The sequence below is a fragment of the Rutilus rutilus genome, assembly GCF_951802725.1.
Source record: "Rutilus rutilus genome assembly, chromosome: 4".
NCBI lineage: Eukaryota > Metazoa > Chordata > Actinopteri > Cypriniformes > Leuciscidae > Rutilus > Rutilus rutilus.
This window is the reverse complement of record NC_140212.1, coordinates 36,453,160-36,597,338: the sequence shown is the minus strand read 5'-3', so window position 1 is coordinate 36,597,338 and position 144,179 is coordinate 36,453,160. Positions and strand designations below refer to the sequence as shown.

The following is a 144,179-nucleotide window of genomic DNA, read 5'->3' as shown; positions in this document are numbered from 1 at the left end:
CAGTCCACTGAGTTGACCAATAAGAAATGTAATGGCTCCAACATTCCGGCCCCTATTTGTTAACTTATGATAATTCTAATAATTAATTTAAAAAAGAGCCATAATTCTTTCACTGTCAAAGTCTTCCGATCTTATGGCCATTGTCATGGAAATTCTTAATACAAATACAACCTACTTAATCTGGCTTCTTAACCACGGACAATTTAAACTTCCAGTTGTTAAAAATAATAACTACAGTATTTCAAGGTAATTCCCTGACTACTTACAATACAATACAATACAATACTTCCCTGAAGTAAGGTGACGACGTCCGGTCAAGAAGCTGCTATCACTGCCTCAATCACACTTGAGCGGTTTCCTTTGTTGTCTTTTGAGCTTAGAATCTTTAGTACTTCTATTACTACCTCAATCACACATAGATGTTCTGTTGTTGTCTTTTGAGTGTAGAATCTATTTCTCAGCTGCACAGCATATACCTGACATGACTCCCAAGTTGCTCTTTGTAGAAATTGAGTTTTATTCACGGCCGGGAGATCACTGGTCACAACAACCAAGTGAGTCTCCAGAACAAAAGATACATGTACATTTAAATCTTACAATTGAGTAAAAATCAATGTCACTCAAGTCTTCTTCACTGTGATTTGTTCTGGCGATTAGTTTAAAATGATCTAAGCTAATCATATGACTTAGTTAGTTCTACTGTGTTAAGCACTTTTTGGGTAAGTATATATGGTCTTTGACCTGAACATCCTTAATCTGCATTTTTCTGTACATTTTCTGTTGAAAATACACATTACATAAAATATTTCTATCACACCATTTTCTTTGTATTCTCATGACATGTCTCTAAGGAAGCATAATTTGCTAATAGGTCTCTCAAGAATACTGTTCTTTTTCCTCACTTCAACTCGGTGTACATACCCTTTGTTATCCGGGAATGTCTCCAAAATTCGACCTAAAGGCCAAGAATTCCGTGGTAAAGTCGATAATGAGAACAAAATACTTCCACTGCTGCATTAACGGGAGGTACTCTCTAATCCAGTGTTTCCAGAAAAGATCACAGATGTACTGTACTTGTTTCCATCTTCATCTGGAATAGATGTCATCCTTTTGAAAAAGCCAGAAAAACAAAATAGGAACTACTTTCATCTGAAGCAAATGTTTAGGGGTTAAGGCTTCTGGATCTTGAGCATCCTCAGAAACTGTAGTAATTGGACAATTGTAGAGTATGCCTTCCACTTCACATACTGTAGATCAGTCTGTAGGCCTTCATCATCAAGCGTCTGATGTCTCAGTACGGAACATAGGATCTCTTTGAGGATTCGAATAATTAATTCCCGTTCATCTCCATTATGAGAATATAAAGGCGGATTAAAAGTCCACTTCACATTCTCTCTCAGCAGTGCCTTCTGTATTTTGTCTTGGTTGATGTTAGCAAGAGCCTCTTTCTACTCTCACTCTGCCCCAATGAAGTTGGTTCCATTATCTGAAATTATCTCTTTACCTTGACCCCTTCCACAAATAAAACTTATGATGGCACAATTAAAGGAATCTGTGTTCAGAGAACAGGCCATTTCAATATGAACAGCTCTACTGTTAGTAAATATCACACTATAATTTTTGACATTTGTTCTACCCCTCTTTACCTCAATGAGACCAAAGTAATCGATTCTAACATGACTGAAAGGTGGTAATATTCTATTAGCTGACTGAATGAAGTTGGACTAGCTGTAGTGATACTTAAAACAGCAGTTGTTCTCTTTATCTCTGTATCACTGTCTGAGATGCAAAGTGATTCTTGAGGCAATTCAGGCCAGTCAGCCAGAGCGGGACTCTTCAAATATTCTGGACCTCTCAGCCATCTTCCATAATTCTTAAAAGAGCTAGACCTTACACCTCGAAAGGCTTCATCAGAATTCAGAGGCTGCAGAATTCACATATCGCCACTGAAACTTCTGTGACAGATCTCTGATATTTGAAACTCTGTTGGACACAAATGTCTGGAATCTGCTAGTATCATTCAGGATGTATTTGAAGACTGATGTACTGTCTGTCCAAAATACTGAATCGTCCAGAGTTAGCTCTAGTTCTTCTCTTAGCATTCTGTTGACTTTTGCAGCAAGATCTGCGGCTGCCAATTCCAGTATAGGGATAGTCATGACCTTCAGTGGGGCTACTCTTGCCTTACTCATCACAATAACAACATGGACAGAACATCTAGTGTCTGCGAGATGTAGGTAGCTAGCTGTGCCATAGCCGATTTAGCCAGCATTGGTGAAGTGGTGCAATTGAGCACTGTATAGCATCTGCTGAAGCTCAGATTCGAAAGTAGCTTGAGTTCCTCCAGCCACTTGTCCCATTTTTGTGCAAAGGCTGCAGGAATTTCTTCATCCCATCCGCAACTCTTGTTCAATTCTTTTAGCTGGCAGCTTTACTGGAGCAAGGAATCCAAGTGAGTCGTAAACTGAAGTGGTAACTGACAAAATACCTATTCTAGTAAATGGTCGTTGCTTCAAAGCTATTTTGAAGATAAAGGTGCAGTCTCAGTGTCCAAATGAAGTTCCAGTACGCTGTCCACAGGAAGTTCTTCTCTGTGCAAGTCAAGATGTCTAACTTCTTTAGATCATTCCCCCTCCTCAGGGATCGAGGTTAATACAGTGCCGCAATTGCTCACTAATTTGGTGAGCCTAAATGGTAAATGGACTGCATTTATATAGCGCTTTCAACAGACCCATGGCCACCAAAGCGCTTTACATATTGCCTCACATTCACCCATTCATTCACTCATTCATACACAGACGGCGGTGTCAGCCATGCAAGGCGCCATCCAGCTCGTCGGGAGCAGCTGGGATTAGGTGTCTTGCTCATGGACACCTTGACACTTGGTCAGGTGGAACCAGGGATTGAACCACCAACTTTCCAGTTTTTAGTCAACCTACATGAACCACCGAGCCACTGCCGCCACTAAATCCACCAGAAATACCTTTTCTAGTAAATGGTTGTTGCTTCAAAGTTATTTTGAAGATAAAGGTATCAGTATCAGTCTCCCAATGAAGTCCCAGTACGCTGTCAACAGGAAGTTCTCCTCTGTGCAAGTCAAGATGTCTCACTTCTCCTCCTCAGGGATCGAGGTTAATACAGTGCGGCAATTGCTCACCAATTTGGTAAGCCTAAATCCACCATAGCACATACTGCACTAAGCTCTTTCACCAAAATGACAGCTTTCGTCCGAGATTGATTTAAGGCAATCATCCACGTAAAAGTTATTACGAAATGTGGATAAAACTTCATTAGATATCTCCATTAGGCTAACACAAGAATCTAAAAAAATCCATGTCTTTTTTAGTAACCTTGACTTGGTGAAACATACCCTCAATATCCGCCATCACAGCTATGGGCTCTTGGCGAAACCGGAGGATTACACTAACGTAATTTAGTGATTCTGACAGGTCAATTTAGCTCAAAAGGAATTATTAATTAATTTATAGGGAATTCAATAGAATCACTTATTACGGCCGAGCAAATGACTCGTCCAGGGTTCATTTGAACCGGCCGCAACTATCAGCTCTGCAGCAGAAATAAATATCCAAACTATAGTGAAACACTATTTATTAGCAAGGTAACTTAGATCAGCAGTTTAAGACATTAAATTCGTAAGCACATAACACAAGTAACACTTCTCTTTAAAATACAAACAAGACTTTATTGATTATTCTAACACATAAAACTAATATCTAACACAAACACAAACACGCACACACACATTCATACGAGTTGCAGAAAGAAAGAGAGAGTGAGGAAAGAATGAGTTTTATGAGTGAGATGATGAAATCCCAAGTTTCTATATGCACTTATAAGACATGACCTGAACGAACCATCATTCATTAATTTAACCCTTCTATCGTTTCTTAGGCGGGTTATTAAATCTATATCAATGCACCAGTTCAGCTTAAGAGTCTGGAGGCTACTTGCTTGTTTTTACCTTCCTTTTGGGGATTCCCTTTTGTCATTGTAAAAGGGATTTCCCTGGTTCATTGGCTGGCGTCTCCTTGTGCCTCAATAGATGTCAGGGGCGGCCAATCACGTGGTGTGCTGGCGGATGAATGGAAAGTCTTTGAAGCTGGAAAGCATGCTTTGCAGTCGAATCGTGGACCGAAACTTTGCCGCAAAACTGAACTTAGAACCGAGACTCACAACGCAAAAGAAAACTAAGAAAAGAAAGAAAATTGAGACGAGAGTAAATGGCTTGAATGAAGCTGTTTAAAGCCCATGGTGCAGGTTAAACACCACTGTCGATGAATGGGTACATAAAGCAGTCAAGATATGTATATAAAGTTAGAAATGTCTCCAAAATGGTGTTAAAGTCCAGTTTTTGTAGTTTTTGGTTAGTAACGGTTATTTTTTACGCAATTCGGCGATGACGTCACATGAGGTAGACGTGGTGGAAGGTAGCCTCAGCCTTGCTCAGCTACTAGAACTAGTTCTAGCACTGACTATGGCATCTAACTGGGATGAGGAAGAGGTGGCAAGACCCACAGTTAACATTTATGATGGCCCACAGCCATATAATTTCGAACCGTTTAGACGTGAGAGGACGAATGAGGAAATACCGAGAGCCGATGGCCGTCAAAGACAAATAAATGCATGGTCAGAGGAGAATGACTGGAGAGTTGGTGGAGTGTCCTGGTGAGTTGCTACCATTAAGAAACGCAGCATCGAGTGAAAGTCAACGTTTTCTTTATATCTAGTGACAGTGATTATGTCGTTGGCTCAGATAAGTACCCTAAACTTAGTCAGAAGATCTATAAATAGAAGGCATATTATGCTAGCTATGGGCTAGCTTGACAGTCCCACCTGTGAACCCCTAGTGTTTATTTCTAAGCTTTTACCTCTTTTTCCGGTGAAAATGTTGTTTGCAAACGTAGCCGACGCCGAGTAGGCTGGTCATGTCTTCAGTGTGATTATTGTTGATAGTGCCAACTAGTTTTCCTCGTGATTGATTGTCATTGACACCGTCAGGCTTACCGGGAGAGGGAGTGAGTAGTAAGCGTCTGTGTCGCTGTGTTTGGCAGGTGTCTGTGTGGGCGGTGTCGTCCCATGGAAACTGTGGTGGAGAGCTTGTGTTGTAGGGAGGTGAGCGCGTTTTGACCCCGCGGCCAGCAGATGTAACGTGCTTAACGCAGCATCCTGGATTTGAGGCATGCTGCCTGAATCCGTTTGTGCTACACATAGCATACTCACACTTCAGGCAGGATCATGGTCCCCTTCAAGCCAGCACGCACGAGTATGTTCATGGTTTATGTTTACTTTACCAATCTTTTTACACTGAGTCCTTTGAACAACAGCTATAGGTGACAGGAGATGTGTTGCATACACAATAAACATGCATAAGAGACAGGCTTAAAATGACGTTTCCAACCTACTTACATAGTTTTAAACTTAAGAATCTTTCCTACTTATCCCTAGGCAATACCGGTACACTGCGTACAGGCAGGCTATACGCTGGGCTTATGGAGTTTTAGGCAGGAGTATAAGGAAGCCTCTACCCTCTTGTGTGGTTTCAACCATCAGACAACAATTCCAAAGTGGTGACCAGACCTATCAGGGCTTTCAATGGCCTCGTTTGGATGAAAATGAATAAAAAGAATGGCTTATTCTGTTGTGATCGCCCAATTGCCCTTAAAATGTTATAAAATACACAGAACACATGAATTTTGATAAGAAAAAACAGTTTATTGGCATTGCTTGTAATGGTTACTGAACATTTAAACATTTACTGAACAAGGACAAAGATTACTGAACAAAGACACAGGTTGGAAGTAAACAAATCTATATAAAAAAATGGTTAGGCACAGAACATACAAGGAGCACTGATGAAGGGCTAGACCTGAAACGTTTGCACATTGTTTCTTTTGCCTGCAATAGTGTGGTCTTACCTGAGGGTCAACTGATGGTTCTTTTTCTCTCTCACACACACACACACACACACACACACACACACACACACACACACACACACACACACACACACACACACACACACACACACACAAAAACACATACTATTTCATGCATGCATATGCAGTGATACATGCAAAAGCACATCAAGCAGACACACAGTGAGCCCAGACAACACCGCACACAGAGGTTGACAAGGCACAGGTAAAATGATTGGTAAATTATTTTGAATTACATACAACAAATTTCATGCAAATAACAGACAGAGGAGCAGACATGCAGCATGCAGGACCCCTTGAATGGGGTACAGAGACAATTATTGCCACTTACAAAGACGAAAAAAAGTTATGATTTTGTGCAAAGTAAAACCAAAGCAACAGCACACAAAGAAAAAACAAAACATGCAGCATGCAGGAAACCACCACCAAATGAGAGGACAGGGACAGAAGGAAAGAAGATAACTAACAACTAAAATAAATACTTACAACTAAATCATTGGACTTGTCTGTAAAAAAAAAAAAAAAAAAAGTGAAATTAGGTTTTCTTGTAGCGTGACTGCCGGGCTAGGTAGAGGCTGACGGCCTCCTCCTTAGGAACCTGTTCGAAGGATTTGGCGATGGGGGCGGGTGCATCGGAGGACAAATTGGCGCTAACCTCTCGAAGAGCTGCAGGTGAATTGGTGTAGCTTTCCCGAAGGGCCTTCATTAATGATGTTGCATAACCTGCAGACATAATAATAATAATAATAATACTGTATAAAGATCATTGCCACTGATCACAGATGTCTCGTGCGCCATCTCAAAATATGATAGAACTGCATGAGACTGCTTACCGTATGAGGCTGCCTCTTTGATGGGACGCACCACATGGGCACCTTTTCTGAAGCGCGGATACCGCACGCAGTACTTCTCCGTCCCATCACTTCTCCGTGCTGTCTCGCGGTTGGCATTGTGATTGTAATGCAGCGCCGCTAAGAGAAGCCTACAAAATAACACATTTGAGAAAATCTTTGAAACTTGGTGTATGTATGACAAAATACTACAATAGGCATGATAATAGGTACTATTATTACTATAAAAGGCATAATAATTGACAGTATTATTCCATTGGATAGCACTGACCTGCTATACATCCCAAGGTATGAAAACCCTGTGTGCTTGGGCGCGAAGTGCAAGATGAGGGAGTGGTAAGCCTCAAGGGAGAAGGTCTGGTGCTGTGGAGACAGCTGTCGAACATCTTTTAGTAGGGCAGTCCTCGTGATTATGTTCTCCAACTTTACTGCTGCCAATGAGCCTGCAAAGACCAAGACAGGTAGGCAGGGAGGTAGACAGACACACAGATGGAAAACATACAAATAGACAAGAAGATAGATAGACAGACAAAATTATTTTTTTTAATGGAAAGCATGAAATTGTCCTGCATATGAATTATAGCAAACATAAACAGTAAACAGAATGTTATGAGATTGCCATGGAATGAAAAAATAATTTCATCACAAAGGTCACATGTCAAAGCATCCAGACAATCACTCAGACAGCAAATACAACAAAACTGTAGAGCGTGCATAATACCACATACTGTGTGTACTGTACCTGGGTCCAGCCACTCTTTGTTGCGCTGATCCCCGTCTAGAGGGCCATGGGCACAACTGGAGAAGGCAGGGGTGTCATGGTCATGGATTTCCTGGATGTGGTTGACTAAACTTCTCCATTTGGCCTCCATGACCGCTGGGTTGCCATCTGGGGTTGAGGCTGCAGTCCAATAGAGGTGATTCACTATAGCAGGCCTCCACAACTGTAGTTGGTCACACTCTTTTGAAGCTGCATCCAATGCCTTCCCCAGACCTGTTTTAGAACAAATGGTATTAATTGATATGCACTAACAAAAACTGCTTCAAGGTTCCAACAATGGATACATACTTTTGGCAATGTGCCACACATCAAAATAATGCCGTGTCCCTTCAGGGCTCAGCTCCTCTCTCACCCATTTGGCAACCTAAGGAGAAATAAACAAACTTTTGTGGATGATTGACCTGTGTGGCCCTCAGTGCATCAGCAAACCACAAACATCCAGCTTTAGTGCAATTCAGATATTTACATTCTATACTGCATTTTTATTGTAAATACCTGGCGATGACGGTCCGTGATCAGCGTTGCCCAATGCAGGTCCTTTCCCCTCAGCAGGCCAACACTGCGCTTGAGCCCTTCAAGCTCACACCATGAGCTGTTGGGAACCTCTGAGCTCTGCAACATGACATAACAGTGTAAGTGTAGAATGCTGGTGTTGTTGAAGGAGGCGTGAATGAACCGATGCGTTGCTGGTCCAGGCATTATGATACACTGTACTCTAGTTAGGCAATACACAATAAAGCTCTATGCATCGTTGTACTAGTGGAAAGATGTTATATTAAGATACAATCAGTTTACCAAATGGCAGAGTTCATTTCTTTGTCTAATAACATCAGGTTTACCTGAACAAGCTGAACATCCACCACCTTGTTCACTCTGTCCTCTATCAGAGAGTAGGATCCATACTTCGCGCAGTGCCCAGGAGAATCTGACCTGGAATTAATTACAAATTTGAATTATGTTTAAAGTTTTTAATAACCAAGGTCTGTAAAGACAATCCACCGTGTCATCTGCAAATGCCAACTAAAGCCACCCTACATGATAACAAATAACAAAATCAAAACGTGCAACTGGTCTATAAACTCTCACACTGGTTTACCTGCAGTCACCAGCAAGAACTAGCCCGCCATCCATTGCCCGTAGGTCACTAAAATTCTTTGCTTGATCATTTTGCCAGGCCTGAACGATTACAGGGATGGTATAGCGGCGCTGATGGCGAAAGAAACTGCTCGCACTGATGCACTGCAGGCCAAACAGAGTCAACATTCTTAATGTCTGGGTGGCCAAACATCCAGTGAAATTAATGGCCCTGTCATATCTGTCATTCAAACTACCAAAGCTACAGTACACAAAAAAATGAGCATTCAAAATGGTCTATGTTGGTTTTAAATGATCTCACTTGTGGTGGGGGTCACACGTGTAAGGTGGCTCCTCATCAAACAAGTCCTCCTCATCCTCCTCATGCTATGTATTAATTTAATCAATGTGTATGGAAATGTCCTGCTTGCATAGATACTGGCAATGTTTTAGACAGAATATCTACCCCTTAAAATACCCAAGATTTACCGTGAGACCATCGGGGGGGCTTCAAATAACACTGTGTCCCAGCATCAGAAGTGGAGGAGGGCAAGGGCTGATCCCCAGTATCGACACTCTCCACAGTGTCTACACTGTCCACGGTCTCCTGCTGTGAGGCGTCTGTCAACATCTTGCGAAAACAAATATAAAAAATGGTCAGCGAAATGCAAGGGTGTAGTGGTGAAATAAGAGGTGGGTACACTATGAATACTTAGATCAGTGATTCGCAACCAAGGGAACACGAGCACATTGCAGGGGTACATGGAAACATTTAATCATTTTCAACTTGGAAGTACTAAGAATTATTTACTTATCATCTTTGAAATTCCAAGACGATAAGTAAATATTCCCAGTCATTTCATAAGTCCATCAATAGAATGGGACGTGTGTGCTACAACTAGTTTCCCAGTGGAAACAATAACCTATGGCACAGCCGTACCAAAATCAAAACAGTGAAAGCCGCTTGATGATCATCACCACTGATCCAAACACTAGCCATGAAGCTTTCATGACGATATGGACATTTACTTCAGGGCAATTTTGTTTTGGCTCATATTCGTGAATCACGAAATATGCTCTTCTAATGTCAGAGTGATCATGCTTGTAGTGGAGGCTGTGTCAAAGGGAACACGGTATGCAAAATACACACAGAGCTAGCTAACACGCAGCTTGTAAACATTAACGTTAGCATGATGCTTACCGTGGCAATAGCTCGCTTGTGGCAGACGGTGGTGTCTCTTGACCTCGGGACAGGGCAAGCAGAGAGGTTTGCATTCACAGGCGGCACGGCGGTAGGAATTAACTTAGCCATCCTCTCACTCTTTAAACCAAGTGAGACCATCTTGGCATCCCCTGAGTGGTAATCCTCCTCCTTGAAATGCGCGCTGCATATTCTCGAGTAGGCGGTGACAGAGCTAGCTGAAAAATCTGCCCGCCTAATCTTGACAAATTGCACCCAGCTTCGGAAGATCCCTTTGTCCTTGGGGAAACAATGGACCCTATGTCCAGTTTTGCTGGAGTTCTTGCACCCGGCACAAACACAGTAATAAACCATTTTGTCTATTTATTATCTACTCTTTCTCTAAGCTATCTATTATGCTATGCTATGCTATGCTATCTCTCACTATCTATCTATGCTATGTTATGCTATGATATGATATATCTATCTACTTATATATCTGACACTGTCACTCTTTCACTAGCTGCTACTCTCACTACTCGTCTCACTCTCTCTCAATGGTATCAAGGCTTTCGTCTGTCGTCCAAAAGCGAGTACCTCAAGTGACGTCATGCAATCCATTGTGGGAGAAAGAAGAATCATCGCTAACCTGTTGCTAACCGCTAAAATATCACCTACTTTTCCTTATTATATTTCTTTTTTGTAATACCCTACAACATCAATTACAATGGATAACTGTTTAAATGTTTATTATCAACTAGAAAAGAACCAAAAAAAAAAAAAAAAACTGCACCATGGGCTTTAACCCATGTTCTTCTGATATTGATTTGGGTTCTTTCGTCTGCTCTTCTACATGGTTACTGGTCTGTCTGGTTACTCCGTCATGGTTTCTCCATGATCGTTTCGAATCTACTTTAATCTCTTTCTCCCCCCAAGCTTTGTTCGGGTCCTAAGATTTTAAACTCAAATGTTTGTCCAGCCTCCTGGATGAGTTCTGACCAATTAGACACTGTCTTTATTTGAGAGGTGGCATTTTCTTCACTTCTCATCGTAAATCATGCGTTATCTGTGATCTCCTTACTCTCCAGCTCTAGCAGAGACTACAGAGGCCACAGTTTAGACATCATTACTATTATAAGAATACGAAACATTTTACACAGATTTCAATCAAGCCATCTTTTGAATCAAGAACATACGATCGTACTGATAGGAAACGAGACACACTTTCATTCAAACATCTAATAGTTATAACAATTACATGACTTATATGGGATCTAAGCATATTAGACACACATAAAGGTTGTAGACACTATAGAATTATGTAGTTGCACGATGTTTGATTATAAGTCCATCAAGAATTGTTTTGGGATGATTTTATGTATTTTTATAGGTAAAGTCTCAGTCTCTGTGGTTTTAAGAGATTTCAACCTTGGGGTCATTCAGAGTTCCTTAAGAAGAAGGAGGTCTGTTTTGTATATCTGTCGTGGGATCAAGCAACCTTTGCCGTTATCTTGGTCGGGCCCTGAGCTTTGCCATCTCTGAACCAATCCGTCTTTTCCAAACCATCTAACATTGACAACGTTCTTCCTTTAGTTGTTTGCATGGCCATAAAGTTCTTAGCATAGACTGGCAGGAGCCTGGATTTTATGGGTCTGGATTGGTGATTTGGGGTCTGGAGTGTTGAATTCTGTGTGGAATTATGTTTGAACAAATCACCTGGAAGATTCATTTGTGTTTGGTTCGTCCTCAAACCTTACAACACCTAAGCGGGTATTCATGAGATCTGGACCCTGCAACAATTCTGAATTCAGTAAAGTATCTTAAAATGAGGAAGCACAATCAAATACCACTCTGATTTTCTTTTTCTTTTTATGGTGGGATCAATGATGGGGAATGTATCATACTCTACCATTATCTCTGTCTAGCTCCTCTTCTGGTTAGGGGTGGGAATTGATAAGATTTTATCAACATCAATGCCACTGACGATTCTGCTTATCGATCCGATTCTTTAACGATTCTCTTATCGATTCCTGATAGCACTGTGTGGAAAAAAGTAGTCATATGCTTTTTCGGCAAAAAAACAAGTGGTTTTATTTGTTTTAAAGCTTACGCTTGAGTAAGCAAACTGTACTTTTTATGCAATTTATGTAATAAATGGAACCTTATTGTAAAGTGTTACCGATTAATTATAGTTAATAGTTAAAGATTCAGACGTCTTGCGAGTTCAGTGTTGGAAAGATCAGTTGTTTTAACCATTCATTAAAATGAATCGGTTCAAAGGAGTCATTAGTTCGCGAATTGGACGTGTACGCGTTGTGTGATTATCCCAGCAGTTAGGACATGGACATCCAAGATTTGTGTCAACACAGAAAGCATTTCATCACTGGATAGGTTTTTTTTTCGTTTATTTAAAGTGTTGTTTTATGTCAGCTGAATGTGCGGAACGCTTTTCAGAGAAGATAAGGCAACTTATTTTAGCACAATTCACACCCAGCGGTAATTCAGGAAAAAAAAATCTCTGAATGCTCCACATGAAACGTGCGCGCGACCGGATCTCTCTCTCTCTCTCTCTCTCTGCTCGTTCTTTCAGTTAAACATGCGCCCTGTCACAAGCGCAGCAGTTCATCTACATTACTCACCGATCAAATAAGACTTTGGTGGGACAAAAATTCACTTTGGCGGGCGAAAAACCCTGTTATTGCAAATGGCATAATTTGTTTAGTAAAATAAAGGCAAGTTTTAGATTGCCTCTTCCTCTCTATGATTACCTCCTCTGCTCAAATCGCTTTGACGTCATGACTCACAGATGCGTAGGACGCCATGCTATGGTGCCCGATAAAGGAAAAAAGGGAAAGTTGTGAGTTCACGGTATGTATATACTATGGCTGGGACTCGGAGCAGGAGCATCGATAAGAGGAATCGTTAATGTCGAGGGCATACAATATCGATGGTTCATAAAACTTAGAACCGGTTCTCAATTACCATCCCTACTTCTGGTACTTTTCTGCATTTCTTTAGGATGTCGCTAATAAAGTCTCTGTAATCTGATAGGAATGCTTCATCCTTCCTAAATCTCTTGAGTATATACTTAGAGCTCATTGTTCTGCAAAATTTTTGTTGTCAACAAGGTTTATTACCTTGGTCTCATTTGATAGAAAACCTTTAAAATTTTGCAAAAAATAATTAAAACAGAACCCAGAAAAAAGAAGGCAATTTATTGATTTATTTTGTTATTATTAATGCTTGACACAATGACTATTAGAAAGAATACATAGAATGCCATAAAATTACGTTTTTATGTTTCAAGACGTTACAAACCAAAACTTGACAAAAGGCTAATCTGTATACTTGGCAGCAACCTTTCATACAAATACTTGGTATAGTTTGGTCTCAAACTGAAACAAATATGCTTTTTGTATTCTGCCAGGTGAGACCTTTTCAACAGTGTATGAAAAAAAGACTCCTTATGAGGCCTTTACAGACCACATTTCAAGTAAAGGTCCTTTCACACTGGACGCGATTTTGACGCACGAATAATTCGCGCAATGGTTTTATTTCAAGTAAAGCAGTCATTTTTCCACACTACTGCAATGCCAAGTTTTTGTTGGTTAAGGAAGTGGTTATGAAATAACAGAATACAAATTTAATGATGACTCAGCAGCGTCCTCCATCAGCCTGGTGGGTGGTCAAAACATGACTATACATTCATAAATGATTACTAAGTGATATACTAATTATTTACAAATATGTTTTAAAGTTATCTTAAAAAAATAGTAAATCATGAAATAAAATCAGATCATTAGTAGATGGTTAAGTTACTAGGCCTAGTTGATATATTATGAATCACTTGATATTAATGTCAAACTTGTTTTAGCATCATGATCTCAATCAATGGTTAAAAATGAAAAAAACAATGATCAAACCAATGGTAAATCATCAGTATATAGTTTATTGATGCATTGTGACGTAATAAGGTCTGTGTTCAAAAGCACAAACATGCAAGTGTTAAAGCAATGTTTTAAAGAAGAGTAATTTCTCTTAAAAAAAAAAGTTTTCAAGCAAATAAACATTTATTATGACTTTATTATAAGCTTTCTGCATCCCCTAATATAAAGCCTAAACTATTTATCACACATACACGTTTCATATCATTTATAGATCTTCTTGTTACAAATAATGTTTGTAACACCATCTCATGAGCATACTTGCATTTGTATAAACACTAACATACAAATGTTAACTTTACTTTTCTTTACTCTACTTCTCCCCAGAATGAATTTTCATGTGGATTTTAAGGTTTCCACGTTGATTAAAAGTATTTCCACACTGTTGGCATATCAAAGGATTCTTTTCTTTGTGAATGATCATGTGTTTTGTAAGGTTTCCTTTCTTAGTGAAACTTGTTCCACACTGTTGGCAGGTGTAAGGCTCCTCTCCATTATGAACTATCAAGTGGTAAGTTAGGTTTCCTTTTTGCCTGAAACGCATTCCACACAGTTGGCAGGTGTAAGGTCTCTCTCCAGTGTGAACTCTCATGTGGTTTTTAAGGTTTCCTTTTTGCCTGAAAGTCTTTCCACACTGAGAGCAGGTGAAAGGCTTCTCTCCAGTGTGAATTCTCATATGCACTTTAAGGTTTCCTTGTTGATTGAAAATTACTCCACACTCTTGGCAGGGGTAAAGCTTCCTTCCAGTGTGAACTCTCATGTGAACTTCAAGGTTTCCCTGCTTTTTGAAACTTAGTCCACACAGGTGGCAGGTGAAATTACCTATAGTCCCTGTCTTTGGTGTCTTTTGAGCCATTTTTTGTGAGGAAGTTGTTTCAGCCTGTGAGCAATTCAAAGACTTTTCTTCAGTTATGATATCATGATGCGTCTTGTACTGATCTTTCTCTTCCATTTCATTCAGATCTTGACTCTCCTCTTTTAATGGCATCAGGTCTAAGGCGAAAAAAGACAGAAAAGTTAATCCCAGTTTAATGTCACAAATCACAAACATTAAAACCATAAATATTAAAACTCATAACATGCATGTTAGATCCTATACAACAGGGGTGCCAAACTCGGTTCTTGAAGGGTTTCCAGATTTTATTTGCACCACCAATATGAACCCAGAAGTGATGTATGCCTTCACAAAAGTCTTGCCTCTCTGGTTTTGTGTGGGAATTTAATTTTTGACAGGGTGGCAGACTTTTATATTGACAGCACAGAGAATTCCAGAGCCTGAGCACTCACTACTACCATATGTCTTCCTTAGTTTACAATCTGTTTAACAGTCCTTCTCTTAACCTTTTATCAGTCACACTAAGAAATAAATATGCAAAAAAAATTTTTTTTGATAAAATGGTGTTCCTTAGTCCACATTTAGCAACTTTTCAGTGTTTTTTGTTTTTTTTGACCCAATCAGGAAGCAGATACACACGTCAACCAGCCGGTTGACTTGCCCAGTTAGGGTAATTCTCGGCATGAAGTAACTAGTATTAGGCATTCATGGATTTTTTTTCTTGTGTGCATCTTAAGTTTAATTTTTTTTCATATAAAAACATTACAGACAATAGAATATGTTAACAATATCATCAATTTATTTTAAAAACATGTTCTTATTATAACACATACAATAAAAACATTGTAAAGTGCAACAGTAAACATAATAGAAATCAAGAAATGTAACAAACAAATACAAAACTAAATAAATAATTATGATAACTGTAAACAAATTATTTAAAAAATATACTATAAATAAAATAAATAAATAATCTCTGGTAACAATATCTGACAAGATGTATGGTATAGACAAATTATTCTTGTTGAGAATAATTCAACAAGTTGAATGTTCTCTGAACTGTTCTCTGAACATGTCAAAAAGAGGGCGTATCTTATGGAAGCGGTCAGGGCAGCCTTCCGTCTGGAAGTTATCATTGAAGTGGACATATCTTCGGAGCACTTTGAAGCGCTTCACTGACATGGTATCAGCCACTGGTGGGAAGCGTGACTCACAGGCCCAGTAATCTTCCAAAGAGGGAAATTCAAAAACACCCATGTAGAGCAAAACTGACAAGAAAACCTCAATTTCAGCAGCTGTGGTGTTGATGGATGTCCCGGTCTGTTGAACTATTGGTGCGTTCAAGTCATCTCGTATAGATCGTATTTACGAGTTGAACGCACTTGAACGCCACCACAATGTCGTAAATACCAGTGGGGAGCTCGGGATTTTCTCTAAGCTCCGATCTTTACGAGTTGGGGGCGTGTCAGTGATTAACATGGCGGAATACACAATACGTAAAGGTATTTAGCAGTGATATTGTCAGGCTTTTCTATTAACAGCTCAGTTAGCTAATCGCCAACACAGAATATGATAGTATTATAATATAACAATGCAGCATGTAACGATGTGTTGGCAGTGGCTTCATAAATTAATTAAAAACATAAAAATACAAAGTACACCTGATGCACATTTCTTTGTTCTTCATTTTCTAGAACAAGAGTTTAAGAACCATACTGTATTTTTGTGTAATTAATTAAGAGAAAGTACTCCGCCATTTTGCTCCGACAAAAGTGACTTGAACGCACATGCCGTTATAAGCACGACTTCCCACCTCGTACGTACGAACTTCCCAGGAGGACTTGAACGCACCATGAGTACAGGTTGGTATGCTCAGTTATGTGCACAATCATCTGGTCAGTAAAGAGCTTCTTAAAATACAGAAACGGCGTCTGGACCAACTCTGGAAGCTCAAAGACAGGCTCGGGCAGAGTGAAGATTGGAATGTCCTTTTTGACCCATTTGGTCTTTCTGGACTTTGCAGGAGGGGAGGGAGTTTGATTGAGGTCTGAAGATACCTCAACAAGCCTGTTTCGATTCCTCAATTTCTTTGAAGGGGGCGGTAAATCTATACCGCGTGGAGGGACAAAATCTTCATTATCTCCATCGTCTGGATCACTGAGCTCTTCCACTTCTGAGTCACATGGATCAGCGGGTAAAAGTGCAATAGTGCTAGAGGTAGATCTGGGGGGGGGGGGGGGGGGGGGGGGGGGGGCATAAAATGTACGGCAGTCCATTATGTCTGAAAGAGATGGAACATAATAAACATTACTGTACAGTGTAGGGTCGCAAACTGTATCTTGAGTAATCAGTGCATCAGGTACATCTATCCATAATAAATGCACAATTGTCATATTGATAAACTGTTCTCCCAACATACAGGCACATTTAATTTGTTAAGAAAAAATTGCATATGCTAATAAATACTCTGTGTACAATGTATGACAAATCGGATAACACACAACCATGAAATTACATAACAAGAGACAGAAAATGTTGAAGTGTGACTGATAAGGTAAGTTTACTGTGCTAAATAAATCCCAAAATGTCCAACCATCAATTCAATTACAGTCTCATTATCGTGTTATGTTTGTCAGATTATTGAACAGAAAATGTAATGTTTATACCCATCTAGACAGCTGTAGTTGTAGCTATTCAATGCATAATGTAGTGTTAGTCAATAAGCCTCAGCTACGATGGCTATTGCAGAAATAATGAGTAGGACTAATGGTTCATTTCGTAATATGTAAAGAGTAAACAGTATTAAATTTAGAATCAGATTTAAAATACATATAGTCTAGCAAAGAAATAGGCCGTATGATCCTGCAGGGTGTATTATACTGAGTCACGATCGCGTTGCTGTGCTAATTTAGCAAGCGTCCAGTTCAGTTTACGCTAACTGGGCAACTCAACCGAGCGGTCACACAACTTTTCTGAGGTAACAGAGAGATACATCTTATCATCACGTTTCTTCCATTCAACAAAAATATAATCATTAGGAAGTCCAGAACATGAAATCCAACCAAAAAATATCTTACCTTAAATTTTAGCGTCTCTGGCAGCCATTGTTTGAAGAGAGGTCACGACAATACACTTCCGGTTCAGATTCAGCTCGTCTCAGCAACAAATATTTTATTACAACATTTCCACCCAGTGGATATAATTACCATTACACATTCTATTTAGTGAGAGGAAGAAGCACAAACAGCTAAAAATGGGGTTTGGCGAGTTTTAATTACAGGAATTTGACCGCGAAAAAAGGTCAACCGCACGGTTACAATGCACGTTAAAGGGTTAACCCCCTTAAAGAGCAACTAAACCCTAAAACAACTTTTTTTTTAGTTAATGATCTGTAAGACTGGGGCTTTATTAATGCTGTTCATTGAGTCAAGTAAATTTTTTGACATTTTGGTATAAAGTGCTAATGGATCCATTAATGGATCTAATGGCGCTAATGGATCCAAGCTTGTATCTCGTAAATTACCCCACTAATAATGCCTAGAATGGTACCAAACTTATACAGTAGTACAAATAGGTTCTGTACTCATAAAACGAGGCATTGGAAAGTTTGTAAGTATATGAGGAGTTTATTTAAATAACACTTGCCTGACGGCTCATGCTACCGCTAACCCGGACGTCGAGGTCACTTCACTGAGTTGAGAAAAGCACGTAAAAGTCCTGACAGAAAGCGATGCATAAGGATGTAGTGTAACGACAAATTATGATTTTTTTGAAGTGTTGACAACTTAGTGTTAACTAATAATTGCTGTAAACTAGTACTAACAACAAAATATTAGTGCATTCCTGGAACTGGGCGTCCGTTACACTACATCCTTATGCATCGCTTTCTGTACAAACTTTCCAATACCTCGTTTTATGAGTACAGAATCTATTTGTACTACTGTAGAAGTTTGGTACCATTCTGGGCATTATTAGTGGGGTAATTTACGAGATACAAGCTTGGATCCATTAGCGCCTGCACTAAGCCATCCGGCTGATATCTCTAAATAAGCTATAAGTTTAATAATGTTCAACCAAGGGAAAAAAAGCTTCTGGGAGGGTGTTTGGCTCGAGCTCATGGTGCAAAGGACCATAGGTTGATTTTACTCCGAACCATCCCTTTAAGGAGAAGTTATAAACGGCCACTGAACCCTATCCATACAGGCAGGCCTTTGAATTTTATAATTTTTTTCAAAGCAGAGAAAAATTCACTGCTCAAACAGAAACGGTCAACTTTGTAAATAGTTTTGGAAATCTGAAGATTTCATTCTGATAATATTTGTTCATGCTTCTAATATAATTTTATGAATATGAATTGATGCATAATATGAATTTAATAATGTTGAGTATTTTCTGCAATAAACCTTTGTTTGACTAGTTTATTCTGAACCCACTCAACAAACACAGAGCTGCACCACTTCGCCCTGCCACCACCACCACAAGTACATTATCCTCCCATGGGAAACACTGGCACAATATAGGATTTGGATCTCAGATCTCGTCTGACCGATACCCGACCGAGTATTGTCGCTCCCACCACGTGCTGTGCGTAGGGCACCAAAAATAGCCTAATGAAAAATCAAACTCATAATAATTATAATGGCGATATTATTTCAGTATGGAAATATTATTAGGCACTTTTTAGGCATGTATATAACAAAACAGCCAGAACAAGAGTATTTAATGTTATCTATTAGCACTCGAAATGTTATCTAATGTTGCCTTGTTTATTCCTGTTTTAATGTTTTTGTGACAAAAAAATTATTTTACTTATTTGTCTTTCTTTCGTTGTTGCTTATTTTTATGTATTTTTGAAGCACTACAAAATAAAACATTTGAAATTGAATCCATGATTTTGCAGATATTATAAATTTTTCTACATTAACCCTCTGGGCTTCTTCGGACAAAAATGACCGAAAACTTGTACGTTTAATTTTTTTTTTAAAATGACAGTTGGTGACTTTTGTTGTATTAGCTATGTGAACACACAAAAAAATCATGGACATGATTCGGATATGTTAAAGGGTCGTAAAAAAAATAGTCACACTTAGCTTCCTCCGGGTCAAAAATGACCGCCATAGGAAATGAATGGGAAATACGAAAAAATACGAAAACTCAGAGAAACTTTTGGTGGTACAAACTACAAATCAGCCACTGTGCAGAAAAAAAGTGCACAGCAATGAAGGGGTGACACTCTAAAACATCAAGAGTGCAAATATGACCATATTACATTTTAAGGCTTCGGTCTTTTTTGACCAGAAGGAAGCTAAGTGTAACCCATTTATGAAGAAGCCCAGAGGGTTAAATCTAGACATAGTAAACTTACTATCATTACCGAAATAATCAACCTCATTTCCAAAACCTGTTTCATTACTAACTTAATTAATAAGTTGTTTCGTAACTGTGCATGACTGTTAAATATCCATTTTTAAAAATGTGAAAATGCATTTTCTTTTCTAACAGTGTTTGTTTTCAGACTGTTGCAGTAATTAGATTTTTTAGGACTTGTTTTGGAAATTATGCTTAAAAAAAGGCTTAATGTAAGTAAATGTTTTTAAATTAATGTTCACATATTCTCCAGACTTTGTTTCTAATGTCAGATTTTTTTAATTTACATGTTTGAAATTTTTAAAAACAAGCTTTCGTGAGAAACACCCATCTATGCATTTTACCAGTAACTGACGCCAGCTAGCTGTTACTTTCTTTACTTTAGATATTGAGCAGTAGTTTATGGTTTATTTCGACGTGACGGTGGTTAATACTTTCTCAGTAACAGTTATCAGTCAGTGCAGTGCACAAGGTAGGCTAACAGTTCCTCTTGCTTCAGTACCATTTTGCTTTTATTCCTGTAGGTAAGATATCAATATAAAATGTTATTTTGAATGATATAAAGCAAACATTGTTGTTGAATTGTCTGCAATATTGCAACTCATTCTATTATGCTTTTATATTAGATCAGATTTATCAAATAGTTGATAAAGGGGGAGAGCTCCTTGGCTGCATGCTTTCAGTTTTAAATGTTTATAATTTTTTCCAGTTCAAGATTCTTGAATATTTTGTCTCTTTCTATATTGATAATTTTTCTTCGCATTTCTAAATTAAGCAGGGGCAAAGCTGAGATACGTACAAGGAGAGGAAGATACAGACGACGAGCAACCATCTACAAGCAGTTCACATGCCGTGATGCTGCTATTGTGTTGTTGGTATTGAGTTGAGTTTATGTTTGGTAATAAAAAGTTAAACAAAGTTTTTTTTCGGGGTGGGCATCAAAAAGGAATTAGGCACCAAAGTGGCTACCAGCAGCAATGGGCACACCCCTAAAAAAATATCATTCATTTCTGTAGCGCTGGAAATTCTGGGGTCTCATTTATAAAACTGTGCGTAGGAACCTTACTAAAAGTGTACGTGCGCCCGAAAGCAAAAAATGGCGTACGCAAAAAAATATTCACACTTGTAAAACCGTTCGTACGCCAGAACCTGCGTAGAATTCACTTTATAAATCCCAGTCAGCGGAAGATTGTGCGCACATGTGTCTCCACCCCGAAATAACCATATATGGAGCTTACAACGCCTAGTTTTACTATGCAGATCCTCATCTGCATATAATTTGCATATGATTATTCATCCACGTGATAACGTTTAACGGTACAAGACACATTACATTAATAAAAATCAAGTAGTTGCCTATATCTTGCCTTGTTTTTGAATACATAAATCAAATAGTGTAAAATACATTTCAGAGAAAGTTTTTCTCAATCTTTTCCACTTGCCGAATTGTATTTTTAATTGATTTATATTTTAATGGAAACAGATAGGCCTTGGGCATTATTTGCACGAAACTATTTTATCAGACAATCTGGTATTATCATGATAAGCAATTATCTCTGTGGTTAAAACATTAAAACACAGCACGCCACAGGAAAAGTGTTCAAAAGCATCGCATCCACAACAAATATTTCTATTGATTGAATATAAAAAATGTTGTAACTTCTCAGTAATGATTTCATGTTTAAGTGTTTAACTCCATTAATTTGAATGGCATATTTAATCTAAATGTTTATATCAGAAGTAAAACATAGTTTAAATCATTATTTTATTTATTTAAACTGTTATTTGCGTCAGTTTCACTAAACAGCCCAACGCGCTCGCTGGCACGGACATTTAAGAAGGGATGGATATTTGCTTCAAGTTATAGACTTGGTGAGTGAAATTATATTTGTATTATCTTTCTGTATGTTTAATTTTCTTTAGATTTTCTGTCTAAAAGTGACCAAAAAGACATTTAACTCCAGCTCACCATCGGTGTCGCTAAACTGCTTCATCTCCAAAACGTTCGTACGCATGGGTCAGAGTTTGCGTGCAGGTGGGCACATTTTCCCGTCAAGTTTGTTTTTATAAATCACAACTTATACGTCGAAAGTGGCGTACGCCTCTTTCAGGGCCTGTTTTGTGCGTACGCAGCGGTTATAAATGAGGCCCCAGATGACTGAGTTCAACTATGAGAAACTAACCTGTTTGTTCCTCAGTTTCTTCATGTTTCACTCTGAATGTTTCTTCAATCTTCATGTCTTCATTCTCCTCTTTAATAAACTCAATCTTTGTTTGTTCCTCAGTTTCTTCTTGTTTAATGCTAAATGTTTCTTCTTGTTTCACACTGAATGTTTCTTCAATCTTTATGTCTTCACTCTCCTCTTTAATAAACGCCATCTTTATAGTAGTGTTACCTGGATGTCAGTCGCTTCACCAGGAGTTTTTCTGTGTTTGTCCTGTTTAAAATGAGAATAATTAACAGAAAGAAAAATAAATCCAAATTTAATATTAGATACAGTTCGTTTCAATGAGCCGGTTCAAAAAAATGGTTCACCAGTTCTTTTACGTCATCACGTAATGACGTCAATTCTATCATCCCGGCGGATAAAAAATACATTCAAATAAAGGCATTTGTAATCATAACTTCAGTTGAATAGGCTAATAGTACTCATCGTCATAATCATCTTGGAAAGGTTTCTTACATTTACGTTTTGAAAATGAACCCTGTAGTAGGCCTAAGGCGATGTGCAAACGCGTATGTTTTACATGTCTTAAAGATATAAGTGAATAAACTGGTCTTCATCAATTTTATTTTACTTGTAATTAAATAAACGTACATTTCGCCGAATTCGGCACCTCATTCAAGTCCTCGGTTCACCTGTGCTCATGTATCAGCACACTATGCATTTCGAAAGTTCGGTTCAGAGATGGTGCTATCACGCATGCTCAGTATCTCCAGCTCATCGGTTCTCCGTATCGAACGTGTCCGAAAGAAACAGTTCTCGGTTCTGTACTAGTGATTCGAGAACTGATATCCAACAACCAGTTCTTGACTCGAGAACCGTAGCATAGGCCTGTGTGTGCTGAGCTGAGAACTGCTGAAACCTTATACAGTCGACAAAACTAGGTTGATGCATGTCTCCAGAATGTTTAATACGTTATATATTTTGATTAACACATTATAAACATTTATTTGCACCCTTAAAACCTGGGCAAGAGTTTACGTCAAAAATGTATCAACTTACTTAGAAATTAAATTATCTGTTCCTGAAAATAATGTTTTGGTATAATAAATGTTTAGTTTTACAATTCATTGTTTCCAATCTTTACAATAATTCAATGAAAAGACAGTATGTGATAAACATGTTTGTTACACTTATTGATGTTCAACAAAATACTTAAGTAACATGCATTTCGTCCCTCTAAAAAAATTGCATGCATGCTCATGTATGCTCAAGTATGTCAAATAAACTGTTCTCGGTTCTGTACTGGTGATCCGAGAACCGCTGTACCTGTATGTTCGGTAGTGCGCGTGTATCAGCTACTCGTGCTCATCACTTCTCTCAGCGCAACATGTCTCAGCTCAGTGAACTGTTGGATTTACTGGAGTAAAATATACTCCAGGATAATGGTTTATTTCGAAGGGACTGTCAGGACTCAGGCATGTCCGAAAGTGAGTAACTTTAGAAACTTGTGGATCAGCGATGACGCAAGACGCGAACTGTTTCGAACGATTCAGTCCGATTTAGTGTACTGGTTCGACCGGTTCACTAAAAAGAACCGGTTCAAAAGAACGAGTCGTTCACGAACCGGACATCACTGCTCGGCAGAGACCGAATTGAAACGCACCTTTTGTTACTCACGAGTTTTCATTGTTACTTTGCTCACACGACGTTAATAAATGTTAGATAAAGCAATGCATTGTTAAACTTAATAATGCTTGAAGACGATTAAACGGTTTCTATCGCGTTAAACACCTTAAAACACAAACCTTTCTTCAGCCGAATCACAACAGATGCGGGAGCGCGGCGCCGCCTTATGACGTCACACTCGGAAACCAAATTAAAAGTCCTGTTTCACACGCTGCTGTCTAAAAATACAGAAGTGCATAGAAATTTACGTAGAGAAATATATCTAAAAGATGACACAACTCAGAGCTGAATGTATTGGTGAAAAACATTTAATAACACAATGGTAAGTTAATAATACAGTTCACATTGACAATAATAAAAAAAAAAGATTAAAGAAATAATACAATTAGTTTGGTGTAGAAATCATCAACAAACCTTCCCATCTCTCAGCAAACTAGCAAAAAAAAAAAAAAAAAAATCTTGGGATCACTGCATCATCTGTGCCTTATGATAACTGGGGAGGTACTCAGTCAAAGAAGAAACAATCTAAAGGGACATTCTCCTCAACATTCTCTTATTCCTTCATAAAACCATAAATCTGTTATAAATCTGTATTGGTTTTATGATTAACACAGGCTGGCTGTGTATTAATACATGCACAAATTAAGATTCCAACTTAAAAGTAAGATTCAACCTTAAGTTCAGCTTATTTGCATTTAAATAAAACTTTTTCTTTCAAAAGTAAAAGAGTTTCTCATTTAAAGAAGAAACACATTTAAGGGGGAAAATGTCATCATTCTCTTGTTCCATCACAAAAGCCTTTATAGGGGAAAACATTTAGAAACATTATGTGACCTTTATTGTAAATGGTTTGCGTGATGTGTTATATTGTTGTTTTATACATTATAATATATATACGAGTGTGTGTTTATTTTATTAATGTTCAGTCAGTTTCAATAAATGTAACAAAAAGGGAGTCATGTATATTGCAGTTTTATTAATATTTATTACAAATTAAATAAAAAATAATGAATTAAATATTGCACAGAAGTATCAGTATCGAAATCGGTGATACTGATCTTGAAAATAATTGGTATCGGATCTAAAAGAAAATAATTGGTATCGCCCATCCCTACAGGGGATGCGAGCCTTTGTGCTTGTTCATGTTATCCAACATTAATGTAACACTTGAAAACAAAAACTTATTTTAAAAGTTTACTTTTACTAATTTAATTTCATCCAGATGTACGGAGTAGACTGTGCATTTGATACTTAACTAAATATGTTTGCATTTAAGAGTTTTAAAGGTACAATCTGGGGGATTTTCACTACAGTAGGCGAAAATCTGAAGCTCCAGTAACGGTGCATATTCTCTCAGAGACAATGAGAATCTACTTCAATGTATTTCTACTCATGAATTTCTCTAATATCATAAAATAACAAAATAACATTATAAAAAGCTATGAAAACATTTATGAAACTCACTCATCATTCAAAACAAGAACTATTGGTACACTAATAACTAGGGTTGGGTACCGAAACCGGGCACCGATATGTAACCGGTACCTAAGTAACCCGTATGTAACTGGACTGAATCAAAACGGAGATTTCGGTGCCTCATTTCGGTGCCACTTATAATGCCTCAGCTGTCGGTTGAAATATTTGCCCTCTGGTTCTCCGGAACGGACATAAGAAACATCATCACCACATGTGATCGCTAGTTAATCCTTTGGCGCGTACGATTGTTCACTCCGGTGTGATAAAATGTTCACATCACGTCAACTTCTAAATTCAAATCTACGTTCGCTCGTTAGCTGGCGCTAAGACAGGCGCTCAGCGCTGTCATCACAACTATTCAGTGTTTTCAACGACACAAGCTTTATTTTAGGTTTCATAAAATAGGTTTAATTTTAGGTAGACCTATTTAGGTATTTAAATACACTAGCAAAACAACATTTATAGTTTGTAAAATACACACTGATGTCTAAGGAAGACATTCTTTCCGTGTCATGATTTAGTGTGATGTCCCTACAATAACAGACCGGCGTACATCCAATAAATTATTAATTTAAGAACGTTGTGCAAGTTTACCGCAAACGTTGTGGAGCCGCAAACTTCAAATAATTTTGAACATCCAGCCTTCAGCTGATCCTGAGCGCTCATTGTCACAGTTGTAAACATGAAGGCGTTTTTCCACGAGGGGTTTCACGTCACGGCATTTAAGGTGATGCGTTCTAAAATAACACTCACCTTGTGCAGGACTTGCAACAAGTCAGGAGAGGTGTATTTTGGCAGAGAAGGTGAAAAATGTGAAAAGAATTGCTGAAATTTAAAGCTGGTTTGTAGCATACCAAGAACAGACTGTTATTACTGTAGTGTTATAAGAGGTTATTACTGTAGTGTTATTTATGTCTTAAATTATTGTATTTTGGTTCGGTGGCTTAGGTTTTATTGTGAATTTGTTATGTAAATTTTTTTTTTTTTTTTTTGTATTTAGACTAATTATTTTTATATATTTACTTAAAATTTTACATATTCAGTTTTTCAATAAAAAAGCCATTCTTTAATGTCATTCACCATCGTTTTGAGGCTCTTTTTGTTTTCTTTTTTTTCTTTTTAAGCATCGGTTCAGGCACTGTTTAGGCACCAGTACCGTTTTAAAAGTATCAATTTGGCACCGTATTGAAAAAAAACCCGATACCCAACCCTACTAATAACTACATATAGTTATTAGTTAGCCTACATGTAGATACATAAAGTCACAAAACACAAACTAGAGATTGTGTCCATCAAATATGATGAAACATTTGATAAGGTTTATCACCTTAAAAAATGAAGGCAATCAGTTGCCTTATTTTTTAGTTCTGTGAACTAACTGGGGATTACAGTAAACCTTTAATATATGCTAAAGTATTTCACTTGATTATTAATTGATTTTCTCTTAGGTTTAAATTTTGTATCCGAGATACAAACAGCTGTGGAAGAAATTTACTCTTTAAGATGTGTGTGACCATCATATTGTCAGGATTCCATCTCCACCACGTTCATCATCACCGCCCACTCATTCTCTCTCTCTCCGCCCACTCAGCCTTTCTCCCGTTCATTATCCCCGGACTACTAATCACCGTCACCTGTATCCCATCACCAGCACTCCCTATATAACGTGCACTCTCCCTGCAGTCACTTGTCTGGTCTCGTCATTTCATGACTCACAGACTCCCTGAACACTTACCTGTTCACTTACCTGAGACGCAATCTTCTTCCATCCGCCTGCCAACCATCTTCACCGATCTTCCATCATCATCTGCAAGAAAGAAAGAAAGAGAGAAAGAAAGACTCTATTACTATTCAGCTAAGCATCTCTGATTATCTGTGTTGTTTTTATTCACCATTTGTCTCCGACTCCGATTCATTCTGCAATTAAAGCATTGAACTTACCATTTTGTCTGTAACATCTGTGATTCCTGACACATATGACAGTAAAAGAGCACACACACAAACCTTATTCTAATATGGAATTGTATTGGAATGGTAAAGAGTGTTGGTAGGTGACAGGAGGGCCTCCACTCAAGGTTACAATATGATGAACAAGTCTAAGAATGTTCCACATATGGTTGAAAATACCATCATTGGCCTAGAAAGATAACATTCTGGGAGTCAAGACTATAAAGGAGAAAGGATGCCCTCCCTTCACTGTCACACTCTGAAGCCACTCTGTGTGACTGTACGACTGCTGGCCTTTTCTTGCAAGAACAAACCCTTTATCAAAGACAATTGGAAATGTTTGTCTCTTATTCAGTGATAGAATTTTGTTTGCCACCACACAGCTATGAAAACATTTATTCAACACACACAACACAACTCACTCATCATTTAAAACAAGAACTATTGGTACACAAATAACTAGTTACATAACACAAGCTAAAGTTTGTGTCCATCAATATGCCTCCATGTCTATCAGATTCGTGTTGGCACCAGTTATTTTGTGCATTTTACAGGAGGCACAAATTCTCAATAGCAGCGCTCATTTCTGAACTAGTCTAGAGGTGGATGATTATCGAACGTGTCTCTCAATGTGCCACATCCTGAAGCAGTTCGGTTATGCTGCAGAGCACAAAGGAACCTGACAATTTGTACAATACACAGGCGTTTTGACCTTTTTTCCAGCCAGGCTGCACAAGGTACACTTTCTTCTTACAGCTGTTCCATCCGCTCTGAAAAAAAATCTGGGGTGCGTTTCCCGAAAGCATCGTTGGCCAACTATGGTCGCAAGTTCATCGCAATGTCCATGGAACTCTATTGGTAACGACGGAACTTGCGACCATAGTTGGCCAACGATGCTTTCGGGAAACGCACCCCTGGATAGCATTTTTCATCCTGAACATTTCCAGAGGTGGATGCTCTGTTGCTCCAGAAGTGGATGACTCTGGAGTGGCAGCATTTTCCAACTCAGACACTAGTGCCTCTCTGAATGCCTTTTGGGTGAGAGGGGTCTTGCCCTGTTCTTTTGCCAGCTGTTGGTGGAGAATAAAACAATCCATCATGGCACTGTCCAGGAAATGGTTAAAAAAAAAAACATTGTAGTACCTGATTAGGGCATCAGAAAGGTCCACACCTCCCATTTGCTTGTTGCAGTCTTTGACGGCCTCAGGAATTGGAATTTGGCTTGTACTCGACCCTCTCATGATTCTTGCACACCTGGTGACCTTCTCACCGCTATATACCTTGTACATACTTGAGAACATTATGAGCTCCCTTGTCTACATCCATTTTACATATGAGCTCCCTTGTCTACATCCATTTTACATAAAGGAGCTTACCATTCCTGAACTACCGGATGGTTCCTCTATCTGCCTGATGTTATTTTCTTTGGTCTTGGGAAATCCTTGACGTTTAGGATGTACAGTTCCACATGCCAATATCTTTTTTTCTTTTTTTTTCAGTAAATCAAAAAAAGGGTTGGGCTAGCATAGAAACTTTCAACATAAACCTTATAGCCTTTGCTTAATAATGGAGTGTCTTGAAAACACATCACAGAATCATACCTAAGGACTTTGTGCATGTAAAGCTTTACTGGTCAAAGGCAAAGAGGTTCCATGTGTACCCACAAGTTGAGTTGGCAAGGACAAAGAGTTTGTAGCCCCACTTAGTAGGCTTATCCTTCATGTACTGCTTGAAGCCTACATGTGCTTTGGAAGCCACCATCCTCTCATCCACTGACACTTGTCAAGTTGGTTGGAATTATGTCTTGCATGCTGTCAGGAGGTTGGAGTACAGTGTGTGATTAGGCTACGATAGTCGGTGTTACAGGTGTTCAGCCACAACACCAGTTATATCACTTTCTGTAAGAGGGCGTGGAGCTAACAAAAAACAGTCCATGCAGGAGTGGATGCCGTATGGCCGATGGTTTCCGTTGGAGCCGAGGGAGGGAGGAGCCAAGGCAGAGCCGGTGGCGACAGGCCGAGGTGGAGCGATGGGCCCAGAGGCTGGAAGTGGAGACAGGGGATCCTCCAGGCTAGGTGGAGCTGGTGGCCTGAAGACACTGGGCAGGTCTTCAACACATATGGGAGCTGCAGAGGGGTTGAAGGACAGCAGCGGAGGCAGGGCCGAGGAACTGGCTGATTGAGGAGGTGGGAGAGGGAGGCTGGGCGGGCATTCAGGTAATACAAGGGATACTGGAGATACTGAGAACTCTGGAGATACAGGGGAAACAGGAATTTCCTTGCCAAACCAGTCTATGAGGCTCTCCTTAAAAATGTCCTTCAATTTCCATAATATATGCCAGAGGCCATTGACATCTCTTCCAAAGTAGTAGTGGTGTGGGCGGGGCTCTCCTCCCAGCCCTCGAGCTCCACGAGCACTCCCTCTGTGACGTACGATGTTGCCGGCTTGTGGTCCGGGCTCTGTGGCGATAACACTCTCCGTCCTTATCCTCTGTACTGGCTCGTCTATCGTGGCAGGCTGGTCTCCACGGTCTGCGGTGGGCTGTAGGGGGAAAAAACAGACAAATAAACTGAAGGAAAAAACACTGCCAAAAAAAAATAACTGTTAGGTAGGGTGACCATACGTCCTCTTTTTCCCGGACATGTCCGGCTGGGATTCGAGATTGCACAAAATGTCGGGGATTCGGCTTTTGCTTCCTACAGTTGCCATTCATTATGTTTACATGCACACCTTTTGTTTCAGCCGGACTGAACTCATTCCGATTGGTGAATCTGAATGTAGTGTTTACATGAACGCTAAACAAGTCATAGCTTGATGTGCGTTTTAGCATTGCTAAGAAAATTCCTGTGTTTTCGTCTCCGTCGGGATCCGTGTGAAGGAGAATGCATGACCTGCAAAGCTGGCACGTACGTGTCAGTGTCAAATAATGTAATAATGTAAACATAATAAATGGCGACTGTAGAAAGCAAAAGCTGATTCCCGGACATATTGGGGGATCTCGAAATTCAGGCCGGACATGTCCGGGAAAAAGAGGATGTATGGTCATCCTACGTTAGGTCCGTTATTCTGTCACGTTACGTGTAGGACAAAGCTCATAGAGACAAGGAATATGTAGTAATAACATTTAATAACAAACTCTCAGGGGAAACACCAAACACACATTGATGATAACAGACAAAGACTGAAGGAGAACACAAGGTATAAATACACAGTGACTAACAAGATAACTAATGAGGTGATTGACAATGCACAGGACAATGCATAGACATGACTAATTAGAACAATCATGGAACACTTGGTAACAGGACTGAACCAAAAACACAATGAAGGGGGGAAACACAGATCATACATGTAACACTTGGGTTTTGATGACATAGTTGCACTTCAGTCTCTTCAGTGGACTCAGGTGCATCATCCTATACATTGCCACCAAGTTGCAAGCCGTTGTGTGTTGATTTTTTCCCACTCCAAACCAAGATGGCCAATGGCCAGTCAGAAATACCTAATTTCTCTGAACAGGGGTGATTTCTAGGATTTTATAAATGGGGGGGCACAGGGGGGACCAAGAACCAGTGAGGGGGGGGGCCCATGGGAATTCAGAAAATTCGAATGGAAATAAATACTTGTTTATTTGCAATGCAATTTGTTACCATAAACAGTGACGTGTCGTGGTGTCTCTAGGCTTGTTTGACTTGAACCGGCGCTGCACAGACCGATCAGTTTATGACATCAAAGTACCGCAAGAGCAAATCAAAAGCATAAGGAGCCGTCTACTCTCTATTTGTGCTCATGGTACTTTGATGTCATTCAACGATCAGTCTGTGCAGCGCCGGTTCAAGTCAAACAAGCCTACTCTCTCCTGTTTGAAAAACGCGGACCTGTGATTCCGCTTTGCGAATCGCAAATCAAGCAGTGATTGACATCACTCTGATCCAATGGCGTTGGGCATTGTCATGTTGACAGTAAATCTAGCCCAATGATTTTGGGGGGGAGGGGGCAATCAAATTCCAGGGGGGGGGGCTTTGCCACAGTTATCTGTATATGTAATGCATGTTGCTTGTAATGCTGTCATAGACTCAGCCACACCGTCACCGAATCATCACACTCCACCCAATTGTTCACTCTCACCTATGTTTTAATCACCTGCACCTGAACCTCATCATCCCCACTGGTTAAATACACTCACCTTCTGTTCCCTCATTGTTTGGTCTCGTCTATGACTGATTCACATCCCCTTTGCTACTCATCGAGAGTTTGACTACCTGCCCTTCAAGTACTACTCATTGGATTATCCTGTCTTTGTCTGTTCTGTTATCCGGATCCTCTTCTGTTCGTCTTCCTCCTTCATCCCGACCAGTGTCGTCCACTACACCAGCCCGGATCCTCTCCACCATCACCAGCAACGGATAAGGCCCATTCACGCAAACTGATTGAACTGCCTACCTTTTCTACGATCCGCTCCAATATATATTATAGTGATGGTGAAATGAAGCTTTGTGAAGCACTGGGGCTTTCCTCCTCGACTGTATCGTAAAATGGTTCATTACTCGAAGCTTTTCAACACGTTGCACACTAACGACATCTTGTGCTTCAATGTGTGATGTTTTGTTTTTTTGATACAAGCTTCGAAGACTCGGTGCCGAATGTCACATCACTAATATATTACATCCTGCAAATAAACTGTTGATTGTTGTAATCCTTGTCTGCTTCTATCTGTGAGTTTGACAAATACATTACTTGTTAGATCAGTAAGTAATCTGATTTCGTAATGCACGTTACTTGTAATGTGATACTTTACTCGTAACATCAAAAAGTAATCTGATTATGTAATGCACATTACTTGCACTCAAGTGTACATCTGAAAATCTCTTTGAAAAATATGTATAAATAAATAAATAAATAAATATTCAAATCTAGTTTTTCATGCCCGAAGAGCAATAAAATGCATAGGGAAAAAATCCTGACTGAGGTTTTCATAATTCATGCATGAAAGGGTTACACATTGAATACATTTAATGGCCCTTGGAGCCCCTGTCCCAGTCTTTGAATAGTTATGATAATTGGATTAGGATTGGTAACACTCTAGAGCAGAGTCCTGCACGGGTCCAATTTTTTAAATCCGTACCCGCAGTGCTTAAAACCGAATCCGACCCGTTTTCCGACAGCAGCACTAATTCAAATCCGCACCCGACCCGACCCGCTTAAAATAGAACCGACACCCGACCCGCAACCGAAATAAAATCAGTTTAGACTATCACATTATAGACACACTTACAAAAATGTTTATTGCCCGGTCATACAGAAGTTATTACGCAACCATTAACACAAGGACAACTTCAGCCGAATCTGTCAAACGGCCGGTAGGCTACATGAAGAACATAGCCAACGTTACCACAAAACTCGAGTAGCCTAATAACAGACGCGGCTACAACACTATTTTCTGCCACGCAATTTTGTCTAGCTTACATCTGACAATTTTGGGTTCAAACACGCCCTGCCAGCACACAACACATATTTAACAGTGTTAAAAAAAATACTGTTCGATAGAACTGCTTACCACAGTTCCTGCGTGCTTCCTCTGCGATTAATCCACATTTGCGGCTATCCAACACGAAAATGCATGCAGCAAATCCTTTCACAATATTGTTTTCTTCAGATATCTCCAAATTTCTCCCACACAATGGACTTGATTTTTGATAACGTATTGTCGACAACTTTACAATCTTCTAGTCCTAGCTATTCTTTTCTCCAACTCTTCAGCATCCATCTCGCCGACTGCAAGCAGATCGCGCGCGCGATTATGACGTCTTTTTTTTCAAAGTGAAAGTATAGAGACAGACTCCTGAGAGGGCGTGGGCACAAATAAACTGATGTGGATTTTAAATTATTTTATCAACTTGAAATACAGGCATATTTTTGTAAGTGTGTTCCTAAAAATATGCATATATTTTTACGTTTTCACGTGATTGTTTTAAACCCGTGTTTAAACCCGTGTTTCCTCCGTGTCCGACCCGACCCGCACCCGTATCCGACACAGTTGGATATTTCTCACCCGTTTGAGCAAAATTTGCGGGTCACCCGTCGGGTACCCGCGGGTACCCGAACCCGTGCAGGTCTCTACTCTAGAGTCTGGGGCAGGTTCCTATACCTGTATACTTTATTTGGTCTAAGGCGAAACCAGACATAACAGTTAATCCCAGTTTAATGCCACAAAGCACAAACATTTAGGGCCCTATCTTGCACCCAGCGCAATTGACTTTGTACACCGACGCATGTATCATTCCTATTTTGCACCTGTGCACAGCTGACTTTTCCCTCCACAGACGCACATCGGTAAATTAGGAAATTAACTTGCGCTCCCGGATAATTAAAATAGGGCCCTTAGACTTATAAAACATTAAAATAACATGTATGTTTGAACCTATACACCAGGGCTGCCAAACTCATTTTTTGTAGGGTTGCATTTTCACCACCAGTATGAACTCAGAAGTGATGTATGCCTTCACAAAAGTCCTGCCTCTCTGGTTGTTGTGTGGGACTTTTATTTTTGAAGGAGTCAATTCATTTTATATTGACAGCACTGGGAATGTTCCACCCAGCCTAGCACAGGTTCCACCATTGCAGACGAGTGTGAGGCCTGGTATCGGACGCTCTGCCACGTCCGTTGCCTAAGGGTGTGGAGGAACTCGACAGGGTTCAGCTAAGAAGAACTCTACTGGGGCAAGAATGGCGCATGTATCCAGTCCATTAGAGGGGAATGGCGCAACAAGCCAACACTTCGAACCGGGCTTACAGTTAACAGACTTCATGTGAAGGGAGCACACGAGGAGCAACCGGCTCGACACACTCGGCTATTTTTCTAGGGAACGTGATTGGTGTCGCCCAACCCGCAGCTCTACAAACATCTGTCAGTGAGGCACCCTGTCCCAACGCCCAGGGAGAAGCTACACCCTCATTTTAGAGGAGTGGGCTCGCAACCCAGGGGGCATGGTGCGTCTTGGGATTGATAAGCCAAGACAAAGGCATCCACTATCTTTTTGTTGGACTGAGGTCCTGAGGCTTTGCATTCTGTCCACATTAACCACATTGGAGCGGACGGGACAGAGAAAAGCCAGGGCTGGGTCTGGGTCTGCGTGTCGACTGATTGGGATCACGCTTAGGGAGCCTGTCATCTTTGAGTATTGATAAAACGACTCAATGCACATATGGCGTACGAGCTTTGCATCGCCAATATGCAAATTTTGCTTTTGTGCATATGTTTTGCATATTTTGCATATGTTTGCATATGTGGGCGAATTTACTCTTTTCCCAGTTGACCCAAAGACCCAAGTGGCTGTGGAGCACTCGAATGGTAGGACTTTGTACTAACTTCAAACTCTAGAACGCAAAAACACAGACATATCCTGTGTTGCAGAAGGATAGAGATCTGAAGTACGCGTCCTTCAAGTCAAATACTGCAGACCATTCTCTGTGACGGAGCATTCGAAAATGCGTATCTCCGTTAACCACTTGAACGAAAGAAGCTTATAAAGGGCCCGATTCAAGAGTCGCAGGTCCAAGATTGGCCGTAACCCACCACCTTTCTTGGGTACAATGAAGTACGGGCTATAGAAGCCGGTCTTCATATCAGCTGGAGGGACCGGCTCAATCGCACCCTTCGCCAGTAGGACTGCGATGTCTGCACGCATGACAGGTGCACATTCGCTCAACACCGGAGTGTAGCGAACAGCGCTGAACTTGGGCGGCACCAGCTGGCCGCCAGGGCAGGAGAGGCGGCAGAGAACTGTTGGGCCCAGATCTCCACTGCGTCGCCGAACAGCCAATCCTTGGAAATGGGGGAGTCCAGGAACCGAACCTTGTCCGCATCCCTCATATCAACCAGGTTGAGCCAGAGATGGCGCTCCTGGACCACTAGGGTGGACATCGCCAGACCGATTACGCAAACCACAAAACTTGTGTCCCGGAGGGTAAGGTCAAGAAAGGCATTGAGGCAGCGGGCTGAGAACCAGCGTGGCCTACCCCGAGAAACCAATTATCCATTCGAGACTGTTCGGGACACAGTGGAGACACGGGGGGCTCCACTGGCTGCGGTGTGATAGAGGAGTGAGGTGCCCACAGGGATTGGTTACCGGGTGGGGAAGCCATCATTATGATCCTTTGATCACCAATCCCAGGTGGACTCTATAGTGACGCAGATGAAAGCTAGTCTCGATCTCAACACCGCAATGAGAACATGAACTATCCACAAAAGCTACTTAAGCATGCTGTAATCCCAAACCCGTGATGAAACTAATGTGACCATCAGAGGGGGGACAGGGAACAACTGCATCCAGAAACGCATGGGTGGAATGACATATTGAAAAAGACGCAAACGCACACGTTTCTCTTTCAGGAAATGAAAAACTTTCACCAGTGCCGGAGCACACAGGGGAATGATCACGGCAACACTGACAGGGATGGAGCAGCCAGTACCAGTGAAGCACTCACTTTCTTCGCCCTCAACCGGCCGTCAGACAAACAAACACAAAAAGGAATGCTGTTTTAACAGCAGTTGAGAGCTCAGAAGGCTTGTGACCACTGCTGCACTCGCGCTGTAGAACAACCAGACTTCCAGAAGAAGCACAGACACAGTCGCTCATTGAATGAATCAACACTCTTCAGAGACACCATTATGAAGACCGATTAGACAAGTCATGCGTGCATCCACTTCCATATTTATACCCATGCTGCAGGGCGGAACATGGATGCAAAGCTTGCACGCCAATGTGTGCATTGGGTCATTTTATCAATACTCAAAGATAACAGGCTCCCTAAGCGTGATCCCAATCAGTCGACACGTCTACGTCGAACATGAGTGACTGAAAGGGAAACGCTGCTCCATCTGAAAGCATTGTGAGTTTGAGCCACTTATAACATGCATTTGAATAGAGAAATCCTGGAATGTTTTCCTCAAAAAAGACATGAACATCTTGGATGACATGGGGGTGAGTAAATTATCAGGAAATTTTAATTCTGAAGTGAACAAATCCTTTAATGTTTAATATTAAGCATTTGTACTTGTCTGACAGATGTTATCGAAATGTGTAAGTGGACCAAAAAAAATAACCGGGTTCTTTTAAAATAAACTATATTATATCACCCTTAATTTGTAGCTCCCCATATAAAAAAAACCTGCATGGTTCATATACAGCAACCATATATCTTCCTTACTTAAATTGGCCAGAATTACCTTCTGTGTTTCATATAAGGCCAATATATGCCCTATACAAAATCAGACCGATTATGGCCACTTTCATACTAAATAGCACACTTACAACTTGTAGGGGATTTTTGCGTTATATATGAATACTGTTAAAAGACTTATATGAGTTTTACATGACAAAAGTATGCAAATGTGTAAGTTATTAGTAGAAATATATAAAACTCATATAAAATTCATATATAAATCATTTAAAGTTCTTATATTGAATCGTATGCTAGTCAAATTAAAGTCATATAGAATTTATACACATTTTGTGTCATTTGTTTATGTGTTTCATACAGATTTCATCTGATTCACTTATATGCAGTTGGCAAATTTTTAAAGGGATACTCCACTTTAAAATGAAAATTCTGTCATCATATACTCACCCTCATGTTGTTTCAATCCTTTATGAATTTCTTTCTTCTGCTGAACAGAAAGGAAGATATTTAGAAGAATATCAGTAACCAGACAGTTTCTGGTCTCATTGACTTTTTTTCCTACTATGGAAGTCAATGAGACCAGAAACTGTCTGGTTACTGATATTCTTCTAAATATCTTCCTTTCTGTTCAGCAGAAGAATTCATACAGGATTGAAACAACATGAGGGTGAGTATATGATGACAGAATTTTCATTTTAAAGTGGAGTATCCCTTTAAATTGTACACAGTGCAGAAGCCGGTTCGAGGATTACTAGCTGTCAGAATATCACTGACCTTTATGAAGACTGTTCATTTTCCTACAGGATTTGAAAGAGCAGTTATAAAGCAATGACATTGTAAGACCGTGCATTTACATTAATTGTGAACTGTCTGGGCCTGTTGTTTGTGAACAAATCATAACATATTATTGCAAATGACCAAAGTTGAGTCAAATATGTTTCTAGAACAGTGATTAAAATGTTGAAAATTGGCTGGAATATATTTTTGTATACGTGACATGAACTCTGGTGGTGATGCACTCAAAAAACTTAATATCATTTACTCAATTTTTTTTGGTGAAACATTTTTACACTTAGAATATTAAGCAGTGAAATAAATTACATACACTGTATTAACTGAGTAAATGTAAAAAAACTAAACTTAAATAGATCTGAGTAACTGCATTTGGTACATTAACAAATAAAATTGAGTAGAAAAAATTTGGGGAGAACATTTAAAAACAAATATGTATGAGTAATATTAACTGTGTTTATATGCCAGTAATATTAACTTTTTTTTCCTCTAAACCTCTGTAAAAAATATTCCATACAACCACCAGTATAACTACATGACATTGGCCTTTATTGTCGATGAGTAGCCTACAGCAATACAGCATATTTTATAATCTTTTTACACGTATACAATATTTAAACTCATGTAAGAAACATTTTCGAAGTAAAAATTAAACATTTAGGCGTAAACATTCAAGTAATTCAAATGTAATCAACCGGTCTGTTATATCCACCGGATCAGTGCTGGTTGCCGTGCCGGAGATGGACTCGCCTCTGCGGGGGAGCCTCTAACTTTACACCGCCGTCCTGCGTCACTCACAGCCGAAAGATGCTGCGACGCGACTGACTCCATAACCTGCCAATAAACAAATAGTGCACAGTTCTGAGGACATTTTATCATCCAAATTAGTTATGTGACGAAGGACGACCTTTTTCAGGCAGATAAAACTGGCTGCTTGAGAATCAGCCAATCAGGAGCGTAACTGCACTCTGCGGCTCGCGGGAGCAGACAGTTTAAGTTTCAGTTTCGGAAACGTTTGGAAGATAGCGCTGGCGTCAAAAGACACACTGGTGTAAGAAATTATTTGTGCTTTGTGTGTTTGAAGACTTTTTTTACTGATGCAGAATTAAAACGGCATGAGAGGATCCACACTGGAGAGAAACCTTACAAGTGTTCACACTGCAACAAGACATTCAGTCGTTCAGAACGTGTGAAATCACACGAGAGGTTCCACACTGGAGAGAAACCGTATCACTGCACTGCATGAGGGAAGAGTTGCACTCATCACAACAAGTAGATAGTGTATTGTAATCCACACACATTTCAATAAAACACCTAAACGGAACATCTTGTCTGCATTCTAATCGATGCCCCCTGGTGGTCACAACCTTTTAAAGACCAGTCAAATTATACAGTCCTTTCCAATCACCAAAACATTTGGTCCTTCGAGCCGGAGGCGCGTGGTCACCGTGGGATTGTTTAGAGATGTTCTCGGATCAGTATACACGCCCAGTAGATGCCCGACCCCGCCGAGAGACCCGGCGACCAGCCTGGATGGAAGACTATGACATCCCCCTCCAAGCATTGCAGCCGCCCTCTCGTTTGCCTCATCAATCGGCTAACCTGTCAGAGCAACAGCGGCCCTACGAAAGTATGGTGAGATTCCCAGAGAGACACGCCAGGATGACGCCTCTCACACCACCACTGCTGCATGAGGACGGGAGTGTCATGCGGGGAGCCGAAGCTGTCTTTCCACGCCAGTTTGAGTATACAGAACCCCTCTTTCAAAGTACGCCTGCCTCTGCCCAATCGAGGCATGCCCCAGAAATAGCACCTGAGGTCCTTGAAGCTCTTTATAAGCTGAGGGAAGATAATCAAAGGCTGCAGCAACAGGTAATGGACATGCACAGGCGACTTGACGCCCGTACTTCCCTTCCAGACCTACCAGCACTGCGACAGACAGCTCTTTCTCCTTTCCCTACACCAGCCCCCGCCCAACAGCAGCATAACATAGAGCAGGATGGTGGTGCGTACCAAACCATGCCAATCCCGCCACTTGTGCAAGCTGGTGGTCACACTCTGCCTACGGATGATGACGACTGGCCACCGCCACCACCCCCAGTAGCAGACAACGTTTATCAGCCACCATCACAGGACCTTATGACAGAGCTCATAACAGCACTGAGAGACATTAGGATGACACGTCAGCAAGAGTCGCCGCCCAGTCAACCTGAGCTCCATCATCCAGTGCCCGGGGTACAGACACCAAAGTACTGTATACCCTACACCCCACAAAGATGTGAGTCGCTGCCCGAAGAGCTGCGACCCTCCCACCACCATGAGACAGTGTACCGCGGGCCTAAACCCACAATCCCTGCATTCACCAAAGGGGATCCGAGAGAGTTCGCCAGGCTTAAGGTCGCTCTGGAGAACCTACTGCCTGTGGACGCAACAGAGCGCTTCAAATACCAGATCCTGGTGGATCACCTGAAGTATGAGGAGGCACTTCTAATAGCGGACTCATACACTAACTCACTGCAGCCCTACACTGACACTATGACCAGCCTAATCGAGCATTATGGACAGCCTCACCAGCTAGCTCTCAGGAAAATAGCTGATCTAATGGAGGCCCCTAATATTGCACGTGGTGACTCGAGTGGGTTTAAGCGATTCGCCCTGAAAGTGAGAGCACTCGTGGCAATGTTAGACCAGCTTGGGGACAGTGGAAAGACTGAGCTTCACTGTGGTTCACATGTGACACGACTGATGTCCAAACTGCCTCATGATATACGGACTGAATTTAAGAGGTTCCTGTACCCAATGCGTGTCACAATCCCAAGCCTATTGCACTTTTCTGACTGGCTTGACTACGAGCTGAAGATGCAAGAGACAGTGTATGAGCCTCTAACCGGTGAAAACAAGAGCAGAGCAGGACCCAGGATAGAGCGTCGCCGTGACGCTAAGAGTGGCAAGAATACCAACATCATGCACACCACAGAGCAACCTGAGAGCACACCGACAATAGAGAAGGCCTTATTTAGCAACAAGCAGCCAGAGAGGACAGCATACTGCCCTTACTGCTCTAACACGCAACACTTCCTAGATAAGTGTGGAAACTTTGCACAGCTTACAGTTGAACAGATAACAGCGTGGATCAAGACCAACAAGAGGTGCTGGCGATGCGGTCGCACACACCAGGCTGCACAGTGCCGTCTGAAAATTACATGTCACAAGTGTAAGGGGAGACACCTGCAAGCTTTGCATGAAGTGAATATAAAACCTGCAGTGAATATAAAACCTGCATCTGAGGATACATCCTGCCTCATCAGCACAACTAATGAAGTTTTGTACATGGACAGGCGGGCTGGATGCAGTCAGGTCTTACTGAAAGTGAGTAAAGTGCTGCTGCGTAACGGTGAACACACTTTGGAGACATATGCCATCCTTGACGATGGATCGGAGCGGACCATTCTCCTCCCTGCAGCAGCGCAGAGCCTTAAACTTACCGGTGAGCCGGAAAATCTGATCCTCAGAACTGTTCGGCAGGACATCAGGGTTCTGCACGGCACTGCAGTGTCGTTCTCCATCTCTCCAGTAGACCATCCAAAGAAGTCCTTCAAGATATACAGAGCATTCACTGCTGATCAACTGGGTTTGGCTGAGCACACTTACTCAATGGAGGCACTTCAGAGGAAGCACAAACATTTAAGAGGCCTCCCTCTTCAGACGATTAACAGAGTGCAACCCCTACTGTTAATCGGGTCAGATTATACCCACTTAATCACTCCAGTGGAGCCTGTGCGTTTGGGACCTCACGGGGGACCAGCCGCAGTGAAGACAAAGTTGGGATGGACACTTCAGGGGCCGACCAGGTACAGCAAGCAGCAGGCAACATCACAGTGCCTGCACGTCTCCACCCTCTCACCCACGAACGAGCTTCTACAGAGTGTAGAGAGATTGTGGCAGCTAGATGTTCTGCCCTACAGGAGTGAAAAGCTTGTCACACGCTCTAGGCAGGATCAGGAAGCAGTCCGCTTGCTGGAAGCGAAGACCACACGAGTAGAGGTTGATGGAATTCAGCGCTACGCTACTCCCCTCCTCAGGGTGAAGAACATGCCACAGCTTCAAGCATCTAAGGAGGCTGTGTTAGCTAATCTCCGCAGTACAGAGAGGCGCCTGCGGCGAGACCCTCAAAGAGCAGCCGCATACTGTGCAGAGATTGGAAAGCTGGAAAAGGCGGGCTATGCAGTTAAAGTGTCAGAAGAGGAGCTGAGCAAAGCAGCCGAGTCCTGGTTCATCCCACATCACATGGTGAGCCATAACGGAAAGAACAGGATTGTGTTCAACTGTTCCTTCATGTATAAGGGAAAAAACCTCAATGAGCTGCTGTTGCCTGGGCCCACTTTAAGTTCCAGTCTACTGGGTGTACTGCTGCGCTTCAGAGAACATGCAATTGCTGTCAGCAGCGATATTAAAGGCATGTTCCATCAGGTGAGGCTGCTCCCAGAGGACAAGCCCTTGCTGCGCTTCCTATGGCGAGACCTGAATACAGAGGAACCACCCAGCATCTACACATGGCAAGTCCTTCCATTTGGCACCACTTGTAGCCCCTGCTGTGCAACTTTTGCACTGCAGAAACATGTGTTTGACCACAGTCAGCCAAGTGAAGATGTTCGAGTGTCGATAGAACGATCCTTTTATGTGGACAACTGTCTGCAAAGCCTCCCATCTGTTGAAGAAGCCCATCACCTGGTCGACAAACTGACCTCACTGTTGGCTACAGGTGGATTTGAGTTACGCCAGTGGGCCAGTAATAACCCTGAGGTCATCAGCCACCTGCCCAAAGAAGCAAGATCTGAGAGCAGTGAGTTGTGGCTCAACGAGTCAGGCACTGACCCACAGGAGCTCGCCCTGGGACTCCGCTGGCTCTGCAATTCAGACACCTTAAGGTATAAATACCGTATGCTGGACCAACCCACACCCACCATGCGAAACATATACAGAGTCCTGGCACGCCTGTTCGACCCCCTGGGATTTATAGTTCCCTTCACTACGCGGGCCAAGGTCCTAGTGCAGCACTTGTGGGACAAACAGAGAGACTGGGATGACCCGTCACTGCCTGAGGATGTGCTGCAGCCATGGCTGACGTGGGAGGAAGAATTGCAGCATCTCTCCCAGATTCTACTGCCTCGATGCTATGTGAGCCCTGAGATGAACACTTCAAACCTCCAGAGAGACCTACACATCTTTGCTGATGCGTCAGAGAAAGCATATGGCTCAGTGGCCTATCTGCGGACGGAGAGCTCACACGGCCGTGTGGAAGTGTCATTCCTGGCTGCTAGATCCAGAGTGGCCCCGAAGAAGCAGCAATCAATACCAAGACTAGAACTGTGTGCTGCTCTGACAGCTGCACAGTTAGCTGCACTACTTCAAAGAGAGCTGACTGTGAATATCCGCAATGTTATATTCTGGACAGACTCCACAACAGTACTTACATGGCTTCAGTCCGACTCCTGTCGGTACAAGGTATTCGTGGGAACGCGGATAGCTGAAATCCAGGAGCTGACTGAGGTCCAGGCCTGGAGATATGTGGATTCTGCCAACAACCCAGCTGATGATATAACGCGGGGAAAAACACTGCTGGAACTGGCTGGTAAGAACAGATGGAGTCAGGGCCCTGCTTTCCTACAACAGTCGCCTGAAGTCTGGCCTATACAGCCAGCCACAGAGGTGACAGAGAATTCTGCTGAGCTGCGAAAACCCACTATCTGCTGTCTCACTACAAGCATACAGACTTCTCTGCTACCAAATGTTGATCAGTTTTCCTCGTTCAGAGCACTGACAGAGGCGGTTGCACAATCCAGCCCTTTGTCATCAGGGAGCCCCGTCAGTCTTTCTGCTGATGACTACCGAGAAGCAGAGAGAGAAGTATTGAGACGAGCCCAGCAGGACAGCTTTGCTGAGGAGTTCAGCCTCTTGAGTACCGGTAAGCCAGTAGCTGCCACCAGTAGGCTGATCTCCCTAGCACCAGAGTATGACAAGACTGTGAGACTTATCCGGGTTGGAGGAAGGCTCCGCCGCAGTGACCAGCTAGAGCCCGATTCTATTCACCCAGTGATCCTGGACCATCGGCATAAAGTGACCCAGCTCATCATCCAGGACATGGACAAGAGCCTTTGCCATCCCGGATCAGAGCGCCTTTTTGCAGAGCTGCGGCGAAAATACTGGATTCTGCATGGCCGTGAAGCTGTTAAGCGCCACCAGCACTCCTGTCCGGACTGCCAGAGATGGAGAGCCTCTCCAGTAGTGCCCAAGATGGCAGACCTCCCACAGTCCAGACTACGGCTGCTGAAGCCCCCGTTCTTCTCTACAGGCATGGACTGTTTCGGGCCTTTCACAGTGAAGGTTGGCCGTCACCATGAGAAGAGATGGGGCATACTATTTAAATGCCTGACGACGCGCGCTGTGCACGTGGATGTTCTTTCCAGTATGGACTCAGATTCTTTTCTGATGGCCCTTCGCCGCTTCATTGCACGAAGGGGTAAGCCAGTAGAGCTCCGGTCCGACCAGGGCACTAATTTTAAGGGAGGTGAAAGAGAACTCCAGGAGGCCTTCAGGTCATTGCACCCCACACTTCAGGCTCATCTGGCTAAACACCAGATTAAGTTTCAGTTTAACCCCCCAAGCGCACCACACTTTGGAGGAGTCTGGGAAAGGGAAGTGAGGTCTGTTAAAGCTGCACTGTATGCCACCATCCAATCACAGACTGTCCCTGAAGAGGTCCTGCGGACGGTACTTATTGAAGTGGAGGGGATTTTAAACTCCAAACCACTGGGTTACGTGTCCACAGACGTGGCTGATGCTGACCCAGTGACCCCCAACTTGCTCCTCATGGGGCGGCTTGACCCCTCTTTACCACAGGCTGTGTATGCTGAGTCTGAGCTCCTAAGTCGCCGCCGCTGGAGACATACTCAGGTGCTGGCTGACCAGTTTTGGTCCCACTTTATACGACACTACCTCCCGACTCTTCAGACTCGCTCCAAGTGGCACAAGGACCCTGCACAGCTGCAAACTGGAACCATAGTAATGGTAGTGGACCCACAGCTGCCAAGAGCGCAGTGGCCTTTAGGTCATGTCACTGAGGTTATTCCAGGAACTGATGGGAGAGTCAGGACTGCAGTAGTCAAAGTCAAGGACAAAATCTACACGAGGCCTGTCGCTCGCCTTGTAGCTCTGCCTGCCATACCAGACACTGATACGGTCAGTCCTTCTTAGAGTGGCAAATATAGTGTAACAAATTTGGGGGCGGCTGTGACGAAGGACGACCTTTTTCAGGCAGATAAAACTGGCTGCTTGAGAATCAGCCAATCAGGAGCGTAACTGCACTCTGCGGCTCGCGGGAGCAGACAGTTTAAGTTTCAGTTTCGGAAACGTTTGGAAGATAGCGCTGGCGTCAAAAGACACACTGGTGTAAGAAATTATTTGTGCTTTGTGTGTTTGAAGACTTTTTTTACTGATGCAGAATTAAAACGGCATGAGAGGATCCACACTGGAGAGAAACCTTACAAGTGTTCACACTGCAACAAGACATTCAGTCGTTCAGAACGTGTGAAATCACACGAGAGGTTCCACACTGGAGAGAAACCGTATCACTGCACTGCATGAGGGAAGAGTTGCACTCATCACAACAAGTAGATAGTGTATTGTAATCCACACACATTTCAATAAAACACCTAAACGGAACATCTTGTCTGCATTCTAATCGATGCCCCCTGGTGGTCACAACCTTTTAAAGACCAGTCAAATTATACAGTCCTTTCCAATCACCAAAACAAGTTATATTCATTATCTTTAGGAATATAGTCGTGTGTTTATGCAAGGCGTTACAATCATGCGAAAAGGCAGACGCGAGCCGACACTCGGTGAGTAACATTGCATCTCTGTATGTTCTTTCGCATTAAATAAAATGATTTAAAGCACATTAATGACTATACAGATCAAATAAAACATGCACACACCTGAATTTCACAGAGGAAATGCACCAAATTTGCGCCGCTGAGAAGAGAAGAGAAGAGGAGAACTCTCTGAAGACTTAAGAGAATTCAAACAGCGCGCGCTCACTCTACCGCTGAGCTGTCGTCACGTCAGAGTGGAGAGGTGCGCGCATTGTTTTAATTGAGTAAACTTAATTTCTTATGCGTGTTAAATATTAATAATATTGATTTTATTTAAGTAATATTTGTGGTTCTTGAAACAGATCATTATAATTATCCATTCTCAAATATGCAGAGGCGGACAGAGTACACAGCTTCATTACTTGAGTAAAAGTACAGATACCCCTTGCTAAATTTTACTCAAGTACAAGTAAAAGTACTACAGTCAGATGTCTACTTAAGTAAAAGTACTTGTTTTTAAAAGTAGGCCTACTTGAGTATCAAGAGTACAAGAGTACATTTTCTAAATATTGCATTACTACTGCCACAGTGCTTACATTGGTAAACACAGCAAACACTTGAAGCGAAAACTATCATTAACTTGTTCAGAAAATTGAAATAGTCTGGCGAGGTGGGGCCATACGATATTTTTTTCCCAGGATGGTAGGGGAAGACTCATGAATATTCATTAGGGAAGTCATCCCTGATTGGTCTGATGACCTACCCCTAACCCCGCCCCTAAACCTACCCGTCACTGGGTTTAAGACCAATCAGGGATGACTTCCCTAATGAATATTCATGAGTCTTCCCCTACCATCCTGGGAAAAAAAATACTCCCGGGATGGACCTGCTGCGTCTTCATCCATTGTTTCGTCTCTTATCTAAATCTGACCATGGAGTTGACTTTGGCGGAAAGCTGAAGGTGATTGCTGATAGGCTGTCCCAATCAGTGGCGCCTACACAATCCAATCACATTTGAGAGGGAAACAACAAATTGAGGATTTCCGAGATGTTCCGAGAGATCTTTGTTCCTTTTTTTTTTTTATAAGTAGTAACGGGTACTCATAGTTATGGATAGAAATGTAGTGGAGTAAAGAGTACAATATTTGCCTCTCAAATGTACTTGAGTAAAGTCATGAGTACTCCCCAAAAATGATACTTGAGTAAAGTACAGATCCCTCAAAATTGTACTTAAGTACTGTACTCAAGTAAATGTACTCCGTTACTGTCCGGCTCTGCAAATATGGTGATGGAAATTTCACAAATATATTATTTTAAATAAATAATTGGTTAGTCAAATACTAAATTATTTTAGTGAAAAACTTCAAACTTAAATATAACTGTAAATTTCAGACAAAATTAATTGTTGGAGTTTTAGTCAATTAGCCTATTTCGGTATGTTCAACTCAAACTATCAGGTAAATGATATTCAGAGATTTTATTAAGTGAATAAAGTTAATTATTGCTGGGATATTTACTAAGCCACTGAATTATTTTTTTTTTTGAATTTATTTTTTATTTTACCCATAAGAATCACTTCGACATTTAGGAAAGTTTTATGTTAAGAATATAACTGCTGTATACCATAGTACTGTGATAATGTTTAGAGAAATTTTCACAAATGAAAATGAAATCTGGTGATGCAGGATTTAAAATGAAAACTATTTATATGTGAAATATGCAACTGTATCTTGTAGAACACACTCTAATAAATGTGTGCTTGTTAGTGTAGTTTAAATGTTGCGTTTCATCTAAGGCTTATTATACAGTATATACAGTAACCATGATTGACTACAGGCATAGGACAAGATAAGAACAAGCATGAGTGAAGTACAGCCTTATACTGATTGGTAAACTGCACTGTTTTATACACATCCATGTTGGACATATTAAATTAGCATTATTTTCCTATGTTTTTACATATGGCTTCAGTTGTATGTAGGACATATATGACATAATGAGATTAAAAATACACTAATATTATACACTTTATATATGTGGTTTTTGCAGCATATATGTCCCTTACAATATTCTGTTGGAACATATAAGAATCACAGGAGTTTTTAGCAAACCTTTTCCATATGGGTCATTGGTTATACGTGTCCTCTCACGGGAGACTGGTGTTCCAGCGCAGGCGTAGCATAAGTTGCGATGACGAATGCGGAAGTGCAGAGTATAGCACAAAACAAAACACTGGTCGCAAATTAGAAGTCTAAAACGAGGGTGTTTAAAGAAAAATCTCTGAGGATTTCGAGATAATCCAAGAGGAGTTTTTTGACCAGCCATATTTGTTTGAACTGGAGTATACCGACCATGAGCTCTGGGAGATGGAAGAAGCTACAGCAGCGGCACAAACATTTACAGGGGAATGGTGAAATGTTAATGGAGCATCTCCCTTTGATGTTGAAGCACGTAATCTTAAGACTTCTGCTTTGTTGAAGCATCCTGGATATAAACGTGAAAAACTATTTTTAGACTAATAAAATGAAGAGTGTAGCTCAAACAATTAAATTCTTCACATGCTGTCAACACACTTGGTTCTTGCGCGAACTAGCAAATTCTCACCAGAACATCCTACATCAGGGATGGGCAACTTCGGTCCTGGAGGGCCACTGTCCAACAGAGTTTAGCTTCAACCCTAATCAAACACACCTGAACAAGCTAATCAAGGTCCTCAGGATTACTAGAAAATTACAGGCAGGTGATTTTTTCAGGGTTGGAGCTAAACTCTGTAGGACAGTGGCCCTCCAGGACCTAAGTTGCCCATCCCTGTCCTACATCATATGCTGGAATGCCAGTCTCTCGTGAATGCGTGTATGACAGTTAGGGGTAGTTAGAGATTACAGCTTGTAAAGTTTTAAACATGGATATTTTTCTTACACAAACGCATCACTTCGCTTCAGAAGGCCTTTATAAACCGAGAATTATAAAACAGAACCAACCATTCACTGCCATATAAAACAAGGAATCTTTTTATATAGAGCGGGTACTAGATTGCTGTTACTTCATGTTAATAAAACAACAAGAACAAAAACATCATTCACGGCTCTTCAATGAATAACATTAGTAACTTTAATAAGAATCAAAGTATATGTAATTCATTCAGTGAAGACTATGCAATGTTTTTTTTACATTTCATTTATTCAATGTTCTATTACTTTTGTGTATTTATTTACTGAACCTTTCAACTCACTGTTGTTTGCTGACAAGAAGAAAAAACTCTGCAATATACTTATGGCGAAGTTTTTTTTTTCTTTCTACGTCTACATAGTTCAAAATATGTGTGCAGAGATCAATGCTGGTCCTAGACTTCTGGGCCCCTAAGTGTACACTGTCAATAAACAACAGTGAGTTGAAAAGTTCAGTAAATAAATAAAAAGCAAAAGGACTAATACAACAATATATATATATGAATGAAATGAACAGTTTAGCCTGCTTAAGGCTTCTCTCAAGTGTGAATTCTCAAGTGCCTGTTAAGGATTCCTTTTCGGCCAAAACTTTTTCCACACTGTTGGCAGGTAAAAGGCTTCTCTCCAGTGTGAATTCTCATGTGACTGTTCAGGTGTCCTCTTTGAGTAAAACGTATGCCACACTGTTGGCATGTGAAAGGCTTTTCTCCAGTGTGAACTCTCATGTGGACTTTAAGGCTTGCATTTTGAGTGAAATTTATTCCACACTGTTGGCAGGTGAAAAACTTTTCTCCAGTGTGAATTCTCATGTGGACTTTAAGGCTTTCTTGTACACTGAAACTCTTTCCACACTGAGAGCAGGTGAAAGGCTTTTCTCCAGTGTGCATTCTCATATGGATTCTAAATTTTCCTTGTTGCTTGCAACTTATTCCACACTGTTGGCAGATAAAAGACTTCTCTCCAGTGTGAACTCTCATGTGGTTACTAAGGTTTGCTTTTTGCCTGAAACTCTTTCCACACTGAGAGCAGGTGAAAGGCTTCTCTCCAGTGTGAATTCTCATGTGGACTTCAAGGTTTCCATGCTTATTGAAACTTATTTCACACAGTTGGCAGGTGAAATATCTTTCAGTCCCTGTCTTTTGAGCCCTTTTTTGTGTGGTAGTTTTTTCAGTCTGTGAGCAAATAAAAGATGTTTTCTCAGTTGGATTTTTCAAATGATGATGTGTCTTGTATTGATCTTTCTTTTCCATTTCATTCAGATCTTGACTCTCCTCATTCAACGGCATCAGGTCTAAAGCGAAAGAAAAGACAAAAGTTAATCCCAGTTTAATACCACTAAGTAAAGACAAGCAAAAAAAAAAATATATATATAACATGTATGCTAGATCCTATTTGCAATCAACTGCGTTTACATGGTTATTTAAAAATGCCGGGTGCCTGTGTTTTGCATACGTTCAGCCAATCAGCGTACATTTGCATCACTGGAAGTTCCTATTGGTTTGGGTGAGAGAGTTACACTCTCTCACTCTAAATAGGAGCCAATTTAGTCAGCCCAAAAGACATTCCTATAGCTAAAATTGTTCTCAGTTTCTGCAGTGACAACACACCATAAAGCGAGTACTTTCCGCCAATAGTTACAGGAACTATGAAAATGTTCCTCCAGTGTGAAAGACCCTTATTTATTTTGTCAGAGTGGGGTTGGAACTAAACTCTGCAGGAATGTGGCCCTCCAGGAAATCAAGCTACAATCTACATGGGAAAATAGTAAAACAGTAAAACAAGCAGCTGTGCAAAATATGATACACTGGTGTTTTGCCAGATGAGAAGTTTATTTATGTATAATCTTATTACTCTTTTAATTCTTTTTATAACTGTATCTACTGTATGTACGACAGATTGCAGTCACTTTTTTTAAGACTGGAAAAAAAACCTTAAAATACAGATTACAGTAATATTTCTAAATGTAATACTATACTATACAAGGGTCTACTATTATTTGTGTACATTCACAATAACAACAAAACATTGTGGTTTTCTAAAATAAAGAAAACAAATAGGGTGTGCTTCCTGCCGTCTCAGTTTCCATGAACAACTTTCTGGAACACGTCACAAAAATGATATTGCCAAACACATCCAAATGTCAATGTGACAATGAGTGAAAATATAATATATAATGATACAAAAGTAATATGTAGCATGATGAATGTTACAGTTTAAGAAGGTTCAGACCAATTTTTAGGGATGGTTGACTGTTCAGTTGTACAGGATCTGTTTGCAGAAATGGCACAAAAGTGAGTGACTGTTCAAGTCTCTATGTTTAGATCAGCGTCCTCAATGTGCCTTTGTTCTTCATTACTAATATTTTGATTATTATACTTTGTAAATTTCCTTACAGTCACATTCACCTTGATAGGCCCATTAGGGGTGGGTTTTTGTCTCCCCTGCTGAGAATCCAGTAGCGAACCATGACTCTTGAACCTTGGCCCCTCTCACCCCATTCCCTCGTCAGAAAAAAAAAAAAACTCAACCTAATATTGTTGGGGAATTTCATCTGTCTCATGCAAAAGTCTAAGTCTATGCAGCAAACTAGGTCACAGGGTTTGTAAGGATGGAAAAGTACCAAAAAGCTCTGTACATATATCTTATGGGAAGGTGGACATGGTGAAAGGCACGAGAAGGTACTGAAAAACATGTAATACGAGAAGTTTTCTAAAAATGTATAATATGCGATTTTTTTTTTTAAAGCGTATGGCGTTTATCAGCACAGTGCTCATACGACAAAGTTTGGATTACTACAAAAATGCTGAATTCTTTTACCCGACCAGCTTACATTCCGGGAAAGGAAAACACAACTGCCTACACTCTTAAGGATAAGAGAGAAAATGCCTCTTCTGGTTCAAGAATCTACTTGCTGCACTAACTGCCACAGACTTTCACAAAGGATTGCAGTTCTTGAAACAAAGTTACGTACGGAACCACCAAACCAGACGGAACACACAACAGAGCTTCGTCATGGACACCCTCAGCATACAGCCGGTGAGTCCCATGAAACTAGTGCTCCTCAACAGGTAGAGAAACAAGCCAATCGACTTACAAATCGATGGCACAAACAGGGAGCGAAACCCAAAGGCACTCGAGACATCAGATTGTCACGAGCATCACATATTGCCGCAGTAGCATCCTTTACCCCAGATACAGCTCTGACAAGGATTGCAAACACTGGTCTCCTACCACCGCCTATAAAATGGAAGAACTGGTGTATGCTGAATCCAAACTATCCCACTCTTTTGCTGCAAGCCCCCAGATACCAACCAAAAAACGGCAGGCACCTCAACCACCAAAGCCTGCGGGCCCAGCTCGCCCTCCCCCTCCTCCTGTGAGAGCTCTTCGGCCTCTGCCACAACGCCAGGGCCCACACCCTCCTCCATCTGCTCAAGGTGAACCAAAAACAACTGATACCAGCTCTCAGTGATATGTGTTGGGTCCCCGCTATGATAACAGTAACTTTCTCAAATGTTTACAGAACAAGCGGGAACCCAGTGTGCCTGTATCTTTCTCTATTGCTGTTCTATTACAAGATAGAAAGTCTAAGGCCTTCAATAGCCGTACAGCAAACCCAACTAATCTGGTGCCTATTACACGTCAAACTAAGATTGTTGTGGGGACAAAAAGTAAGACTGTTAAGTTAGCACTTTTAACCCTCTGAGGTCGGCAAACGCGCCCCCGCGTTTTGTTGGATTTTCTTAACATTGTAGCACTTTAAACTTAAATTACTCCGTCATTTATGGTCATACAGAAAAAAAGAAATATAAAAAAAGAATCTGTGATATTTCTACTTTTGTATGTGTCCACTTACAATCAAATCAAAACATTGTGCTTTTGAAAAATAAAGAAAATAAACAGGGTGTGCGTTCTGCCTCTCCGTCGCGGTGAACTTTTTTTTCTTGAGCACGTCTATAAACTGAAACAAAACTCAGCGAATACTTGTCACACATTTATGAGCCATATACCTTTATAAACATTTAAGTGTGTACTTTTAAATGATCGGATTCAAACTGAAAACAAATATTCTCTGTTTAAGTAATTTGTATAAAACCAACAAGAAGTCCAGCTTCTCAAACGCTTCCTAATTATTTTTAATTTGACCACGCCTATTTGCGCAAAAGATATTCACATGCAAATCTCCACATGGAGCGCGAACGCGCTCATTACCTCAAAAACAAAACACTTCATCAGTCTCTGCTTTTCGTCGAGATTGAAAGACGCGTCGTGAGCTTACATTGGCCTTACCCCAGAAGATGAACGCGATTTGAAGACAAGAAAGATAAGGTAAGAAATTCTTACATATTAGTTTGTTATTGTTGCATAAATTTCACATTGCAGTTGAACTGTTGCTAGATATATGGTGACTATTATCATATTTAGATCCGTGTTTACTGTTACTGTGTTTGTGGATATCTGGTCAAACGTAGATATGTATGGTAACCATAATGTTTTATATTTGAGCACGATCGCGTTTGAATGTATCACATTTTGGATCGCGATCGCGTTTGAATGTATCATATTTTGGAAAAGCAAAACGCTCCAAACGGCTTCATGTTTTTACTATTATCTCATTTCATATCATCATAACGAATGGAAACATTTGAAGTAACATGATAATCAATATATTTTTCTCTAGCTTAGTTACTGAAATCTTTTGGAAGATTTATATAGGCTGCTATATTGTTATTATTTTATGCAACACTGCGCATAGCCTATGCCTACAAGGCACAACAAACGTGGTGTTCATTATATAATATATTGTTGGAAACATTTGTGTGTGTGTGTGTGTGTATTCTGTGAATTTTAAAAAGCAATTTTAACCAGAAAAATCTAAAATGTATTCCCAAAATCGTGCAGGCCTTTCTCTTGATATCAGTGTGTTCACTTTTTTTTTTTTTCAGGACCCAGATGCCACTGAGTCCTGCTGACTTCAACATTCACAGTACATGTCTCTGTACATGAACATGGTAAAGTGAAAATCAAACACCTTGGAAATGAAAGGTATGTACAATGTTTTTAGGAATGGCACAAAGGTCTCTTTCTTTGGATCATGTTGTGTTGTAAATAAATCCAAACAATCTAAAAGCCATTCTTTTTTTAATCTCCTCATTCTTTGTGCAAGGTTGGTCAGAATGATGGGCCCTGATAAGCTCCTAATAGGGCCATTAGGGAGTGTCTTTGTCTTTCTCAGGTGTAAAAAGCCTTACATATTAATGAGATGATCCGCCCCTTCGCATATTGCTTTTTCACACAAAACACGTCGTAAAAATTTTAAATCAATATATTGTCTTCTCTGAATGAGCAGTCAGGGTGATTTTCACATAGTTTTGGAGCAAATATTCTAGGCTACGCCATACAATTTTCAAAAGTCTTGTGAAGAAATAATCAGTATGGGTTTCATGACCTTATTTCAGTGAGAATTTTTTTTTGTATTTTCACAAACCACGCATAAATGTCATTATCTCAAAACTACAAACTTTTACACACATCCTGCTGATATATTATTGTAGCAGAGTTTGTGCTGAATACAGTGTAATCAGACTTTAGCCATGAAAATGTCACAAGTAACAGAAATAACCACAAATGTCAGAGCATGTCAGAACACCTCCGGGGCCCAGAAAACAGCTCAGACCTCAGAGGGTTAAACATTCGCTCACTTAAAAATAAATCACTTCTAGTCAACGACTTAATAACCACAAACAACCTGGATTTTTTGCTTCTAAATGAAAGCTGGCTAGAAGACAGCTGCAGTGCAACAATCCTCAATGAAGCAGCCCCTCCTAACTTTACTTTTATGAGTGTCTGCAGAGCTGTTAAGAGAGGTGGGGGTCTAGCTGCTCTTTTTAAAGATATCTATCAATGTAAGCAAATATCATTTGGGAATTACCCTTATTTCGAATATCTGGGTATTGTGTTAAAAGGTGCTCCACGCATTTTACTTATTATTTACAGGCCTCCAAAATACTCTCCAGCCTTTGCCGAGGACTTTACAGAACTGTTATCAACAATTTCCTCAGAGTTTGACTGTTTTGCCATTGCTGGAGATTTTAACATTCACATAGATAATGCAGAAAACAATATGGCAAAAGAAATCAAAACTGTTTTAAAATCTTTTGATCTGACTCAGCATGTACATGGACCCACACACAATCGCGGACACACTCTAGATTTACTTATCAGTAAGGGTCTAAACATTTCATCGATTGTTATTAAGGATGTAGCACTGTCTGATCATTTCTGTATTTTCTTTGATATATTGATCTCTCCTGCCACTGAAGCTAGATCTGTGTCTGTCAAGAAGAGATGCTTAAATGAGAACACTAGTGTCCTATTTATGAAGGCTATATCCTTAACACCAAGCATATCTGCAGACTTTGTTGATTTTCTCCTTGATCCTTGAAAAGTGTAATTGATGATATTGCTCCTGTTAAAGTCAGGAAGAAGAGTGGCAGACAAAAAGCACCTTGGAGAAACTCAACAGCAGTGCAAAATATGAAAAGACAATGCAGAAAAGCAGAGCGCATGTGGCCGAAGACAAAACTTGTAGTCCATTATAACATCTACAAAGACAGCCTTCATGCTTTCAATATGGAACTAGGCAAAGCTAGACAGACTTTCTTCTCAAATATTATAAACAGCAATTTAAACAACACACACACTCTTTTTGCTACTGTAGAGAGACTGACAAACCCCCCAAGCCAGATTCCCAGTGAAATGCTCTCAGACAACAAGTGCAGTGAGTTTGCTTCTTTCTTCTCTGAGAAAATCAATAATATCAGAAAGGTGATCAGCACATCCTTGAGTTGCACTGGGGTCAGACAGATCAAACCACCTGAGAAAGTAGTTACGATGTCTGATTTCAAAGAAATTGATGGCAAAATTCAACAGCACCTTAAAACATCAACCTGCGCTCTTGACACACTTCCCACATCTTTTTTCAAAAGTGTGTTAAACAGTTTAGAAGCAGATCTTCTAGAAGTGGTAAATGCCTCACTTCTCTCTGTTTTCCAAACTCCCTGAAAACTGCAGTTGTCAAGCCCCTCCTGAAAAATAACAATCTTGATAAGACCATATTAAGCAACTATAGACCGATCTCAAATCTTCCTTTCATAGGCAATATCATTGAAAAAGTTGTCTTTAATCAGCTGAACAAATTCTTAAGCTCGAATGGATACTTTGACCATTTTCAATCTGGTTTCTGACCGTACCGTACCACAGCACAGAGACAGCGCTCATAAAGATAATAAACGATATTCGCTTAAATACTGATTCAGGCAAATTATCGGTGCTGGTACTACAACATACTTCTGGACAGGCTGGAAAACTGGGTGGGGCTTTCTGGGATAGTCCTAAAATGGTTCAGGTCATACTTAGATGGGAGAGGTTATTATGTGAGTATAGGAGACCATAAGTCTGAGTGGACATCCATGACATGCGGAGTCCCTCAAGGCTCAATTCTTGCGCCACTCCTGTTCAACCTGTATATGCTCCCAATGAGCCAAATAATGAGAAAGAACCAAATTGCTTACCACAGCTATGCAGACGACACACAGATTTACTTAGCCCTATCGCCTAACGACTACAGCCCCATTGACTCCCTGTGCCAATACATTGAAGAAGTCAACAGTTGGATGTGTCAAAACTTTCTTCAGTTAAACAAAGACAAAACTGAAGTCACTGCATTTGGAAACAAAGATGAAGTTCTCAAGGTGAACACATACTTTCACTCTAGGGGTCAAACAACTAAAAATCAAGTCAGGAATCTTGGTGTGACACTAGAGTCAGACCTTAGTTTCAGTAGTCATGTCAAACAAATAACTAAATCAGCATACTATCATCTGAAAAATATTGCAAGAATTAGATGCTTTGTTTCCAGACAAGACTTAGAGAAACTTGTTCATGCTTTCATCACCAGCAGGGTGGATTATTGTAATGGGCTCCTCACTGGCCTTCCCAAAAAGACCATAAGACAGTTGCAGCTCATACAGAACGCTGCCGCCAGGATTCTGAGCAGAACCAGAAAATATGAACATATCACACCAGTCCTCAGGTCTTTACACTGGGTCCCAGTTAAATTTAGGATTGATTTTAAAATATTATTACTGGTATATAAATCATTCAATGGCCTAGGACCTCAATATATTGCAGATATGCTCACTGAATATAAACCCAACAGATCACTCAGATCATTAGGATCATATCAGCTTGAAATACCAAGGGTTCACTCTAAGCATGGCGAATCTGCTTTTAGCTATTATGCCAGCCGCAGCTGGAACCAGCTTCCAGAGGAGATCAGATGTGCTCCTACTGTAGTCACTTTTAAATAGACTCAAAACACATCTGTTTAGCTATGCATTTACTGAATGAGCACTGTGCCACTGTTCGTCCGACTGTTTGTACTGTACTGTATTTTAATGTGTTCTGTGTTTTAATTATTCTTATTTCTTTTTATTTTAATTTCTTCTATGTAAAGCACTTTGAATTGCCACTGTGTATGAAATGTGCTATATAAATAAACTTGCCTTGCCTTGCCTATGGTCTGAGATTCTCCACCAATAGAAAGAAGGCCTTGGGGAAGATGTTTCTAACGGTGGCGATATCTTGAGGAGGAGCAAAAAGAAAAAGATAACTGTACGGATGCTCATTGGGTACCTAGCGATAAGAAAAAGGTATAAGACCTGTAGGCTGGCCATTGTAAGTCAGATGAACAGTTAGCATCTTACTTTGTTGAATTGTTTAATGAAGTTAATTCTTCAGTGACTTTAAATCTGCCGCAACAATATCAGCCTAGCTGAATGTGTCCCCTTCTTTAGTACCATATAATTTACCTTTAATAAGATATGCAACAAGCAATCAGTAGAATGTTTAAGACTTCTCACCAAAATAAAACAAAATGCAATAAAATGAAAATTCTCATTACAAATAATTGAGGCCGTTGAGTTAATAATTTTATAGATTGATAAGTAATCCTGCAAAATGACTGTTTTCTCAAATAAAGCTTAAAGTGTATAAAACAGTGCTGGCCAGAATAAAACCAAATGGCACATGACCTATTAGATTTTAAATAACTTACACAAACAGAAAATTTCAGCAGTAAAGCTTTAGCTCCTTGATTGATGCTGTCACCCAGGGGTATCGCTTGTAATTGCTGGGGTTAAAATGCTTTCAAAAGATTTGGCTTTCTGCTCTAAATTAAGCTCTAGTGTAGGTCTTCCTTTGATAAATAAATCAAGCTTTTCTTTAAAAGTTAATTTTGAAAACAGCATGAAAAGTTAGCAATGATAACTAAGATTACTTGCGTTCTCTTCAATAGATTCACTCAACGCTGCATAACGATGATGCACTGGGAACCTTTGTTTTTGCCAACCACCATACTGCCCTACAAAGGCAAAGTACAGTAACTACGCCAACACTGAAACTGAGAAAAATTGCTTCAAAGTTTTCATACAGGCCAGCCAAACATGTTGTAGGTACAATAGTGTTGATACTTTTATGTAATACCTTAACAGGAAGGAAAATGTTATACATTAAAAAAAAAAAAGACCATTGATATGACCTTTGACCCTAAAAATGTAGATACTGCACTCTGCCTTTGTCTAACCTCAAGCAACTAAAACACTATTACAAAAGCAGAGTGCAGTATCTACAATTGAAATGTGTTAATCCAACTTTCTTTTTTTATTCCTTATACCTTTTCATTTGTTTTAATTAGTTTTATGTTTTGTTTATGGATGTTTATAGGTTGAGTGTTTAAAATGCTTGGTAGTAACCTTCATCCAGTGTATTCAAGAATAGTATTTTGTCGTAATGTCCCTGTCACATCAGTTTTAAATGATTCAATTGTCATTCTCATTATTTTCCCCAAAACATCCTGATAATTTTACACACAATCAAAATGCTGGTATTTTGGTTTGTGGATTTTTATTTTAATTGAAAATGAATTCATTAAATACCAAGGTTACTTAAAACAGCACTTAAAAATTCATATACATTTAACAACATAACTCAAACAGAATAACAAGGAGATGTTGTGTGTGTGTTTTGTTCTTTTCAAAAAAAAAAGCTTAATCAAAACACAGTATAACCTTCCTGAAAGTAGGATTATACGTTTTAGATAATAAACTGGTTACTGTACACTAAAGTGTAGAGTTATTATGGAGAAGGAATCTTTCTTGCCGAGTAAGTGTAATTGGTTGTGGTCTCATATGTCGGTGTAAGAACATCTTGCTCTACAAGCAAATGCAGAGTTGCTTACATGTGCCGTTTATGGAGCATTAATGTGGCTGTAGGCGTTACTACAGCCTCCATCCAGTTTGCAGATCAGAGATTAACTGACAACAGGTATTATCACGTGTATGTGGTTATGATCTGCAAGGTCTATGAGGAATTTGTGGTTCATGAGACATCCTGATATTAACTGCATCATATCAGAGCAGAAAAGGCGGATGATGAAGGATGGTGTGTGCACATGTGAAAATGTTTTTGTGAGAATAGGGGTGTGCACTTGTGTGTGTAAGTGCATATTTCTTTTCCTCCTCAATTCTCCTCAGCCAGATTCTCCCAAAAATGACGGCGGTTGGGGGGCATCATTGGGCAGAGCTTTGAGATGATGTCCATCTTCTTCTCCCTCTCTACCCCCTTGTCTCCAGGCCTCAACTGTCCAGGGTACTCCAAGGTTACCTATCAACCAAAATGTGTATATAATTGCAAGTGTTACAATGTTTATAGGTCTATAGTATGTGAAATACAAGTCTTACACTCTTACCTTCTTCATGAGGAAGTCGCATCGTGTGAACTCCTCTTCATCGTGCGACAGTTTGTAGAACATGCACCTGGAGCCCCTCCTCATCTGAATGACTGTCATTCTGGGCAGATTTGGCACATTCTTGACTTTGGTCACTGAGCAACCATTGCTCCATGCAAGGATGTTATTGCACTGAAGCTCCATCACATTTACTTTGCCTGAGTTGGAAGAGGCAATCACATCTTTGAAGTCCTGAAAGTCCAGGACGACACCTCCAGGTGGTTTCCTCATGGCTTTCTCCAGCCCATGGTGGAAGCTGTCAGCGCTCATGAAGGTGTGCCCTGTTTCAAAGTATTTCAGTGTGATGTCTTGGATTTTGTTAGTTGTGTTATTCACCAGCTTAACCAACGTGGTGAGCAGGACCCAGTTTTTGTTTTTTGAGCAGTTGTCCACCCAGTATGTCACATGTCGCACATCCCGCTCCTGATGGAGGGCAATGACATATGCAGATGCCACCTCTGCTGCTGTTCTCCCCGCAATGCCTTCATGCCATATCACAGACACAGTGTTCTTTTTAAAGGGTGACTTCTTGCCAACACAGGCAAAAGTCTCATGAAAGGCAGTGATTCTTCGAGTGAAGACTGCAGACTTCACTCCTGGCATACGGGGCAGCATAATGACCTTTTGGAGGTCAAGACTACGGATTACCTGGTCATCCACCTCTTCTCTTTCTGCATCCAATCTGTAGTGTTGCCTCCCTATCTCTGCTCTCCTCTTATGTTCCTCCCACTGTAGACAGGAATGGCATTGAGAATTCCCATCAGGCTGATGCTCTGTATTCAGGTGGATCTCATGCTGCAAGCAGTGCTCACACTCCTCCTCTCCCAGTTTAGTGAAGCTGATATTCAGTTCCTTCACAGCCTTCCTGTAAGTCTCGTAAGAGCATATTTGAAACCTCTGCCTGTAATCATTAAACATTGACCGGATGTTGATGTCACTGGGCAGATACCTCCTGTTTGGAGCATGCTCCCGCCTATAGTGGCTTATTGAGGGATGAAACGATTCAATGTGTTCAAATATTGGAGTCATGTCCACCTTGTTGCTGGGGGTATGTCTTCCCCTTCGGTCTTGAGGTGGTGCTAGAGTCGAGGAGGTGGCACTACCAAAAACAGTCACTATCAAGCGGTCATTTTTTGGGTGGTATCCTAAGGTGGACAAAAACATAGTCTTACACACCTCCTGTCGCTGGCCCAGGTGATCATTAAGATGATACTGGTATGACCGCTTTCGTTGAGTTGGACCACCTGTGGTGTATCGCTGTGTCTGCTGCTGTGAGATCATACGAAATATGAAGTGCTTCTTTTCAGGGTATGTCAGCTTTCCATATGCACCAAATATTTCCATCCTCTGGCCCTCTGTTATTTTCCTTATGCATTTTGTTCTGCACTGTGGGCCACAAGGCTTCCCAATCCGGGGAGTCTTTGGGTTGTCAGCTGCAGGCAGCTCTTGACAAGGAACAGGGGTGATAGTAGAAAAAAATCCTGAGCCTGAACTTTTTTCCCTGGGAGGTATGTGGGCCCCTAAGACAAGATATATGCCCTGATCAACATAATTGTCAAGCGGGATCCAGGGGTGTGCTCCCCTGGGAGAACATTTTGATAAATAGTCCCTTGGCAAGGTGCTGTGTTTTCACACTGCCTGCATCCTCGTCATAAAATCGGACCAGTACATTTAGAATCTTATTTGGGGTGGAACGGTACACAGAAGTCACGGTTCGGTTCATACCTCGGTTTAGACATCACGGTTCGGTACGAGTTCGGTACAATGGAGGGAAAAGCAAAACAAAAATGCAAATTGGTAATTGTACCTGAATTAATTTAAAAATAATTTGCTATATTTTAGATCAATATATTTGTTTTCCTTAAAATTTTAATTAACACTAACTTTATTCTCATCTTAATTATAAATTATTTTATAATATTATTTCTGTATAAAATAATACTACCATTAAAAACTAATTGGATTTTCTATTTAATCAATGTAGAATGTGTAACTTAAAAATAAACAGGTTAGTCCTCTGTTTGAGGACAAGAAATGAAAACCAATGCAATATGATGAATGTCCAAACGATGGCCTTACGACATTGTGAGGACCAGCGTGACTTTTTAACCAACAGAGTGAGGACATTTTTGGAAAGTGTGGACATTTTGGCTGGTCCTCACTTTGTCCCCTGTTAAATCACCTCTAAATGCCTTCTAGAAGCTTCTCACAGAAAGTCCTCAGTTTGGGTCAATGTTGAGAATTTAACTCGGAATTTCACACACTTTTGCACTCTTACTCCAACTATGGCCCAAAATCGGTACTGCACCCAAGTTATCTACAATCTTTTGGACTTATATGCCTAACCTTGTGGTATTTTTAAGGATTAAACCATTTAAAATTATTTCTGAAAACCTAACAGATTTCTGGGTTCAATATATTTTCTGAAATGTACAAAGCAAGGTCATATATACAGAAATGTCAAATGTTAGTATGCATGATGACTCTACCTGTTGCATGCCGAGGCTAATAATGTAAAGTAAATATAATCTGGAATGGTGAGATCATGCATTTCATATGGTATGGTAAAGTTGAGTGGCACAAATGCATGGTCATAGCTAGGTTATACACTAAGTATAAATCATAGTACTGTTGCCAGATGCCATTTTAAACATAACATCTGTATTACGTTTTTTTTAAATGCTTTTTATAAATTTTTCTTGCCTTCCATGGTTATATAAAAGCCTTGCATTGTTACTGGTTACTTTAAAGTTAAAAAGATTATGATTAAAATATGAATTTCCAAGTGGTAAGCTAAGTGAGATATTTCATTTACATATGTTTACTATACAGAGTTTCTTTAAACAGAGTTAGCTTCGCAGTTCAACAGCACAAACAGCCATTGCTATTGAGGTTTTTTTTTTTCTTCTGAAGACTAAAAGTGGACAGTCATGAGTAAAAATGCATTGTAACCCCTGACTCACGTTAAGTAGGTACCGATAATTCAAAAGTATAGACCAGTTGCTAGGTTGGATAGGATTACAATAGGAACTCCGGCACTATCTGACAGAGAAGGTGCCTATTTGACAGGCAGAGGTTTTTATTCATTTGAATAAGACTCCACGAGCGGTGGTAATTGACGGACTGAGATTTTAATGCAGTTGAATGGAACTTGCAGGAACTACGATAATTAATGGCACAGTACAAATTGTAAGTAAGTAGTAAAGAAGCATAAACTATTAAAGCAACAGACTCTCTGGAAGCACAATTTATCAGTCAAGCATGACCAATCAACACAACCTTATGCACACACGCCCATTAGCGCAAAACCACAGTATTTTCTTGCTATGAATATTAGGACCATATTGCTGTTCAAAGAGAGCTAAAACAAGTAGGTGTGAGCCAATGGGCCTCATGGCCGGGAGCTGTCATTGCTGTAATACTATCCCCTGGTGGCCCGGGGCGACTCCAAAAGACAGTTGGAAAACAGGATTCCTATGTAGCTTTGGGCCTCGTTTGTTTTGCTTAAAGCCTGGCTCCAAAGAGTTTCTTTATCTAAAAATTGCTATGACCCATATGACAAGGCTGGGCTGGTCATATTTTTAACCGCGCTGGTTTTTCTACATCAGTGTTACAGCCCATGGCTCAAACGGACCACAACAAAGAGGGGGAGACCACACCAGCATAAAAGTTAGACGTCTTTTATTGCTTACAAAACTTAGATAATAATTAAATATGTACAAAATATAGGTTAGCTGAATGGGTCACCGTGCAGCAGGCACTGGTGTCCCTGGAAGAGGGGAGAGAGGCAGATAGTTAGTGGCACAGCCTTTTAAACTGTCAGAGACACCGGCCCAGGTGCCCCTGATTGCAGGCCCGCCCACACTGACAACCAAGGGGACGTCACAATCAGCAATAAAAAGTAGAAGCCTAAATCTATGATTGACAGGCTCCGGAGCACTGGAGGCTCGTAGGCTTCCTGCCTTTTTGCCCTTTTAAGGAACAGGCTTCGTAGGAGGAGACAGAGCAGTCATGTTAACTTCACAGGCCACACAGGATCATTACTATGAATGGGGCTGAATGGGACCCACTGATCTCTATTACTTAGATCTATGGTCTGAGCTGTGACTATTGGAGCAGAGGGGCAACAGACAAACCAGGCCAAGGGGTGACCCATGTGCCCTAGAACACCACCAGGACAAAATGCTCCACACCAAGCAGCACCAAAATGAGGGGAGAGCTTGCGACAATTGCCCTGACAAACACTGCACATCTCTCATACAGTGGTGTAGCCAGTATATATATATATATATATATATATATATATATATATATATATATATAGTAATATGCTATATAAAAAAAACTAATAAAATATATATAGTAATAAAACTAATATAACAGTCAGAGGGACTGAAAATGCATCTGAAAAGGCAGAAAACTGATGCTACTGATAAAAATGATGTGAAAAATGTGCCAACTGAACATAAAAATAAACCTTAATTATGGAAACCACAGATACTCTGACTAACAGGAGATTCCAGTTGTTTGGATGTTCTTTAGAGGTAGGCTAGCTGATGCCCTCTCAGGCCTCGTTTGGGTCCACTTCTCATCTCATGGCAAACTAAGGAAACTCCAATCAAACAAGCCCAAAGTTTGTGATCACTTTTCTTTGTAAGTGTAACTTTGTAACTTTGTAAGAGGCTCCCCAGAGCTTTTCTCCCACTTCGCACTGGGTGTGATTTGCAATTGTAGGATGATACATACATTCCCGTACCCGTACATTCTTCCGCTGAGAGCTTGAATAATAGACACTCCAGCCCAGTTGGTGGCGGAGTAATACCGTACCTCACAGCACATCCAATACAAGTTGATGGACATCCAATACAAGTCAATGGAGTTGGACAAAAACTACGATAAAACCTGTTGGAAAGCATCTTTTGCAGCGATTTTTGTGTGAGCATATCAGTGAACACCCCTGACCACTCGGTGAGTTTCACGTCTTTGTAAACGAAAGTTAAATGCGTTAAAAGGAAGGATTGGGGGGGAAAGCGAAAGAAACCTAAAATTCTCGGGACAGCAGCATGTGTCCAAATTTTCATCTTAACCGTTCTATTTCATCACAAACGATCTGTAAACAGGGCTTTAAGTGTAAAATACTGAACTTGTCCTTTAAATTATGGATGAACTGCCTCAAAGTCAGGACTCTTTTGAGATCCTCTGGGCAAATATGCACACGCCTGCAATATCTCCAGACCAAGACACTATGGGGCCGATCTTGTGTTTCAAAGCGCATTTAAGTGGGAAGTGCGTGGGGTGGAGAAACACTCATGGCCAATGGCGGTGTATGTACGTACAAGAGCTTATTTCCTCCAACCAGACTCCGCAGCCGGGGCGAGGGGTTGTGGAGGAGTGGGGGGTGAACATGTAGCCTACGTTTATTTTGTTTGCATTTACAACCAAGCGAGTGCCGATCCACGCCACAGCAAGAGCCTATGACCTGTGAGAGCCTATAATGCTTAGGGAAGAACACAAGGCAGCGTGATGTAAATGAGGAAATTAATGTCAGCGGTTCTCCCATCAGAGCAGTCACCTCCTCTTGCTAAAAAAGGGCCGTGAAGAATCTCAGCACAGATACATTGCACAAAAGCTGAGAGAACTAGGACGGTTTATGTTGGCTGCCAAGGAGATTGATAAGCGTGCCAAAACTCTTAAAGACATTTGTGATCCAGCAAATTTTAAACTGGCAATTGAAGCAGCCAGACACGTGTCAAACTATGATGTAAACAAGAACGAATATGGAAAGCCATCTACAGCTGTTAAAATTGGGTTTTCACTCAAAGGGGCCACTGAAGCCTGGATAGGCCACTGCTTGATGGACTCTGTCAAAACTGAGAAGGCGGCAAAAAAGTGTTCTTAAACCTGTCTCCCTCAATGAAACTCAAATTAAGTATATTAAGTCTCAAAATCATTTTGCTATTTGATAAGTTATCATCTTGGATCACGGGGGGTCTAGCTGTGCTTACCTGCAGTCATGAATGAAGTGATGGAGACCTGCCTTTCCTCATTTGACTGCTGTTTGGATTTCATGTGATTTCTCATTGTGGTGATGATATTATAACTCAGATTAATTAATTAATTTAAACTCAAGTAATTCCTTTTTGTAAGATAACTTTCAAGTCATTCCAAACTTTGCGAGGTAGACGACAACATTATGTGATCAAACGCACACAACTTGTTAACACGCTCCACCCAGTGCATTTAATTAACTGCGAGTTAGTGCTTGGGATTTAACATGGATTTACATCTTTAACGGCCAGCAAAGCAGCGTAGTAAAATTTGAATATTCGTGCACACTAGGGCTGTCACTTTTGAGAAAAATCTAATTCGAACGGATATCAAATATCAAGCAATGTATTCGAATATATTCTAATATCGACGAGCCGTTTTTTGCAAATTCGGCAAACTACCTTATCTTTAACGGTTACTTTACAATCTACGGTGTAGAACCCAAAATATTTCCAGACACTACTTTTTAGATGAGTTGGGGTCATAATTGTCCGCTCAGGCTGGCCGTTCTGTGCGCTAGGCTATCTTTCATAATACAGGGTGGCTATTGGCTATTATTCGCTTGATTAAGCTATGATTTGGTCATGGGCCTGCGCTACAATACGTTTAGAGCAAACAATAAAATAAAAAACAAACGGTAAAAACAGTACATAGACTGTAAAAAATGCGCTACACGTGGCACTTTAAAAAACGGATAGTTTATTTACAGGTCGATTACGGATATTTCACGTCATGTTCGAATGCATATTTGAATATCGAATAAAAAGTGACAGCCCTAGTGCACACCCCTAACAGGGATCAGATTAGTTCAGCTTTGAGAATGAAACTAACCTGTTTGTTCCTCAGTTTCTTTTTCTTTCACTCTGAATGTTTCTTCAATATTCATCTCTTCACTCTCCTCTTTAATAAACGCCATCTTTGTTTGTTCCTCAGTTTCTTCATGTTTCACACTGAATGTTTCTTCAATCTTCATGTCTTCACTCTCCTCTTTAATAAACTCAATCTTTGTTTGTTCCTCAGTTTCTTGTTTCACACTGAATGTTTCTTCAATCTTCACGTCTTCACTCTCCTCTTTAATAAATGCCATCTTTGTTTGTTCCTCAGTATCTTCTTGTTTCACACTTAATGTTTCTTCAATCTTCATGTCTTCACTCTCCTCTTTAATAAATACCATCTGTATTGTATATTTATACAGTGTGACGTATACAGTATAGTCGCTTCACTGTGTGTTTGTCCTGTTTAAAATGAGAATAATTAACAGAAAGAAAAATAAATTCCAAACTAAATCTCTTTGTGCATCTCAATCAGCTCTAGTTCAGTAGTTCAGCAAACTAGTAAAGGAGCCAGTCAGATTTAATGTACTTAAATCACCTGATTAGACAAAAAAAACCTCCAAATTAGCACTACAAATTAATAAAAGAATGCAAATTTTAGAGACATTTAATATATTAGGCAGTTTAAGTATTTAATGATTTGTAGAAAAAGAAATATAGCACTTCGAATCATTTTGAAAAAGTATTTGATTCACTGCTCGCCAGAGACCGAATTGAAACGCACCTTTTGTTACTCACGAGTTTTCATTGTTACTTTACTCACACGACGTTAGTAAATGTTAGATAAAGCAATGCATTGTTAAACTGAATAATGCCTAAATCAGTAGGCGTCGCTTGAAGACGATTAAACGGTTTCTATCGCGTTAAACACCATAAAACACAAACCTTTCTTCAGCCGAATCACAACAGATGCGGGAGCGCGGCGCCGCCTTATGACGTCACACTCGGAGACCAAATTAAAAGTCCTGTTCACACGCTGCAGGTTATAATGACAAAAGTGCATAGAAAATTATGTAGAAAAAAATATATATAAAAGATGACACAACTCAGAGCTGAATGTATTGGTCAAATACATTTAATAACACTATGGTAAGTTAATAATACAGTTAAATAAAATTAAAGCAATTACACAATGCAGTCACTTTATTCTTTTGTCTTAATGAAATACTTATTATTACTTCTTTTTCCATTTGCACTCACATCTACAGGCAAAGTAGTTCATTGTCCCACCCATACAGTTTAGCCACCAACCTTTCCCTGAGATTTACTCCACTCCAGTGTCTCTCCGGTTCATCCACAGTCCCATAGTTATCAGTTCTTGCTGGTTCTTCAGTCTGCCATTGATCAGCATTAAATGGATAGTTTACCCACAGATGAAAATCCTCTCATCATTTACTCACCCTTATGTATGTATTTATTTTACAAAACAAAAATGAACAGTGTGGGTGACACTGTTAATTTTTGTTTTGTAAAATTACAGTAAAAACTGTCCAATTGCATTAGTAACAGACTATAATTATCCAAAATAGTATATCACCATAGCACATATGTTAAATTACCCTAAATCAAGACACAGCACACAATCTTCACAAACAAGTTTATATATATAAAATATAGAAAACATACGTTAAATAAATAAAATGAATGGGGAAATACCATTACTTCACAAGCAAGTAACAGGGTTCCTGTGGGTCCTTAACAATTTGGTTAACAAAACTTAAATTAACATTTTAATAGGCCTTAAATTTGGGGATGGAAAAACAGACTGCGGTCTGGATATATGCAAATAAATGTTGTTTGAGAGTGTAGTGAGGCCGAGCAGTTTAGCTTCAACCCTCAAACAAAAGCTTTTTCTTATTTTTTTCTTATGGCTACTTTATCATTATTTATTATTTTATGGCTTTAAAATGGGAAAAGTGACCCAAACAATGTCACTAACTGTTGAAAGATTATGAAGATATCATGAAAATAAATCTGCTGATTCTAGGACAATCATCATTTCAGGTATTTTTAGACTCAAATGAACTTTATATGTCCACATTTTTAATATGAGAAAGAGACAATGTCATGTATATGCATTTCAATACTGAAACATATATACATTTTATCACATTGGTCACTATTTAATCATATTTTTCAAATGAATTAATATCTGGTACAAATGATTTCTTCACCCAAACAGTTTTACCCTTTAGACTAAGTCTCATGGTCTTTAGTTATTTGCTAATATTTTCAGCACATCATTGGACAACATGTATTTACATATCTATTTCACCAATACATGAAACTGACATCTCTTTTATTAGTTGTATATATTTTATATAAAGTTAATAAAACTTTTATATATTAGCTCATCTATGAATATGATTTCTGTCTGAGTCCTGACGGATTGCTTTCCATTAGCTGTGAGGTGAAGACAACAACTCCCATGATACCACGCTCATTCATGGCCTCATCAAGCTACACGGTCTGCACCGCGAGACCACACACCTGTCAATTGAACAGTGAGACAAGATCTCATTGAGACTTGCAAGATCAAATGTGACTTGAGAAGAAAAACAAATGGAGGATGATTGACATTGTCAGCTGGTTCTCCTGGCACAAGTTCTGTTTTACGGGAAGAAAAACAAAGGAGAAAAAGGAATATGGATGATATTCTTTCTCAATACTCCACTTTCGTGGCATGTTTGTGGCTAGCAAGTTTCCGCTATAGAAGAAAGCAACATCTGATTGGTGAAGTTTGCTCGCTCTCATTGGCTCTTGCGAGTGTCACGTCAGAAGCAGCCCGATCAAGAGTCGTAAATATAAAAAATGTAATCGTAACGGCACCACACAATTGAGTATTATTTGGACTCTTCTTCACCTAGCTTTGTAAAACTAATGTTCAATTCTCGAACCACTTTGCGGTAAGCCTCATATGAACATTTTAGGCCAGGATTTTTCTCTATGAAGTCCTCATGCATGAACTTGACTGTTATGTCACTTGCTAGGTATCTTCGTTTCGGAGCATGTTGGCGTCTGTAGTGGCTAATGGAGGGCCCATATGATTCTATGTGATCCTTTATTGGGCCGTAGTTCAGTTTGTTTGAGGGGACATGCATCCCTCTTCTGTCCCTTGATGACATAACTGAGTCAAGCGACTCTGACTGCACAACCGTTGTGATGAATCGATCATTTTTGGGATGGTATCCGAGGGTTGCTATGAAAAACAGCTTGCAAACTTCATGGGATTGTCCATTCTCGTCTTTGAAGTGGTAAGAGTATGTCATTTTCCGGCGGCTGGTCCTTGAGTCCTTTTTTGTTGCTGCTTTGGAGATGCTGCTGAAAATCCATGATTTTCGTTCATGGAAGTTTCTGGACCAGTAGGCATCAAGTATTTCCTTGCGCCTATCATGTGAGATGTTGAAAGTACATTGCTTTGTGCATCTGTTTATGTCACATGGGACACCAAGAGGGGGAATCTTTGAGTTATTTGATGGTCGCTCACTTGCCTTTGGCGGTGAAATGCTGACTCTGGACTTTTTCTTGGGTGGCTCAGGGGATACAATCACTTCATCACCCGTGTTATCCTGAGATGGAATGTAGGTGGGTTCATTTTCGACTTTTGACTGGCCCATCATTTCATCAAATAAAGACAAAGCTGTCACAGCTGGTTTCTTGACATTATCTGGAAGAGAATCACAGTGTAATTGTTATTTTTGATGGTACCATATGATATTACAGCAAGAATGATGATTATTGACTGAAGCAATTTTGATGAATTTACTATTATTGTGAAACTAACAGTGTGTGCAGGATGCCCCCCACAAATAAACACACACACACACACACACACACACACACACACACACAGTATGCATGGCATATTCGATTTTTTTTTACTCTAAACTCACAAAACTATGACTGTAATGTTTGAATATGTCCAATCACATAAAAATCAAACCATAAAAACATACATAAAGGTCCAATATGTAATATATGTACTGTAATAAATCCAAAAATGACACTAATGCCTCATCAGATATTAAGGAAACATGTTAAGTTGAAATACTATCTTTTCTGACAACAATGCTAATCATCTAGTCAGTATTTTTTCTTTTTGAAATGTACATTCTGTGACGGAATTTATGTTTATGCTTTGGCCTGTGTGTTGTCATCAACTGCCCAGTTTGACAGCCAGACCAGGTTGCCAGATATACCTGTAAAACCGTAAACCCAGCGTGCTACAGCTGTAACATCAGTACAGCCTTGAAATCAGCAAACAAACGAACGGGATCAACGGAGATAGATTCTACCTGCCCTAAAAAATGGCATGTTTCTAATAGTTGCGTGACCAGAGACGTGACAAACCCCTGGTAAATATTGGAGATGTATTTGAAAGATGGAGACAGCTTAGAGCCCAAAACGACGCATTGTTGGCTTATTTCCTCCTGAACAGGTAAGCATTAGCTTCAGGCTAATTTATCACGGCTACTAGGGACGGGCATTTTTTGTCATTTCAACATTTGTGTACTCACATTGAATTATATAGCTAGAGTACCCGAGTTGGTTACTCGCAAAAACAATTGAGACACAGCTAGTAAAGTGATCCTGACTGGTCCTGGCTAACGCCGCCATGCTAACCCTGATAACTGCTAACGTTACCAGGCAAGCAGCCCATGGCTGTTTACAAAGTGTAGTTCAGCGGCCGGAGCCGACAATGGTGAGTTATTTTAAGCCATGAGAGGGGGGCTGTACATCGGGAAGAGAAGACTGTGAGTTTGCAGTGTGTTTAGCGATTGTTGCCGTAATTCTAAGCCAATGAAGTGTGTTCAGTCGGCGAGGTAGTGGTATTTTTAGCGGTTCCTATTGTAATTCTAAGCCGGGGAAGAGTGCCTGTTTGGCGTGTGGAGAGGACGGCGAGGTTGTAGGGTTTTTGGCGATTCTTACTGTAATTCTAAGCCGAAAAAGTGTGTCTGTCAGTTGGGTAACAGTTGGGCTTTTATGACTGTCAATATAGCCAGCATCAGAACGTTAGCAGCTCCACTGTGCTGTGAAGTAATGTCTGGCTATGTGAGACTAGCGTCTAGCAACATTGTTATGGATGCTGCGGTCTCAGCCTGGCAACCTCCGTGAACTTCTGGTGAACTTACGTTGGTTGCCGTGAACTCCTCCCCGTGAGTCTGGGGAGGAGGTGGCGGGGGAGACGACTCTCTCCAGTATTTAGAATTTGTACTGCAGTAACTATTAAACACTAGCTGTCAGTATTACACATTCATTTTGACCTTTAAGGTAATTTCTCTAGGTATTCCCCTATCCCAATGCTGTAAAAAAGCTAATGAGCTAGCTCATTAAAAGCTAATAAAAGTTAGAAAGAGCTAAACAGACAAAATTGACAAAAAAAGGGTTAAGAGGTTTAAAACTTACCAATTTTTGGTGCCTTGTTGTTTAAGGCAAGTTTCACCAGCATTTTTCCACGTAAAAGTGAAGCCATTTTGACAGTTACTTTCTTCTCTGAGAGAGGTTTTATAGCATACATACTGTATGCTATAAAACCTGACTCATGCCACTTAGCTAGTTGCAACAATGTTCATGCTGACACAAAGGCAAACTGCAGTATCATAGTGAAACCAAGGCAGACTGCAGTACGGGCAGATACTGCATTCTGCCTTGGTTTCACTCTGCTTTTCTATACAAACTGCAACTAAAAATGTAAATTTATATAAGAAATTTATTAGGTAGCCATATGAAATTTTAACAGATTGAAGAGCAGATCCTGCACTTTTTATTTGTGCAACATTTTTTTTTATACTTTATACTTTCTATACTCGAGGCAAGTTCAAATTCGCCAAATGAACGTCCTCATTGTTTGAACATTTTATTGTCGCCGGCAGGAAAGGAGGAGAAGACTGCAAGCAATCCTGCGGGAACCACCGGAACTTCCTGTAAATGCTCTTAAAGTCTGAACCATACAGAAAATGCTTTCACACTAGAAACGAACCAAACCTTTGTTCAGTTTGATCCGAACTGAGACCAAATTTCGTCCGTTTGGTCCGGGGGAGGTTTCACACCTGTAATTTTTATTTGGATCAAACTGAAAAGACAGAAAATCCGAACCATACAAAGTAAGTGTGAAAGGGCCCTAAGATTCGACCTTAAGTTCAGCTTATTTGCCATTTAAATAAAACTTTTTCTTTCAAAAGTAAAAGAGTTTAGAATGTGTTCAAAATTAACGGTCTTCCAAAAATTAACTATTTACTTCAATCAATCCCAGTAGAAATTCTACTGCATTATTTCAAACAGTTTGATAAGATAACCAAGTCATCTATTTGGAATGGGAAGCGACCCCGGTTTAATATGAGCAAATTGCAACAGCCGGTTGATAGAGGGGGGGTTGGGTCTTGCTAAATTTATATTTTATTATTACGCCTTCAGTTTAAAGGTGCCCTAGAATTTGAAATTGAATTTATCTTGGCATAGTTAAATAACAAGAGTTCAGTACATGGACATGACATACAGTGAGTCTCAAACACCATTGTTTTCTCCTTCTTATTTAAATCTTGTTTTTGAAAAACACCCCTGAAAAATAGGCGAATCTTCACATAACACCGACTGTGACGCAACAGTCGGGATCATTAATATGTACGCCTCCAAAAATTTGCATATGCTAGCCTATGTTCAAGGCCAGGCGGAACTGCGCAGACGAATCATCGTCCGAATCATTTTTCTTCGAGAGACATCATGGCTTGCAAACGAGCGAAGCATGGCAGTTGCTCAGTGTTTGGATGTACAAATGAACACAAAGGTATTTTATTAGTCCCTTCATCAGAGCCTCTGAAGAACCAGTGGGTTATGTGAATGTCTGATGTGTAATTGTTCAAGTTCAGACAGATAATCTTTCTCTCAAAGTCGTTCAATACTGTTTATGCATCAGTAAATCAAGCCAGTGACTAAACGATCAACTTCACGTCACTTCTCTTAGTAGGATGAAAATAATCTTACTTAAACTGTGATTAATATACAGATAGCGATCAAAGAACAATCCCTTTCCAATCGCCCAAGCTGTCAATCACACAGCGCGAGTTTATCTGGACACTTGCCAAAACTCGTTATGAAATCAATGACGCTGTTACACTGCACAACGAAGCTCTTACTGTACGTACATCATGTTTGCATTGGTGAAATCATTAGTGAGAGTGCAGAAACTGCGTTGCAATGATAAGATCTTCATTCACGCGATCAACAGGCTTACACTGAAGTCTCACAGCAGTGGGCGTTTACACTGAAGTCTCACAGCCAATCACAGCAGTGGGCGTTTACACTGAAGTCTCACACAGACACGCCCCTTCAAACAGAGCGTTCAAATCAGAGGCTAAAATCAGGCTAGGAAAAATGCCTTTTATTTCTAAATTATAACAAATTTTGATCTAAAAAACATACTAACATTATAAGGGCACCCCAGGAAACATTCTAAAATAAGAAAATAATCCATGCAATGGGACCTTTAAGACATCTGGCTCACTGGTCCCTTCCACCTGAGAGGGCCCCCCGCTTGGTTTAATATTGAACAAGCCATTCTGCTACCGCTGCCGCCACTACAATGCTTATCCACTAAATTACCTCAAACAGTAAAGTCTCATCCCATAATATCACATCTCCAGATAGTTTGGAAGAAAACAGCAAAAATATTTAAGTTTAACCCCTTTTTGAATACAGCTTCAAGTATCTGGATGAATCCCAAATTATGCATTGGAAAAATCAAACTTTCTGTGGAAGGATTGGTTAGCAAAGGGTATTTTGAAGTTAGGTGATGTTTATGAGAATAACATTTTGAAATCGTTTAACCAGTTAACTCAAACATTTGGACTTAATAAAACGCAGTTTTGGAGATACTTACAGCTGAGACACTTGTTATGTGGGACTTTTGGTTCTAGTAGTCAAGGTCCACCAGAAGATAATATTTTATCTATAATTCTAGAAGCATGGGGTAGAGGACATGAGGCATCAGTATATTATAGATGGATAATGGAGAAAGTAGGTTATAGTTTCCATTCTGTTAGTAAAATAGTCTGGAGCAAGGATTTGAATGTCTCAATAAGTGATGAGGATTGGACCAAAAATATGAAAAAATTGTAAAGTAATGTCAAGGAATTTGGGAGTACGACTTATACAGTTTAAAATATTGAATCATTTTTATTGGAACCCGAGCAGGTTATTTAGGGCCAATCTCATTTCTCTGTCTTACCCCTTCCCCTTTCCCTTCCCCTACAACTTTGTCTGCGTCTTCCCCTTGCCCCTCGATACCGAGTGAAGGGGGGTAGGGGTAAGAACGTTCCACTAAGAAATGAGACACCACTCGATTACAGTTTGCGTCATTTTCCCTTTCCGCTAGCTGGCTCCTACGTCAACAGAGGCAATAAACGTTGACATAAACAAACGAAGATGCTGTCGTCTCAGGTTGTGATATCGATTGCCTAGTCTCTCTTTATCTTTGCACGCTTGTGTGCCATCCATCAGTCAGACATCGTAGAAGAAGATTGTTTCTCAGACGCATACGACTGCTTACGGATCAAGTCACGGTACGTATGTATCATTGTATTTAACGACGGCGCTGGCGACACCATAGCTAAGCAAAACATTAGCAACCGGCAAATAGCCATAGACGCAAATATAGCTGCTAGCTAGCGGTTAACTAGCGATTCAAAACAAAACCATTACAATTAAAACCGCTTGAACCGCCATCTTTTCAAGAATGGGTTACAGAATTGGGCAAAGTTTGCACTTATGAAGGAATGGCATACAGATTACTTGATAAAAATGAGGTCTATAGGATAAAGTAGGGCAGATATCTGACATTTATTGAGGCTATAGGATGATGATGGGGAGACACAATATAAGAGTTGCTTTAATGTATCCGGTGAATAACTCTTTGACATTGCTATTTTAATTTTAAGTATTACTTTTTTCACATTTATTTATGTATTTTTATTATTTATATATATTTGCTTTTTTTGGCGCGTTATATTTTTGTTATATATATATATATATATATGTAATGTTCAGCCAGTTTCAATAAATGTAACAAAAAGGGAGTCATGTCTATTGCAGTTTATTTAATATTAATGGCTTTCAGAGAAGACAGCTGTCTGTAACCTCAACAGTAGGGTAGAACAAACAAAGGCCTGTGTTCAAAAGCACAAACATGCAAGTGTTAAAGCAATGTTTTAAAGTTTATAAAAGTAAATAAACATTTATTAATTACTTACAGTCAGGGGATTGCAGTGGGTTATGTTAAGTCCTTTCACTCTTCAGCACAGCCTTGTGTTCTGTGTAGGATCTAGTGATAATGTGAACTGGTTTTACCCTCCACTGAAGCTCACATCAGGTGCACAGTGGTTAAATATGCATCAGCAAATCAAGCCAGTGACTAAAAGATCAACTTCACATTGTTCTCTTGGTAGGATGAAAATAATCTTATTTAAACAGTGATTCAATTATATACAGAAACCAATCAAAGAACGCTCCCTTTCCAATCACCCAAGCGGTCAATCACACAGCGCGAGTTTATCTGGACACTTGCCAAAACTCGTAATGAAATCAATGACGCTGTTACACTGCACAACGAAGCTCTTACTGTATTTACAGCGTGTTTGCTTTGTTATTTGGTGAAAGCATTCATGAGAGTACAGAAATTGCGTTGCAATGATGAATCTCTTTATTCACGCAATCAACAGTCTGTCATCTGCTCAGTGCTCATCACAGGCAGCCGATCACAGCAGTGGGCGTTTAGACTTAAGTCTCACAGCAGACACGCCCCTTCAAAGTAAGTGTTCAAATCGGAGGCTAAAATCAGGGTAGGAAAAATGCCTTTTATTTCTAAATTACGAATTTTTTTCCCCAGGAAACATTATAAAATAATAAAATAATCCAGTTCATGACCCCTTTCAGGTTTTCATATTGATTTGGCATCCACACCGTTGGCATGTTAAGGATCGTTTCTGTTGTGAACTCTCATGTGTTTTGTAAGGTTTCCTTTCTGAGTGAAACTCGTTCCACACTGTTGGCAGGTGTAAGGCTTCTCTCCAGTGTGAACTCTCAAGTGGTAAATTAGGTTTCCTTTTTGCCTGAAACTCATTCCACAGTGTTTGCAGGTGTAAGGGCTCTCTCCAGTGTGAATTCTCATGTGGTTTTTAAGGTTTCCTTTTTGCCTGAAACTGTTTCCACACTGAGAGCAGGTGAAAGGCTTCTCTCCAGTGTGAATTCTCATATGGACGTTAAGGGTTCCTTGTTGACTGAAAATTACTCCACACTCTTGGCAGGGGTAAAGCTTCCTTCCAGTGTGAACTCTCATGTGGACTTCAAGGTTTCCCTGCTTTCTGAAACTTAGTCCACACAGGTGGCAGGTGAAATTACCTATATTCCCTGTCTTCCGAGCCCTTTTTTGTGAGGAAGTTGTTTCAGTCTGTGAGCAACTCAAAGACTTTTCTTCAGTTATGAAATCATGATGTGTCTTGTACTGATCTTTCTCTTCCATTTCATTCAGATCTTGACTCTCCTCTTTCAATGGCATCAGGTCTGAGGGAAAAAAGACAAGTTAATCCCCATTTAAAGCCACAAAGCACAAACATTTAGAGTCATAAAACATTAAAACTAATAACATATGTTAGATCCTATACACCAGGGGTGCCAAACTTTTCTTGGACCACCAATATGAACTCAGAAGTGATGTATGCCTTCACAAAAGTCCTGCCTCTCTGGTTGTTCTGTGGGACTTTTATTTTTGACGGGGTGGCAGACTTATATATTGACAGCACTGAGAATGCCAGAGCCTGAGCACTCACCACTACCGTCCATCTTCCTTAGTTTACAATCTGTTTAACAGTCCTATTTTAATACGTTATAATGCACATGTGGTTGATGACTTGGTGGGATAGCGGAAATGAGAATGGAGTTGCATTTACGTGCATTTTAAGAGAATGGTGTGGGCGCACCTGTAAGGATTTACTCTCAGTCGGTTTTATTGTCACTAAAGCCGGGTGCACACTGTGCGATTTATAATAGTCCTTTACGATTGTTGCTTGTCAGATTGTATCAGGGCTCGACATTAACGCTTGTCCACTTGCCCGGGACAAGCCGATTTTTTGAAGGGACAAGTAAAAGAGAAATTTTGAATTTCAAGTAGCTTAGAAGTAGATTATAACGTCAATAACAACAACAAAAAAACTAGGCAATCACTAAACCAAGAGAATGATTCTGAACTCTGATTTAAGTTGCGATTGATGGATAATAAATGTATTACTGGCAGTAACATAGTTGCGCTGTTGAGGCTCACGTTGCCTCTCGAGGAGAAATCTACACTCAGTTAACAACAAAAATCAATATTTTTATTTTTAACATATGTTAAGCAACCTCAATACTTTTTCCTGAATACCATCACGATTGAAAATGTGACATTAATTTCCTACAACAGTTTAATAAACAGTGTAGCTGATGCTGGTAGGTCAGCTGTAATTATGACATATTGGTGATTTCAGGGATTAATATTTATTTTTTGACTTTATAATTTAAGGGTGTATTCACACCTGACTTGTTTGGTTCGACTGAATCGAACTAAAGTTTGTTTCCCCCCTTGGTGCGGATCTTTTGGGCAGGTGTGAATACAGCAATCGGACCAAACAACCGAACCGAGAACCAGCTGAAGAGGTGGTCTTGGCACGGTTCCAAACGAACTCTGGTATGGTTCGTTTTTCAATTGCAGAAAGCACAGCCCCTTTGAGTTAACAGGCTCCCGTAGTCGGAGTTGCATTATGTGAAAGTGTTGTGTTTACTACATTTGCAAAAATGAGTCGTGGTTTGACCTGGAGCTCCGAAGAGACAAGCTGCCTGATTAACATTTAACAAGTCTTTACGTTCATTTAAGACTTTTTTGACTGCTACTTAACAAAACGGACATTTTGGCATAATGGTGTGTGTTAACTTATTGTTCGTTCAAGCGCGAAAGATAATTCAATTCCGGCGCACTGTCTGTGCACCTGATACTGTTAGGTGTCTTTCTGCGCGTCGTGTGTGCATCAGGACATTCACAGACAGAGCGTTCTCTTTTGTCTTACCACGCTTAAATGGTTTAAAAGCATTTGCATGAATAGGAGCGTGATCATAATGTAACGATAGTTTAAGAATGATAGGTATAGATGACATTGTATCATATGATGCTCATTAGTTTTTTCATATTGCGTTTGCAGAGAACAACGCCAAATCAGTAAAAGAACAAATATTGCATTACGAAATATCTTCATGCTGAGTCTGTTTTTGCACTTCCTGCTTGAGAATTCCTGTCCAATGAATGGACGACCTTAGCACATGTGTGGTTTTATTTACAAATTGTGGTTCACTTGCAAAAAGAGCAGTGTGAAAGCGAACCGTACCAAAAATCAAAATTTTATTTGGTCTGAACCAAAGCAAGTGAACTATCGGACTTTCCTGGTTTGAATACACCCTGTTGAAAATCCCAATTATTCACCCTCCTGTCACTCTATCTGGGAGACACGCCCACATCCTGGAACTTTCTTTACCTGAGGATAATTAGGCCTCCCAATCAACCTCACTAGTGTGTCTCTCTTTGTGCTGACTGCTTGCTCCATGTGTTTGCTGCGTCTATGACTTTGTAAGTTTATTTGAACCTTTTGTATTGATATTAATTTGGTAATTGTTGATTTGTTTAAAGATTTTCTTTATGGTCATGTGAACGTATAATTATTACGATTTGTATCAGTAATGTTAGCTTTGTTTGATTGTAGACACCAGCAATATGCAGCAATTGTAAAGCTACAGTAATGAAATGGGACAATGGAGAAAGAAAGCAAATGGCAATAAATCAGTGAAAGAAGTAACTTTTGGACTCATTCCTGTGTTCTAATCGACACACCATTCTGGTAGCACTCATCCTTAACCAGCCAAACACCAAATAATTTACACACCCTAAATGTGTATTTCTGTGGGTGTGCCAATTTCATAATTTTGTTGGCTGATTTATTTCACCTGGACGTGTCAGTATCATTGAATGGTGAGACGTGAATTCAGATACACATGTTAGTGCTCCTGGCCATTCTACTGCTGGTTACCAGGCAGACACGGTAAAAGTGTTAATATTTTGTATATCATGTTTGGTCTTGTGTCTTTAGTGGTATTGTGTGTAAAATGAAGTTTTCACGGTCTCAGATCAAAAAAAAAAAAAAAATGGACATCAGTACTTTGGATGCGTGGACTGTTTAATAACCAGCAAGTAGTTACAAACAGTTAAAATTAAGTCACTTACATTTTAGATGCAATATTATCTGTTTTTGTTCTGTTTCAGCAGCGAAAATGGTTCCAAACAAAAATCACAGCAGAACTATATAACCCATCTCACAGGAACACTTGTGTTTTCATTACTGAATGATTCAGCATTTTGAATGAATCAGTTGAGTCACTGACCCATTCATGAACATTTGTCTCATTTTTGAATGAATCAGCCGTTTGAATGAATCAATCAATGACTCACTCACTCAGACGGTCTAACTTTTTTTACTCAGACAAGTGAATGACAGATTTATTTGTCCGAAGGGCAAGCACATGAAAAGGCTTAATGTCGTGCCCTGCTGTACGATCACGATAATCGCTGTAAGTCATTTCACACTGTAAGGTCTCAGTTGTGCTCATGTACTTTTGTCGTACTTTTTTTTTATTTTACGTGGCATTGTAACGCTGTTCTTCTGTTGTGCCCTGTTTTAGGGGTGGCCGATATTATCACGATTTTTTTCAGGAAAATCACAAGTCATGATTTTGTTATTACAATTTTGCAAGTGACTGAGCAGTACAGCCACACTTATGCCCCTATTTAAAAACTAAGCCTTGCAAGGTAACAAAATATAACAGAAAAAAGAAAGACAGACCATGTAGTGGGCGAAGATAAAAATCTTTATTTCATTATTTCACGAACAAAGCTGCACATTACAAATACAAAACATACTATACAAATTAAATACACAGTGCTTTATTTTTTTAGCCACAGGTGGTGTATATAACAGCAACATTCAAATATGAAATTTAATAAACATGTAAAAAATAAAATGCTACAAGTTTTTCAGTGAAGATCAGTGAGTGATTTTCTCCTTTGTTCATTTCTTGTTGTTAATTAAGGGCCAGCGGCAACTTGAATTTTTTTGTTTGCTGCCACTTTAAGAGCTCACACAGAATGGATAAAGACACACATCTGTTTATATTCCAACTGTCTACTTTCACGTTAGACAGAACTGACTGTTTATGCATTTTTTTGTGTGTTCGAAAGTTTAAGCCCAACAAGACGCAAAAGATAACTTAGCTCAGTACTCACGCGCTGCAAGCTTCTAGAGTGCGTGCGCTTCGTGTGTACGCCCTCAGAACAGCACGCAAATGAAATGTTTAATGTTATGCATTTATTTACGCATGCAAATTATACACGTTCATGACTGCGAATAACTGCAGTGTCACGCGAGCGCAACTCTACCGCTGCATTAACATGTGAAGTGAATGTATTTCGTGTTGTACAGTATATTGGGACAGAGGTGCCAGAATTGCCTAGAATAGGCTACACTGTAGCATGATAGTACGATATTTCTAAAAGCAGTACATATGTTGAAACGAAACGCAAAATGGACCGGAACCTCATCACTTTAACATAATCACAAGGAAATCGAACCACAAACGGACCCACAAACGAACCGTACTCAGACCACCCCCTGAGATGGTCTGAATACGCTTTACTTTTTGGTCCCTTTAGGGGGGTCTGAGATCACTTGGTTTGTTCACATATGCATGCAGAACCGCTCCGAGAGCATTTGGAGGGTTCAAACAAACTAGGTGTGAAAACACCTTAAAAGAACCCACTTTTTTTGTCCTCTTCCCCTCTATGGTCCACTTTCACCTTCAACAACATATGTAAGAGACGTACAAGCGCTTAATATTAAACAATATTAAAGAATTAGTTCACTTCAGAATTAAAATTTCCTGATCATTTACTCACCTTCACGTCATCCAAGATGTTCATGCCTTTGTCAAAAAGAATTTAAAGGTCCCATATTGTCAAACCTAAAATTTCCTGGCTTTTTTCATAACAGATGTCTAGGGGCTATGAAACTACCATATAAGTTTCAAAACAGTCAATCCACAGACAAATGCACACAGCCTGCATAAAGTAGCAGTGCCTTTTCACAAGCCATTGTGACTTCCGTATAAATGTGATGTCAGACCTACTCAGTCACCGCTTTCAGTCACCACCCCCACCAATGGTGGGTCACTCAGAAAATAACAGGCCAATCAGAAGAGAGGCTCATGAATATTAAGTTGACTGGCCAAAATTGACCTGTTCTTGGAATAGCTCCTGAGAAAGGAGAAATATATATTGAGATGGTTTTTGATAAAATATATATTCTTAAGGACATCAAAACCTAAAATAAAACTTCAGAAATATGTACAATATGGAACCTTTAAGGTTTTTGTGTAAAACACTCCATATAGTGGACTTCAATAGGGTACAACCAGGGTACAAGGTACAGGGTTTGAAGGGTTTTGCAGTTTCAATGCAGCTTCAAAGGTATATATACTTTTTTTTTATTAACCTATTGTTTTGCTAGATAAGCTGCATTGAAACTGCAATTTGGACCTTCAAACCATTGTACCCAGGAAAGTCCACTAAAATGGAGAAATCCTGGAATGTTTTCCTCAAAAACCTTAATTTCTTTTTGACTGAAGAAAGACATGAACATCTTGGATGATTGATGTGGGGGTGAGTAAATTATCAGAACATTTTAATTCTGAAGTGAATTAATCCTTTAATGTTACTGAAATGTGTAAGTGGACCAAATTGCGGAAGAGGACCAACAAAACTAACCGGGTTCTTTTAAAATAAACTATATTACAACACCCTTAATTTGTAGCTTATTGGTTATATGTGTCCTCTCACGAGAGACTGGTGTTCCAGCGTATGACGTAGGACGCAGGTGTAGCGCAAGTTCTGGTGACGAAGCAGCGGCACAAAAACGTACAAGGAATGTTAAAATGGAGCATCTTCCTTTGACGTCGAAGCACGTAATCTTAAGACTTTTGCTTTGTTGAAGCAACCCGGATATAAACACAAAAACGCCTTTTTAATTTTTTTGTGTAACTTTTTTTATTGTTATTTAAAACAAAATCGAATCATTTTACAGAACTAAGCCATGTTCAGACTAATAAAATGTAGAGTATAGCTCAAACAATTAAATTCTTCACATGGATCTCCTTCGATGTCAACACACTTGGCTCTCGCGAGAACTAGCATATTCTCACCGGAGCATCCTACATCATATGCTGGAATGCCAGTCTCTCGTGAATGCATGTACGACAGTTAGCGGTAGTTTGAGATTACAGCTTGTAAAGTTTTAAACATGGATATTTTTCTTACACAAACGCATTGCTTAGCCTTTATTAACTGAATAAGAAGTGCACGTTAAAGTCTTATCCATAAACTCGTTCTCTCCCTTTCATTATCATCAACATACACAGTGAAGTACACAAAACACTCGTTACAACTAACAGTAAACAAATATACACACACCTTTTCAGTGGGTGCTTAATAAACTGGTCAACTTTATATCCGTAAAACGACTGAATGAGCTGTCATAACGTTTGCGCTCTCACTTTCATTTCTGTCGTGATCAGTAACGTTAGGCCTATCGCTCCGGAGACTGAAGCTGGATCACAAACTGTTGGTACAGATCCATCCTCGAGTAACAACGAGAGTAAAGGAAGACTGCTATGTTCATTCTTACATCCAACAACAAAACACCTCAATCGCTTTAGATGCTCCTGCTCCGGCGTGGAAACAATGGCGGACTTTGTTTAGCTCACTCAGGGCGGGTCTAAGCTAAAACTGCAGTCAATCAACAGTTGTGGGCGGGGCTTGTGCTAATTTACGTCACATTGCCCTGAATCTGTGAACGGCTTGTTCTGAGACGGTGCTTATAATTTATGGGGATAAAAAAAAAAAAAAAAACACTGGGCAGATTTTTATCATTATAGGGTGGTTGTGTCCACACACTGCCAACACACATTAATGTTCGAAATTTTTGTATTTATTTACTGAAAGTTTCAACTCACTGTTGTTTGTTGACAAGAAAAAAGAACTTTGCAATATACTTATGGCAAAGTACTTTTTTTCTTTCTACGTAGTTCGAAATACGTGTTCAGAGATCAGCGCTGGTCCTAGACTTCTGGGGGTCCTAAATGTACACTGTCAACAAACAACAGTGAGTTGAAAAGTTCAGTAAATAAATTTTAAAAAGCAATTAGAAAAATACAGCATAAAAAAATTATGAATGTAATGAACAATTTAGCCTGCTTAAGTCTTCTCTCCAGTGTGAATACTCATGTGGATTTTAAGGTTTCCATGCTTATTGAAACTCATTTCACACAGTTGGCAGGTGAAATATCTTTAAGTCCCTGTCTTTTGAGCCCTTTTTCGTGAGGTAGTCTTTTCAGTCTGTGAGCAAATAATGATGCGTCATGATGCGTCTTGTACTGATCTTTCTCTTCCATTTCATTCAGATCTTGACTCTCCTCTTTCAACGGCATCAGGTCTAAGGCGAATAAATACACAAAAGTTAATCCCAGTTTAATCGCACAAAGCAACAGACATCAAAACGTTTAGACACGTAAAACATAAAAAATTATAACATGTATGCTAGATCCTATACGGAATCAACTGTGTTTACATGGTTATTGAAAAATGGCGGGTGCCTGTGTTTTGCATATGTTCAGCCAATCAGCGTACATTTGCATCTGGGTTACACCCTACTCTGAAATAGGAGCTAATTTAGTCCCCCCAAAATACATTCCTATAGCTGCAATCGTTCCCAGTTTCAATGCAGTGACAACACACCATAAAGCGGGTACTTTCCGCCAATAGTTTAGGAACTATGAAAATGTTCCTCCGGTCTGAAAGACCCTTGTTGTTAGATCGGGGTTGGAACTAAACTCTGCAGTTATTAATAAACTTTCATTACACTAAAGTATTGTAATATGAAAGGCTCCACTACAGAGCGGCACAAAGTGTTTGTGCATCCCGTGCGCAGAATGAGGCGCTTGAAGCAACACTGAGTCAGAGCACAAAGGGAAGAGATATTGATGCGTAGTGTAATATATACACAGAGTTTTTCCAGGCTCAAAACGAGGCGGAGGTGGTAAAATTCTGATCATGAAATTTTTTTACATTTTAAAGATAAACTCATCAATCGTTTGGAACTAGAGATGCACCGATTACAATTTTCTAGGCCGATTCCGATTTCCGATTTTCCATTGAGTTTGACCTGCCGATACCGATTTTAGCCGATTCCGATTTCATTTTTTTCTAACCACTTCACAGCACACACAAATATTTACTTTCTATCTTTTCTTTAATAGAACATTTTACATTTTGCATAGAACATAGATCATTTTTTGAACAGATAATCACTATAAAATAGAACTATATAAATGACTCGGTGTGGGAAATACATACACATATATTATATATATATAGCCTTGCAGTATAAAGATATTTCTATAATTTCTGGCTAGTTTACTTTATTTTTTATAATCATATAAAAACCATACTTTACCATACCACAGTAACCATACTTGCAACCAAAACTGATTAATGAAAACAAGTTTAAATGGGTAAATCTTCTACAAATATTTTTGAGTCTTCGTTTTCTTTTCTGACATACTCCAGTTCTTGTTAACACACACTAGATATACTTATTCTGTGCATTTTGAGCACTTTTTGTGTGAATTCATTTTTAGTTTGTCCATCAAAAGTGTGGTTTCACTTTAATTGAGCGTGAGCAGAGCAGCAAAAATAGACCTGCGCTAGGGATGCTCATTTCGATTAATTTTCCCGACCGACAACCGGCACTCGTTAATCGATTATTAATCGTTAACTGATAAGATTACAAATAAAATTGACGCGTATCTGTGACCCTTTAAAAATATATATATATTTTTCTTTTTTCAAAGGGTTTATTTTAACGTGCAAAGTGCAAACAGCAGCATACAGAACAGATCAACAACAGAACCTGGATTCAGTTAAAATTTTCACGCACCTGCAGCATTTCTGACAGTGAGAGAAAAACAGAATAAAATAATACAAATAAAAAACAAAATAGGCCTACAGTAAATATATTTTTTAAACTTAAATAATTAACAAATTAAGATGACAAAAAGAAAACACTGAATCCGTTTGAACAAAGCTTTCAAAAAGCCGGAATATTTTTTCCTTTAGACTAAGATTTTTCGTTAAATAAAAATAGCAGCCCTACCTCAACACCTTGTCTAATTTTTATTTTAAAAAAGCAACATATCAACGTGATGTGGGGTCAGTCTGGAGCGCAGCCTGTTGACAGTCAAACGCGAAGTGTATATTCGCATCGCGTTATTTACTCGCACTAGATTACTCGCGGGATGTTTTTCTTGTTTTCGCGTCACTCGCGAATAAAAATATACCGCGAAAAGGAGTGTGTCGTCATCATCAACAACAACACAATTTCTTTCTGCCATAATTTTTCCGTCATGTCTGAAATAAATGATATTGCTGCTCTGTACTTGTTGTGGAAGTCCCAAATACAGAGGAAAGCCAAACGCCGACGTGTCTGGGTTCACATCACCATCCAGAGGCGCACTCAACTCGGTGAATTTCACCTCTTCACGCGAATTTTCTGCTCGAGTTGAAATTTTTCAACTTGTCTTGCGCGGAAGACGCGATTGAGGCGATTATCGAGCTTTCGCGGCAAACGCGTCGCCCAATTCGCGTCATTCGCGTCTTTGCATTGACTTTGTATGTAATCTACTCACGCAAATAATTAAATTCGCGTTTGGTGTGAACACGCCATTAGACCCGCGGCAGAAAACACCATCTCCTATGGGACGGATCGATGTCCCGGGAATACACAGGTAACGTCTCGCTAGAGACGTGTGTGGTTGCGCGTGTCTACGCGCTCCGTGAGTTAATAAATATAAGCTATATAGTATTTTATTTTTAAACCATGCAGCAAAAAAAAAAAAAAGAAGCTTAAAAAAAAAACGTTTTAAACCGTTTAACTGATAGTATTAATCGGTCAAAATTTTTACTTTCGGTTAACGGTTAAACGGTCAATATGAGCATCCCTAACCTGCGCCGAAACCCGCGCTTGAAGGCGCTTCACTGCTGCTCGCTTGACGCTCACGCGCTGCTCCTGCTGCAGGTGTGAATGCACTCATTGATTAACATGCATGACAAAAAAAAATAACGCGCTGCTCAAGCGCCACTGACAGTTGCGGTGTGAAACGGCGTAATTCACGAGGTTTCCTACATGTGCGTTCCGTGTGCACGTGTGATGCTGATGTTGCGCGATGTTAATCATGCAGCGCCCGAGTGCATTTGACCGGCATAAAATCGGCATATGTCAGACTGACCGGCCGGTCGCCGGTCATGGCCGATCACGTGAAAATCGGCCAATTCCGGTCACCAGTCGATCAATCGGTGCATCTATATTTGGAAAAAATTTTCGCTGCTGAAACAGAACAAAAACAGTCATTGCATCTAAAATGTAAGTGACTTATTTTTAACTATTTGTTTAATGAACTTATGAAATAAGTGTCTCGTTTTCAATCGTAATGTATTCAGGAAAACAGCACTCTGGTCATGTGATGTTTCTTAACTATAAAATATGTAATAAATAAATGCACATCAGTACATTAGGTAGGCCTATATAATATTATCAACTAGGCTATCAATCGCCACTTACATTAAAAGAAATTAAAACAGAATAAATGCAGTCTAATTTCTACAAAAAACGAATTATTGCTTCTAATATGTAAAAATCATGTGCTGGACCAAAGTTCAAAGGAAGACAGCTTATTGAAGATAGTCATACAGCGTAGCTAGTTTTTAATCCATGTTACGGTATGTGTGAAAAGACCTTACATTTGAAAATAATAATATAATATAATCAAATAAAAGACAGGTCCTCCTATTGGAGACCATACAATGGAAAGAATAGATGGGCCATCCTGTGTATTGACTGTTTGGGACATTCAGTTTACAGACACAAATGTTGAATACATCAGTGGCACAGGCTGAATGCATCACATCAAACTGAAGACAAACACACTTATATTATATATACTGTGGTTCATCAGAAAATAATACACTATGTAACTACTAGTGATAATGTACAAACCTTGCATGCAATGCCTCTTCTTCATCATGTTCCTTTTCCAAAAAAACAACCTCCAGGGACAGAAAAATCTGTTTCTCTGTATAAGGAGTAACAAATGAGTGTCAATTTCACAGTCTGAGAATTTTCATGTCATGGAAACAGCAGATTATATGGTAGAGCAGTTAACGTGTACAAACAAATAACAATCATAGTGCTATGAAATAAACAGTGTATGAACAATCCTAGTGTTACTTTCGTCAACGAAAATTATGACTAAATATCATCGTCAACGAACCTTTATCACGTGACGAAAACGAGACGAGACGCAACGTAAATGCTGGTCATGTGACGATAACTATAATCAAATGTATAATGCGATATTGTTGACGAATAAAAACAAGACTAAATGTGGTTTACAAAATAAAAACTATGCTACGAGACGAGACGAAATGTTATGACGTTATTTCGTCTCGTTTAACCGCGTTATTATTATTATTTTGCAGTATTTCTGTTTCCCGTGTCTCACTTCAGGGGCTGCATCAGGTCGCACTGCGCAGACGCAGGCGACGTCACTTCCTCAAGCCCCTCTCGCAGCATTATTAGTTATTATTCCAAATTATTAAAAGTTAGCGTAAACGACAACAAACAAAGTTAAGTCTGACGCCCGTTTCACACATCCTCCGTGTGCAGTGTGTATGCGGTGCAGGAGCAGCACGCGCTATAGTGCTTTCACAAATAACTTGTTTTTCAACCTCCACGAATGAGACGAGTGTTACTTTTCTGTTTGCTATTTTTGCTATTTCTCCATATAGTGGTACACTATATTGACTGGGTTAAACAGAACTGCATTACTAAAAAGAGACTAAAATACAATTTTCATTGACTAAAACTAGACGAAAATGTCATGGATAATTCTGACTAAAATAAGACTAAAATGCTCAGACTTTTAGTCGACTGAAACTTGACTAGACTAAAAAGAGTATGAACGTGACTAAAACTACTAAAAACTAAAATGACAGCTTGACACAAAGACTAGACTAAGACTAAAATTAAAACAAGCCGCCAAAAACAACACTACTGAATCCCTGTTATGCATAAACGTGTTTTACAAAATATAACTCTTCCGCTAACATCTCACGACAGGAAAAATTTCACTTTACCGATCTGATTCAGATCCAATACTTGACAACGGAGGAGGCGGGTTTGTCTCTCTTGGAGTAGAGGTGAATTGCTCCTTCTCATAGCTAACACAAAACAATTGATATGTACCATAATGCACATAGCAAAACGAGAAAGGCACAACAAAGGAAACTCCGTAACTGTGTAAATTAAGCTACTGTTACGTAATTGAACCATTGAAATGTCTTACCTGTCCAGCAGAAAAAAAGCCGTCTCTGCGTCCGTCTTGAACCCCTTCAAAACACGGAGTTCACGCCACCTTTCAAAAGCCCTGCCGATGTTTATCCTTGTTTTCGCGTGGGCCCGGTTGCAGTCTCTTTTTTTCTCTAGCCACTCCGAAGTCCGAAGTCTTTTGGGTTTTACAATGGGTGAATCTCCAGTTGTCACTGGTGATTGTCGTTTGAAACATTCTGGATCCGCCATCAAATTGATAAGTTTAATTATTTCAAGTGCTGTGAGAAAAGGCTATAAATCTCCACCTCCAACATCCTCACACTCATAGCCTACTAGCCAGGACTCCTTCTTTATGTGTACAGATGTGACGTTATGACGCAAAGACATGCTCAAATTTCCTGTGGAAATCCACCAGTACCACTGGAATTAAAAACATTATTACAAGCTTACCGTTTTGAATCGAGCTACAGCAAGCAGATAGTTTTGAACACTGGCTGGTTATGTACTTGCTCAATTTATTTTGGATAATTTTTAACACAAAAAGTTACAGACTGCAGCTTTAAATATTATGCACAATTAAATCGCAATTAACATGATATTGCGCTTGATACGATTTGGCTTATTGCAATTATGAAATCGCAAAGGCTGCGATTATTTTTTATGCGCAGCTTGTTAGTGACGTACGGCTCTGTGATCAGTCATAAATGCTGCTCCATCTGAAAGCACTGCGAGTCGCTTGATAGAGATGCTCCGATCGATCGGCATCGGCCGATAATCACATTTTATGACTCGACCGGTACTCACTAAATTTGGCCGATCTCACAAACCGATCACAATTTGATGACGTCAAAACGTGAGGAGGTACATGATGCGTGGGGACTTAAATGATCTGGCGATGCGGTCATGTCATCGCCGGAGTGGAATTACTATGATGTTTCGAGAAACAATGAAAACAATTAGCTATTTGCCGTGTATGTTGCAAGAAATCTCACGTGGAGGAGCATTGTCCTCCAGAGCGAGAGCGCCTTTCTGAAGATTCTGCTTCGCTCGCTCAGTCCACACAGCGCCGCTCGCTCAGAACGGCCTTTGTGACATGCTGGTTAGAAAATATGTGAAATAAGTTGCACGACTAAAGTTATTTTCTAGTCGACTAGTAGTAGTTAATTTAAGCCATTAGACTAATCGCATATTTATGTTAATTTAATTACTTACATACACATGGGAGAGAAACCATAATGAGCGCTATTGTAATATATTGCCTATATTCCACATCTCAAGCGCATGCATGCATACATCTTGCCACAAAGAACCGGCAAAAGTAATGTTTATGCAGCATGCTACATTTTAATTGTTTATTAATAAACTAGTGTTTTCTGGCTGCAAAGATACAATTGGCGATGCTGACTCGCCATCTTCGCATGTAGTGAACGCGCCTATAGAGAGAAATGCACACGTCATACGGATTAGCAGAGAGTAGGCCATTTCTTATCGATTTGAATTGTTTTTTTTTTTAGAGATGCACCGATTGATCGGCTGGTGACCGGAATTGGCTGATTTTCACGTGATCGGCCATGACCGCCGACCGGCCGGTCAGTCTGACATATGCCGATTTTACGCCGGTCAAATGCACTCGGGCGCCGCATGATTAACCTTTTGAGCGGTACGGTCTCATATATGGGATTTTTATCTCTGTGCCCGAGAGTACGGTGCCACATTTATAATATTCAGTGACGTGCATAACTGCCAGATTCAAACTGTGCTTTCGCGCATTGGCTGGGGCTGAGCCAGAGTCGGCGCTGTCATAGATCACAACTAAGCAGTGTTTTCAACCTCATAATGTTTATTTTAAGCTTCATATATTTAAATACACATAAGCACGAGTAAAACAATACATTTGGAGTTTGTAAAATACACACTGATGTCTGTGGAAGCAGCAATAACAATCTATTCAAATATAATTTGCCGACATGTTTTATTCATATCAGACAAACATAGTGGAAGTAACTATAAAGTTTACTCTATTCTTCTCAGTTCACCGGCCACTTTCTTGCATTTATTTCGGGAGAAACTGATGAATTCACGTGCTGTAAATCCGACTGACAGGACAACATTGCGGCGCCCATCTCATGTTATTATAGATCAAGATTATTTATAAAGGTTTTTAAACGACCAAACACACTCACTTACACGTATTTGAGCATCGGAATATCAGATAGGCTAGTTGATGACATGGTAAGCAAGTTTGTGAATATTTTGAATAAAAAAGGAAAAGCGAAATAAAAGCGACACATCTGTCATACAGTATTATTGTGGCTACGGTGTATCGCGTGACGCGTCGCCATGGAAACATTAAAGGGAACGTTCGCCTTAAAAACTCACTCTGGGGGGTGGGGGGTGGGGGTGTCAGTTAGAATATTTTAAACTCTAGTTTCAAGATTTACATTTTCATTTAATCATTTAGCTGACGCTTTTATCCAAAGCGACTTACAATTGCTATATATGTCAGAGGTCGCACGCCTCTGGAGCAACTAGGGGTTAAGTGATAAACTTACGTGTGAAAGGGTTAAAGAAAAGATCGAAAATAAATATTTGTGTGTGCTGTTAAGTGGTTAGAAAAAAATTTAATCGGAATCGGCTAAAATCGGTATCGGCAGGTCAAACTCAATGAAAAATCGGAATCGGCCTAGAAAATTGTACCGTATTTTCCGCACTATTAAGGCGCACCGGATTATAAGGCGCACCTTCAATGAATGGCCTATTTTAGAACTGTTTTCATATATAGGGCACACCGGATTATAAGGCGCTTAGAATAGAAGATACTGCAGTCAAACGTTTGACTGGGTTTGCGTTATGCAGTGGTCACCAACCTTTTCTTTTTTTTTTTTTTAAAGTTTTTATTGGGAAGGGATACAATTCACGACTGATCACATATGTCACTTTTACAGCTTTACCGGATTTCATAAATATTTGTTAAACAGGACTAACAAAACTCTCCAGGCGGTGACAGTGGCAACAGTAACACCTCTTCATATCCCTTTACAGTTTTCTTCAAATTTAAAACACAAACTATTTACAAAAGAGGGGAGAGGTAATCTCATCGCTCAAAAAACAAAAACACAAAAACTCTAAACCAAAAAGGTATTTGGTTCAATAGGAGTTATGTATTCAATCCATTTAGACCAGAAATTGATAAACAAATCCTTTTGAAAATTCACATAAAATGTAATTCTCTCCATATTGAAAATGCATTTTAAAACATCGATCCAATCTTGTATTTGCGGGGGATTAGGTTTATACCAGCATCTGGTTATTGCTTTTTTGCTCGATGCAAGAATTATTCTATACATGTATTTGTTCCTCCTTTCCCAGGAGATCATCGGCTCAATACCTAAATAAAGTGTCTCAAAACTGTAATCAACTGAAGAGCCTAGAATTTTTTCTAGTATACTGTGTATATCTTTCCAAAATCCTCTGATGTTAGGGCAATCCCAAAATATGTGAAAGTGGTTGGCATCCTGAGAACCGCACTGTCTCCAACAATTTGCGCTACCTGAAAATTTGTTTTTCTGTATTGGAGTAATAAAAAAACGGATAATATTTCTCCAGCAAAATTCTCTCCAGTATAAGGAGCGAGAAGTTGTCCATTGTAGTTTGCATATTTTTTCCCAATCCTCAGTTGTTATTACCAAACTGCTTTCCTTTTCCCATCTCTCCTTAATATATAGGGATGAATCTCCTTGTAAATCTGTTAATGCTTTATATAATTTAGTAATAGTCTTCCCCATTGGTTGAGCATTATACGCTGAAGTGATTATTTTAACTAAAGCAATCTTATTTGGATCTTCATCAGATGTTTTTTTAATTTTCTGATAGAAATGTTGTCGCAGTTGAAGATATCTGAAGAAGTCCTTAGATTCTAAATTGAATCTTTCTTTCAAGGATTGAAAATCTAATAATTGACCTTTATCCATTATTGAGCAATAGGCTGTAATCCCTTTCTTAGACCACAATTTGAAACGAGTGTCCAATGTATTTGCTCTAAAGTCTGAGTCATATGTACTCCATTTCAGTATTCTCACACTGTCCTTTATTTTGTACTCCTTGATAATCTCGTGCCAAATTTTCTGAGTTACATTAATACACTGATTTTCTCTTTTGTTTTTGATTAGAATTTCATCTACAATTGTCGCTTGTATAGGAATCTCCCCAAGCCAACCTATCTCAATATCTTTCCATCTTGCTTGGTATTCTGGGTTGCACCAACAGACTATTGGTCTCAATTGTGCAGCACAAAAATATGTTTTTAGACATGGAAGGGCCACCCCTCCCCTTTCCTTACTCAACTGCAGGGTTTTAAATTTGACCCTTGGCCTCTTACCCTGCCATATGAATCTGGAGATCAATTTGTCCCATTCTGTAAATTGTTTTTTGGGCAAGGCAACAGGCAGAGACTGAAACAGATAAAGTAATCTTGGTAATATGTTTTGCTTGATTGAATCAATTCTAGATCTCATATTTAAAAAAGGTAATAAATTCCATCTTGCGATGTCTGTTTTGATTTTTTTTTTTATGGGATCATAATTAAGTCCTTCTAGGTCCTTTATATCTTTGGGGATATGTATTCCTAAGTATTTAATATATTTAAGATCCCATTTTAAACAATAATCTTTTTTAATTTCTTTCGGAGGATTAAAGTTGAAAGTTAATAATTGTGTTTTTAGGATATTCAATTTAAATCCTGAAAGGGGTCCAAATTTTTTTAATGTTTCCATCAACTCCACCAACGACTCAGTTGGATCTTTTAAATACACTAATACGTCGTCGGCAAATAGAGCTACTTTGTGTTCATCGCCATTAATATTGATACCTTTTATTTTTGAATTTTGCCTGATCCACTGCCCCAGGGGTTCAATAAACAATGCAAAAAGGAAAGGGGACAGAGGGCACCCTTGTCTTGTACCCCTCCCCAGTGTGAAGCTCTTAGACAGATCGCCATTTATTTTAATTCTTGCAGAGGGGCAGGAATAAATGGTTTGAATTACTTGAATAAACTTCTTATGGAAATTAAACTTAGAGAGAACGCACTTAAGAAAAAGCCAATTGACAGAATCAAAAGCCTTCTCGGCATCTAGGCTCAACAGAACAGCTTGTAAATTAGAGTCCTGAATATGGTTGATGATATGGAGAGTCCGTCTAATATTGTCTTGTGTTTGTCTACCACGAATGAAGCCAGTTTGGTCAGAATTAATTAGATCCGGCATGATCAGTTCAAGCCTTTTTGTTAAAACTGAGGCAAATAACTTATAGTCCATATTCAATACAGAAATAGGCCTATAAGCTGTGCAATCATGTTTGTTTTTCCCCTCTTTTGGAATCACAGAGATAACAGCCTCTCGCCACGAAGGTGGCAATTCACCTCCTTGTAGAACACAATTAAAAGCTGGTAGTAGAATTGGGGTAATTTGTTGTCTAAAAATCTTATACCATTCGGAAGTAAATCCGTCTGGGCCTGGAGATTTATTTGTTTTGAGTCTGGATATTGCTTTATTTATCTCCTCCTCAGTTATATCTGCAGTTAATTTGGCATTCAAAGTATCACTAATTAAAGGAAGTTTTAAAGGAGTGAGGAAAGCATTGATATCAACAGGATCTACAGCTTGAGTTTGGGTGTATAGTTTTCTATAATAACCTTCAAACACTCTCTGGATATCTTCTGGCTTATGCAATACCTGTTTTGATATAGGGTCTTGTATCTTCTGTATAGTTGAGTCTGCCTGCTGTTTATGTAACCTTCTGGCCAGTAATTTCATTGCCTTCCCCCCAGATTCATAGTATTTCTGCTTTAGAAACATTAGTTTTTTCTCAACTTCCTGTGTATATAAATGGTCTAATTCAGTTTTAATTTTCCTAATTTCCTGAGACATATTTTTATTAGGATTTTTCTTATTTTTCATTTCTAACTGATTCAAATTATTTTTAAGTGTGTTCATTTTCTGTATCCTACATTTCTTCAGTTTGGAAGCAATAGCTATAATTTTACCCCTGTGAACCGCTTTACATGCATCCCATAAAATGGTCGGGGACACTAGGCCATTATCATTCTGCTCTATATATTGCTCTATTTCTGTTTTAAGGTGTTGCTTAATGTCTTGATTATTTAGGATGCCAGAGTTTAATCTCCAGAGAGTGTTTTTTGGTTTGTTCTCTAAGTTTATTGAAAGTGATATTAATGCATGGTCTGAAATATCAATTAAACCTATTTCACAGTCCATAATTCTAAATTTGTCTCGTCCAAACGCCAGAAAGTAATCAATTCTTGAATAAGATGTATGCGGATGTGAATAATATGTGTAATCTCTTTGTCCTTGGTGAAAAAATCTCCATACATCAATCAATCCTATTTCTTTCAACATTATGTTTATTTGTCTACTCACTGGACTCGCTTTTAGGGTGGAAGGGTTTGAAGAATCTAATTTAGGGTTTAATAATACATTTAAATCGCCCCCACCTATGAAAATACCTTGAGATTCAGAAGCTATTAAATCTATCAGGGTCTTAAAAAAGGAACAATTGCTGTTCGGAGGAGCATAAACATTGAGAATAGTTATTAGGGTGCCCTCGATTCTACCTCTTACCATTATATATCTGCCCTCTCTATCTTTAAGTTCAGAAATGTGTTCGTAAGCTATTTTATTAGAGATTAAGACAGCAACTCCTCTCCTATGCCCAGACCCAAATGAAGCAGAAAAAACATACTTAAATCCCATTCGGTTTAATTTGCTATGCTCTGTCTCATTAAGATGCGTCTCTTGAAGCAATGCTATCTCGATTTTCTCTTTTTTAAGTTTGGTTAGAATCTTACTTCTTTTAACAGGATTGAGTAAGCCATTTACGTTAAATGATGCTACTTTTATATAATTACTCATTTTCTTTTATTTTTGTGTATCTTTGACTTTTCTTCCAACTCCTATCACTATCGTCAATTAGCGCCCCCCTCTGGATTAACAGTGAACATGAACTCAACATGTAACAATGAACAGCCAGAAATTCTAAGTGAAAATAGACAAAACAAAATAAAAATGAAAACAAGACTTCCAAGTCAGGGGTCGTATTATATCGACCCTTCAGTGAGCACTGATGACAAGAATGCTCCACGGGTTTAGCCTCTTGTACTCGCCATGTACTGAGGGCCCATGTAGTACTTAAGATCGTACAGTCTTTGAAATTGTTCATCTTTTCCTTTGGCACGATTTGCAACTAAATTATATATTCTCTAATCGGGAAGTAGAACTTAAAAGTAGAAAAGTGGCAAAATGTTAATAAAAGTGCTTAGAGAGAGGGACATCAGTTAAGTTACATTCATTTAGGTCTCACTTAAAGTGCACATCTTTTCACTCACTGATCCTCTGTTTGTGGGCGTCTGAATGCGAGAAGTTTGTCTTTATAGGACGGATACGTATTGCCAGGAGGTCCGCGTTTTTTGCCGGTCTTTCTCCAGGTCAGCCGCTGAACTCGCTGAATCAATGTAAGGGGTGAGTCGTTTACCGTCATCGGGAGACCTCTTTTCGCCATATCGGTCGCTGCCTCCTCCGCGGAATTGTAGATAACTGTGCGTTCGGCGTAGAACACCTTCAGTCTGGCCGGGAATCGTGACTGGAATTTGATATCGTGTTCCTTCAGAACCCGTTTAGCTTCTTGGTACTTCCTCCGTTTCCAAAGTACATCAGGGGCGTAATCATGGTCGAAAGAGATCCTATTGCCTTTCCATTCAATCACTTTCTTCTCCCATGCTGTTTTAATTACCATCTCTTTTGTCCTGTAGTTAAGGAACTTGGCAATTATTGATCGCGGTTTGGCTGTGGTTGGTGGATGAGGCGCTAGCGATCTATGGGCCCTTTCAACCTGGAGATCCATCGCTGAGTTTAAGCCTAGGGTCGATTTGAGGAAATCTTCCAGAAAGGAAATCATGTCCGAAAAATTCTCCTCAGATCTTTCCGGTACGCCGTAAATCCTGATGTTTGATCGTCTGGCTCGTCCCTCCTGATCGTTTAGCCTAGATTCAACTTGCTCCGTTAGCCGCAGCATCTCCTCCAGCACTTCTTCCGTGTTTTGAATTCGAGTCTCTGCCTCGTCTATTCTACTTTCAGCCTCTTCAATTCTTTTATTGGATTTGTTCAATTCTTCTTTTATATCCTGCAGTTGTTTGTGGCTATCTTGACGAAATTCCTTGATCTCATTGAGAATCTTCTCCAGGCTAATTTGCTCTCCCCCATGCGATCCGTCGCAGCTCGCGCTAACTTCGTCAGGCACGTTTGGGTTGATTTCGTCGTCTTTTGTAGTGGTTTTTCTTTGTCTTCCCCTTTTCTCCATAATCGCCCCTTTAATTTCACGTTTTGTACTTAAAAATAATGAATATCTTTGGTCTGGGGCAAGGTAAAGGTGCAAATTGCCAGAGCCAACAAACTATGCTGCCATTCTGGAAAAGACGTCGGTCACCAACCTTTTCAAGCCTAAGATCACATCCAAAGTCCAAATGTAAACCATACCTTGTTTATAATAGACGCGTCTGCATGAGCGCGAAGGTAATAAAAAAAATTATATCCGTCTGTTCAGGCAGATTCGGCAGATACAGCGCGCGCGCCTCTGAATCCGAAGATGCATGACTTTGAGCCGAATCTGCCCGAGCAGACACATCTCATCACACCGGCACCCAGTTTGCACGTCTAAATCAGTTATATGGTCTGGTGTTCAGTCTAAAACAAAACAGTTGCGTCAAGTATAAATGCCTCGTCTGTTTGGGGAGTTGCGCGCGCAGTCAGCGGAGGCTCGCGCTCCGGTGTCAGGCGAAAGTATAAACAAGGTTTAAGTCAGCGGTTGTTTAACAGACGTTAACATAAGGCGCCAGATCCATATATAAGGCGCTCCGGATTATAAGGCGCACTGTCGTTTTTTGAAAAAATTAAAGGCTTTTAAGTGCGCCTTATAGTGCGGAAAATACGGTAATCGGTGCATCTCTAGTTTTTTTGTTTGTTTTTTAAGTGGACATTACAAGCTTTCTACACATTTCTCAGGTCTGTGAGGCAAGTAGCTTATACGCTGAGTTTCGGTTCATTTATGAGACGTGCTCAGTTCACGCGCCGGCACCTCCGTGTCCTGATTATATTGCCTGCTATATAGCTTCTTATTTATTAAATCCAGGAAATTGGTTGATGAAACATTGACTGAAATTAAAATACAATTTATACAAAACAAAATTCACTTTAAAGAATGGCTTTATACAAAATTAAACTTAAGTGGTCAAAATCGTGTCTGACCCACATCTTACCCATCTCATGCAGTTCCCTTTTCTTATAATAAACAGATGAAATAAAAAAAAAATATATATATTATTTAAACATAAATATGGAACATATGTTTAAGTTTTTAAGCTGCATCAGACTGCTCCATTTTTTTTGTATTAATCTTTGTTTTAGGCCTATATTAAGTATATTAAGCATTGGTATCGGGATCGATATCGGCCGATCACATGACAAAAAAAAAATCAGTGATTGGTATCGGCTACAAAAATCCTGATCGGAGCATCCCTATCGCTTATACGCATCAAACATCTTTCCAAACATGAGAAGCATTTTTATCCAACAAAAGACAATTTTTTTTTTTAAATCAAAGCGTTTCAATCTGCTGTTTATTCAGCTTCAGCGATAGTATGATGCCCATAGGGATTTTTTGGAATGACGAGTGTTGTCTACTTCTGTGGCGGGGCAGATTTGGAGTGTCTGGCATTCAGATGGAGCAGCATTTACTACTGATCACAGAGCCGTACTTCACTGACAAGCTGCATAAAATAATCGCAGCCTTGGCCAAATCGCGTGCGGTTTCACTTCCATTAATCGTGCAGCCTTAATCTAGCCTATACCTCACATTCAACTATGGAATGGCTTCAGAAAACTTGGAATATACTGTATGAAAACATTATGGGGCTTCATAAAGTTTTTGTGCCTTTTGTGTGGTCTAACAATAACACAGAATAGTGTATGCACAACATTGGATTTGGATCGGTCTCGTCTGGCCGATACCTGATCTGGCAAAGAAATGGCAGTATTGAAACAAAACCGATACGGTATCGGATCGGCGCACCCCTACAAAATATCACTTATTTCTGTAGAGCTGGACATTTTAATAAGGATCAAGTGAGTGAGTTCAGCTTTGAAAATGAAACTAACCTGTTTGATCCTCAGTTTCTTCATGTTTCACACTGGATGTTTCTTCAATCCTCATGTCTTCACTCTCCAATTTAGTAAAAGTAATCTTTGTTTGTTCCTCAGTTTCTTCTTGTTTCACACTGAATGTTTCTTCAATCTTCATGTCTTCACTTTCCCCTTTAATAAAATCCATCTTTGTGTGTTCCTTGGTTTCTTCTTGTTTTACACTAAATGTTTCTTCAATCTTCATCTCTTCACTCTCCTCTTTAATAAACTCCATCTTTGTTTGTTCCTCAGTTTCTTCTTGTTTCACACTAAATGTTTCTTCAATCCTTATGTCTTCACTCTCCTCTTTAATAAACGCCATCTTTATAATAGTGTTACGTGGACCTCAGTTGCTTCAGCAGGAGTTTTTCTGTGTGTTTGTCCTGTTTAAAATGAGAATAATTAGCAGAAAGAAAAATAAATCCAAACTAAATCTCTGTGCATCTCAATCTGCTCTAGGTCAGTAGTTCAACAAACTAGTAAGGGAGACAGTCAGATTTAAATCACCTGATTACACACAAAACAATTAGCACTACAAATGTATAAAAGAATGCTAATTATAAAGACACTTAATATAATAGGCAGTTTAGTTATTTACTGATTTGTAGAAATAGAGATATAAATAGAAATATAACACTTCGAATCACTGAATCACTTTGAAAAAGTATTTGATTCACTGCTCGCCAGAGACAGAATTGAAACGCACCTTTTGTTATTCACGAGTTTTCATTGTTACTTTGCTCACACGACATTAATAAACGTTACATAATGCAACGTTACACTTAATAATGCCTAATTCATTATGCGTCGTTTTTAAAACTTGGAAGCCGATTAAACGGTGTCTATCGTTTAAAACACAAACCTTTCCTCAGCCGAATCACAACAGATGCGGGAGCGCGCGCCGCCTTATGACGTCACTCTTGGAGACCAAATTAAAAGTCCTGTTCACACGCTGCAGGTTATAATGACAAAAGTGCATAGAAATTTACATAGATTTTATTTTATTATAAAAGATGACAAAATTCAGAGCTGAATGTATTGGTGAAATACAAGTTAATAATACGTGACTTGACTTTACACAGAGTTGTTATTGTTAAAAAAAAAACTAGAAACTAAAACTATTAAAACTATTTTTGTAAACTGAAATACAGCTGAAGTACTAAAATCACTTACTGTAATAAAATAAAAATAAACTATAGAAATATTTTTAATAAACGAATAAAAATGACATCAGCACATAACAAATTACAAAATTAAACATAAATTAAAATGAAAACTGAATATATAAAAAAAGCTAATTCATAATATTAATAAAACTATAATAGTATATAAATAACACTAAAATATCCCTGCTTTTACAGTACTTATTAATCTATGTTAATTAAATGTACATTTTTAACAGTGCAAGTTAATAAACATTAGTTAATTTATTGTAAACAAACATGAATTAACAATGAACAATAGTATATTTTAGTGCTGTCAAATCGATTCATTGTGATTAATCACATCTAACATAAAAGTTTGTAAATATATATGTGTGCGTGGATGGATGGATGGATGGATGGATGGATGGATGGATGGAGATCGGACTTCGGACTCGGACTTCTAACTACAGTCTTCACGTGTGATATTTCTTCCTCTTCCTCAGGAAGCTGGGTGGAGAGGCAGGGTCATGGTTTTTACACATACCCCAACGGAGACACATATGATGGTGAATGGCTCCAACATCGAAGGTAATTGAAATGTGGCTCTCTTTTCCACTGATCTAATCCAGTAACCTGTCGAATGTACACTCTAAAAAGTTTAACTCTTATTTACAAAAAAAATTTTGGTGAAACATTTTTACACTCAAAAAAATTAAGTAAATTTTAAAGCTGTGAAATCAATGAAATATACTGTATGAATTGAGTAAATGCAAGTAAAAAAATTAAGTAAATCTGAGTAACTGCATCTGGTACATTAACAAATAAAATTGAGTAGAAATAATTTAACATTTAAAAACCAATATTTATGAGTAATTTTAACTGTTTTTATTTATGAGTAATATTAACTTTTTTATTTCCTCTAAACCTTTGTAAAATAGTATTCCATACAACCACCAGTATACATGACATTGGCCTTGATTGTCGATGAGTACAGCAATACAGCATATTTTACACTGTTTTAACATGTAGCTTATATACAATATTGCCTACATTTAAACTAATTTCACAAACATTTTAGAAGTAAAAATGAAATATTTAAACATTCAGGTAGCCTAATTCAAGTGTAATCAACCAGTCTGTTATCCAGTTTCCACCGGATCAGCGCTGGTCCTCGTGCCGGAGACTGACTCGCGCTCTGCGGGTGAACTTCTAACTTCAGACCGCCGTCCTCCGTTTCACTCACAGCCGAAAGATACTGAGGCCGGAGGCCGGAGGATCTCAGACAAATTCCATTGAGAAATCCCCCCGTAAAACACATATACAACAGTTTTTATAGTATAGAGGTATGACATAAATGTCAGGCTGCATTACATAATTTCCCCACTATTTGATTGGTTCTTCATATGCAAACCCCTCTGTTACTAGGTAAAGCAAACTCTGATCTTGTGATGACTTCATCTGTTAATCACAAGATTCTAACAGACTGTCTAGTTTTGGGAAATGAAAGTTATTTTTACATACATACGCACACAGTCAAAGACACAAGTTTTCCATTGGTTTCGTACAGTACATCCTGTTCAAATAAGGTTAGATGTTAGGAACATGGTTAGTTTAATATACAGTTTAAAATTTCCACAACATCGTGTAGACAGAAAACCGGGGGTTTTGCCTTGCGACGTCAGAGTGTGCACCGTTATCCGCTGTGTTTGACGTCAGATTGTGCGCCGCTGACTGCTTTGTTGACGATTCTGTGCAATGGCGGACGTAGCCCAAATATTGCTGATAATAACTGTGCTAACAGGGCTGCTTATAACATGTACACAGATACATGCTCAGTTCTCTTACTATATTGCGGAACAGAGGCGTCAGAATGCAATTCTACGCAGGGCACTACTAATGACAACACTCCCGCGAAACAGACCCCGCCGCCACCGTCGCCGGTTTTGGACGAGACCCGGTCGGACCTCTAGTTGGTGGGACAGCTTTGAGAACGAAGTGGTTGTTGCTGAAGAATGGAGAGAGAATTTTCGTTTGTCGAGGACATCGCTGTTGACTTTGAGTGAGCTGCTTCACCCGCACATTGAAGGGCAGACAACTGTAATGAGATCGCCTGTCAGTGTTGTCAAAAAAGTTGCCTGCACACTGTACTATTTAGCAGACGAGGGGAGATTACGCAAGACGGCAAATGCCTTTGGATTATCAAGACAGGTGGTGTCGAAAATAGTAAGGCATGTATGTGAATCAATTACTGTCCACTTGGGCCCTGTGTATATACAGTTACCTGTCACAGAGTCCAAAGTAAAGGAACTTGTAGCGGGGTTTCACAGAGCCCATGGCATTCCTCAGTGCATTGGTGCCGTGGATGGGACCCACGTGAAAATTAAGCAGCCATCTACAAATGCTATGGATTACTAGAACAGAAAGGGGAGGTTTTCTCTTAACATAGACTACAAATATTAATTTATTGATGTTGTAGTCAATGGCCAGGTAGTGTCCAATATTTGTAAACTCAATGCTAAACACACATTTGAAAAATGGCACGATCCCCTCCTCAAAAAAATTAATTTTAGACCATGAGAAGTCCATTCCAGTTTTTCTTCTTGGGGACCCAGCGTATCCTTTGCTTCCCTACCTGATGAAGGAGTATGCAAATGGGGGAAGCACTGTTCAGGAACAGTATTTTTGACTCCTTATGTCAAGCCAGAATGGTTATTGAATGCGCCTTTGGCAGACTGAAAGCACGATTTGGAGCATTGAGAAGGGGATGGACGTTAATCTAAACGACCTTCCCTTTGTCATCTATGCCTGTTTTGCGCTCCATAACTACTGTGAGGCCACCAAGGAGACGAGGGACGAGAACAGAGTCAATGAGGCAATTCAGCATGACAAGGACAACCAGCCAGACACACAGACTTATTTCAGAGCCGACTGCATCACAGCAGAATGGAAAAGGGTCAGGAGAGTTCTTACTGAATTTCTTGATCCATAAAAGGGATTTCTATCTGTTGGCCACTGAGGCCACAGTCTTCTCTGCCTAGTACATGAGGGTGTGTTACATGCCAGTCAAACCTGCTTATGGTCTATAAAGTGTAATCCTGAACATGTGAAAAACTGTTAAGTGCCTTAAGTTAAAAGTTGTTGTTTTGTTGCAGGAAATCAATTAAGGCAATTTTATATGAAAATTATGTATGTGGTTGTCATGTCCTTGTGAGTTTACAGCATCTACAGTTCACAGCATTGTCTTGTTATGTTAAATAAACACTCACTCAGACATGTAAAATTTTCAAACTCTTTGTATTGAATACATTCTTCACATTGTTGGGACTGAATCAGCCACTGCACAAAAAGTCACAACCTGCCTGAGTACTGTTTCAGCACAATTTAACAAATTAACTTCAGGAGCATTACCAGTGTATTACCAGTTACTGGTAACGTAAAAAATAAGCTACTGGCATGACCTGACCTCATAACTTAAAAGTAGGCAGGCTTCCTTTACAGAAAATCTTTCGTACAACAAACTTAAAGGGTTTGACAGTCCATTAAAAACAAAACAGACCTTATTTTCAGTTATTTTCACACATGTGTGGTGTGCAGGATGTTGTCAGATGTAGGCTAGACGAAATTGCATGGCAGATATAACGTTAGTGTTGTAGCCGCGTCTGTTCGATTGGTAAAATGTTAAGGCTACTCAGTTTTGTGGTAACGTTAGCCATGTTCTTCATGTACCGGTCTTTTGACAGCTTCGGCTGAAGTTGTCCTTGTGTTAATTGTCGTGTAATAACTTCTGTATGACCTGGCAATAAACATTTTTGTAAGTGTGTCTATAATGTGATTGGTTAAACTGATATTATTTCGGGTGCGGGTCGGGTGTCGGTTCTGTTTTAAGCGGGTCATGTCGGGGGCGGATTTTAATTAGTGCTGCTGCCGGAAAACGGGTCAGATGCGGTTTGAAGCACTGCGGATACGGATTTACAAAATTGGACCTGTGCAGGACTCTGGCTGACAGTTAGATCAAAGGTTGCTGGCCAGATCAAAGGCTGAGATTCTGCACTAGCAACCTTCAGTCCAATCCCAGTATCTGTAAACAAAAACAAAAACCTGATTGGGTATGCGTGGGTTTAGATGTTGCTACTTTGAGCCCTGTCATTTCAGTCTACAAAATGGCACAAAGGTACACTCCTGAGGAGACGCTGGAATACCTGCTTAGGTCAAGTGATGAAGAAGAAAATGCTGCCTCAGACGAGGCAGTGGATGATACCTCTGAAGAAGAGGATTGTACAGAGTTTGAGCCAGATTTGGAGTCAGAGGAGGAAGATTTGGATGAGGAAGCCCCTGTTACCTTCACATCGAGGAATGGAGAAACAATGTGGAGTTTATCTCCTCCTCCACAAACACAAGGAAGAGCACGGGCAGAGGAGGTCCTCAGGCAAACCCCTGAACCAACCAGGTATGCGTGTGCACGAGTGGAGGACATTAGGTCAGCATTTGAATTATATTCAAAAATTCTGCTGGAGATGACCAATTTAGAGGGACGAAGAGTGTATGGAAATGAGTGGAATGATATTGTGCTAGAAGAAATGCAAGCATTTTTGGGCCTTCTCATTCTTGCTGGCGTTTGCAAATCCAACAATGAGGCAACAAGGAGCTTGTGGGATAGTGAGATGGGGAGGGCAGTTTTTCGGGCCACCATGCCATTGAAAATGTTTCATAAACTGTCAAGAGTAGTCAGATTTGATGACAAAACAACACGACATGTGAGAAGACAAAATGACAAGCTGGCACCTATATGAGACATCCGGGAAAAACTGGTGGAGAGACTCTGATGTTCAATTCTGACGTCAATATGACTCTGTATGAGTGCTTGGTTCCATTCAAGGGGCGGTGCCCTTTCAGGCAATATATACCAAGCAAGCCTGGAAAATATGGCATCAAGGTCTGGGCTGCCTGTGATGCCAAAACCAGCTACTGCTGGAATATGCAGGTATATACAGGCAAACTGACAGGAGCACAGCCTGAACAAAACCAGGGAAAGAGAGTAGTCCTTGAAATGACACATGGCCTGCAAGGAAATATTGTCACATGTGACAATTTCTTTACCTCACATGCTCTTGGCACAGAGCTGCTTCAAAAAAAATGAAGAATGCTGGGAACAGTGCGCAGGAACAAGCCAGAGCTTCCAGACGCAATGACAAATTCAAGAGGCAGGGCTCGATTTTCATCTTTGCTAAAAAGAACAAAAATGTCCTTCTCATGAGCACAGTGCACAAAGATTCCAAAATCAGCAAGCGAGAGGACAGAAAGCCGGAAATGATTTTGGATTACAATAAATCCAAAGGTGGAGTGGACTCTCTTGACAAGGTATTTGCTAAGTTGTATTTATTATTATTTGATTATGATTATTATGATTGTAATTGTTAACTTCTATTCTAAGCTAAATAGCACATAAATTGAATTGAACTGTCACTTGATGAGCAGATATACTAAATTTGTGTGTATGTGTGTGTGCAATATTCCAGAATGTTGCAACATATTCATGTAGGAGGAAGACTTAATGCTGGCCGATGGCACTCTTTTACAACATGCTTGATGTGTCTGCCTACAATGCATTCATGCTTTGGAAGGAAATCAATCCCATGTAGAAACAGACTTCCACAAATTGCAAGAGGAGGTTTTTTTTGGAGGAGCTAGGGAGAGCACTGGTGTCCCCCTATGTAAAATCAAGGCAGTATGGCCCACGTGCACAAAGCTCTCTGCTTCTCTTCAGAAAACTGCAGGAAGATGATGAAGCAGCAGGCCCCTCTACTGCAGGCCCCACCGCTGCTCGTCCCACCACTGCTTGTCCCACCACTGCTCGCCTCTCCACGGCCGACACCACAACTGCAGGCCCCACCGCTGCTCATCCCACCACTGCTCGTCCCACCACTGCTCGCCTCTCCACGGCAGACCCCACCACTGCAGGCCCCACCGCTGCTCGTCCCACCACTGTAGGCCCCTCCACGGCCGATCCCACCACTGCAGGCCCTTCCACGGCAGACCCCACCGCTGCTCGTCCCACCACTGCAGGCCCCACCACTGCTCATCCCACCACTGCAGGCCCCTCCACAGCCGATTCCACCACTGCAGGCCCCTCCACGGCCGATCCCACCACTGCAGGCCCATCCACGGCAGACCCCACCACTGCAGGCCCCACCACAGCTCGTCCCACCACTTCAGGTCCCACCACTTCAGGTCCCACCACTTCAGGTCCCACCACTGCAGGCCCCACCACTGCAGGCCCCACCACTGCAGGCCCCACCACTGCAGGCCCCACCACTGCAGGCCCCTCCACTGCAGGCCCCTCCACTGCAGGCCCCTCCACGGCCGATCCCACCACTGCAGGCCTATCCACGGCAGACCCCACCACTGCAGGCCCCACCACTGCTCGCCCCACCACTGCTCGTCCCACCACTGCAGGCCCCACCACTGCAGGCCCCACCACTGCAGGCCCATCCACGGCAGACCCCACCACTGCAGGCCCCACCGCTGCTCGTCCCACCACTGCAGGCCCCTCCACGGCCGATCCCACCACTGCAGGCCTATCCACGGCAGACCCCACCACTGCTCGTCCCACCACTGCAGGCCCCTCCACGGCAGACCCCACCACTGCTCGTCCCACCACTGCTCGCCTCTCCACGGCCGACCCCACCACTGCCAAGAGGAAAAGATGCCTAGACTGCCTCCCGAGGGATGTCAAGACAACTTATGTTTGCAAGAAATGCAAGCATCCCATTTGCAAAAGATACTGCGTTCAAATCTGTCACCTCTGCTTCAATCAATAGGGTAGTTATCTTGAATTAGTACAGTATTTAGTATATAGTTATTATAGAAGTTATTATATATAGTATATAATTATAGTATATAATTATAAATAGTATATATAGCATAGTATAAATATAAATATTGTATATACACTGCTCAAAAAAATAAAGGGAACACTTTTTAATCAGAGAATAGCATCAAGTCAGTTAAACTCCTGGGATATTGATCTGGTCAGTTAAGTAACAGAGGGGGTTGGTAATCAGTTTCAGCTGCTTTAGTGTTAATGAAATTAACAGCAGATGCACTAGATGGGCAACAGTGAGACAACCCCCAAAACAGGAATGGTTTTACAGGTGGAGGCCACTGACATTTTTTCCCTACTCATCTTTTCGGACTGTTTTTCACCAGTTTTGCATTTGGCTAGGGTCAGTGTCACTACTGGTAGCATGAGGCGATACCTGGACCCTACAGAGGTTGCGCAGGCAGTCCAGCTCCTTCAGGATGGCTCATCAATACGTGCCATTGCCAGAAGGTTTGCTGTGTCTCCCAGCACAGTCTCAAGAGCATGGAGGAGATTCCAGGAAGACAGACAGCTACTCTAGGAGAGCTGGGCAGGGCCGTAGAAGGTCCTTAACCCATCAGCAGGACCGGTATCTGCTCCTTTGTGCGAGGAGGAACATGATGAGCACTGCCAGAGCCCTACAAAATGACCTCCAGCAGGCCACTGGTGTGAATGTCTCTGACCAAACAATCAGAAACAGACTTCATGAGGGTGGCCTGAGGGCCCGACGTCCTCTAGTGGGCCCCGTGCTCACTGCCCAGCACCAGGGAGCTCGATTGGCATTTCCCATTGAACACCAGAATTGGCAGGTCCGCCACTGGTGCCCTGTGGTTTTCACAAATGAGAGCAGGTTCACCCTGAGCACGTGACAGACAGGAAAGGGTCTGGAGAAGCCGTGGAGAATGTTATGCTGCCTGTAACATCGTTCAGCATGACCGGTTTGGTGGTGGGTCAGTGATAGTCTGGGGAGGCATATCCATGGAGGGACGCATAGACCTCTGCAGGCTAGACAATGGCACCCTGACTGCCATTAGGTATCGGGATGAAATCCTTGGATCCATTGTCAGACCCTATGCTGGTGCAGTGGGTCCTGGGTTCCTCCTGGTGCACAACAATGCCCGGCCTCATGTGGCGAGAGCATGCAGGCAGTTCCTGGAGGATGAAGGAATGATACCATTGAAGGGCCACCACGCTCACCTGACCTACATCCAATAGAACACCTCTGGGACATTGTGTTTCGGTCCATCTGACATCACCTGGTTGCACCTCAGACTGTCCAGGAGCTCAGTGATGCGCTGGTCCAGATCTGGGAGGAAATACCCCAGGACACCATCCGTCGTCTCATTAGGAGCATGCCCCGACGTTGTCAGGCATGCATACAAGCACGTGGGGGCCATACAAACTACTGAGTACAATTTTGAGTTGCTGCAATGAAATTTCAGCAAAATTGACAAGCCTGCTGCATCATTTTTTCACTCAGATTTCCGGGGTGTCTTTGAATTCAATCCTCTGTAGGTTGATCATTTTCATTTCCATCAAACGATGTGGCATCCTTTCGTTCATAACACATTACCCAGTCCATATTAGTATAGATATCCAGCATGATATTTTTCCCCATTGAGATCTGATGTGTTTTCAAAGTGTTCCTTTAATTTTTTTGAGCAGTGTAGTTAGTATAGTAGTTTTTCTTATTTCATTCACTGTAGCTTGTTCATTATTGCTGTTTCCTTTATAACTGCTCACTGTTTTGTTATGGTTCACTGACTTAAAGAAAAAATAGACATGTTCATTATCTTTATACTATAGAAAATAGCATAAATGTTGTATATAGTTAGTATAGTAGTTTCTCTTTTTTCATTTTCTGTAGCTTGTTAATTATTGCTGTTTCCTTTTTTATTGTTCACTGTTTTGTTACGGTTCACTGACTTTTACACAAAATAGACATGTTCGTTAAAAAAATATTTAACATAAAGTGTTATAATTGAATGAATTGCATTTTTATTTTATTTTTTTTACAAATTCTGAATCAAAAAATGGGTATAAAATTTGCTTCTTTGCATTCTCTTTCTAACACAATGTTTAGGTTTGACTGTAATTATAATGCAAAAACTAACACTTTAAATCACTATTTCTAACAAAAACGCATGCAACTGGGTCAATTAGGTTGAGTGCAAAACAACATAGTGTACGATTTGTTTCTGTTCAAGAGGAGTTTATTAGAAGAAAACCACTTTTGAACTAAGTTAAAGTCCGATTGAAGAGAGTATTGGATTTGTAAGATGTCAGAACTGGATGAATATACAGTATTACGGTGTCATCTGCATATAAGTGAATTAAACTGTCAGGACAGATTTGCGGTAGATCATTAATAAAAATGGAAAATAAGAGAGGACCTAAGGATGAACCTTGTGGAACTCCTTTATCAATAATTTTGAGGCCTGACTGGCTGCCTTGAAAAGTAACGCATTGACTTCTGTGATGAAAAAAATAAAAAAATAAAATAAAGAGTCAGAAGAAAGACCAATAGCATATAAAATAGCATATCAAATATATCTTAATATCCTTCTATATTCTCATTCTTAATAAACTTTTCTTTTGTAATCTTCATTTTAAAGGCCATATATGGTTCAGTCCCATTGAAATAATGTGGCTCCATGGTCAAATTGTTGAATTTGACCTATTTTCAATATATAGCTATACCAACGAATATTACTGTATCATCAACCTCTATTCAAAACGATAAACATAAAAGTTTTTTTTTTTTTTTTGGGTCAGGAAGATACATAGATGGCATAAAATTTAAAAGCACAATAATTAAACGTCTTTTAAAGGTGAACTAAGTAACTTTTTTACCTTAAAGAGCAACTTGCAGGTTAAATTTATAACTGAATTAATACTTGATTTTGTCTGAAGAGGTTTTTTAAAAACATATATGTAGAAATTACTAATGAAATCTAATTGGTTGTAGAGATTTTGATGAAAATGTGCTAGGCTCTGGAATACGCCTTTCCCCCTATAGCAACGCGTCATATGACGTATGCCGAGGTAAATATGAGCTCGCGTTCAGCCAGCGCTCTCATTGTGGGTGTAGTAGTTAGAGCAGTAGTGAGCGACAGAGAAAGTTTTAGATCGAGTTTTAGAGAAGCCATAATGGTAAATTATTGTGTTTGTGCTGGTTGCACAAAATCCAGCCTGTCAGGACATCGTGTCCATCATTTTCCTTCTAGGAAAAACAAGGCTTTTCGTTCTTGGGTGCGTTTTGTTCAGGTGAAGAGAGCAGACTTCACTGCCGCGTCTGTCACCGCACACTCGGTCATAGGCATGCTCGTCGGAGAACTCGGTTTCTTCATTTACATCCATTGTAATTTGTAACCTGAGCTCTTTCAGTGCACGCATCTTCGGGTTCTCCCGCCGGATGTAGGCGCGAGCACAACATCAACTGGCAAACGCAATGTAAGCGGAACGAAACTGAGCTACTCGTTATTGTGTTTGTGTGGACCGTTTATCAGTTTGGACCAGTGCAGCGCGAGCCTGATCAAGCAACACTGTAACTGCGAGATCCAGTAAATCAAGCATTTGAATTCGCCACTGAAGTAATAACATCGCTGCGAGATCTAGTGAGAAATATTCACATTTCTCCGTTATTAACGGATCAAACAGCGCTGACGTGGAAACCAGGAATAAACATTGTGCAATGAATGAACGAACTATCCAGTGTCCACAGATCAGCAACATTCACCATGGCTTTACTGTAGTAACACTAACTGCAACCATGCAAGTTTGGCATTTTCCACTAAGGCCCAGTATGCATCCACCTCCCTGCAACACTGACTTTCCTCAGCTGTAAACATTGCCTCGCATTTCCCACACAAGCACCTATGGAACAAAAAATGTTAGCAGGAATAAATATCTCTCTGTCTCTCGATGAGAAACCGCTAAGTTATATCACGTAACGTTAGTCTGGGCGGATATTAATGAGCATGACAAACGCCTGATCAAAGCTTAGTTTCTGTTATTGTAAGTTCCAATATGTTCTGTCTAACATTGATCCTGGCCTGTCCCTGCTCTCTTGGCAGCCTAGCAGGCTCATAATTGTATGGCTGTGGTCCGTCAACAATTTCCTCAGCGTCCGAAATGTCATTGCAATCCATATTTCCCTGTTGTTTGAACCGACAGCTCTCCCTCGTGCTACGTCACGACTCTCGCCCGTCACGCCCATTTTCAGATGCGGAAGTAAAATTTTCTCACAAAAACGACTCCAGAAGCCACTGTAGCATATTTATAATTTGTTTTTTAAGAAAATCTAGTTCCTACATTATTTTTCTATACATTGACTTGTTGGGTCTTCTAACCTGCAAGTTGCTCTTTAACTGAACAGCTTCGGAGTCATTGGAATGGTTATATTACTTATTTGCGTTTAATGGTGGTCGTTTCGCACCCCCCTGGTGCCCGTGAGCGGAAAATACGCACTTGCAACTTTGAGCCGGCGGGCCGCCGCGTCAGGAAGTATCGCGTGATATCAGGTCTCGCGATGTAAACAATTGCTTTACGGCCAAAAGAAATCTGCTAAAATGCTGTCATTATTGCGCTCCCACACGCTGTTCGAACCGGAATGAAGAAGACGTTTTAAAGAATGTCCCATCTGCTTTGATGTCGTTGATCTACTAGCCTCTGGTGTTTGAGAATAACCAACGAGTTTTTACAACAGTGTTGTCAAATATCTATTCCGAAGCTGTGGGGGGAGCTCTAGAGAGAAACCTGCGAGCTAAAAGCGAGAAGAAATCCCGAAACTACTGAGCCCCGCTTTAAAAAAAAAAAAGCATTTAAACAATGGCACTTGAAATTTTGAACTAGGCCTAAATGTTTTTGCAACCATGTATGAATAAATGAAAAGTGCATACTTTTCAGATAAAGAGAACTTAGATGATTAGTATGCGCTGCTTTTGGTGCTTGAGATTTTATTGGTTATTTTGTGTTTCAATAACGAGGTCCAAAGTAGCCTACGGTACAAGTTACTTTAATGTAAAATGTTTTTCTCTATTAAACATTAACTTACAATAGTGAAAGATTTTTGATAACGTCTTCCCTCAGGTAGACTGCATGTTTTCTTGCGTTGCTGAATGTTGGACTCATGAACAATAATCACGTTGTTTGTAGTCGCCCAAACTGATTAGCCGGAATCAAAACGCGGAGATGAGATGCTTCTGGTGTTACATCTAATGTTGTATAGTCAAGTGTTTTATGGATATTCATAACATTCCTTCTATGTAATGTGGTGTAGGCTATAGGCTACCTGGTCATATTGCTGTTGGTTATGTTTAACGTGATGATTACGTGCTGCGCGAATAGAGTATACGATTATTATAAATATACGTATTGTAGGCTAATAATAATTGTGCCCTCCCATGCATTTCATATGCCCCCCTTGTCATGATCCTGCCTCTTTCTCTGTCTCCCTCTGCTGGTCACACACACACAATTCACCATCACGCTCTCACTTTCATTACTGACAGCTGTTTTCACTTTCCATTATGCTCATTCCTCTCCACCTGTTCCTTATCTCCTCTCATTATCTTGGCTTCTTCTAACCCTCTCTTTCCCTGTCTTGTTGTCAGATTGTTTGATGTCTCAGATGCACATTGACCAGAGTTTTTCACAGTCCTGTCCTGTCCTGTCCTGTCCTGTCTGTGTGTTCTACGGAATAACTTCTACTGCTGGAATTACTCTGTGCTCGTCATTGTACATCCACAGAACCTTACCTGCTTAAGGCTGAAGCTAATTACCTGCTCGGTGCTCGCCGCCTGTATCCAGCGCCATGATTTACGAGAACCGCTGCTTCACCAGCCTTCTGTTCATCCCTGCCACAGAGGAGATTTGTGTTCACGCTATATTACCAGTCTACTGGTTTCTTCAGTTTGCTGTTTATTATTGAACTTTCAGTTTGGATTACCTGTGGTCAGACTTTTGATTCTATTAAAGAACTGTAATTGTCACTCTCGTTTTTGAGTCCTCTCCAACCGCATCACAGAACAATCTGACCAGAACATGGACTCAGCGGGCGGCAGCCCGTTCCAGTCTGCTGTCGAACACCAGGGTGCCCTCCTGGGCAAACATAAGGAGGACATTTCCGCCGCCAGACACGCTGTCGAGACGCTGGCCGCTCAGATGTCCGATCTCTCCTGTCAGGTCCACAATATGCGCCTCCAGCCTTCCGCCTCGCATGTTTCTCACGACTCGACGGAGCCGCGGATTAATAATCCTCCAGTCTATTCAGGTGAGCCAACACAATGTCGCTCTTTCCTAACCCAGTGCGAGGTGGTATTTTCCCTACAGTCCGTGACGTATGCGAAGGAGCGAGCTACGGTCGCTTACGTTATCTCCCTTCTCGCTGGCCGGGCTCGAGAATGGGGAGCGGCTAACTGGGAGGCGGAGACGGATTGCATCTTCAGCTTTTCGCTATTCAAGGATGAGATGATCTGGGTCTTCGACCGATCAGCCTACGGTGAGGAGGCTTCTCGACTGCTTTCTGCTCTCCGGCAGGGGAGGCGCTCCGTGCCTGATTTTTCTATTGAATTCCGGACCCTTGCTACCATCTGCGGTTGGAATCAACCTGCCTTGGTCGCTCGTTTTATGGAGGGCCTCAATCCTGAGTTGAAGGACGAAATCCTCGTCCGGGAGGTTCCCACTCGGCTCGACGATCTCATCGACCTGGCTATTCGGGTCGAGAGACGGGTCGAGAGACGGGTCGAGAGACGGTTCGATCTACGGCGCAGAGCTCGCCGCATGGAGGTTGTTCTCTTTTCCACGCCCCCTGTCAATTCTGTTCCATCAACCGCAAGCACGGATCCCGAACCTATGCAGCTTGGAGGACTTCGGATCTCTCCTAAGGAGCGCGAGAGGAGGATTTCTAATCGCCTCTGTATGGTATTGCGCATCCGCCAATCATTTCGTCTCTTCATGCCCGGTAAAAGCCAGCGCTCGTCAGTAGGCGCAGGGTTACTGGCGAGCACCATCACCAAGGTTACCCCTTCAAGCTCTTGCACAACACTACCGGTGCTTCTTCATTGGTCCAGTTCATCAGTCGCCTGCTCCGCCTTGATCGACTCTGGGGCAGAGGGAAGTTTTGTTGATGAGGAGTGGGCGCTTCAGCAAGGTATTCCCCTCACACACTTAAGAGACTCCACCCCCTTTTCACCCTAGATGGCAGTTCCTACCTAGAGTACAGAAGGAGACTATTCCATTGACTCTTACCATTTCTGGTAATCACAGAGAGACAATTTCCTTTTTAATTGTTCGATCTCCTTATACTCCTGTAGTTTTAGGCCATCTTGGCTTAAGCTCCATAATCCTCACATTGATTGGTCCGAGGGATCCATTTTGTCTTGGAAGTTGTAATGTCATGTTGAATGTTTAGTTTCTGCTGTTCCCCCTATTTCTTCTGTTTCTGTTTTTCAGGAGGAGGCGGGGGATTTGTCTGGAGTACCGGAGGAGTATCACGATTTGCGAGGGGTTTTCAGTCGTTCCCAAGCCACTTCTCTTCCCCCTGAATATAAGGTTCTTCCGTTCGGATTGGTCAACGCCCCCGCCGTCTTTCAGGCTCTTGTCAACAACGTCCTTCGGGATATGCTCAACGTATTTGTTTTTGTCTATCTCGACGACGTATTAATTTTCTCACCCTCTCTCCAAGTCCATGTTCAACACGTTAGCCGCGTCCTCCAACGCTTACTTGAGAATCGAGTATACAGCTCTTTGTCAAGGCTGAGAAATGCTCCTTTCACGCTTCCTCTGTAACGTTCCTGGGCTCGGTCATCTCTGCAGAGGGGATCAGTATGGATACAGCTAAGGTCCAGGCTGTTGCCGACTGGCCCGTCCCTGATTCTCGTGTCTCGTTACAACGCTTTCTCGGCTTTGCTAATTTTTATCGTCGTTTTATACGCAATTTTAGCCAAGTGGCCGTGCCGCTTACCACCTTAACCTCAGTTAAGTCCAGTTTTAGATGGTCAGAGTCAGCTCAAGAGGCTTTTGACCGTCTAAAAACTCTCTTTACCTCTGCGCCCATTCTTCTCACTCCGGATGTCACGAGACAGTTTATTGTCGAGGTCGACGCTTCTGAGGTGGGGGTAGGAGCCGTTCTTTCTCAGCGGTCAGCCTCTGATGACAAGATACACCCGTGCACATACTTTTCTCATCGACTCTCTCCCGCAGAACCTAATTACGATGTCGGTAATCGCGAACTGCTCGCCATCCGCCTGGCTTTGGGTGAATGGCGACAGTGGCTAGAGGGCTCCACCGTCCCTTTTATCGTCTGGACTGGCCATCGTAATTTGGAATATATCCGTTCCGCTAAGAGATTGAATGCGCGTCAAGCTCGTTGGGCGCTATTTTTTACGCGTTTCGACTTCTCCATCTCTTACCGCCCTGGCTCTAAGAACGTCAAGCCTGACGCATTGTCTCGTCTCTTTGATTCCTCGACCACCGTCACATCCCAGGAGGAGATTATTCCTCCCGGTCGTGTGGTGGGTACTACGGTTTGGGGAATCGAGAGACAGGTCAAGCGCTCTCTTTCTCATGTCGCCACCCCACGTAACTGCCCTAGGGGCTATCTTTTTGTCCCGGTGCCTACACGCTTGGCCGTCCTTCAATGGGGTCATTCATCCAAATTAACTGCCCATCCCGGCGTCCGGGGTACGATCGCATTCATCCGTCAGCGTTTCTGGTGGCCAACATTAGATCGTGATGCGCATCGTTTCATCGCCTCCTGCTCTGTCTGTGCCCAGACCAAGGCTGGTAATTCTCCACCAGCTGGTCTGTTGCGTCCGCTACCGGTTCCTACTCGTCCGTGGTCCCATATGCTCTCGATTTTATTACCGGTCTCCCCCCCTCGGCCGGTAATACCGTCATCCTGACTGTAGTCGACCGTTTTTCTAAGTCTGCTCACTTTATTCCACTCGCCAAGCTCCCCTCTGCCAAGGAGACAGCCCAGATTATGGTTAATCATGTGTTCAAGTTACATGGGTTGCCCACCGACGTTGTTTCCGATAGGGGGCCGCAATTCGCCTCGCAGTTTTGGAGAGAGTTCTGTCGCCTCATTGGAGCTACCGCCAGCCTTTCCTCGGGTTTTCACCCCCAGACTAATGGTCAGGCCGAACGGGCCAATCAGATTGTCGCCCGCATTCTTCGCAGTCTAGCCTATCGTAATCCTGCGTCCTGGGCAGAGCAGCTCCCCTGGGCAGAATATGCTCATAACTCTCTTCCATCTTCTGCCACGGGTCTCTCACCCTTTCATTGTTGTCTCGGTTATCAACCCCCTTTATTCCTGTCACAAGAAACCAATTCTAACTGCCCGTCCGTTCAAGCTTTCATCAGTCGTTGCAAGCGAACTTGGAGGAGGGTAAGATCTGCCCTTTGTCGTTCGAGAAGACGCATGAGCATCACAGCCAACAGGTCTCGCATCAAGAGTCCTCACTATGTTATTGGTCAGAGAGTGTGGCTTTCCACTTCCAATTTACCTCTCCAGTCCGAGTCTCGTAAACTGGCACCCCGTTTTATCGGACCATTCCGCATCGTCAAGATCATTAACCCTGTCGCCGTCAAGCTTTGTCTGCTGCCTAATCGCTGCCTAATCTACAACAAGCTGTAACATTTTGAACACATCTAAATGTAAGTCAAAAAGACACATCACATTTCAAAGCACTTAAAACCCACAAGCTAAAACAGTCCCCTCAGTCAGCTGATGGTGAAGCTAACCAACCAGGCTCCCTTCAGCACTGGTTCAAAACAACTCAACAGAACAACTAATAACTAATTATGAATCATTCAAAATATCAATATTTAGAACATTGGAGAAAGCAAACAAAGTAGACTAAATTGTTATTTGACAAAATATCTGCACACTGTCAGAGAAGAAGAGACGGATCCTGACTAAATACAGGCTCAGTGACCACCAACTGGGTCAGACAGAGATGCACTTCCTCCTCCACTGGGAAAAAATATGTTGATGTGTTGTTTTGGATGTTATGATCAGTGATGGATGAAGCAATAATGAGTTTTGGATGTTAAACAGTGTGATACATGGATTTTACTTGGACCTAAAGCATATTTTGTCTGTAATTCATGGCCTTCAATAGGAATTAGTGGAATTTTGCCATAAAAATCTTTAAAGGCCGTTTTCTCAAAATGAGTTTTTTCTCACACTCCTAGTGACGATTTTCCACTTCTGTAGCACCTACATACACCAAACTTTACAGTCGTATTCCTAACTATATTGTGAAGGTTTGTCCAGAGGGAACCTTAAGCAGGTTCCTTACCTGCTTAAGGCTGAAGCTAATTACCTGCTCGGTGCTCACCGCCTGTATCCAGCTCCATCTGTTTCTCCGTGATTTACGAGAACCGCTGCTTCACCAGCCTTCTGTTCATCCCTGCCACAGAGGAGATTTGTGTTCACGTTATATTACCAGACTACTGGTTTCTTCGGTTTGCCGTTTATTATTGAACTTTCAGTTTGGATTACCTGTGGTCAGACTTTTGATTCTATTAAAGAACTGTAATTGTCACTCTCGCTTTTGAGTCCTCTCTAACCGCATCACACCCCTTAAGACTGAGGTCTGGCGACGGCACTGGTAATATTGCTTGTCAACTGACAACAAAGTTTCCCATTTGAATTAGCATAATTAAATACTTAATCTTAAAAGATCTTTAAAAACAAATTACATAAATTATACATTGATTTCCCTTAATAAAAAGTAAATTGAGTGAGATGGTGTAAAAGGTGTGAGTGAGGATTAGTAATCTGGCCCCTTGGTATGAAGGAGAAAAAATGTTGGCCCTCGTCACTATCGAAGTTGCCCATCCTTGTTGTAAAGATTCTAAGGATAATACTTTTATTTGTAAACATACACAATACCAACAAAACATTCCGCTTTTGTAAAATAAAGAAAACAATCAGGGTGCGGATTCTGCCATATGTTTCTGTTAACATCTCTTTGAAACACATCACAAGTTTATGCAACCATGCAAATTTCACTATGTCCTTTCATTTGTCACAACTTTAAGCCGGTCATGACAATGGCCACATATCAGATTTTTGAGGAAATCTTTTCTGGTTCATTTGTCCTGTTCAGTCTGTAGAGGTCAGATGTCCACAAGTGAATACATGAACACATTTGAGAGCTGCTTAATAGTAGAAAATGAAGTTCTGATGAAATGAGACACTGACATTGTTTTTCATGTTTTAATATGGTAAAGCTGCTTGATTTTAAGCAATCTATTGTATAAACGTTATAAATAAATATGCCTTTACTAGAATGGCGAATTGCAGAGCTTGTGCAAACATATCCACGCTGCTATGATCAGATGATTTTCTTATGCTTTATTGAAAAATGCTTGCTGTTTTTTTCAATCTTGTTGTGTTTGTTTTTGAAAATGGAAAGCAAACAGCACATATTTATACATCTAACCTTCGCTCTCAACAGTGTGGGCAGCTTCAGATGTTCTCTAACAGTATATCACTGCTCATGTATTTCAAACTTAGTTTTACCCCTAAACGAAGAACAAAAAAGAACCTTGCCGTGAGAATATCAGGGCCTTACGGTTTCTCTCTAGTGTGAATTCTCAAGTGACCGTTCAAGTGTCCTCTTTGAGTGAAACATTTTCCACACTGTTGGCAGGTAAAAGGTTTCTCTCCAGTGTGAATTCTCATGTGACTGTTAAGGTGTCCTCTTTGAGTGAAACTTTTTCCACACTGTTGGCAGATGTAAGGCTTCTCTCCAGTGTGAATTCTCATGTGGACTTTAAGGCGTTCTTTTCGATTGAAACTTATTCCACACTGTTGGCAGGGGTAAAGCCTCCTTATAGTGTGAACTCTCATGTGGACTTCAAGGTTTCCATGTTTTCTGAAACTTAGTCCACACAGATGGCAGGTGAAATTAGCTATAGTCCCTGTCTTTTGAGCCCTTTTTCGTGAGGTAGTTTTTTCAGTCTGTGAGCAACTAAAAGATTTTTCTTCAGTTATGAAATCATGATGCATCTTGTACTGATCTTTCTCTTCCATTTCAATCAGATCTTGACTCTCCTCTTTCAATGGCATCAGGTCTAAGGCGAAAAAAAGACAGAAAAGTTAATCCAAGTTTAACGCCACAAAGCAACAGACACCAAAACACATCAAAACTTAACATGTATGCTAGATAATATACGCAATCTACTGTGTTTACGTGGCTTTTTAAAAATGGCGAGTGCCTGTGTTTTGCATTCGTTCAGCCAATCAGTGTACATTTACGTCACTGGTAGTGCCTATTGTGCTGGGTTACACCCTACTCTGAAATAGGAGCTAATTTAGTCCCCCCAAAAAACATTCCTATAGCTGCAATCGTTCCCAGTTTCTGCAGTGACAACACACCATAAAGCGGGTACTTTCCGACAATAGTTTAGGAACTATTAAAACTTTTCTCCGTTGTGAAAGAACCTTATTTATTTTAAAGGGTCTACTTTTATTTGTGTACTTTCAAAACAACAACAAAACATTGTGCTTTTCTAAAATAAAGAAAACAAACAGGGTGTGCTTCCTGCTGTCTCAGTTTCCGTGAACTACTTTCTGGAACATGTCACAAAAATGAATGAATGTTTACTTGCCATACAGACATGAGATATATGTCTTTAGAAAGCACAAAATGTCTAATTTTAAATGAAACAAGTCAAATCAAAAAACAAAATATTCTCTGATTAGGTAATGTATATGAAACCAACGAAAGGTACACTTTCCCATCTGAGCTCATCATCTAATGAGGTCACACCCACTTGCAGCGTAGGCTATTCATACGGTAATCATGTAAACGCCCTCATCACCTCAAACAAAGCATCAATCTGAATCAGATTCCTCTGCTTTTCATTGTTTTTGGAACACGCGCTGTGAGGAATAAGCCTTAAACTTACCTCAGAAGACTGATGTGGCTATAATATAAGGATATAATTTATGACAAATAAGTCATTTATTCACACTTACATTAGTTAATGTGTTATTGTTACATAAACTCATACATTAATTAATGTGTTATTGTTACATAAACTTATACACACTTTACTAATTGGGCTTTTCATTAACTACATTGCCTGAAATTATAATTGAAATATGTGAAATCGAGGAACACATTAAAAATGATATACAGAGTATGATGTGTATGACATATACACAGGCAATTCAGGCTTTTCATTACATCCAAATGTCGTACGAAACGAGAGTGTGAATTTTATGTTCAATAACATAATATTTATTATGATATGATAGCATGATGAATGTTACAGTACAAAAGTGCGTGACTGTTCAAGTCTCTATGTTTAGATCAGTTTGTTAAATGTGCCTTTGACCTTCATTATTTATATTTTGATTATCATATGTTGTAAATTCCCTCACTGTCACATTCACCTTGATAGGCCCATTAGGGGTGGATTTTTGTCTCCCCAGGTGAGAATCCAGTAGCAAACCGTGAATCTTGGCCCTCTCACCCCTATTCCCTCGTCAGGGAAAAGTAAACTCAGCCTAATATCAGCCTAGCTTAATGTGTCCCCTTTTTTAGAACTGCATAAGTTACCTTTGATGAGAAATCCAATATGCAATCAGCTAGTTCCCCGAGAACTAAATGTTTCCCATAGGGCCTTTTTACTCACACCATCAGTATGAACTCTGAAGTGATATAAGCTGCGCTTGTTGTTGTAACCTTTATTTTGACCGTGCTGAGAACGCCAGAGCCTGAGCACACATTCTCCTTGTTCATTAGTTTCGATCGGTCTAACTGTCCTGTCTAATACGCCATTAGATAGAACTGTTATACAAAGAAGGTTGACAGTAAATGAAATCGCATTAGCGTTTGCTGTTTGATTGATGCCAAATGTTGCTAGCTGAGCAGAAAACCAAGTTTTGCTTCAAAGTTGCGTTTGATTTTCTCCTTAGCGTAAATAAAGTTTAAAGCAATAACACAATAAAGTCGCTTCATTATTTTGTGTCTGACTTTAAATTAATTTTAGGGTAAAAAATTAATTAGTAAAATATATTTTTTATAAAATACATATTTAGTACAGTACATTTGATTTACAGTAAATTCAAACTTCCATAACTTTTTCATACTTTTCATTTTTTGAAGTGCTTGCACTTAATAAATCCGATGATAATCCGATGAGTGTCTTCATTAAAACAAGACCAAACTTAGGTCTATATTCCAAAGCATTCTTGAATTACAATCATTTAAGATTTAAGTGGATTTTCACGTATATTCTCAAAAGGGGGGAAGGGGGGATAGTTAAGGTGATAAAGAGAGACAATAAAAATAAAAGTACAACAGTCAAGTATCACAAGTACAATTCACTTTGCTGTGGTAAAAAACTTATTTTAGTCACTCTCCATGTAAAAGATACAACATGGTCACTCTGACCCCAAGGAACACACAACACTTACAAACACTTTGTATAAGAGCCTTATTATAAGTTAGGCAACATACTGTATTAAAATTTTAAAATAAAACAAAAAACAAATATTATATACAAATATTCAAGATCTTTTCATATTAAAACCCAAGTAGTGTAATATTATGTTATTGGGTTATCTGAACCACATTCACTTTCATTGTTGAAATTGCACTTTAAAAATGATACACTCTATATACTAATTACAACTGCAAAAGACCGTAAACGTATTGAAATATTCAGACATATCAACATTACAGTTCAATTCCATAACCTTGACACCAATGGTATTTCACAGGATGTTGAATGACTTTATACAACAGTTCTTTCTGGTTTTCGAATCTGATTGGCTGAGAGCCTTTTCCAGCCATGCGATATTCACACAGTGACCATTTCACCTTTGAATCACGAATTAAGGCAGTGTTTTAAAGAGGAGTAATTTATTCATTTTCAACTGAATAAACGTATATGAATGCCTTACAGATTAGATTGACAGGGCCGGGCGGGGACATGATCGGCTCGGAATGCATTTTCATTTCCAAATAAAATTTTGCCACATTCATTGCAGGACTTTTAATGCAATCGCAAGTGTCTTAACTGTGACTGTAAATGCTAAAAAAAAAAAAAAAAAAAAAAAAAAATTCATTTAAATTTCATTTTAATGATCATTTTGCTACAATTTTTGCTTAAACATATGTAATAATTTCTCTAATATTCATTTTAATTTTACAACTTATAAAACATTAAATGATATGTTAAAACTAGTGTAGGGAATAGCAAATGTAAATTATATTATTGAATTTCAATTATCATTATGCTCCAAATGTTGCACGTATGATTTGTAAAATGTAAATTTAAATACAGAAATGCATTGCCATTTTACTTATTGCATTTCAACTGAATGCTATCCATAAGCTTCCATAGTTTAACACCTGTTATACATGATGTGTAAACGCATGAATAAATCATTATACAAAGTTTTCTGCATCCCTTAATCTAAAGTCTAAACTATTCATCATGCATAAACATGTTTCAAATCATTTATAAATCTTGCTGTTACAAACAATCTGTGTAACGCGATCTCAGTGTTGGTAAAGTGTCGGTCTGGCATACTCACATTTGCATAAACACTAACATATATTAAGGGCATTTACAACTTCTAAATCAGTTTTACACATGAACAATTTTAAAAATGTAAAAATGTTTACTTTACTTTTCTTTATTCTACTTCTCCCCAGAATGAATTCTCATGTGGACTTTAAGGTTTCCATATTGATTGAAGCTCTTTCCACACCGTTGGCATGTGAAAGGCTTCTCTCCGGTGTGAATTCTCATGTGGACTTTAAGGCTTCCTTGTTGATTGAAACTCATTCCACAATGTTGGCATGTGAAAGGCTTCTCTCCAGTGTGAATTCTTATGTGTCTTTTAAGGGTTTCTTTTTGCCTGAAACTCTTTCCACACTGAGAGCAGGTGAAAGGCTTCTCTCCAGTGTGAATTCTCGAATGAAGTTTAAGGTTTCCTTGTTGATTGAAAATTACTCCGCACTCTTGGCAGGGGTAAAGCTTCCTTCTAGTGTGAACTCTCATGTGGACTTCAAGATTTCCATGCTTCTTGAAACTTAGTCCACACAGGTGGCAGGTGAAATTACCTATAGTCCCTGTCTTTTGAGCCGTTTTTCGTGAGGTAGGATTTTCAGTCTCTGAGCAACTAAAAGATTTTTCTTCAGTCATGAAATCATGATGTGTCTTGTACTGATCTTTCTCTTCAATTTCTTTCAGATCTTGACTCTCTTCTTTCAACGGCATCAGGTCTGAGGCGAAAAAAGACAGAAGTAAATCCCGTGTTGAATGCCACAAAGCAAAAGACATCAAAACATTTAGACACGAAAAACATTAAGGGTGCTTTCACACTTGGTTCGATTGCCTGTTCCGAACCCGAGTTCGATTGCTCCCCCTAGACTAGACTTGTTTGGTTGACATTTTTTGTTCTTTTTTTTAACCTTTGGTTTTGTTTTCAACATAGACATACAGAAACACACTTGCGTCTGTCTGTCGCAAAAATTCTGAAAACGTTTCAAAGACAGCGGGCTGTCCGCCGAAGACACATTATACGTCATCAATAGCGGTTCACTTCCGCGGTTTGGTTCAATTGCGTTCATATCAGCCGCGAACCGTACCCGAGTTCACATGAACCGTACCCGAGACCACCTTTTTAAGCGGACTCGAGTACGGTTCGCGGGTGCGCACCCGAGTTCGGAAGACAGCGTTCACATCATCCAAACGAACCGAACTCTGACGTCATTCGAACCCGGGTGCGCACCAAAAGTGCTAGTGTGAAAGCACCCTAAAAGTGCGCTCCTTTAGTAATTCCTAAAAAGCTGACATTGTGATCTCACAAAGCTATTATTTTCAACGAAGCTGAACGAAGTCTACACTTTGTTATAATCAGAGGATTTGCCAACATAAAGAATTCAGCACTGAACAAATACTTTAAAATCTATCTTAAATGCATCTGATTGGATTGGATTCAATAAATCAACACACATGTCTGTGATTGGCTACATTGCACAATGCTGAAAAAACATGTTATACATAGAAACTGCCTATGCTTGGCACCTCTAAATCTTTTTTTTTATCTTTTTTATTTTAGTTGTTCTTTTTGCTTTTGTGCTATAAATAAAGATCAATTTATGTGTTTTTATAGGTTTTATTTTTTAGATATTTCTATTTTGTGGGAGTCCCATGAATCATTTTACTCTCCCGCAACCCGTATACAAGTGGCTTACCACCAACACTCGGCCATCATATCTAGTCCCACGCCACACTCTGTTGCGTTGGGTCCCGCAGGAGTGCAGGCCTCTAAACTAAACTGAGTTTTTCAGCCCTACTATATGTTCTAAGCTACATAAAGGGGTGTTGGGTAACCTCAGAACCTCTTCTCAATATTGTTCAAAAATCTTCTATTTCTTATTAACCCTCTGAGGTCAGTGGAGGCACCAGGGTGATTATTTTTCCTGATAACAGAAAGAACTTAAAATATAATTTTTGGTCATACAGATAAGGATCATTCGAAAGTTTTATTTGTGTACATTCACAATATCAACAAAACATTGCACTTTTGTAAAATAAAGGAAACAAACAGGGTGCGCTTTCTGCCGTCATATTCCATCAACAACTTTCTGGAACACGTCACAAACAGGTTAAGTTCTTGTTATTTGCTCTTGACATTAACACTCATGCAACTTATGGCGCTTTACCACTGCATGGTACGGCTCAGTACGATTCGGCTCGCTTTGCTTTTCCACTGCAGTTTAGTACCGCTTCAAAGTGGGTGGGATTATAGACTGATCGTTAAATTTGCTGAAAAACCTTTTCATTCCTCGTCGCAATATCCAGCTCTCGCTGGATCCGCTCCTCAGCTACCAACGTGAGGAATGTCTGCCGCACCTCGTCTACTGACCAGCCATTTCTTTTTTTATTATTTTAAGCTAGTTGATTAATAAAAATGTATTTGTGCAAACAAATAAAACTGCGGTGGCTGTTGCTGACTAGTTAAATCTAGCAGGTTTGGTGTCTCGTGTTGCAAATATAATGATGCTTCTAATGACGATTCTCTCTGACCAATCAGTGATCTGTAGTGTTTCCACGTCACATTTTAGTATCGGTACGGTACGCTTGGAACCTCAGCAGAGGTCATTTAAAGTGATCCGAGCTGTACCATGCAGTGGAAAAGCGTCATTATAGACACAGATAACTATGTTGTTTTTGGTTTTACAGATTATTTTGTTAATCAGTCATCGTTTATGCAACCATGCAGATTTCACTATGTTCACTGTTTCACAGCTTTAAGCCGGTCGTGACAATGGCCACATATCAGATTTGTTTCAGAGTTTTTAAAACTCTATCCACACTTTTGGCATGTGTAAAGGTCCCGTTATACTTCAAGAAAAATCGAAGAACGAACTGATGTGACATCATTTAAAACAAAATCAGGTCAAAACGAAGTTCGGAAACAGCTTGACAAAGCAACTTATCGCTAAAGTTTCAGCTGGTAAATGCCGATAACGTAATCGGTGTGTACGGAGGCTCTGCTTTCTTTCACGTGGAAATTGTTCCTGGTTCATTTGTCCTTTTCAGTACTTGGAGGTCAGACGTCCACGAGTGAAAACATGAACACACTTTAGAGCTGCTTTATATTAGAAAATGAAGTTGGTGTCAGTGTCTCGTTTCATCAGATTTAATACGGTAAAGCTGCTTGATTTTAAGCAATCTATTGTATAAAGTGACGTAAATTAATGTGACGGGAATTTTACTAGAGTGGTGAATTACAGTGCAAACATATCCACATTGCTATGATCAGATGCTTTTCTTATGCTTTATAAAAAAAAAAGCTTGCTGTTTTGCAATTTTGTTGTGCGTTTTAGTTATATGGAGAGGAAAGCACACAGCATGTATTTACATATTCATCTAAACGCCACTCTCAGCAGTGTGAGCGTCAGCGGATGTTCTCTAACAGTGTATCCTTGCTCACGTATTACGAACTTCATTTTTCCCCTAAACGAAGAACAGAAAAAAATGTATAATGGGGCCTTATGGCTCTTCTCCAGTGTGAATTTTCAAGTGCCTGTCAAGAATTCCTTTTCGGCTGAAATTTTTTCCACACAGTTGGCAGGTATAAGGTTTCTCTCCAGTGTGAATTCTCATGTGGTTATTAAGGCTTCCTTTTTGAGTGAAACTTATGCCACATTGTTGGCATGTGAAAGGCTTTTCTCCAGTGTGAATTCTCATGTGGACTTTAAGGCTTTCTTTTTGGTTGAAACTTATTCCACACTGTTGGCAGGTGAAAGGGTTCTCTCCAGTGTGAACTCTCATGTGGACTTTAAGGTTTCCATGTACACTGAAACTCTTTCCACACTGAGAGCAGGTGTAAGGCTTTTCTCCTGTGTGAATTCTCATATGGACTCTAAGGTTTCCTTTTTGATTGAAACTTATTCCACACTGTTGGCATGTGAAAGGGCTCTCTCCAGTGTGAATTCTCATGTGGACTCTAAGGCTTCCTTGATGATTGAAACTTATTCCACACTGTCTGCAGGTGGAATTAGCTATAGTCCCTGTCTTTTGAGCCCTTTTTCGTGAGGGCGTTTTTTTAGCCTTTGAGCAACTAAACGATTTTTCTTCAGTTATGAAATCATGATGCATCTTGAACTGATCTTTCTCTTCCATTTCAGTCAGATCTTGACTCTCCTCTTTCAACAGCATCAGGTCTAAGGCGAAAAAAGACTAAAATTAATCCCAGTTTAATGCCACAAAGCAACAGACATCAAAATTGATAGTTGATTGCGTATAGGAACTAGCATACAAGTTGTGTTTACATGGCTTTTTAAAAATGGCGGGTGCCTGAAAACGTTCCTCTGGTGTGAAAGACCCTCATTTATTTTGTCAGAGAGGGGTTGGAACTAAACTCTGCAGGACTGTGGCCCTCAAGGAACTGAGTTTTCAACCCATGCATAAACGTATTACTAAGTTACTTAAAGAGGTGTTGCATAATGTCAGAACTTCTCAATATTGTTCAAAAATCTTCTCTTTCTTTAGGACACATCTCAAAAACTGTCAAGCTGGCAGTTATTAACCCTCTGAGGTCAGCAGAAGAACCAGGGGGATCACTTGCATTTTTTAAGAGCAGAGAGAACTTAAAATACTTGTAAGATAATATTTTTTAAGATAATTAAAGGTCTCATTGCATGGATTATTTTATTATTTTAAAATGTTTCCTGGGGTGCCCTTATAATGTTAGTATGTTTTTTAGATCAAAAGTTGATATAATTTAGAAATAAAAGGCATTTTTCCTAGCCTGATTTTAGCCTCTGATTTGAACGCTGTTTTAAGGGGTGTGTCTGCTGTGAGACTTCAGTGTAAACACCCACTGCTGTGATTGGCTGACATGCTTGCATATGAAATAGCTAGCATTACATGTGGAACTCTCTCGAAAACTTCTACTATTACAGCTATTATACGGTTTTACTATTACAGCTATCGAGATAAAAAAAAAAAACTTCTCACGATTCGTTAAAGTATTTAGATCTATTCCCATCACATAAAAGGTTGCAGTGATGAGCATTGAGCAGATGACAGCCTGTTGATCGCGTGAATGAATATCTTATCATTGCAACGTAGTTTCTGCACTCTTCACTCATGATTTCACCAATGCAAACATGATGTAAATACAGTAAGAGCTTCGTTGTGCAGTGTAACAGCGTAATTGATTTCATAACGAGTTTTGGCAAGTGTCCAGATAAACTCGCGCTGTGTGATTGACAGCTTGGGCGATTTGAAAGGGATTGTTCTTTGATCGCTTTCTGTATATGTATTAATCACAGTTTAAGTACGATTATTTTCATCCTACTAAGAGAAACGACGTGAAGTTGATCGTTTAGTCACTGGCTTGATTTACTGATGCATAAACAGTATTGAACGATTTTGAAAGAAAGATTATCTGTCTGAACATGAACAATTACACATCAGAAATTCACATAACCCAGTGGTTCTTCGGAGGCTCGGATGAAGGAACTAAAAAAATACTTTTGTGTTCATTTGTACATCCAAACACTGAGCAACTGTCATGCTTCGCTCGTTTGCAAGCCATGATGTCTCTCGAGGAAAAAACAATATTGCGCTCACACAGCTCATTTTCTCATGGGCGGGCCAAATTCTTTTTGCGGGCAAAGAAGAGAAAGGGGAGGTAACCTTTCCCCTTATGACGACATAAGGGGAAGATTTCTAGATTAGCCCGTCTGAGCTATTATTTTCTCGAAAATACCCAGGGCTTGGTTTACACCCATCAAAACGTCTAGCCACTGGGGGACCATAGGCAGGCTAGGGAAACTCATATTAAGATTAAAAAACCTCATAAAGTAAAATTTTCATGCAATGGGACCTTTGATAGTTAAAATAATTTTTCAATGAACAGATTCAATGAAGAGTAATGCATCATTCGATACTGTAAAGGGCCTACTTTTCTTTGTGTACGTTCACAACAACAAATCATAATGCTTTTCTAAAATAAAGAAAGCAAACAGGGTGTGCTTTCTGCTGTCTCAGTTTCTGTGAACTACTTTCTGGAACACGTCACAAAAATGAACCGAAACTCAGTTGCCATGCAGACATGAGATACATGTCTTTAGAAGGCATGGTGTCTAATTTTGAATGATGCAAGTCAAATAAAAAAACAAATATTCTCTGATTGTCATTTTTGAAACCAACAAGAGGTACACTCTTTCCCATCTGAGCTCATCATCTAATGTTGTCACACCCACTTGCTGTAATGATGCATGATGCAGGTAATCTGAAGAAGACAGAAGAACCAGGTTCCAAAAACTCAAAAGGTTTAATTCCGATTCAAAAAGCAGGCAAACTTCAGGGATGTGATTCTTGTGGATTAATCCGGAGTTTCCGGTTATTTCAGCCTAAAATCATGACCCATGTGAATCATGCAGATCAGTAATAAAAAAATAAAATTGGGGGTGTTTGTAAGTTTTGGTAAAGTCATTGTAATTTGTTTCAAAATATTTATATAATAGAATGTTTAAGTGATAATATTAGTTAAACAAATTACAATTAAACAAATGAACTCATATCGACAGTGACAATGGAAACAAAGGAGTGGCGGGAAACTGTTTTTGTGTTTGATATGTTCCTTTGTTCAGACAACCCTGACATTTGCAGCCTAGGCTATGCATACGGTAATCATGTAAACACACCCACCACCTCAAACAAAGCATCAATCTTAATCAGATTCCTCTGCTTTTCATTGTTTTTGGAAGACACGCTGTGAGGAATAAGCCTTAAACTTACCTCAGAAGTAGAAATGACTGATGTGGCTTTATTCAGAGAAGGGTTTAATTTCTGACAAATAAGTTTTATTTTTACTAAGTACTACATTAGTTAACGTGTTATTGCTATATAAACTTATACACATTTTACTAAATTGGGCTTTTCATAAACTATATTGCCAAACTGAAAGATGTGAAATCGAGGGACACGTTTGAATATGATTTATATAGTACGATGTATGATATACACAGGCAATTCAGACAGCTTTTAATCACATTCCAATGCCGTACAAAACAAGGGTGTGAATTTTGTTCTATAATAAAATATATAATATGATACAAAAGTACTATGAAAGTTTACACTGTAGCATGATGAATGTTAAATTTACAGACTGATCAATAAGTCTGCAAAATGACTTTTCTGAAATGAAGCTTAACATATATTAAACAGTGGCAGTGGCGGCCTGAATAAAATGAGTTGGCACATGACCTATTAGATTTTAAATAACTTACCCAAACAGCAAACAATTCCAGCGGTAAAGCTTTAGCTTCTTGATTGATGTTGTCATCCAGGGGTATTGCTTATAATTGCTCAGGTTGAAATGCTTTCAAAAGATTTGGCTTTCTGCTCCAAATTAAGCTCTAGTGTAGGTCTTCTTTTGACAAATAAATCCAGATTTTCATTAAAAGTTCATCTTGAAAACAGCATGGATGATAAATTAGCAACAATGTCCTCCTAACTAAGATTACTTGCGTTTTCCATAGCGAATAGCGCTGGCTATGTTATCAACGTTTTTGCCCCCAATCCAGTTCCCCACAGTGGCAAAACTTGTCAAAGTTAGTGATAACAATCCCCACCAACTTAGAGGGACAATATGATGTCATTTGAAATTAGTCTTTCATTGACATATAATGACATATAACATAATTCCACACAGAACCCAACATTCCAGACCCAAATCACCAGTCCAGGGCCATAAAATCAGGCTCCAGCCAGTCTCCGATAACCAACGAAAACCCCCAGCTAAGAACTTTACGGCCATGCAAGCTTCAAAGAGATGAGCCCAACTAAAGGAAGAACGTGTCAATGTTAGATTGGTTCCAGAGACTGATTGGTTCAGAGATGGCAAAAGCTCGGTGCTCGATCAAGATAACAGCAGAGAAGCTGCTGGACTCCACACAGACCCCAGTCTCCTTAAGGACCTCTGAATGACCCAGAGTTTTGAAATCACTTCAAACCAAAGAGACTGAGACTTTGACTACAAAATTACATAAAATCATCCCAAAACAATTATTGATGGACTTAATCAAACATCATGCAACTACATAACTCTATATTGTGTCTACAACTTATATGTGTGTTTAATATGCTTAGATACCACATAATTCATGTAATTGGTATAACTATTAGGTGTTTGAATGAAAGTGTGTCGTGCTTCCTATCAGTACGATCGTATGTTCTTAATTCAAAAGATGGCTTGAGTGAAATCTGTGTAAAATGTTCCGTATTCTTATAATAGTAATAATGTCTAAACTGTGGCCTCTTTCCTCTCTGCTAGAGAGTAAGGAGAGCATAGATAAGCTTTATTTATGATAAGAAGTGAAGAGAACGCCACCTCCTAAATAAAGACAGTGTCTAATTGGTCAGAACTGATCCAGGAGGCTGGGCGGACATTTGAGTTTAAAATCTTAACACCAGAACAAAGTTTAAGTTTAGTGCAGAACAAAAATGCAGCGGGAGCAGAAGAGAAAATGAAAAAGTAGATTCGAAAACCATCATGGAGAAGCCATGACGGAAAAACCAGACAGACCAGTAACCATGTAGACGCGCAGAGATAAAAGAACCCAAATTAAGATCAGAAGAACATGGGTTAACAGCTTCATTCAAGTCATCATCTACTCTCGTCTCAATTTCCTTTCTTCTCTTAGTTTCCTTTCTTTTCCGTTGTGAGTCGCGGTTCTAAGTTAAGTTTTGCGGAAAGATTTCGGCCCACGTTTCTTCTGCAAAGCCAGCTTCAACAAAGACTTTCCATCCATCCGCCAGCACACCACTTGATTGACCGCCCCAGACCCAGGAACTCGGGAAACCCCTTTTTCGCAGACAAAGGGAATCCCCAAAGCAAAGACAAGAAAGTACTGCCTCCAGACTCTTAAGCTAAACTGGTGCATTGATATAGATTTAATAACCTGCCTAAAACGATACAAGGGTTAAATTAATGCTTGATGGTTCGTTCAGGTTATGTCTTATAAGTGCATATAGAAACTTGGGATTGCATCATCTCACTCTTAAAACTCATTCTTTCCTCACTCTCTCTTTCTTTCTGCAACTCGTATGAATGTGTGTGCGTGTGTTTATGTTAGATATTAGTTTTATGTGTTAGTCAGAATAATCAATAAAGTCTTGTTTGTATTTTTAAAGAGAAGTGTTACTTGTGTTATGTGCTTACGAATTTAATGTCTTAAACTGCTGATCTAAGTTACCTTGCTAACTATAGTGTTTCACTATAATTTGGATATTTATATATTGCAGAGCTGATAGTTACAGCCAGTTCAAATGAACCGCGAACGAGTCATTTGCTCGGTTGTAAAAAGTGATTCTTTCGAATTCCCTATAAATTAATAATTCCTTTGAGCTAAATTGACCTGTTAGAATCAATAAAACTACTAAATTATCTTACAAAAGTAATAATTAAAAGTTTGTTATATACATATTTTTCACAATAGTTTAGGCCCTGGCTGAGGATTAAAAAAAAAAAAAAAAAGTGTCTTACAAAAGTAAAATCAATATATTGTTTTAATTACTACCTTACAATGTTTTTAGTAAATTGTGAGCATGTAAATACAAATTTAGTCGTATTTAAAATAAGTGCTTAGTTGATTAATTACATGTACATTAGGCTACTTACATTACATTAGCCTTTCTCTAGAGTTGGTTCAACCTCCGCATAGGAAAAAAAAAAAAAAAAAAAAACAGTTAAACGAAAAGTGGAAGTCAGGTCAAGAATGATCCAGCTAAGAAAAGCATGTACTGCACCGACAAATGAGAAGAGCAATAGAAGCAGTTAAACTGAAGGAAGGGACACACCAAACCAACGCCAAAGACCTAGCGCTAAAAGCCAACTGTCGTCGGAAGTTGCACTCGAACACACCGGACAGACTACAGCCGACAGCCAACTAGCATGTACGTTCTTCTGTTCTGCACTTGCGTGAGGACATAACTCTCCCATACCAGCAGGTGGCAGTAGTCTGTATTCGGCAATCAAAAGGGAAACCGGAAGAGCTAGAACTGTGTATACAAAGCTTACCTTTGTTTACATCAGCCGCGCTCATTACTGACTGATTCGTGTAGCTTTTTCAATTATGTTTGCTAAGTTACAAATGACACTGGCATTGTCAGCCCTTGATGCCCCCCTGGAGAAAGAAATAAACGGATAAGGAGAAACCGCACTAAATGGGTGAAATCATGGATACTGCAGCTACAGGCACAAGGGGCTTTTCCGTACCTGTGTCGAGAGCTGGAGACAACCGAAACCTCAGACTTTAAAACTTTCGCTTGGCTTTTTCCTCCTGTTCAGTTCCACATGTTGAAGGAACTTCTCACTCCACTCATACAGAGGCAAATACAAACTATCAAGATTGTATCTCCGTTGGGGAACGTTTGATTATTACCCTGCACTTCTTGGCAACCTTGTTCTCCCTACACTTGTATTTTAATTCATTGGCCACAAAATAGAAAACATTAAGACAAATTCTAGATTCTAAACAAATGATTTTGACTGATAACAATTTAAGTTTTTTTATTTTTTTATTTTTGTAATGGAAATAAATGTAGAAAACAATAATATTGTCATTATGAATTGTTTTGGCCATTATAATTGTGTGGCCAAAAATCTGATATTGTGTCAGCCCTAAGTGATCCTAAACTTAATCTCGATCAATTCAATCTTGATTAACAAGTGAGTGTGCAAGTCAAGTGTTTTATTATAAAATCTGCAGTGTAATGGACAAAATGACAAAAGCTTAAATATGAAATATACATATAATATAAGTACAATTAGGTACAAAATAATACAAAATGTAAGTCGGCAGGAATTAGTTGTGTACATGTTAAATATGTTACACATCTTCGTTGCCACAAACATTACAGATGTGTATGATTGCTGGCAGAGAGTTCTGGTGCCACAGAATACTTAAAGAGACAGTTGTCCACCTCATGTTGAAAGTGTGGCAGTAAATGTGGTGGTAGACTACGCATTCTGTGCTCAAAGTTTTTGCAATATGCTGCAATGGCGTCATTGTGGTCCTCCTGATGCGCTATCCTTTTCAAAATTTGACCTATGGTGCAAAGCAATTTGGATGACTCGTCACCGGCAGAGTCGTCTAGGGACTGCCTGCTACGCTTCCTCCGAGGCCTCTGAGTGCTTGCCCGGCTGAAAGTGCTTTGCAAAGGGTCATCTATAATCGACGTGGATTTTGCTCCAAAGATGCTGCACTCTGCCAGAGGACTGCAGGGCCTTTGCTCAGACTCTAAGTAGGGCTTTTCAGGTGTGCTAGTCCGGGTGTCAGTGTGTGGGCCATGATCTGAGGGTGAACTGGAATCACTAGCACATAAAGTTTCCTATAAAAAAAAACCACCACCACAAAAAAATATCCACAATGAGAGGGGTGTTACACTATAGACCTAAACACTCAAGCAATCATAACAATAATGGGGCATTTTGCAGGGCAAATTTTTTTTGGTTTTGAATAGCTACCATTTTGGCTACCATAGCTACCAAATGGTTTTGAATAGCTACCATTAGTGTAGTCAATGCAATGGCATAGCGCAAATCCATGGGAACTGCAAGTCCGAGGCCCCCCTTGACGGCGGGGGGTGATTTGCGTACTTGTTTATTTAGTCATTTATTTAATAATTTACTTCACAGGAAATTGCTCGTGCAGAATCTAAATCTCTGTCCATCATTTTAAAAGGAAATTTTCTTTTTATTTACATTCTAAACCATGAAGGTGAGCCAGTCGATATCACACTGTTAAGTGCAAAATTTGCTCTGCTGTGCAGGTGAAGTCTCAAACCCGTCAATTATTCACTACAGAAAGTGAAAGTAAAAACATCTGACGCTACATTAACGGTAGGCTACATATTCTCTCAGAGACGATGAAATCTGAGCTGAATCTACTTCAACGGGCTGATATTGTAATTTATTTTCTTAATATTTCTCTTGTGGTCCATAAGTAGTGAAAAATAAGAAGAGAAGTATTTAGTGTAAAACAAGTTGTTTTTGCGATGAGGAGTAAGCTAATCTAACTAATCCCTCCAACAAGGCGTGCCCATCCGCTATGCCACTTAGTCAATGTGATTATTATGGCTTTATTCAGATGCACTTAAAGGTGAACTAAGTAACTTTTTTACCTTAACTGAACAGCTCCGGAGTCATTGGAATGGTTATAATACTTATTTCGGGTTGAATGGTGGTCGTTTCGCACCCCCCTGGTGCCCGTGAGCGGAAAATACGCACTTGCAACTTTGGGGCGGCGGGCCACCGGAAGTATCGCGTGATATCAGGTCTCGCGATGTAAACAATTGCTTTACGGCCAAAAGAAATCTGCTAAAATGCTGTCATTATTGCGCTCCCTCACGCTGTTCGAACCCGAATGAAGAACATGTTTTAAAGAATGTCCCATCTGCTTTGATGTCGTTGATTTACTAGCCTCTGGTGTCTGAGAATCACCAACGAGTTTTTACGACAGTGTTGTCAAATATCTATTCCGAAGCTGTGGGGGAGCTCTAGAGAGAAACCTGCGAGCAAAAAGCGAGAATACAGCGTAGAAATCCCGAAGTTACTGAATGCTGCTTTAATGGAACATTGTGGATGACAAACTGGAACTAAAGCAAGAACTAAACCAAGTTAACATGAAAGGCTGCATGTAAATAAAGTGCTATTAACCATCACCTGGATAATCAGTGGCCATATTTTGCCAATTTGTATTTACATTGTTTACATTTTGTTGATGCTTTGATCCGAAGCTAATTACAGGAAGTAAATCAAATAAGCTAGATGTGATGTGTATTTCCCTTTTGCGCAAATTAATAAACATATATTACCCTGATAGCTAGCTTGGATGTGGTTTCCTTTCTTTTGGTGTGGGGTTCCAAAAACTGTAGCCGGGTCAGGATCCAGTGTTGCCTGCCCGTCCTCTGTGCACCTGAACTCGCTGAGGCTTCACGCTTCTTGTAGCGTGTGTATTGTGTTCTCAGAGATTCCCACCGCTTCTTAAGCTGTATTGCTGCAAGACAACGTTCAGTTTTGTAAGCAATGTGCATACTTAACATGTCTAATTAATGGATAAATGCAGTGCCAACCAGTGTTGGTATAATTCTTTCAAATAAGTAATACAACATTGCATAAATTGTTTTTGAACTGGCCAAAGTATTTGAAGGGAGCAGGTCACATCGAGAACATACAGTTTAACATTACACGTTTGATGTTAAATTCACTATTGTTTTATATAGAATGGTCTATAGTCTAGACAGTATGTAACAATTACATCACAAGTAACTGTAATTCACTTACAGAATTAAGAGCATTCCCTTACTGTACTTTTTTAAAGAAGACTCATCCTTCCCTCGGGTCATTTTGACCTGGAATTTTTTATTTATTTTTTTTAGTTAAAAATGTAGTGTTCATCAGAGGGGTCCAAGACCCAATGACTTTTGTCGCACTTGAACCACGAATACACAAAAATGTTGTGGATTCGAGGCGTTTTGTGGTTGAAATTTTAAAAAGTAACAAATCCTTCCCTAGCGGGTCAATTTTGACCCCCTTAGGAATGAATGGAATGCGAGGAATTCTTCAGTACACATAAAAAAAAACCTAAAAATGCTCAATTCAAATAAAAAAAAAAACTAAAACTTTACCAAAAATTATTTTATAAATGTCCACATGTGTATCTGAATGCATACTGAAGAAAACTGACTTTAGGACACAGGGGAAACAGCTCATTTGCTCCATATAGAGCTATAAGGCCATCTAGTGGCAAGAGTCACGAAATGTCATGTTATATTATTATTTTTCCACAAAAGATCAGCCAAGACCCAATGCAAGATATTTTGAGCTGAATTAAATTTAAAATAACTCACAATTTCATGAATAAACCTTTTAAATTGAAAGAATGTGAGGAATGTGCTAAAATTAGTAAATTATTATTTATTATTAATTGATTAAATCTATTAATTTAAAGGGGAAAAAATAAATAAAAATCTCCCCAAAAAATGCATAAATATATATATATATAATCTAAATATAAAATAAGATATAATATTATATACAAAATTTCTGGACAAAAAAAAATTTGGTATAATTTTATGGCTTTGGGTAACTTTGACCCACGAGGGAAGGATTTGTTACAAAACGCAAGGGAAGGATTAAGTAAAGCATTACACCCAACACTGGTGCCAGCAATGGTAATTTTTGCTCTTCTGGTTGCTAACAGTACGGATTAAACAAGTTAGCACAAAACAATACAACTGTTCATGACTAGTGACCAATAACGAGCAGTTTTTGCTAACGACCTCAATAGCCAAAAAGAAAAACTTACCTGATATAACAAGTTTTTCTTCGATCTCACGCCAGAGTTCAGTTTTCACCACTCTGTTTGCATACAGTTTCTCTGTAATGTCATACAGAGGCGGCCTTTCCTGGATCATGGTGACTAGCTGGTCTTCGACGTCTTGATTCCACAAAGCCATGTTATTAAAATAATCCTCTGGTCAAACGAGATGACAAGAGTGACAAGTGAGTGAGTTCCCTCTTTACTTCGTTGTTTGTTTGCTTTCTTCAGCTCAGTTTTTCTCTCGCGCGCTCATTCTCTTTCTCTCCGACGAGCTCCGCCACGATTGGACATGCAGAATCGGCTGAAAAACAGCTGACGGCGTCCGAGAAAACTTAAGCCGACCGACGCTCAAAAACCACCCGGCAAACCGTCAGCTTGGTGTGTCCCGGCCTTTATTTGTGCTTGGCCCTGATAATTGCTGCTTGCAGCTATATTTCTGATTATTTTCGTGTGACTGATCATGCTATTAGGAGCTAATATGAGTAACAAGATTCTGAGCCAGATTTGACTGCAATAATAATGCAACAACTGACAAATCTTCAAATCAACATTTAAAGGTGCATTATGTAATATTTAGGAGGATCTGTTGACAGAAATGCAATATCATATACATAACTATGTTTTCAGTGGTGTACAAAGATGAACCACTATGTTTTTATTACCTTAGAATAAGCCATTTCTATCTACATACACTGCGGGTCCCCTCACATTGAAATTGTACATTTTGCGCGGACATGTTTCTACAGTGGCCCTAAACGGACAAACTTCTCCGTGTAGGGCTGTCGCGGTGAAGGAATTTCCCTTGCGGTAATTTTGGGGTGGCTTAATAGCGCGATATGCGGTATTATCGCCGTTTATTTAATTTGATTTATTTATATTTATTTGTTGCTATATAAAATAAGTGTTACGATGTGGTCAGCATGCACAAAAACGAGGACATCTTCAGTAACCAATGTAATCTAAACTAAACAGCGTCTCTGCGCATTGAAAGACTGTCACATTGTTATGGCAACGGACTGTCGTTGAGTGAGTCATTAAACCGTTCATTCAACGAACACGTTCAAAAATGCTGATTCATCAAAAGATAGATGAGATTAGAGATCCACTTTTCAAGGCTCAGCTGACCAGCAATGCGTCGCATGGGTAACGCTGAAGCTTCACTTAATAGAGACAAATGGCATTGATTCAATGCGTGACTCGCTGATTTTTCCTCACGCTGTGGAATGCTGACCACAGACGCCATTCATGGAAAATACCCTTAAACGTTAAAAGGATGATACAACAAATATTTCACTTTCCTTGGACACGGCAACCTTATCACGAATATAAATGACTTGACCTCAAAGACATCAAGACTCAATCGCACGCGCTCAGTCGATCTCTCTCATTCACTGTCTATTTAGGCTTATGTGCAAATCACCATGATAAACAGCCATGTTATCATTAACTTATTTAACATTCAATACACATGCATTTATTAAAAATTAAAGATCCAAATTTGTTAAAACTTTCTATATATATCAATACATAATTAAAATGTAAGAACTCTGAAAAAAAGAGTATAAAAATCAAGTGACTCTAGACCGTTTAATCTGTATTAAACACAGCTCATTATTTCGATTCGGGACGAATCAAAGGATTGGCTTAGGCGACTGTCACTCTTTCGCAACCACCCTTTTGCCACACAGCACCTGCCCACTTGCGCGCGACCGTTTGATTTGAGGAGTGCGAGAGGCACGGAACCTGATCACACCTCCGTCCAGTAGATGGCGGTAATGCACTATGTTTGCAAGCTGCCAATAAAATCTATCGAAGAAGAAGAAGAAGGCACTGAACCTAGGAATACCAAAACAATGGCAGAGAAAGAGCAATCTAAAGTGACATGATGTCACTGCATGCTCCTTCCCCTCCGCTTGTCTCAGGTAAATAATGCGTCCTCTAGCTCAGCGGTCGGAGTCGCGCGTTCATGTGTTTTGGGGGCGTGGCTTTGGAAGAAGCACAGAAATGAGGGGGTGGAGTGAATGGAAATAATGAGATGTCTTTAAAACAGTCGTGAGAGGTCTACAGACACTCAATTTTGATACTTTCTTTTTCAGAGTACTTACATTTTAATTATGTATTGATATGTACATAAAGTTTAAACAAATTTGAAAAATAAAATTTAGACCATTTCTACCTACCCTGCCTTTAAGACACGAATATCACGGTTGCTGCGGTTACTTGCATTCCTCTGCGGTTGGCTTGTCAGTAGCACGGTACTGCAATATTGCGGTTATCGCGACAGCCCTATCTCTGCGTGTTTCGTCACTAAGTTGTTCTTCGTGCAAAGAAGCTAGCTAAACTCAGCGAATAAAACACTGATACAATGAACAAGTAACAATAATATTCGCAATAACATATCGTTTTGCTGAATATTTAAGTAAACACAATTTCTTAATTTATCTTTGTAAAGAAACCTCATTGCTTAACTGGCTACTAGCTGCTGTCTCAGACAATGACATCTTTTCCTGTCAGCCACCTTAACTTCTGATGGTTGCAATTCGTAATATTATTCGCTAGATGCCGCTAAAATTACAAAGTATGAAAGGTAGTCTTTAAGAATGTCTCAATATTATATAGGCCTATTTAATGGACGTAGGCCAGGAAGAGCTGTGCATGTAAACCTCACTCCCCTAGCTAGTGACTGACGCTAGCGCCTGAAGTCTATAGGCGCCCGCCTCCTACACCGGTGTGGTGAAGAGATGAGTCTTACCTTAGGACCCAAGCAATCTGATTGGTTCAAAGCACAATTTATGGGTAATTGCTTTAGTGCCTGGTTACAAATCAGATATCTCTTTATTATACAAGTCGTTTGAACTATAACGACCATTAATATCTTTTAACTTTTGTTTCATATACTAGTATATAACCAAAGCTATAGATTGTGAAATTAAACATTTCTCGTTCTTTGTGTTTTGTTAGTTAGCTTAGATAGTAGCATAGCATACAGCTATCTGAAATGATTAGAGATCTTTTTTTTTTAACATCACAAAACATACCTTAAAAATGCAATTTCTTGAACTATATAAATATTCAGGATAAAAATAAAAGATTACATGAATTAAAGTGTGATTAATTACAGTGTTTCCCCTACCATTATATAAGGGGGCGCCCCGCCCTCCTAACGGCTCACCCCGCCCCCCTTGAAGGTCAAGTAAATTTGATTTGATTTTCTTTATAGCGCCAGATTACAATTTGTTATTTTATTAAACAAACTAAATAGCCCTTAAGTAATGTGTTATTTATCTTATTTCCACAATGGGATGTCTCTTCTGTCTGTGTTTGCGCGTTTACAATGATCCCAATGAGCGCGCACACTCACACACAAACAAACACTTGCGTCACATACAGATGAGCACTAGTGGACAGAGAGCGCACGGCGGGAAATATGTCGCGTCAACCAGATGAAAACCAGACAAAAATATTTGCGTTTTTTAAACGCTCACAGGGAACTGAAGATGGCAACACTCGCTCTACTGCGAGTAGCAGCCGGAGTAGCTCTCCTGCTCCAAGTCTAAGTGCTGCGCGTGACGGATAACTGAAACCTGTAATTTATAAAATTTATATTAATGAATTACATGCCGCTTACTATTTACATATGCGTGTTTAAAATGTTTTTAGTCAGGACATTGTAAAATCTGCTGATTAAATAAGACGAGATATTTAATACGCTATGCAGGCCGCTCTGTGTTGTATGGGAATGTCCTGCGCACGTGATGACGTTCAGAACAGCGCGCGTTCACAGCAGTGCTGCGTCTGACAGGATTATTCTCTCCAATAAATGCATCATAGAAAAAAAAAACTTCTCACAAAAAAAGCCCATTTAAAATTTGATTATCATATAAATGTATTAACTAACAGTAATGAACAATGAATGAGAAATATATTTGTTAGTATTTATAAATCTTTTTTTAGTTGTTAGTTAAAAAATAAAACTATTTAAGCTCTGGTCCATTAATATGAACAAATACTTCTATAAATTTAATTGCAAAAAGTCCATTTTAAAAAGATTTAAATACGTTTATTTAATTTTTTTAAAGAGATATCTTATGTTAACATTTTTTTACTTTTACAAAGCATTACCCTCCCAGACAACCAATTTTTGTGACATAGATAGATAGATAGATAGATAGATAGATAGATAGATAGATAGATAGATAGATAGATAGATAGATAGATAGATAGATAGATAGATAGCACATAAAGAATGAAAAGGAAATTATTTAAGATTTCTTTTTGGTTTTAGGAATGTTCTGTCGAATATGTAGACAGCATAAACAAGCAGTTGTGAGAGGAAATCAGAATACACTACATTACATAAAAATAAATGTTCCAATGTTTAGTTTAATGTACAGTTCAAATAATTGTTCAGTTAATATATTCACTGCTGCCATTAAAAGAAACAAATGAACACCATGACTCCTTTAAGTGTTTGTGTCTGTCTGTGTCAAGAAGCCTATGGAGGAGTGAGACAGCACTCAGATTTAATCAAAAATATCTTAATTTGTGTTCCGAAGATGAACGAAGGTCTTACGGGGTTGGAACAACATGAGGGTGAGTAATTACTGACAGAATTTTCATTTTTGGGTGAACTAACCCTTTAAGAATCGCGAGAACAGCTTTAGATCTCTAGCATACTACTGGGGTCCTAAGCTGGGACTCAGCACTTCACCACACCGGTTCGAATCTCGGTTGAAGCGGGTCGAGTAGGACAGGTTACATGTATCCAAATGAATAACATAATACAAGTAATGTACTTTGTCTTATGCTGTCATTTAGCAGCAACTGTTTATATTTAGGCTATATGCTAGAAAGCCATCTAGTGGTTACAACTTGGTATTGCAGATGATAAACGGTGTTTAACTTATGAGTAAATATTTAGTATATATTTAGGGGATATTTAGTAACATCCCCCTTAAAATACAAAATATTAAAATTTAATATATATATATATATTAATTAGTGACATTCTTTAAAACTAACATTCATTTCTGTAGATCTGGATAATGAGTGAGTTCAGCTTTGAGAATGAAACTAACCTGTTTGTTCCTCAGTTTCTTCATGTTTCACTCTGAATGTTTCTTCAATCTTCATGTCTTCACTCTCTTCTTTAATAAACGCAATCCTTGTTTGTTCCTCATTATCTTCATGTTTCACTCCAAATGTTTCTTCAATCTTCACATCTTCACTCTCCTCTTTAATAAACGCAATCTTTGTTTGTTCCTCGGTTTCTTCTTGTTTTACTCTGAATGTTTCTTCAATCTTCATGTCTTCACTCTACTATTTAATAAACGTCGTCTTTATAATAGTGAGTCACGTGGATCTCGGTCGCTTTCACCAGTTTTTCTGTGTGTTTGTCCTGTTTAAGATGAGAACAACAGAAAGAATCATTTTGCAAAGTATTTGATTCAATTTCATCACTACATACCAGTGACTGAATTAGTGTTTATGACACTGTTTTACAATAAAGGGTGCGAAATAAGACGCAACTTTTGTACTCGTGTGTTCTCAATCATTACTTTGCTCACACGACTTTAATAAATGTTAGATAAAGCAATGCAATATTACATTTAATAATACATAATCCATTCTGCGTCGCTTTAAACAGTTTATATCGCTTTAAACATCTTAAACGCTTAAAACACAAACCTTTCTCCAGCCGAATTACAGCAGATGCAGGAGCGCGACGCAACCTTATGACGTCATAAATCAAGACCAAAATAAAAGTCCTGTTCACACGCTGCTGCGCCTGAAATAACACAAGTGCATAGAAATTTACTTAAAAAAATTATATATATTTAATATATATAAAATATATATAAAATGTATATATATATATACACAGTATTATATTTTTTCTGTGTCTTAATGAAATACTTCTTATTACTTATTTTTCCATTTAGACTCACATCTACAGGCACAGTAGTTTATTGTCCCATCCAGCCACTATCTCCCTGAGATCATAGGCCGATCACTATCTCCCTGCTGATCCCGTGGGTGCTCCAGCAGAAACATAAATCGGCACCTATACCTGAGATTTACGTCTCTCGGGTTCATCCACTGTCCTGTTGTCATCAACTCCGCTGTTTCTTCAATCTGCCATAGATCAGCATTAAATGGATAGTTCACCAACAGATAAAAATCCTCTGATCATTAATTCACCCTCATGCACAGTTAATTTTTTTTTTTAAATTACAGTAAAAAAAAAAAAAACTGTCCAAACATATATATATATATATATAACCTAACTATATATAAAATACCATTTATATATATATATATATTTTAAAAACATAAAAAATTATAAAAATGAATGAGGAAATACCATAACTTCACAAGCAAATAACAGAGTTTCTGTGGGTCCTTGAAAATGTGGTTTGATCAAATTTATGATCATAAAAAGTCTTAAATAGTATAACAAACTTAAACTATCATTTTAATAGGCCTTGAATTTGGGGACGTAAAAACAGACGCTGCGGTCTAGATATATATGCAAATACAGTTTGAGACCCTAACACTATTAGTTTATGGCTTTAAAATGGGAAAAGTGACACAAACTATGTCAATCACTGTTGAAAGATTATGAAGATTTCATGAAAATAAATCTACTGATTCTATGACAGTCATTATTTTTTAGACATTTTATATCTATTTCAGGTGTTTTGAGACTCAAATGAACTTGATATGTCTACATTTTTAATATCAGGGAAAAAAAAACCTGACATTTATATGCATTTCAATATTGACATACATATAAAGTCTTATTTTGTTTTTGTTTCATCACATTGGTCACTATTTGCAAGACAAAGTCTCATAGTCTTTAGAAGTTTCCTAATATTTTCAGCATATCATTGGACAGCATGTATTTAAATATGTATTTCACCAATACATGAAACTGCCATCTCTTTTATTATTTGTACATGAACATGACATTGTAAGTGACAAAGTATATGCTGCAAAAACCACATAGAAATTGTATTTTCAATTATATATGTCCTACATACAACTAAAGCCTTACACAAGATGTAAAAACAAATAATGCTAATTTAACATGAATGTCCACCATATCTCTTAAGACTTGTATAAAACATAGAGCAGTTTACCAATCAGTATAAGGCTGTACTTCACCCATGCCCTTGTCTTTAGTGGAGCCCTACGCCTATAGTCATTCAGAGTCATATACAGTACTGTATATTCATAGACTTTCAACCTTATATGAAACACAAGCAAATATTTTAATGGGGTCCTTGATTATGATTTCACTTTTTTAACTTTAGTTAGTGTGTAATGTTCAATGCAAAGAGATATATTTTCTTTTACAGAAATTGCTGTATAAGGACTACAACAAACGGCAGGTAGGGACTACAACAAGCTTCTTCCCTGGTATGTTACATCACATACTCTAAAATTTACATAAAACGCTTCTAATTTGGCTTTCTGCTCCAAATTAAGCTCTAGTGTAGGTCTTCTTTTGACAAATAAATCCAGCTTTTATCAACGTTTCCCCCAACGTTTTGGATTTTTATTAACTAACATTAACAAAGACTTTAACTTTATAAAGTTTCAGCATTGGCCAAAGTGTTGGAATCTTTGGTTAGTGAACAAGTGAAACAGTATTTAAATGCTCAGTCAATTTTATCTAAGCA

The 144,179-nt window shown here is 39.7% G+C and overlaps 5 protein-coding genes across 14 annotated transcripts; all 5 read right to left on the bottom strand.

Moving 5' to 3' along the window:
* Positions 1–6,054: 6,054 nt before the first annotated feature.
* On the bottom strand, positions 6,055–7,792 carry LOC311290049 (uncharacterized protein). The gene is made up of 4 exons (XM_084408353.1): positions 7,551–7,792; positions 7,080–7,251; positions 6,791–6,889; positions 6,055–6,680 (listed from the first exon to the last, which is right to left on the bottom strand). Exons 2-4 carry the CDS (start codon positions 7,192–7,194, stop codon positions 6,493–6,495), a joined length of 402 nt encoding a protein of 133 aa, XP_084264479.1. The 5' UTR covers positions 7,195–7,251; positions 7,551–7,792; the 3' UTR covers positions 6,055–6,492.
* A 5,982-nt stretch (positions 7,793–13,774) lies between these two features.
* LOC311289237 (uncharacterized protein) lies at positions 13,775–24,043 on the bottom strand. 2 transcript variants are annotated; one of them, XM_084407074.1, is made up of 3 exons: positions 23,963–24,043; positions 22,173–22,427; positions 13,775–14,780 (listed from the first exon to the last, which is right to left on the bottom strand). In XM_084407074.1, exons 2-3 carry the CDS (start codon positions 22,366–22,368, stop codon positions 14,101–14,103), a joined length of 876 nt encoding a protein of 291 aa, XP_084263200.1. In that variant the 5' UTR covers positions 22,369–22,427; positions 23,963–24,043; the 3' UTR covers positions 13,775–14,100. The 2 variants fall into 2 exon arrangements, with proteins under 2 accessions (XP_084263200.1, XP_084263201.1); XM_084407075.1 differs by lacking the exon at positions 23,963–24,043 and adding an exon at positions 23,484–23,723.
* Positions 24,044–57,771: 33,728 nt separating this feature from the next.
* LOC311289210 (uncharacterized protein) lies at positions 57,772–66,738 on the bottom strand. Its single transcript, XM_084407028.1, has 4 exons — positions 66,679–66,738; positions 65,792–66,195; positions 58,874–60,432; positions 57,772–58,788 (listed from the first exon to the last, which is right to left on the bottom strand). Exons 2-4 carry the CDS (start codon positions 66,132–66,134, stop codon positions 58,645–58,647), a joined length of 2,046 nt encoding a protein of 681 aa, XP_084263154.1. The 5' UTR covers positions 66,135–66,195; positions 66,679–66,738; the 3' UTR covers positions 57,772–58,644.
* Positions 66,739–67,800: 1,062 nt separating this feature from the next.
* LOC311289202 (uncharacterized protein) lies at positions 67,801–99,528 on the bottom strand. 8 transcript variants are annotated; one of them, XM_084407009.1, is made up of 6 exons: positions 99,306–99,498; positions 98,576–98,982; positions 88,369–88,588; positions 88,160–88,243; positions 87,021–87,096; positions 74,873–76,347 (listed from the first exon to the last, which is right to left on the bottom strand). In XM_084407009.1, the coding sequence occupies exons 2-5, from the start codon at positions 98,919–98,921 to the stop codon at positions 87,045–87,047; spliced, it is 702 nt and encodes a 233-aa protein (XP_084263135.1). In that variant the 5' UTR covers positions 98,922–98,982; positions 99,306–99,498; the 3' UTR covers positions 74,873–76,347; positions 87,021–87,044. The 8 variants fall into 8 exon arrangements, 7 of the variants coding, with proteins under 7 accessions (XP_084263132.1, XP_084263131.1, XP_084263134.1 ...); XM_084407010.1 differs by lacking the exon at positions 88,160–88,243; XM_084407011.1 differs by lacking the exons at positions 87,021–87,096; positions 88,160–88,243.
* A 23,986-nt stretch (positions 99,529–123,514) lies between these two features.
* On the bottom strand, positions 123,515–142,280 carry LOC311289203 (uncharacterized protein). Of its 2 annotated transcripts, XM_084407012.1 has the most exons (5): positions 142,183–142,280; positions 141,573–141,892; positions 136,480–136,647; positions 134,987–135,168; positions 132,847–133,501 (listed from the first exon to the last, which is right to left on the bottom strand). In XM_084407012.1, the coding sequence occupies exons 2-5, from the start codon at positions 141,799–141,801 to the stop codon at positions 133,025–133,027; spliced, it is 1,056 nt and encodes a 351-aa protein (XP_084263138.1). In that variant the 5' UTR covers positions 141,802–141,892; positions 142,183–142,280; the 3' UTR covers positions 132,847–133,024. The 2 variants fall into 2 exon arrangements, with proteins under 2 accessions (XP_084263139.1, XP_084263138.1); XM_084407013.1 differs by lacking the exons at positions 132,847–133,501; positions 134,987–135,168; positions 136,480–136,647 and adding an exon at positions 123,515–126,318 and having other exon boundaries at positions 142,183–142,247.
* Between the last annotated feature and the right edge of the window lie 1,899 nt (positions 142,281–144,179).

Coding starts and splice junctions, on each gene's coding strand:
- LOC311290049 (XM_084408353.1), bottom strand. CDS start 7,194: ATGTTCGACAGCTGTCTCCACAGCACCAGACCTTCTCCCTTGAGGCTT. Junction 6,890..7,079: donor TACCTTGGGATGTATAGCAG/GTCAGTGCTATC, acceptor ACCGCGAGACAG/CACGGAGAAGTGATGGGACG. Junction 6,681..6,790: donor CAAAGAGGCAGCCTCATACG/GTAAGCAGTCTC, acceptor TTATGTCTGCAG/GTTATGCAACATCATTAATG.
- LOC311289237 (XM_084407074.1), bottom strand. CDS start 22,368: ATGGCGTTTATTAAAGAGGAGAGTGAAGACATAAAGATTGAAGAAACA. Junction 14,781..22,172: donor AGAAACTGAGGAACAAACAG/GTTAGTTTCTCA, acceptor TTTTCGCCTTAG/ACCTGATGCCATTAAAAGAG.
- LOC311289210 (XM_084407028.1), bottom strand. CDS start 66,134: ATGGTATTTATTAAAGAGGAGAGTGAAGACATGAAGATTGAAGAAACA. Junction 60,433..65,791: donor AGAAACTGAGGAACAAACAG/GTTAGTTTCATT, acceptor ATCTTGTCTTAG/GGGCCCACATACCTCCCAGG. Junction 58,789..58,873: donor GCGACTTCCTCATGAAGAAG/GTAAGAGTGTAA, acceptor TTTGGTTGATAG/GTAACCTTGGAGTACCCTGG.
- LOC311289202 (XM_084407006.1), bottom strand. CDS start 98,921: ATGGCGTTTATTAAAGAGGAGAGTGAAGACATAAGGATTGAAGAAACA. Junction 69,461..98,575: donor AGAAACTGAGGATCAAACAG/GTTAGTTTCATT, acceptor ATTCTCTTCCAG/ATAATGTCAAGAAACCAGCT.
- LOC311289203 (XM_084407012.1), bottom strand. CDS start 141,801: ATGAAGATTGAAGAAACATTCAGAGTAAAACAAGAAGAAACCGAGGAA. Junction 136,648..141,572: donor AGAAACTGAGGAACAAACAG/GTTAGTTTCATT, acceptor TCGTTTGACCAG/AGGATTATTTTAATAACATG. Junction 133,502..134,986: donor CATCCAAGCTAGCTATCAGG/GTAATATATGTT, acceptor TTTTTTTTATAG/GAAACTTTATGTGCTAGTGA.